This window comes from Epinephelus fuscoguttatus, linkage group LG9 (assembly GCF_011397635.1).
Source record: "Epinephelus fuscoguttatus linkage group LG9, E.fuscoguttatus.final_Chr_v1".
NCBI lineage: Eukaryota > Metazoa > Chordata > Actinopteri > Perciformes > Serranidae > Epinephelus > Epinephelus fuscoguttatus.
This window is the reverse complement of record NC_064760.1, coordinates 27,433,470-27,566,994: the sequence shown is the minus strand read 5'-3', so window position 1 is coordinate 27,566,994 and position 133,525 is coordinate 27,433,470. Positions and strand designations below refer to the sequence as shown.

The 133,525-nt window shown below is 42.3% G+C and overlaps 2 protein-coding genes across 9 annotated transcripts; one reads left to right on the top strand and one right to left on the bottom strand.

Annotated features, from left to right (window-relative positions):
• Positions 1-51,428: 51,428 nt before the first annotated feature.
• On the top strand, positions 51,429-57,951 carry fgf16 (fibroblast growth factor 16). The gene is made up of 3 exons (XM_049585687.1): positions 51,429-52,350; positions 54,133-54,236; positions 56,538-57,951. Exons 1-3 carry the CDS (start codon positions 52,047-52,049, stop codon positions 56,781-56,783), a joined length of 654 nt encoding a protein of 217 aa, XP_049441644.1. The 5' UTR covers positions 51,429-52,046; the 3' UTR covers positions 56,784-57,951.
• Positions 57,952-62,585: 4,634 nt separating this feature from the next.
• atrx (ATRX chromatin remodeler) lies at positions 62,586-127,098 on the bottom strand. Of its 8 annotated transcripts, none has more exons than XM_049585010.1 (34): positions 108,767-108,972; positions 107,145-107,206; positions 106,946-106,995; positions 106,713-106,834; positions 106,542-106,622; positions 106,257-106,366; positions 106,064-106,131; positions 103,156-105,272; positions 102,552-102,624; positions 99,387-99,526; positions 99,139-99,297; positions 98,913-99,027; positions 98,706-98,805; positions 98,244-98,420; positions 94,940-95,081; positions 94,296-94,405; positions 92,092-92,238; positions 91,779-91,956; positions 89,263-89,400; positions 88,739-88,914; positions 88,538-88,655; positions 86,550-86,680; positions 86,193-86,287; positions 85,925-86,064; positions 85,426-85,576; positions 85,180-85,280; positions 83,291-83,399; positions 82,389-82,566; positions 82,107-82,298; positions 69,825-69,974; positions 66,311-66,427; positions 65,373-65,468; positions 65,067-65,195; positions 62,586-64,188 (listed from the first exon to the last, which is right to left on the bottom strand). In XM_049585010.1, exons 2-34 carry the CDS (start codon positions 107,199-107,201, stop codon positions 63,982-63,984), a joined length of 6,174 nt encoding a protein of 2,057 aa, XP_049440967.1. In that variant the 5' UTR covers positions 107,202-107,206; positions 108,767-108,972; the 3' UTR covers positions 62,586-63,981. The 8 variants fall into 8 exon arrangements, with proteins under 8 accessions (XP_049440967.1, XP_049440969.1, XP_049440968.1 ...); XM_049585012.1 differs by having other exon boundaries at positions 98,913-99,024; XM_049585011.1 differs by lacking the exon at positions 108,767-108,972 and adding an exon at positions 107,955-108,299.
• Positions 127,099-133,525: the final 6,427 nt, after the last annotated feature.

The following is a 133,525-nucleotide window of genomic DNA, read 5'->3' as shown; positions in this document are numbered from 1 at the left end:
TTCACTATAAAAATGTCATCCCTGAGTCATTCTATTCCTCCAATCAGATACACACTAAAGTGATGACACTGATACTGCACTTGCTAAGTTAGACCCTTTCAGCCACCAGGAAAGACAGAATTAAAGTATTTTAATTTAGAGATATTAAAGTATTTTTCAGGAGATGCATGTTTGTCACACTGTCTTGACCTTTGGTATTAACCATTCAAAACTTACTTAGGTTGAATCACTGCTTTGCTGATGTCTAAGTCACATGGTTATAGCATGTGTCTAGGTCCGTGTGTCTAGCAAGCACATGATGTTCTGGCATGGCTAATAGGGTGGGGATGGTTGCAACAAGGTTTTGCAACTGTCCCCAAGCTAAACAGCCATGTCACTGTGATTACATAAAGAGTATAGTTCACCAAAATATATAAAATTGTCACTGTGGTTTCCCACAGTTGATGTCATTGACAATAAATAATAAGATTACTATTACTAATAACTACTGTGAACAATATGTAATATGTGATTGTGTTTAAATGATATGGGTAATTAGCAGGCAGATGTAGGTTTGATATATACATTTTAATGTAGTCCAAATAGTCTCTGAGTAACTGAGAGAAATGCAAAAAGTGTTGCAACTGTTCTCAGTCTACCCTACATTTATTATGAAAATTCAGACAAAAGAATTGACTTCAGTATCATCCCAGATATTTCCACAGTTGTGTTTACTTATCTGAAATAAGAAATACGATATGTCTTTTAAGAAGACAGTCAAGAATCCACATTACCTTTAATGATGGCTGAATTCCATTTAGCTGCTTCAGATTTAGGGTCCTGAGGAAGTTTTGAAAGTAAAGATTTACAAAAAAAAAAAAAAAAAAAAAAAGGTAAATTCAATAAACTAAATTATCTGTATTCTGTTTAGGAGTCAGTCAGTGTTTAACTTTTGTCTTATGAGATGCAGTTTATTTTACGCCATGGCTCCAGCAAACAGAAAGAATCTTTACCGATCTTTACCCCAAATCTATAAACATATATGTTCTCTGTATGAGCTCTGGCATTAATCTCTATGACCAGAAAACATGACCTTCCATATGAAATGCTATGGAAGGTTACATTACATTCATTTATCAGACTCGTTGTTCCACAAGGTGACTTAATTTTTATACGTGTTGTACATTTGGAGCAATTTGGGGTTCAGTGTCTTGCTCTGGAGTACTTTGCCATGTGGCATCAACACTACAGTTATTAGACAACTCGCTCTACCACCAAGCTCCAGCCAACTAAGTGCAGCCTTTCATGAGTCCTGTATGGTCCAGCGCCTGGCACCATGAACAAACCAAGACTCTCACCTCTTTGCTTTCTGCTGTTTGAGGATTTTATTTCAAGGTCTTAACAGGGCAGCGCACCATAAGCTGGCATGACTGTTAATGTCAGAGCTACAGCCTAACTAGTGCTTAATTTTTGATGCTGATATCAGTATGTGACAGTGATTTATTAGGCAGTGGACAGCAGAGAGCTGACAAGAAACAAGGGGAGAGTGATGGAGGATGACAATCAGCACAGGTCCCCAGCTGGTCCTGAACCAGGACTGATTTAACTTTAACAGCACTTTTTCAATTAAGTGCTCTTGTTTACTCCTGTGTGCTTAATTTGTAGGTTACACAACCAGCTGGATTCTTGTCAAAATCTCTGCAGGCCACACACAAACAAGACATCATCTAATTGTTTTGCCCTCCCAAGAGCGAAATTGGATCAACATTCTTTGAGTAGAAGCCACAGATACTGCAGCAGTTTATTTAGCCTACATTTAACATTAAGACTGATGTTCACCTTCTCAATTAAAACGCTCTGTGAATTACATCATCTTGGGTTGTTTGGTATTTGATTTTAATGTGACAGTTCTGCATTGAGTTACTTTTATCACTGCCGTCCCCAATTTACACACTTTAACAGCTCAATTTTTAGATTTAACTGGATTAAATTAAGCTTTAATGATACTGGGTGGTTATTTTGTGAATTGCAGCAACAAACAGCAACAACAACAATATGTTTATGTATTCACACTAAAAGAAAAAAGCAAATGAGTGCTTACAAGCCCAGTAATTTGACATGTTGTATATATTATGGGAATTATCTGGATTCCAGTAAAGACGTATAAAATGTCTGGGAAAATTACCCCCAAGATACATTTTTTTTTAAAACCTAAGAGCTAAACTGACCATTTTAAAGTATTTTGAGGGGGGCAGTTTATGATTTAGGGCCACACAGAAAAAGTGCACACACTGATAGTTTTCTGACACATTATTCAACGACATTTTAATGACTTTTTTAATACTATGACTCTGTTATGACTTGACATACAATGACATACTTACACTTAACAAATCTATAACAATCAATAGTGATATGACCAAGGTGACACTAATATTGTAGTTTTCCACTTTTTAATACATTTAAAAGTAATAAAGTAGAGAGACAGTGCATGTGTTTTACATTTATTGGACCTACCCAAAGCAGTTGAGCAAAGCCTTCTCCTGGGGTACGACAGCACCACTAGGAAAAAACACATGCAGAACTGAAGTACACCACAAAATTAGAACCAGACGTAATAATAATAATGGCTTTTTTTTTCCATCAATAACAATAACATCAATATATTGTGGGAGGTATTGGGGGGATGGGTCCCCTCCGATATATGTTACGAATATGTACTAGTATGATGCAGTGTAGTGCAAGTACGTCATGAAAATGATTAAATATGAAAGTATATGGATGTAATCATGAATAACAGTGATAATTGTTTGAATGTATGATTCATTCAGGGATATGATTTGGTATTTTGAAAGGCCTCAGAGTCCTTCACTTTCTGCATGCAGGCATGTGAGGAGGCTTCAGGGTCTCTGAAGGTTATGATACTGTAAGATGAAGACCTTGTAGATGATCAGACTACAGTATTAAACAAGTTGTATGATGTATGTGACGTCAACAAAAGCACACGGTTAGGTTTAGTAAAAAAAAATCCCAGTGTGGTATTCGGGAAGTGAACACTGAACTCCTGGGTGAAAGTCCAGGGTTTGTTGGACCCATCCAACACCCCTCGCACCCACCCTACAGGGAATTTCCAGCTCCCTATATAACGTTGTTACCAGCAGCATTTCAACCTGACACCGTCTAGCGGCGCATCATACTGCCATGAAAGATGGCTTTTGGCGTCATGTATCTAATGTCAAAATCATTGACAAAACAGAAGTATTTGACGACTTTGGAATGAGAACGGGCTGTGATACACTTTATAAGGCTGAATCATTGTTCTGTTGCTTTAAAGGAGCAGTGTGTATGGTTTAGTGGCATCTAGCAAGGAGGATTGCAGATTGCAACCAGCAGAAACTTCCTTTAGGTGCCAAGTGTGAGCTCCCAGTTAGGATTCCCTCAGTGATCAGGAGTGGTCAGGAGGTTTTTATTGGAGGCCGAATTGTCTGCAAACGTCTCTTCCTCTTCAAAACAAACTGTCAAAGTGATTCAAACCAGTAAAAACGAAAACCTTCCTATCTAGAGCCGGTGTTTGGTTTGTCACTTCTGGGCTACTGTAGAAACATAGCAGTGCAACATGGTAGACTCCATGGACAAGGACCCACTGCCTATGTGGATATAAACAACTCATTCTACAGTAATAAAAACTAGACACTTCTTATTTCCAGGTGATTATACACTTAAACATACATATTATGATATATTTCATTTCTGCCAATATATCCCTCTAAATCCTACACACTGGACCTTTAAGTTTTTGGTATGACTGTCCATGCACAAATGCTGTACCAAGTTCTTCTCTGACATCAGATTTGTGTTGTATTAAACATATATTGGAGGAGTAGGATTACCTGAGTTTCACTAAGTTTCATCTGTTATTCATCAAAATAAACACTGACCAAAAGTATTTGTAAGAGTTGTGTACTGGAGGTATCCTCGTCTTAGTGTGAGCCTCATTGGTCAGAGAGTTCTGGATGTTGTGATTGACATTTGCACAATGACTTACAGCAACACCTTTGAGGTATGAGCTGTAGGTGCTCCGTACAGTAGCCCCACACAGAGGAGGTAAAAAGGATTGTGTGTTACTGTCTCCAGGGTGTCAGGTTCAACTGTATGACAGCCAGCCTTTTTACCACTTTGTTGATCCTGCCTGTCTCCCCTGTCTGGATGTTGCCTCCCCTAAACACCAATGCTGATAACGCCCAAGGAACGATTGATTACATGCACTGTTGCAGGCTGAAAAGCCTGAGACTCATTAAGAAGAGGAGCTGTGTTTTCTTTTGCTGCCATTTGAGGTTTAGAAGCAGCTGCTCACTCCGGATAGTGACAGATGTCGGTTCTCTTGCTCTGTTGGAAATTTACTAACGGCTTCTTCATCTTACTGAAGCTGAGCTGCAGATTATTCTCCTTTCACTAGTTGAAAGTCTCTGCCGGGTTCCTGCAATTATCCAAAAATAGAGGGGCAATCAGAAATCCCCTAAAGGTAACATGACTCACAACTGAATCTGAATTTGTGACAGTGAGAAGATGAGTCTACAGTATCTACGCTGCTCTGGAGACAGAGAGACAGCAGCCAGTGTTGGGTCGACTTGTCTCACTGTGGATTCAGGGGAACTGGTTTGTGATGTCATTCAACTCCGTGACTGTCTGCGTTTATAGACATGTAAAATAAATGTTTAAGATGGTGAAATAAAACTTTTAGTTTTGCTCCACTGCTGTTTTTTAACTTTATCATCATCTCTGCTGTTATGACTTCGCCTACATCTCAAATCTCTTTACCCCATTTAGGCACATAGGGAGTCCACCAGAACTCACCATCTCACTCTTTACCGGGCTTTTGCCTCCTGCCAGCTTACCACCATTTCTTCAAGTCCAAGTGTTTTTCAGCCTACTCTGTTTCCTCTTTCCCTGTGGGTTGTCATCATGGGCTTGTCTTGTGGTGTCATCTGTGTCCTTCCTCAGGGTGTGACCTGTCCATTTCCTCTTACTTCTTTTGATTGAGGACGTCATGTCTTCCTGGTTTGTAATCCTACACAGTTCCTCATCTGTGGTTTTGATGGGCCACAGCAGCTTTATGATTTAGCATTGGCATTTGTTGACAAAGACCCGTATCATGCTTCTGAGTGCCTTGGTGGTTTTCCATGTCTCAGAACCACAGAGCAAGACGGTCTCCACGTTGGTATTAGGCATGTGCATGATTAGACAACTAGTTGATCAAATGTTGCTACTGTTGCTAGTCAGCACCTGAAATATTAGTTGGTCAAACGTATTAAATTTACTATTGTTTTACTTATGTACACATTTAAATTGTAAATCAATACATATTTTGATGACTTGAAGAACAAGGCAGTAATGTGCTCAAGGACTGTCTTTATCATATGATGCTCAAGAAAAAATGCAGGTGCTCTTGAAGCAAAGGGTCAGCACTGAAGAAAAACGAAGTGAAGAAAATATGAACTTGAGGCACTCTTGTGGGAGCAGGAACAGATGCATTTGATTTAAGTTCAAAAAGCCTTTATTTCAAATACATGGCTGCTTACATAAAAACACCGACCGGTTTCTACTCTATGGTCTTCGTCAGGGTGCAAAAAGCTGGACAAGAGTCAAGCAAACATTTTATAAGCTTGGTAGGGGGTGTCACCCAATCTTGATTAAAAAGTGAGCACAGATGGGCGACAGCAATGAGAGGCCATTTTGAAAGTGACACGCCTCCGTAAGTGTTTAAAAAAAAATTCTTGTATTTAAATGAAAAATACTACTAACCAAATATCAAAAACATGAAAAATATGCTTGTATAAAGGACATTTACTATGACATATATCAAAAAAAGAAGGAAAGACTACTTAATTCATGTCCCTTAACCTAAACTAAGGTGTAATTTCTTTTTCAAGGCCGTTATGCAGTTGCGCTCACCCAGTGAAAATGTCCTCGTAATAATCAGGCACATTTCCCATAGATTTATTTTCCTAGGGTTAGGGTAAGTATTTTTTTACTTTTATCTGGCCAGTTATTGTCATATCATGTAGAATAATGTGCAGTTTTTAAAATGCACTGTGTGACGGCACACATTTCAGCAGCATTTAAAAAACAAGTCGACTATTGAAAAATGTGATTAATGAGTTGGTTTTCTATATGTTTTTTTTTTTGACAAAAATTGTGCTCGATCCTGACTAAGTTTAAACTTCTATTCAAACCTCATGGAAATAAGTTGTTAGGAACATACTTAGTTGATACTGAGGTTGCATAGCTTGATGTTAGAGCTGGCTAGTGTGTTAGAGGAATCAATAAGAATCAGAATCAGTTGACACTCTATGCTACTGAAAAGAGGAATTACAAGCACTTAAGTGCACCATTTAACACCTTAGTGTATGTGTGCGTCCAGTCTAAATGAACTTTAACACATCTTGGGGTGAAACATCAGCATGACATGCACTTTGCAGCAGTCACCAATGGGAGGCACTGTGAGACCAATAACCTTCATCCATGCCTCCACAGACATCATCTGAGAAGTTTCCAGCACACCTTTTACCACTGCCCTTTAGAGCATCTCAGATTTGAACACCAATAAGATAACAGCCAAATGTTATTGAAACATGAACTCATAAGCAGGGTTCATCCCACTGTGCAAGTCCTGAAATCCACATCAAAGCAGACTGAAGCTAAATGAGAGTTTGTGTGAACATCAAGGTGTCCGACTAGTCTGATAATACTTGTTCAAACATAGACTTGTGTTTTCATTGCTCACAGTTGTCTTTGTTAAACCAAAAAGAAAAAAAAACACAGCAGAGAAACAAACACATCCTTGACTGGGAGGACCAACATGGCTGATGTCACTATCAGCACTGATCTCTGTTTACGAGTGTATGGCTCTCATCTTTAATGTAGCCCATTAATTCCTCCTCTGTCCCTTCAGAGAGACGCTGCTTCCTTTTGTTCTGAAAATTTACGACATGCCGTCATCCTCTGACGTGGCTGTCTAACACAATGCGTAACAACCAGTGTAATAGTCTCCCCATTACTGAATGCTGCGAAACTTTTCATCATGTCATGGGACCCCAGAGTCACTGGAGCATTTAACCGTGGACTCAGACAGCCCAGCAGGACTGTTGATCACAGGCGTCGTAGAGAGGCTTTGTGTGCTTCACAGCACCACCTGCTCTCCCCCTTTTACGTAATGCAGACTCCCTCTCTGCAGTGCCTTCTGGGATAGGGGTGTGAGGTGAGCTGCACCCTGTACTGACCTCCTCTGTTCCATCACACATGTTCTCTCCTCTCATTCTCAAGGCCTGCTCCTTACCCTGACATCTTCTCCCACTTCAACACATCGTCTGTTGCTGGCTCTCCATCCAATTCCTGCTCCCTCTGACCCCCCCCTCCCTTTGTCTTCCTCTCTCTCTTTAGGCAACAGTGTCGGCAGCTGGGCGATGACAGCTTCTCTCTCATTCAACCGCTCACTGGAGGCAGGGAGCGGCCGTTCATCCATCAGCACGGCAGCAAACCCCTCCACTACAAAGCCATTGTGACTAGCAAAATAGTAACGGCCTTTTAATCAAAACATTTACCCCCGTGTAAAAGTAAAACACAAACAGCTCGTATCAGCAGGTTGAGGCAGACTCCTCGCCTCAGAGGTGTGAGTGAGCGGAGCGTGGTGGAGGTGCATTCCATGCCGCCCTGATGGTAGTCTACATAAACAGACAGTAGGGGCTGGAGGAGAGCCCATTTGGGGTGAAGTCATGCGTGGCTGCAGAAAAGTGCGATAGGACCCTTGTTCACAATGTACCACCATTAGCTGGCGAGAGGAGCACAATGGCCGACACAATCTGGTGTTATTTGAGTTCGCTCTTGAGCTGCTGCTCACTGTTATGCCTTGAAGATGAAGTGGCACTTAGAGTGTGCATTTCATTTGACCCCTGAGACTCTCATGTCATGCAGTTGTGCTCTGCAGTCACGGCTGGTTCAGGGAATGCTGATGATGCTAAGCACTTGGGGGGGATTCATTTGGGAGGTGTGTGGGGGAGCATCAGGGGTCATGTAGAAGAGAAATGGAACTACTATTTGTTTTGCAGATTGTATGTTTGTCTCCTGTTTTTCCTTGCAACACTGCAGGATGATGCAGCGTTGAGTTTGATAGGATTTCCATTTCATTCCCTGCGTGCTTCAGTGTCTGAACGGGGGATTCATCACATGTGCATCCGTTTGAAGTCAATATGGAGCACATATTGGAAAGTCTGCATTCATCTTAACATATTGTCATTGGTGTGCGTCCAGGTGATCAAAGAGTCGCTGTTCTGAGTTGCCCACATTTAGACAAAAGGTATGTGTGCTAAAAATCAGACATGAGCACAGGAGTAATTAGAGAGACAGACCAGTACAAGAAAACACAGCTATGACTTCACAGAACATGGTCACACACGTCATTTACAATTTAGCTGAACACAACACAGAAAAAGACTTAATGCATTCTACTATTAACCTATTAACACCAATGCATTACACTGAGAACTGTCTGGAACCTTGTTTTGGTGCATTATGCAGGTATGAATAAGTCATGTTGGAATGAGGGAGAATAATGCATGCCTTTTCTGCATTTTTTTTTTTACGTCATACAGCCAAATGTTCTGACTCTGAGGACGACTGCAGAGCCTCAAGGTCTGTTTCTCACCCCACTGATGAACACGGCGGACCACAGACGTCTGGAAAGCTGTTGAGTTAGTGTGACATCAGCAAACGGCACTCAGCGGAGCAAGAGAAGCCCTTAAACAAGGCTATATTTCTGCCTGGACTCTGCTCATATTCACACTTAACAGAAGAACAAACAATGACAGGGCGGGGAGGAATTGCAGACACCTCACCCAGCATGTGTGAAAATAAATCTGCTCAAGGGTGGAGACCTGTGTGTCTTCAACAATCATGGAAATTTCAATGGCCACGCCACGGAGGAGGGCTATATGCGTTTTAATAAAGGCATTTCATTACGCCGCGAGCGTGTCAAACACTCATGGGTGATTTCTGTATCTGTTTGCTGCCTTAACAAACCTGTGTGGAACTCTTTTCATTGCCTTGACGCTGACAGGATCTAAACAGAAAATGTGATCTTTGTTCTTAATCTCTGCACTTGTCATCAAACAGATTAATTGCATTTTGCCAAGTGATAAAATAATACATTGTGTCTAACCACATGATAATATTTGCAGTGGAACATCAAAGGGCAATTGTAGCAGCTTTGTGGCTTTCAAGGGCCCTTTTGAAAGCTAAAACACTGCCTGTGCTCTGTCTAAACTTAACCTCCTCTTCGCCACTGAAAATACCTCATGGAAAATCTGATCTGGAGATAACCCCTTTCTCCTCAGAGATAATGAGAACAAAGGGCAATCCTTTCACTCAGATTCATTTTCATCACCTCAGGCTGACTTTTTCCATAAATACGATTGGTTGTATCAATATGTCTTATTTGGCTGAGTGAAAAGGAAGTGGTTGTTAAGTGCCATTGGTGAGATACAAACAGAGGCTGAGGGAAAGAAAAGAGTGCAGCAACTGGACACAGAGGGCAGATGGAAAGTCTATCATCTCACAGGTTTAGATGCTGTTTGCCTTGTATTGTACGCCAGCCTCCAGTGTCTCCCCAAGGACGCTAATCTTTCCATGAAACACAGAGACAGTCACAACATACACAATACCACACACAGGAAGAATCCACTGATGGATACACGCCGCCCCCTTTTGAAGTTCTGCTGCAGGATATGAATTTCTTGTATCAAACTCTGAGAACAGCAATGACCAGAACACGAGTGTGTGGACATCCCTTTTTCCCATACCTCCTCAGAAAACAGATTACTCACTGATGGCACAGCAGGGAATAGACTGAGTTACACAGTGGAAGGCCTCATTGGGTTCTGATGATCCAGTCCTACTGACGCAACCACCACCTTCACATGGGACTAAATCAGTCTTCTTCCGCCATGGGTGTCTGTCACTCATTCTCATGAATGCGCACCTCTGTGCCTACACACACAGAGTGACCGCCATATATCAGTCAGTCGCTCTCAGGATTAATGATATGGAACTATTTAAGCAAACATAAACTTTTAAGACTTACTGCCTTCTGTATGGAAGGCAAGAAGGAAAAATCCAGGTGGCAATAATCAACAAATCTTTTTTTCTACCTGTCCTTCCTTTCATGGCCATCCTTTACTTGCCATGTTGCCTTGAGGACGTGACCCTGGTTGGTGGGAGGGCAGAGGTTAACTCAAGTGTCAGCACCACTTCACTTCGCCATCAGCAGCAAGGGGTGGAGCACCAGTTTTTTACGTGGGGCAGCCTATATAGGAATATTTCCCCTGCATATTGACCATTTTTATAACATTTACTCTGTGTGTTATCTTTAAATCATAAAGAAAACCTTGTTTTTCCCAAATGCCTCTACGGTAAACAGAGAAACCAAAAAAGGCAAACATTCTTCCTGAACTGAAGTAAAGCGAGCCGCACTAAACAACAGCAAAACTATATCAAAACACCTGTTCAAATGCATTTCCTATAAAACATTTTTTAAAACACATCAGTACATACAGTCTTATGGCTTTGAACTCAGCTCAAGCGGCGCATGCTCAGGGCTCACTGCTCGTGGGCAAAAGTATTTTATATTGTAACATGTTACTGAAAATGCATGTTTGGAAAGTACTGATCCTATGACTGAATAAATAAGACTTGGACTGTAGGGCAGCAGTTGTGTGTGAGTTTGTAAATAGACGTTTTGATGTAGTTTTGCTGTTGATAAATGTGGACCCCAATGACTTTCATTCATAAGAAATGTTTGCCTTTTTGGATTTTTCATTTACCGTTGAGGCATGCAAGAAAACCAAAGTTTTCCTCATGACTTTAAGGTATCATGTGGTAAGTAACTGATATACAAATGGTCATTTTGCAGGTGAAGTATTCCTTTAACCTGACGCAGATTATGGTTTGTTACATATAACTATCTAAGAAGCCGTCATTGGAAACTGTTTGAAAAAGGGCAGGTGTAAAAAAATACTTGGCAGGTGTCTATCACGGCCTAACTTCAACCAGTCAGATAAACCAGCTCCAGCTGGGCGAGGAGTGAAAACATCTATTTCATCAAGAAAAACGTTCAGTACTGTTCTGTTCTCTTTTTTCAATGAAGAAATATTTTTCCAGTTCTGATATAGGTGATGCTGTTGCAGCCGTGCTAACCTCTTAAGGAGACACCGTTGTTGATCTGACAGTCACTTTTCTGTGTTGGCGTTAAACACACCTAAACCACGCCCATTACTGCCACTAGCTCCACATATGACACTGATTGGTCTTGATCACAAACATAAACAAAGAAACCTGACAAGATTGATTTTCATGTGATATCGTAATTCTCGCATGATCTCGTGATATCACGAGAATCTTGCTGCTGTGCAAAGGTAAAGCCTATGTGGCGCTGCATCATGTTTTCTGAATTCAAGGTCATCTTAGAGAGCACTGCATCACACTTTCTCCATTTAGGGGAAATAATAAGTGCATTGCATCTTGTTTTCTTCACTACAAGGGCACCCTAGAGGGCACTTTGTTATGTTTTATCTACCATGGAGGCATCTAAGAGGGCACTTCTGCTACGTTTTTTTGAACATGCACTAGGGGGGCAGTCAACCCTGCACCCCCCACCCTTGAGCCCAGCATTGCTCTGTTACCAGATGTGTGCAACTCTATCAGAGCCAGATCACACAAAGACCCGAGCTCTGACAGAGCAGTAATGTGGCATAAAGAAAATCTGGGTGACAACAGCTCATCCGTCTCCTGCTATGGTAGCTTACAGTAATTTATGAGCACCTCATTTGAACCATACAAATGTATGCTTTCCAGAATTACATGCTCATAAATATTCTGACGAATGCCTCGAGTGAAGAGGTGACCCCATCAGTGACAATAATTTACATTTCAAAGGTTGCAAAAACACTTTAACGGCTTGTTTTTTCTCTCCCTGTCTGAAAATGTGAGTTTGGGTTGACTGTTTTCCCAGTTCTGCATGGAAAGGGTCTGGAGTTATCATCGCGGAGGAGATTCCAGAGCAGGTACTTAAGGGAATCTGTTTCCATGCTCCGATCTAACACACAGGGGCAAAGAGGCAGACAGAGAGAGTGGAATAAATAGAACAGAGAGAGATGAATGTGGGAGGAGATGGAGAAAAAGACTGGATGGCTGAGGAGTAATGAGAGCGTGGAGCAGACAGGAGGGTAAACAAAGCATAGGTGAAAGAGATTAAGAAGAATCATGAATGTTGGGGGTGCTGACAAAGAAAGATCCAGGTATAAGGTGCAAATAGAAAGTGTACGGGGGTGGAGAGGGGCTTGTTGAGTTAGTAATGCTGTCAGAGCTCCCAGCACTGTGAGAGAAGGCAGCCAAAGGTGGCACAGAGTTGTAAACCACATTAAAGAAACTCAACCTTTGCATTTGAAGCCCCCAGTTGTAGGCTCTAATGTGTTTTCATGCTTCAGGTTACCAAAACAAACGGGGTGACCGTGTTTTGTTCTGTTTTGCGAGGAATGTAACAGATGCAGTCTGGAGCCGCAGGGGGCTGGTTGGTAGTCATAGCACATGTTGTTGACCTTGTCTGCACCCCCAAGAAACCTGGACCAGTCGCTGTATCTGATACATACATGCCTTTGAAGTGCAGACAGACAGACACACAGACAGACAGGCAGTCAAACAAATCCCTTCAATTCACTGCCTGTGCCAGCAGGAACACTTCATTAGCTGACATTGCTTTTAAAAATAGAAATATAATGCATAAACCATGTGTCTTGCAAGTTGTTACTCATACTGAAAAGAAATTTCCTCCCAATTTGTACAACTCTGCATCACGCCCGAGGGTTCACACTGTGTCATCAGTTGTGATGATAGAAATGAATACCAGCAAAAAAAACTGTCTGTTGCCACTATAAACAGCAGCTTATTGTTCCATTTTGTCTAGCATCTGAATGTTGGGACTTTTTTTCCCTGGAAACAAAGTGTGCATTAAGTTAGCAGAGTACAAAATTAGCACCATTCACTAGCCAAATGCTGGCAAAATATGTGAGTGGTAGATTTACTCCACTCAACAGCCAAAAAACAATACTAATCTATTGAGTGGCTGGGACGCCTCCCTCAACATTTAGAATATGTGCGTTTGTCCCCCCCAATAAAAACATGAAAAGGCAAAAAATGATGCAGGAAAGTTCACCAGTATGCAGGTTATTAATTGTTTGATCCTCAATATTTCCAGGGGGAGGATCATAGACTGTATGATCTAATGGATGTAGCTACTGTGACGTCACCCACTGGTGTTTGGACTGCCGTTTGGAAGTCTCGAGTTTGGCATTTCAACCTTTGCCATCTTGGTGTTTTGGAGCCAGCAGTGACCACATTTAGACGAGAGGGTGGAGTAGTGGAGAGGTGAGGGGTGAATCTGACTCATAGACTGTAGCAACGTCTCGCAGACAGCCTGTCACTCAAGTGGCCCAACCCATAAATATGTGGAACTTTAAGCCTCAATAAAATGTTAATACGTGAGTTATACAAAAAACTCACCCCTTGTAGAGTTGTCATGAAATTTGAAATCAGTTACAGAGACCAAAACTGTTTTTGCACCAGGCTGTAATCATTTGACTCACTCTTGGAGCCAGCCTCAAGTGGCCATTTGAAGAACTGCAGTTTTTGACCCTTGTGCGTTGGCTTCATTTTTCAGCCCTGGAGGTTGTGGCTTGGGGAGGATCCCAAATCCCCCATTTCACATGTATCTCCCCTTCAGTGTTGAAACAAATCCTTTGCCCTTGTCAAAGTTAATACTGTACATTTATTCTGAGGAGGACATGAATGTCTTTACCAGATATAGCAATCTATGCTGTTGCCGAGACATTTCACCAAAGTCATTAGGATTCATCCTCTGAGGAACAAAATGTCTGCACAAAATATGATGGCAATCCATCTAATAGCCATTGAGTTGTTTCAGTCTAGATCAAAGTGGTGAACTCAACGGCTGACATTTTGTATAAAAATGTGTAAAGGTCTGAGTAAAGTAAAATCAGAGATTTCTTTCTTAAGACTTTATAGGTGTTAGAAAATACTTATATACACTATATATACTATATAGTGCTGAACTTTGGAGTTAGATTGTTAAATTGTTTTGCACAATTTTTGTGTCCAGGATTTTTTGGGCAGGCCTGACATCATGGCTCGATGACGTACTGGAGCCGTCTTTTAACATAACATTTCCCTGACTATATAAACTAACGTTAGAGCACATAGCCACAGCGTCTCTTTCATCCTGTGTGTGTGAGTGTCAAGTTCACTACGATCAGTGAGCTTGCTTCAATCTTTCAGTCCAATAAATACACAAATAAACAACTCTGTCAAATGCCAAAATCATAAAAACACAAGCAAAGTCACAAATGTAGCCTGAATCTGCTACCTGACCTGGTAGTTACTGCTCACTTCTGTGGGTGTGAGCTTTATGCTAACGTTAGCTGCTGTAAGCTGCCGAACGAAAGTCTGTCATTTCGCAGTGGCTCATTCTACACCAACACCCTCAACGGATGTGCCTCCAGTGTCTCAGAGCAGAGAATACTGCTCATTTTTTCACAATTTTGAAGTCTCATTTTATATATCTAGCGATTTTTTTAATCATTCAACTTTGGCTGGGTGGTTAGCAACACATTGTTCTGTGGCGTGATAAACTCATAACACACATTTACTTTTGCTTTACCTGGACTTTTTATTACGTAAGACTGTTATGTTATCATAAATTTAATAATATTCTGAATTAAAGCCTTTAACCACTTTGATTAACATTACCACCACAAAGCTATAAATTAATGACTAAGTCAGCTCATCCAATATTTGTCGGAACATGCAAAGAGCTTTTTGTTGTCAACAGCTTCTTTTATCAGTAGGGGAAAGCTGGTTTCATTGAAGGTCTTTCCACTGATGTATTTTAAACGCTCCATCTTTCCATTGGCAGTGTCATGTAAACCCTGGCAGCTGACTTTGTCTCCCCTGCGTTGGATCCAGTGTTACAGTCCCACTGCTGTCAGGAGCCACCGGCCAGACCGACAGCTGCCTGGAAAGAGATTCTCGTGGGTCCAAACAGAACCTCAGTCGGGGTCCTTCGGTTCTCAGTGTGACCGTAAATCCAACTCCAGTCTCTGGTGTTCCCGGTGCACGTGGACACATTCACTCCCACAGACTACACCTACAGTGACCCCTACACCTACTATGGCATGCCATTCCAGAGACTATTATAAATTTGACAACATAAGTAATCACTGTCGAAAGAGTGCAAACACAAATACTTGTTAATGTGTGTGTGATTCATTGATGGGAAACAGTAACCCAACGAGCAGAAACATGTTTCTCTTGGATAGTCATGTAAGGTTAATATTATGAGCAACTGTTGTACGTCTGGCTTGGATTGGATTCAGGCTAATAAGAATGGCACTACTGTTGTTTTGCTTCAGCTAATCTTCAGCAGATTTTTGTCATGGGCTGGAGAAATATTACCGGATGTAGAATATACATGCAATTTGTGCAAAATTCACGCAGCAAGAGTCAGACCAATGTGAAATGACAGTAGCAGTGTTGTTGCCCTGCAGACAGAGATATGCATTGTATATACAGCAGTGTTTCCGTCTCCATGACACCAAATTCAACTTGCCCACATGTCATCAGGTGGTTGATAATGGACACGTCTTATAGTGATGATGTCACTGCCTCCATACAAAGGGGAGCTCCAGCATTAAATAGAGTGTGGAAGAGACTTCTCATTCGCAAAAGAGCTCTGTGTTGAGTTAGGGATTAGGGGGGAATTAGAGTGCCAGTGTCACCTCCAAATAGTTCCTCCATCTTTTAAAGTCACATAAAAAGTTAAATCTATGCACTTGGGCAGCAACGAGGACTTTGTTACATTGTATTTTCCATTCGGATTCAATGGCCAAGAAAAATATGGCATAACCAGCAGCGCTACATCAAAGTCAGGGGTTGCGAAGGGAGAAGAGGGAAAGAGAAAGCGACTGACTGGGAGGGAGGAGGGGTACTGTTCATACTGCTCCTGTGTACCCCACTCCCTGTTCCCGCCCTCTGGCAAGTAACAGGCACGCACTGCCTCAGTGCACCAGCGCTGAAGCTATGAACTGGGACGGCAGCCTAACTATTTAGCTTCTGCAGCCATACACCCTTCATGCTTGACACTTCTCCCTGCAGTCCCTCAACACATTAGCATAACAAACTTTCCACTTGAGGTAGTTCTCTCATAGTTCTCTTTACTTAAGCAGGGTCTTTGAGGAATGTCTGTTTTCTGGTGGGTGGATGGCCACTGATGGGACAGCCGCTACGGTCCATATGTGGCGCTGGAGACCAGGCTGCCTTTCTGGTACGAAGGGCTCCCATAAAGTCCCAACCGGCTTGTGAAGGCCCTTTCATGTTACCTGGCTCAGAGCAGTGCTCAGCCGACCTTTCATGTTCATGAGTCTTGCTTTTTTCACACCCTTGTCCTTCTATTATACAAGATCTGACACTTTTTAATTTAGAGTTACTCCCAGTGTGAGTGTAGTACAATTATTCTAAAGCTGCTATAATCAATATGATTTCATAGGTCAGATGACACCTTGTATGTGAAATGGATTTCTCATAGTGACAAAACCACAGGGAATTATCACTTTTTAGCATCTTTTAGCTCTTTGTATTGGTTTCCTGCTCTGCAGCTTTACTGTTTTGGTTCTCTTTCACTGCTGTAATTAGCATTCTCAATCTCAACCCGAACCCAACAGGTCCCGAAAATCCAAACAGGTCAGACCAGGTTCAGGCCAAAAGCTTGGTAATCCCCTTAGCTAGTCCATTTTCCACTGAGGACACTGGTAAATACACTGGGGACATCACCAGCTGTGTGGTGGCGCTGGTGCGTCCCAGGCATTAGAAGCCCACTACCACTTTCTAGGGTCTGGCTTGGTCAGGCTCAGGCTCAGTATTTTATGTGATGATCTCGGACGGGTCAGGTTCGGGCTTCAACTCACACGGGTCAGTTTGGTTCAGGTTGTCATTTTTTCGGCCCATCTAGAATTCTAGCTGTAATAGCACAATTTCTGGCTGCAGCAGGAAGTTGATTTTGATGAAAACAAAAAGCTCAGATAAGCACCTTGTTCAGCACCTTCCCAGAACCGACACAGACAGACAAAGTTAACAATTAGCTGGTGAATCAATTTGATCTCACAGAAATATATGAAATGACCAAGACCTGACCATGTAGAATGTTGCATGATGTAGGTATATAAAGTTAAAATAAGCCAACGCTTTTGGTCGCACATGGGACAAAACAGTGATCTCCTGGGTTAAAGTCCTGTAATGTTTGATCCATCCAGCCCGGCCTCCTTCTAATAAGAACTTTCTCACTTTTTATACTATCTATCGGGTCGTAACATTAACCACCACCCACATGGTGACAACATACCTTAAAATGACTTATAGTCCTCTTAAACTCACCCGTTTGTGAACACCAGTCTTCTGGGGGCAATTTCTTGTGTTTTCTGACGCATCCCCCACCCTAACCTGCCTCCCTAGAAGGGGACTGTTTCCCCCATTACTCCCATCACCGCATTGGTCACGTGACCTCAGTCTGTCCGATTATGTGGGTTATATACAACTTATTGGCTCATGATTACGTGGGATATATACAAATTGTGGCTCATTATTTTTCCTTAGTATACGCATAAGAACAGCTTGCTCTGTGAGATCAGGCTTAGGTGAACATTGTGGAACATTCAGCAGCTAAAGAGCAAGATACTTCCCTCAGGAGTTGGTGGAGACCAAAAACAGAGCTAGAAACACATCTTCAGATGAACACTAATGTTTCTTTGATTTGCTGGATGTTTAAATAGATAACATTTTGCTATAATGTTACCATATCAACTTAAAAAGTGACAAGTGATCAGTGAGTGTTAGTGTTTGCAGCTTGTTTCTGCTGCCCCAGAGTGGCCAAGAAATCAGTTACTGCAGGCTTACGCAAAGTTCAACTTAGAGTCATGACTAAATGTCACACATTATAACATGGTTAACAAAGAAAGACAGAAAAACAACACTCACAGATGTCCAGACAGCCTTGCTCAATGGAAGGATGATTACGCCTGTTTTGAATCTGACAGACACTCATATCGTCTGCCCTTCAGTGATGGCATTTCTGCTGTGTCTAAAGCATACATACACACACATACACACACCTCTTCCTCCTGATACATATAATATCTTATACCCCTTTGTTTTGCAAGTTCTTGGACTGAAGCCCCCAGTTTTGCGGTTGCACCTGCAGGTGTGTGTTGTACCATCCACTTCAACCTTGACAGATAGAGATGAGGCTGTGCTGTTTTGTTTTTTGGGAGGATGACAACTGTGAACTCTGCTGCACACTCTGCTGTGAACTTTTGTGTCTGGTCGTGCCGAGGACAGCCGGGGTCACAGCACCGGCCAGATAATCCCCATCCCTGCACACGGCTAACGTCTGTGTTCAGCCCCTAATAGAAAACAGACACCATTAATAGCAGATTCCTGCCTGTGATTAATGATATTGATTCAGTTTTCCAAGCCTGTGTTTTTCTCCTTCTCTCCTTCTGAAATGTTTCATCAGTGTTGCCATGGCCAATTAGTCTGATTGCTCTGCGCTGGCATCAAAGACCGGCTGGGAGACTGGGCCTGATGGGTCCTGGGCCGAGTGTTCGACATGCAAAAGAAGGACTGGAAAACAAGCCTGATGTCTCTCATTAGAACCTTTCTCACGTAATCAAACAGAACTTAAGGAAAATGTCAGCTATTTCAGCTATGCTTTTACGTCTGCTTGCATAAATGGTTAGAAGGACTAAAATCTGCCATAAATAGCCACTAGGGGGATGAGATAAGAGACATCTCCCTGATGCTGAGGCACAGAGGTAGAGGTATGAGGTGTCCTCACAAAACACCTTTTATTGCGTATATTCAAATGTAGTATGGTTGATTGGGAGACATTATCACATGGCTGACGAGATTCAAATAGAAATCTTTTCATAATTAAATCCTTCATGAGGAAATGTCATTCAAAAAGCAAATGTCATTCAACAGGGGATTTACAGATGCAGCATCAAAAGGACAAGAGGAAACAATCAGTGTCTCAACCAGGAAAGGACTGACCAACAAACTACAAACGCCTACACACACCACACAGCCACTGGACCAGCCTCACGACACCTGATACAGGTACACACTCTCTTCCATGTATCATTTTACTGTTCCATTAAGTTCAAAATGCGTCACAGACATAAGGTTATAAAAACAATATTCAGTAAGCTGGGAAGACAAAACATGATTTGACTAGAGGCCGCCGCTGTGCTCTCCTTTTCAATCCAACCATCTGAATAATTGTTGGCACTATATGTTTCTGCAAACAACAGATATGTAACATTTGTATGTTATTATTTAGTGGATATATTAAAACTTTACATATTTTTACATTTCAACAATGCTGTGGTTAACATGTGTTTATGTTTAGGTATAAAAACCACTTAGTTAGAGTGAGGAAAAGATCCTGTTTTGACTTACAATACCCATTTCTGGTGCCACAATCATGCCCGAATTGCTGCAATGCCTTGCTAAACAACAACCGCCCCTGTTGTTTGTTGGTCTCAAACAATGGTCTGCAGCCAGGCAGCTGTCTTTCCCTTCTACAATTCTGTTCACCTCCTGATGACAAAGCAATCTTAAATCATTATTACTGAACTTATTATGTAATCATAACTTTGTCACTTTAGAAAGGTTGTTATAATACGTACACTGCATGGAAGAAGACGGCCTGCCATGACGGAATGAATGTAAGTGCTTCTCTATGAAAATAAAACTATAGATGAATATATGAGGGTGGGGTAAAATACTGCTGTTGTTGTTGTTGTTGTTGTTGTTGTATAAAATAATACAACACTTAATCCCTTTAAGGGTTTTTGGGGGAGTTTTTCCTTATTCGCTGTGAGGGTCCGAGGACAGAGGAATGTCGTATGCTGTAAAGCCCTCTGAGGCAAATTGTGATTTGTGATATTGAGCTTAATAAATAAAATTGAATTGAACTGAATTGAATTGTGAGTCACTGTCTTTCCTTCCCTTTATAGCATCCAGTCAAATATTCAGTGGTTAATGGCTGCATGTGATTTTCCAAATACAATCTGGAGTTTTTTTATCTAGTTGAGTTAAATGAGCTGTATGCTCCACTGGTTAGCTAATCACAGCTGCTCTACGCTGCAGTCATACAGTGTTAACAACTGACAGTGGCCTCCTAACCCACGGTGGCAGAACAGCGTCATCACGGAAGCGTAGCACCCACCCTCAAGTCTGCCCCCGGCTGATTATATTTGTTGTTTTGTGGAAAAAAGTGTACATTAATCTCACTGTTGCCTGATATGCTGTGAACACACATTTTTTCTTCTTTTGATCACTTCCCCTCGTTAATATTTTATTTACTGATCTCTGTTGCTTTTCATTACTTGACATGATTTCACAGAGACACTAATCAGAGATTTTGCTTCTGTAATGTGCAACCAATTACTCTGAATTACCTTAGCACACAAGCTGCAGCACATGGCTCTGAGAGTTGTTTCTATTGGCTTTGTTGAATGAAACTGAAGAGCAGGTTTGGTGTGTGCACAGAGACAGACAGGGGAGGTGGGGACTGTGAGAAGGGAAGTTACTGTGGATTTTCATGGACAACTTTAATGTGAGAGAACTAAGTAAGTAAAGATATTAAATTGGTTTTGAAGGAAAATGAAACCAAATATATGAGAGTAATTCTGTATCTCTCTCATCCTGCATCTAGCTAATAACTCCCAAATCCTGGATACAACCAGATCTGCTGGTTCCTGCCAGAATGATCTGTGCTTTACAGCCCAAACGGCAACAGAGAGCACTTTAATGGTGCTGAAATTTGTGCAACATGTGGTTCACAAGTAACATACCAGAAACAGGAGCGGGGGTGGGGTGGGGTGGGGTGGAGGGGGGAGAGAGGCACTTCCTAAAAGTAAAATGGTGCACCGTCATGGTACAGAGGCTCCCTCTGAACATGAGGACTGCATCCTAAGAGTCGGTTGTTTGTTGCACACCGTGAGCCCAAGCTGTTAACTAGGCTTTATCGATTCAGTAATGACATTACCGTCCACTCTATCTCCACAGGGTGCCCCACCCTAACTCAATCCAGATGAGCTCCATCATGTCATACTTGGAGGGGAACCAATCTTACATGACAGAAGTGGGTGGGTATTTCTATACTTCTGATAAAAATGGGGAGAGTAGGAAAAACATTTCTAAGGGGACTCTCTATTAAAGAAAAGGCATGAGGCCTTTTCCACAGCTGTTTTGCACATTGGCCTGAATCAAGCGGCGCGGCTGGTAATGGAGTGATAGGCAGTGTGGAGGCTCGCTCCACTGAGGGTCATTTTACGCTTTTCAGGGTGTTGAAGAAGTACACTAGCAGGACCGCACACACTCTCAGCTTTTTCTGTTTGTTGCTCACAAACGCAGACACTGTCCAAACACGAAAAGAATCGAAGACAGGGAAGAATTGATTCATAAACATATGCTGGAGACTCCAAATTCAGCTGTGGAGAGCAACCTAACAACCCCTGAATAAATCTTGTTTTTGCTGACCTCCAGTGGTTTAAAAGGGGCCTGTTATGCTTGTTCTTATTTTCTGTCATACATTACAATGCTGGATGTCCATGTTAAATAAGGCCAAAGTTTCAAATAATGACTCAAGCATATGTAGAGTAGTCCCTGTAAGCAAAAACCTTGGACTTCAGTCTGCGCTGAGCACTCTATTTCCAACTTTTTTTTCTACTACGGCTACAAGCTGACCAATCATGACCAATTTCCTTATATGGTCATTTGCTCCAGGCACACTACTGCATGTTTACATTACCAAGCCTACACTGCTACATGTAGCTACATGCTTATGTCAGGGACACATGTAAGTTTGTATCTTTGATCTTTTTAATTTTTGTTAATCTCTCCCTAATTTTGGCTCATATTCCTGGATCATGTCTGGTTGCGCTTAGAGGCTTTCATTGGTGATTTTTCAGGGTATTTGCTGTCACAGTCATTCCGGCTGCAGTGAAGGTGCAAAGATGTTGAAATGAGGATGACCCGGAAACAGAGACCAACCAGAGCAGACTGGGCTTTTTCCAATGGGGGGCTTAAAGAGACAGGCATTGCTGCTTCCATCAGTATTGGAGCATCACTCATCAGATGCTGAAATGCTCTGTAAAACCAAGTGGCAACCTCCAGGGTTAAAAAATAAAGTCAACACAGAAGTGCCAAAAACTGCAGTTCCTCTAATGGCCACTTGAGGCTAGCTCCAAAAGCGTGTCAGTTGTCCTAGACCCCATGTTAAAATGCTCAACATAACAGGCTGGTACAAAAATTGTTTTGATCTCTATAGCTAATTTCCCCTTTGATGACAACTGTGCAAATTTTTATATACCTCACTTGATTACACTTTTTAAAGGCTTAAAGTTAAGCTTAAGGGCGTGGCGGCTTTGAAAGACAGGATGTCTCCAGATAGTGCCCTTGGGTTCCCAGTCAGATCCACGCCACACTCCTCCACAGCTCCACCCTCCAAATCCAAATACGGCCTTAACTGACTTCAAAAAGTTGGTGACGATGGCTATGTACATCATTTTTATGCAGTCTATGTGCAGAACTGAGTGAAACCGTACAGTCAGGTGATAATTCTTATCTCCCTATGAGCAATTCCTTTCACATTACACGCAGTCATGTTATCCATTGTTGATAAAAAAAAAAATAGCCTTAAAAAAGTTAGAGAGGTGAATGCATCAACTTAAGCACTGAGACTAAAATGACATTACAATGAGCACTGCATTATTTAACAATTTCCAGCTGACAGCGAGGAACAACATTGTTGAGGGAGCCAACTGTTCAGACTATCATCACTGCTCAGAGGTCAGTGACATGCTTTTCTTTTCCATGACCGCTGTAGCTCCAGTTGATACAGTCCACACAGCAGCAGTCGGGTCAGAGCAGGCCTCTAACAGCTCAGCCTGCAAACACCTCCGACAGCTTGATGGGCTGCGTGGACTCGCTCTGTCCACCAGTTCCCACAATTTAACTGCCTGGCGTGCAAGAAAACTCATTACACGAACATGCACTTCAAAGTTCATTTGGATTCCTGAGCTTCACGCGCACTGATTGCCTCACTCCTACATTAGAGTCATGAGCAATACTAAAACAGGCTGTAAAATTACAATGTGACTAAAATGTTTAATGCAGTTTCTGGTGTTTGCTGTGCAGCGAAAGACTTAATGTTTCCTTTCTCCACAGCCAAGCCTTATTTCAATGCATGCTCCAGTGGTCGCTTTGCATTTACACTCAGCAGGGCTTTGTTCCAAACGCAGACACACATCTAGAATCACCTGTGTCACATGTGATTATGTGAGCAGATGGAGACACACTATGCAAATTTGCAGCAAAGGTAGGAAAGCAGTGAAATGAGAAAATCAATCAGCAACATCGTCAAATAGAAAGGACCAGGTTAAAACGGCAAAGAGCTGCTTAGTGGCCCCCAGGGGCCCGGTACACCTCTGCTTGCTTCACTGCGCTCTGAATAAATTAAAAGCTTTGCGTCTCTCTCTCTCTGGCAGGGAAATAGACTTAAAGGGCTAAAACTCCATCAGTACTGCGTAGTAAAATAAATGGAAACGCTTTAGATTATAGCCCACAGCATATCGTTTACTTCCTCCAGAGTTACAGTGTAATCTTTTGTATGTTAGTGTGCGGTAATTTATGTTCTGTTCATACTGTAGGTTACCCTGCAAATAAGCGTCCAGTAATGGCAGTAATGCTCACATTCACACCTGTGGGGAACCACTCATGCTCACATTTACACCTTCGGCAAATTTAGGCTCACCAATTAACCTGCGTGTCTTTGGACTGTGGGAGGAAGCCGGAAAAACTCCAAGAGCATGCAAACTCCACACAGAAGGGCTCTTCCACACCAGGGTTCCACTGCACCACAGTGCATACATTGCAGGTTGTAAAGCATCACTAAATGAAAAATACTATCACGCAACCAACAGTGTATGACCCTGATGAAGGCTACAAGCCAAAAGGTCTCAACTCATAATGAAGTTGTTCTTCATAACAACATTTTAATGAGGTACCCTTTATAAAAGTTTGTGAGCTGTAATGACTTAAATGATGCTTAATAAAATAACTTCTTAACAAATAAAAGTGACAAAGAAAAGTGAAGCCGATGTGTAAGTGCCAAAAACTGCAATTCCTGCAATGGCCACTTGAGGCTGGCTCCATAAGTGAGTCAACCCTGTAGACCTCCATGTTAAAATGCCCAACTTTACAGAAAAAATAAACATTTTTACAGCCTGGTGCGAATGTGGTTTTGGTCTCTCTAGCTAATATCCTCTTTCATGACAACTGTAGGGAGGATGAATCTTTATATAGCTCACCTATTCGCATTTTATTGAGGTTTAAACTTACACATAATTAAGGGTGCTGCCATCTTGAGTGACAGGCAGCCTGCCAATAGTGTCCTCAGATTCTCGGCTCACAAACGGCTCCACTGTCTCCTCCAAGTATATGGTATTTCTGGCTCCACAAATGGATTTTGGGGGTCAAACGGATCATTTGAGAGAACCTTCTGATGGACTTATGAGTAAGAGAGCAAGTGTTATCCTGGAGGAGGGTTTTCCACAACCTGGCAACCCAAAAGTTAACCTTGAATACAGCTTAATAATGATATATAGAGTATTAGTGAAAGATCCAGGTACAATTTAATAAAATAATTAGTTAGTAAACTCTAAACAATCTTGTTTAAAAATGGAAATCTCTCAGCATGAATCTGCTGTTTCTTGTTGTTTTTGTATGATGGAGGATTTCTACAACTGTGGCTATTTGACTTCATTGTGCCTGTGGGAGCGCTTAAAGTCAATTAATATATTAAACAATAAACAGCTTCACACAGGCATTAAAAAAACAAGACAACGACGCCAATGGCCTTCATTAGTCCGGCACATAAAACACCTAAACAGTAGGTTTCATGGAGCACTTTGACTTCTCCTGAGTAAAAGCTAAATAACAGACAATTATCTGCTGAGGTTAGTCAAGGTCCAAGAGTTCACTTCCAGTTTGCTCTGCTGCCAAACACTAAGACTCTATTAGTTCACACCTTGTAGTGCAATGAAACATGCTTGCACTAGTTTTACGGGTTTTGGCCAATGGTGCTCAGTGTCCACGCTGACCAGTAAAAACCTCAGAGTGCACAGTGGAAAGTCAAGGTAGTTGGCCCATGTGTGCAATCAGACAAAGACTGTCAGGATGGGAGAGATACAGGCTCCCACAGCTCACCGAGCACACAATAATGTCACACAGCGGAGAAATGAATCCATGGAAAAGACACATAATCCTCATTACAAAGGGGTTTGGCGTCTCTTTTTATGACACATGTGACTGGCGAACAATTATGTATTCTCTAATCCCATCAACCAGTCAGCAGCCAGCCTTCTGGAGGCTTAACCTTTGCAATAATGATGGAATCTCCCGATCAAAACAGGAACATGTCAGGTTCCTCTCCCTCTCTCTGTGTCTCTCTCCTCCCCGCTCACACTCACTGGCCTTATTACATTACATCAAGCACCAGTCTGACAAATTAGCACATGCATAGACCAGTACTGTATGTGGAGAACAATCACGTGTCTGATTGCACTTGAACAGGATAATAGTTTCTCATTTGATGTTGTCTTGCAGGATTGAATTTGTTTTATTATTATTTTTTTGGTTTCTATGGCCACAGATTATTTGAGACATTTCTTGTCAGAGTAATGGGGCTATCACTGAGTGCCTTGCTTTGTTTTAAGGTGGAGTGAAGAGGACAGAGAGAAGTGGAGAGGCTGGCTGCAATGGTGGAAAGAAGACTCAGTAAACAGTAACGCACTGACGAGCCTCTGCACGACATGAGGACATGTACTTTAAGTGTGCACCGTCCCACACGTGCATCTCAAAATCTGTACCAAAATGCATGCATGAGTGTATAAGATGCGTGTGAGTATTGTCTGAAAAAAGGATGGGGTTCGCTCAGTGACCCCGCGCAGGGCTCCTCCAGCAGCTTGTCAGGGTTGGCGGCTCCTTCCCTGGGACCTTCTGGCTCTCTTATCCAAATTGCAGTCAAGCTTCAAAAATAAAGAGCCCCTGAGACCCATTCGCCTGAGCAGGCAAACCTCGCACCGACAATGCGTCACAAACTCCACATTGACACTTTCATGGCCGATTCTTTATTCTCTTTCTTCATTTCTTTCTCTTTTTATATATATATATTATTTTTTTTTACCAGTGCTTTGACCTTTGGAGGATTTTCACAATTGTTTCTTGCCTCATTCTCTGTTTTCTTCTTCTCCATTTTCCCCCCATTATAGTTGTTTTGTTTTTCTGTTTCTCACTCTCGATTTCTATGGTGACAGTGCGCTTCCCAGGAATAATGGAGGCTGGGGGATTAGGAGGCGTGAAGGCGGATGGATGGCTTTCTCATAAATAGGTAGGAAACTCCTGGAGCTGGGTGGATGGGATCAGCAGATGTGTGACATGAGATCAGGCTCTAATTGGAGACTTTTCTATCACTCAGAGGGAACCGGGAAGCATTCACACAGGAGAAACACAGTCGCCCCCTTGTACAGACCTTCATATCATCTCATCTAAACTGAGGGGCCGCTCTCAAACACCACTTATGAGGAATACACACGCTGCATGCACATATAAAAACACACGCATCTCCTAAGCTCCTACAGGTAATGACATCATCAGCTGCCACTTGCAGGCTTCATCACAGCAAGGCTCCACACTGACAGGATCCCATCCAGTGCGGCTCCAAATGGCATGGGAACCCCACACACACCGCGAAAGCCTCAAGTCAAAACACATCAAAACACTCAGCACACACACAGGGGCAGCAGAACGGGAGGTCGGACAGAAACAAGCTCGTGTGTTTACAGTCTGATTTGACTTGTTTGGAAGATAAGATTTGGGCTATTGGTGGGTTCACAGCAATGTTTCGTTGCAGTGTTCAGCAATTCTAACACGGTGTAATGAGGGAGTTGGATTTCGACAAGTGGTTTCATCAAAGAAAATGCCAACCTCTGTGGTACAGCACTCTTGGCCTTTAGAGAGTGAGAGACAGGGAGTGTAGTTGCTCAGTGTGTGCGTGTGTGTGTGTGTGTGTGTGTGTGTGTGTGTGTTTCTTAGAGCGCATTCGTGTGTTTGGGAGCCTGAAACATCCAGTGGCTGCTGCGCTCCATACTTGCCTGACCGCGGTAACCACAGGCGAGCCACAGCTAAGCCTCCAAAGCCAATTAAAATGTTATGAAGTGGAGTTCCCTTTATTTATTTATTTATTCCTCCTGGCGGGGAATAGCCAGACACTTACTGTAACTGCATAAAACTGGCTGCGAGCGTCAGGCCTCCTCCTCCTCCTGCTGCTGCTGCTGCTGCTGCTGCTGCCTGTGGGAAACGTGTGAGTGGAGGTCCCCCTGAGGCCTGGCGGCGCAGCCCAAACCTCCAGATTTTGAACAAGCTTTCTGACAGACTGACAGCAGAGAGGAGAAGGCGTACGAGGCCTGGCTTGCCATGAAGCAGACATCAGACAGAGGCTACAGGAAAGGCCCCACCGCTGCACTGAGACCGACCTATGCGCTGCATACCGAACATATTGCGCAGTGACGCATGGTGCGCTGACCACGTAACCCTGCGTAGTCAGAGCGAAAGCCTGTAAGCACCTGTGTGTGGATGTGTGCATTGTGCAGGAGGGGATCGCCTCCCTTATAAAAACATCCTGCAGGTCCAGCTGAACACACACCGGCGTCCCCAGCAGCCCTAGCTGCGTGTACTGGGCTGCATGGCAAACACCCCAGGAACACACACTTCTTCAGGCCTCACACACATCCCCACCCTTGTCCCCCCAACTTCCCCAAGGGAACCACAACCATGCTTTTCCCAGGCTTTGTTCATATCGTGTGTCACAGGTGTTTAAGTAGAGAAACAGCGGCGAGGCTTCGGAAATACTCCCGCTGCCAGTCGCAGGCGTGAGGGAACATGCTTGATATCGCCTTGACAACATGTTTATTTCTTTGCTGCTTTGCCTTCACCTCGACAAAATGCCTCTCCCTGGAGTTCGCTGCATAAGTCCATGTACAACACCAACACCCTGCAGATGACAAGGCATCACCTGAAGTAATACCCAAGTCCTGATGTAATCCTCCTGGCCTCGCTCTGCAGCACGAGCGTGTCTCTGTTGCCTGTGTGTGCGTGTGTGTGTGTGTGTGTGTGTGTGTCTGAACAAGAGGAAGAGCTCTTTCTTATTTCTTACCCTGTGGTTATCAGTGTGTGTGTGCGTGTGTGTGTGTGTGTGTGCGTGTGTATCTCCTGCACTGCAACAGGAGGGATTACAGGTGATTGTGTCCACTGTCTTGTTGGAGGAAAAAACTGCAGAGAAATGTCTCCTTTGTCTTTCTCTCTTCTCCCTCTCTCTCACACACACAATCCTTCAGGGCACCTCCACCTCCCGACAGAGGAATGTTTTTCTCGCTCACCCATCAACACGGGGGGAAATTGTCCATGCACGCGCGTGTGTGTATGTGTGCAGGCTCAGGAGAGACAGCTTGGAGAATACCTGTGAGTAGGAAGACAATATCTCATGTCTTAGCAGGTTGAGGAAACAAAGCAAACAGCGAGCAACATGACAACCTGTTCCTAGATCAGACGGAAAGTTCCACTGCACACACATCGTTTTCCATCAGTTAATCTAGATCGCTATCAAAAAAGATCAGATTTTCAGTCATTACCGCTCCCCTTGATATGAAAGATGCATAGCATGGAAAAAGCAGCTGCAGCCCAAATTACAATGGAGAACCTTATTTTTTTCCACATGCAATTGCTGAAAAGACACGCAGCTTTGCTTCATCTTTTCAATCACACATCACATTGTGTTTTCTGGTAACCACTAGAGGCCGTAGTTTGCTCTAAAGTACAATTTGTCAAAACAAAACACACACGCCCAAGGACGAGGTTATGAGAGGGATGCTCTGAAAGGAATGAAGGAATTCAGACTGCATATTTGGAAAGAGAAATCCAGCCTGAGCAGGATGCTCTGTCCTCCGCTGGGTGAAGAATGACGATGTTAATGGTGCTCTTGTGGGATGATGGATGTGTGAAGAGTTGTGCTTCTCCAGGGTCCAGGAGGTGTGCTTCCTCACTCTCCAAATCCTCCCCAGCCCTTTGATATCATGTCTTCCCTGCAAGCGTGTTCGACCCTGGCAAGAACAGCAACACTTATCCTCCCCTCTGGAAGGAGTGGGAATACTTGTATTTGTCAAAATGGTGGAAACATGGAAGCCAGAGAGAGAATGATTCCCACAGATTTGAGGTGCAACCTTGAAGAAACACTCCTGCAAAAACCAGAGTGGATGAGTGAACTGCATGAGCATGTGTATATTCGTGTGTCAATAAAGATACCGCTGATGAGAAACAGTCGGTGTCTGAGGAAAAGTGATGGATTGTAAAAGTGTCTGAAGGAGGAGGGAGTTCTTTGGGCTTTGGGAGGAATTAAAAGAGACTCATGTCCTCCAAAAACAGCTAACAGGAAATACCGCAAAGACATAAAGTTGTGTGAGGAGCTGAGAGGCTTCATGTATAATTTTCTCTGCCTTGTCCACTTTTGATTTAAAGTTTCTTGGATATGCAGAGAATCCCCAACAAGCAAGAAGCTTTTTTTATCTGAATATAGAGCTAAACCTTGCGCCTGAACTTTGACTTATTTCCCATAAATAAAGATAGATACCCATGGCAAAGCAGATATAACAGCTCATATTTTCTTCATAATTATCAAAGGGGGCTGCAGAGTGCACCAGGGTAACAGGAGGGGGGCGTAATTCACTTCGAAGCAGTGCATGCAGACCATCTCGTATCACCAAACCTCTTTGATCTCCTGTGGTAAAAGACGTGAGGTTTTTCCTCTTCTTGAAAAAACAAACAGTGGCATTCTTTCCAATCGAGTCTACTGTATGTGCAGGCGCATATTTGTTTTCCCTTTTCCTGCACCCCCCCCCCCCCCAATCCCAATCAATTCCTGATGGAATTACTGCATTATTCCATGGAAACTGCCTAACATGAGCAGGTGTTTCAGACTCTCGAGCTGATTGCCAGACAGAGCAGGCCGGGGTGCAGCTGACTGTTAGCGCTAATGTGAAGTGACAGGGCCTCTGAAGCCGGGGAAAGAATAGAGGATCATTCTACTTTCCAGAGCTGCTCTAAGAGTTATCAGGTTAACCGCAGGTTAAACACAAATCAGAGAAAACACTTAGATTCAACATTAATTGTTTTTCTACTTGACAAGTTCAACTGCCGTTGATTAAATGGCACCGCATTTCATTGCTAAATACTAGAAGAAATACTATCAAAAAAACTACACGTCCACAAATACACAAAATATAAATGTATAGCCTCAGCTGTGTATCATATTATTCATTTTGAACAGATGAAACACTTTATGCAGGGCTAAATCATAAGGAGGTGAACATTCTTGGAGGCTGCAATAATAAAGTAAGATATATTAGTGATATTTCATCCCTGGGTATACTGTACTGACGAAAGTATAATTTGTCAAGATAATGCTTTTTATAGGGCATAAATTAATGATGGATGCTGCTTCTCCTTCATGTGTAATGCAGCCTCTGTGGCGCACATTTATCTGTTTTATGAGCATTGCAAAATATTCACAAATCATATGTCTGTTTTTCACTTTGTATTCTTTCCTGTTACTTATTTTTCGGTTTGACTCTTTTTTTTATACGACAATGTCAGAGACATGAGAGTATCCACTTTGATTTAACATCCGCCCCGGTGCAGCAGGTGTTTTGAAAGCGGAGAGACACTCCATAAATCCAATGAAGAACATGTTCACAGGCAAACAAAATGTCATCAATCCGACCATCTACCAGGTTTTCGATCGAAAACAGAAAGCAGCAGGAATCTTGCCCACATCTGTTTCTTGTGGCGCCAATGGACAAAAGTCATGAAATCACTCACTAGAGAGGCAGGGAGGGACGGAGGGGAGAGAAAGAAACAAGAGTCAAGGTGGTTTCAATTAAAGAGCTATAGATAACCCTTCATTTATTTGAGGCTTGGCCTCTAAGAACAAACGTTAAATTCACACCACTGGCTAATAGAGTCTTCCTTAATGAAAGCAGATACCTCTATCAGTCCTGGACATCATCAGCTGCTGGCTGTTTTTAGCCAAGTATCCAGCCATGCTGACAGGATGAAGGGTAAACACTGGGGAGGGCGCACGCAAGGCCCGAACCTGTACTCCCTGGGTTGAACCTCTGACAGAGAATAACTGAACGACTGCCACGGCAGCCTGGACGAGGAACAGAGAGAGGACCACATCTGTTAGGATCATGACTGGGCCGATCCACACCGAGTCTGTGCCCCTACGCACGAGCTGCGACTAAAAGCAAAAAGTGAGAGCCACCTTCAGACTTCTTCCACACCTCGCCCCCTCATCCCAGCCCATCCAGTTCAAATAATCCTGCATTCATCCCCCCAAAACATGATACCCCCCAATAAAAGCCATGCCGTTTTTAAATCTTACTGACTGGTCACCCTGTCTGAACAATAGCACCTAATATTGCACCACGGAGCAGTCTGCTAAAAGACGACAGCACCGCTCTGTTTAACTTTTTGTCAGCGTTTTAATATTCCGAGGCGGAGAACGTATGAGTGAAACCTTATGGGCCAGGTGCATCCGCAGAGCAGCGTCAGACTCTCTGATTGAGACACAGAGAGAGGAGGCAGACAATAGACAGGCTTTGTGAGGACAATGAAAAATCCATGTGTCCACGTGGGCATTTCCAGACCCTGGGGTCAGAGATGTAAAATTTCATAATACAGTGATCACTCGGCAAAACCTAAACAAACCTGTGATTTTAACATCGCTGCTCTCCACCTTCTCTGGAAAATGGCTTATGTCTGGGCCTCTGGAATGTGTTTATAGACGGCAGTCCACCTGACAAAACCATCGCCAGATATATGAACTACTGTCACCAGTCACTTCAAAGGTTATGCTCATATCTTCCGAAGAAGCTGCCGCTGTGTGTGTTCCGTCTCCATCAACCTAATACTGAATTCAAGAAAAGAAAATGTACTCATTACCCCCAGGCCTATATCCTCTGTTTCCCACAACTTATCAAAGTCACACACTGTCAACAATTCTCTTTGTTGTTGCCTGACTGTCCATTAATCCCCTCCCCAGAACAGCGATTGTCTACTCACATCTCACCAACCGTAACCGGGCAGCGACTGCCCATTGTTTCAATGGCCCATTAGTCCGAAACCACAATTGTCGGAAAGTGCCCATTGGACCCAAAGCCCATTTGTCTAACAGCCCATTATCTCGAAAACAAACGCCCACTGCACCGAAGGCCCATTGCTCTGAAAATACACACTCTCCTAAACTCTCCCTCTGATTGGCTAGTACTGGTACTTGTTGCCTTTGTTGGTTGGGTTGGTTGGGTTTGGGCGTGAGGAATGAGAGTGGTTACGGTCAGGGTAAGAATATCAGGGTAAGCCAATCAGAGGGTAGACGATGCCTTCGTCATACTAGGTAAAAAATGTCGCCCAGGTACAACGGAAAGAGGCTCAGCTGCCAGACCTCACTGTTTAATCACTATTTAATCAACAATCCGTCTTCCCTGGTCAGCATTGTGCAGCATTCCAGGCAGCAGTGATATCAGAGTGGTAGTGAAGGCTTAATCCACAAACACCTCTTTCTAACCGGATTCGATGGCAACAAGCAAACATCTGATTGTTTCAGTTTTCGCACTGAAGATGTCCTAACCTGCTCCATCCATCAGCAAACAGGAAAAGCAACGTGTCGCGTGTTTGAAAAACTGCTCGCCCTGGCTGTATTTTTGCAAAGTTTTGTGCACTTGCTCCACCTCCAAGCTATTTTCGTTGGTCAAAATTAACCCTGACAACCTGAGTCAGCAGTCAAAATGGATGAAGAGAGACTCATTTACGAGGTTGAGAAGTGGCACATCTTACAGGCTATGATCCACGGCACTCAAATCACAAAAATTAATCATTCTAGCCGAGTAAAATATTAAACCTTAAGAAAATTAGGCTATGTTAATACATATCTGCATAGGGGGAAATCACAACGGCGCCAAAAAACCCCCATTTCATCCCCTTTTACTCACTTGCTGTTTGTTAGGAAGGGGTGCCAGAAGAAGAAACTACTCCTGTTTGATCATTGAACGCACATGGGTAATTGTTTGACAGATAGGAGGTCTGGATGTGAGCTCAGCCACAGATGCTCCCAGTCAACTGAGGTAAAGAAGGTGTGAAACATTAGGCATGGCCAACTGATTATAGCCGATTAATCTTTCTAACTGCAAGGAGAAAGTGTATTTTTGGAGTACTGGGCATTTATTTTCAGTATAATGGGCTGTCAGACAAATGGGCTTTCAGTCCAATGGGACATTAATCTGAGTATTGGGGTCTCAGAATAATGGGCTGCTCGGAACAATAGCACAGCACCAACCACACATGGCAAGCCTGTCGAGCTTTGGATTTTTAAGCATTGTGCGTTGTGCATAAGACTGTTAAAAGAGCAATTAAAAGTTTAGAGGGCAGTGTCGTTTTGTTAGCAATTTCAAAAACCAAACACACCAGAACAAAAGGACATAAGTATAACTAATTAATTAAACAGTGTATTTATCTGCTCATGAGCCACAATCCTTAGTATATCCAGCGAACTAGCTTACCAACTACAGTATCATTACTAAGTGTTAACAAGGCCAAGAGGCACATCATTGAATAACAAGGTCACTATCAGGTCATTTTCTGGGTTATGTTATGACATTAAAAGCCCCGCTCACGACTAACACAACAAGAGAATTTTGCTGTTCATGGATGCTATCAGAATTTAGGCTAATGTTTGCAGCTAACCAAGTAAAAGACTGATTTTAGCTGTTACATGTTATCATACTTACAATACTAAGATACTTTACTTCAACATGATATCATGTATGTAGTTGTCAAGTGTATATGTAAGACTTCTTTAACAAAATTCTTGTTTTAAAACAATCTAGTTGGAAATATTAAAAAGTCAGCCAGTTTTTAACAAGCTCGTGGAGCTAACTTTGGGAACTGCCCATTGGTTCGACATCCCATTGTTCCGACCATATTAAACTCATTGTTCCAAAGTCCGTTCCGAAATCATCATGATGCCCTGTGGTTAAGGCCTGGTTAGGTTTAGGCACAAAAACCACTTGGTTAGGGTCAGGAAAAGATCATGGTGTGGGTTAAAATGAAAAAGAAAGTGAAAACACATAAGCAGTGGGCCTGCTCTGCCTCAAGCCGGTCGCGGCGCACCATACGCCCGCCGCGAGCCGTTCAGCACCGTGGACAGTCGAACTAATGGGATGTCGAACCAATGGGCTGTCGAACCAATGACATGGACCCGCTAACTTTAGCTTAATTAAGTGGCTAGCTACAGCTGATAAAAGTAAAATTTATGATTTCAGTCAAGGGCTGTATAAAAGAAGTGGACCTGGCCAGGGTGAGGTCACTTGTTGATTTGTGGTCTACCGTTTTGAGGCCTCAATTTCGGCATTTTGGTCGTCACCATCTTGTTTTTTTTGCTTTTTTTGGAGACAGAATGACCATACTTGGATGAGAGGCTGGAGCTGAGTGAGGGGTGGATCTGACATACGCATTGTCAATGATGTATTGCTACACCTTCCTATCCTGATTGATGTGTCTTCTTGGTAGCGACTTGTCAATCATAAGGTAGCCACGCCCTAAAGCATGCCATGCTTTATCATGTATTTTACTCTAAATGGGACCTTAATTTACAAAATTAACATCCTGCTGTGATGGAGAAGACTCGAAAGTAGCAATTGAGACCATAAACTAATTAGGAAAATGTTTACTGAGGTAATAAATCAAGTGACAAGTAGGGTCATTTTCTCTGTGACCTTTGTACAATCCGACTTCTTTTTGCAGCAGATGGAGTCGCCCCTGATGGCCATTAGAAAGAATGCAGGTGAAAGGCATTTCAGCACTGACTTCACATTTCAGACCTTGACGTTACGTCCACTTCTTTTATACGGTCTATGATTTCAGCCAGTAAAATCAGTGGTCGATGGCTAGAAATGAGAAACCTGCACCGTCCTGCTTTTGTCCTTGACCTATGTTGGAACTGAAGGGCCAAATCTTTAAAAGCTTGACAGTCAGGGGGTGAAGTTTAAGTATTAGTGAATTACACACTGACTCTGGGAAACAAGTTAGACAAATTGAATCTGCAAGTAGTAAATACAAGTAAACATTAACCAAACAGTTGTTTCATCAACACTCATTGTCCCATTTTCTCTCAGGCTCTTTAGCTCTCTGATGGCAGTTTGTAAGAAACACATCACTCTGAGGCGCAAAGGTCTATTTCTGTCCCTCTCTTTATATACAAAGCCGCCTGCAAGTCCTCTATGAAATGCAGCTGTTGCCTTTACTAGAGCTGAGAGACTGTGATAATTAATAACCTCACTAGTGCCTCACACGCAAAAGCCAATAAGAGCATGTTTAAAGTCAAAATACACACAATGCCATGACAAATAGTTCCATATTTCATCCATGAAGTTGTTGTTTTGGTCCACTCACGGTCCTCATATCCAATCTGGTGTGGCTGGCAGTGGGCTGATGTTGTGTACTCTTTGATATTGATTTGTTCTAACTTTTTGGAAACATCAAATCAAGTCGATGATATCAGAGGATGATTTAAGCAGGATGCTGTCAGACTTTCATAACGTGAAAAGGGCGGAGAGACCAATTAGCCACTTGTGGACATGAGTGTCCTTTTTAAGTTTGGAAAAGCAAATGTGCGCGCACACACGCAAGCAGGCAACAAGCAGAAAACATACACATGTACCTCATCTCTCTGTGACTTAAATTAGAGTGTGACTCGCTGTTCAAAGGAAACTGCTGCTGTCTTTTCCCACTGACAGATTTGAACCTGCGCCCCCTGGAACCACAAAGGGCGTTCGGAGTGAAGGTTTGATTCCAACTCTGGATTGTAAAATAGACTAAAGATGTGAGCAAAAGTCTTTTAACCGCAGAGAGGAGGCCAAGCGGGCAGCGCTGTTTAAAACAGGCATTCACTACTTAACAGTCTTAAATATTTGCCCAGTAGAATCACACATCAGGTCACACTTTAATAGTTCAATATAGGCCTATTGGGAAATACACTTACCTCATGTTTGTATGGTTAGCTTAGCTTAGCATAAAGACTTGAAACGGAGAAACAGCTGGCCTGGCTCTCTCTAATGGTGGCAAGTTCTGTTGGTTGCTAAATTTATCTATTTGATCTGATCCCAGGAAGAATTCTGATGCCAAATCTTATCGTCAGCCAAAAGTTACACACAAGGAACATAACTCTTTTTCTCACAAATATATGCAATAAAGTTCACTCTCATGATCTCTTGATTTATTTGCACAGTGACATTTTGTTTTGGCTCAAAGTGTATATAGTTTAATATCAGTTTATTTTTGGTGAGGTATTTTTAAGAATCATTTTTTATCTCACCAACTCAATTCTTTTTAACCATTTAAAAGAATAATTGACCTATAAAATGACCGTTTGTACAATCACAATCAACAGCTAAACATGACAACATCTGTTCACAACTCTAAAACTATTCATGCAGTGTAATCCAAGTTCAGTACCTCCCAAACCGATGTATTCTCATAGAACAGTTTGCATGACATCCTACACCTAACACCCCACAAATGGCGTTATGTACTTAACATACAGTTATGACTTAGGCTAGTAAAGTTACTGTAGTTATGTTTAGGAAAAGACACATGGTGAGGAAGCACCTTAAAATGACACGGTTCCGAACACACGACTCTGGGTTTTTGTGATCCATCCACCACCCTAACTGCCTCCTTACAAGACTGCATCGGAGCACTTCCTGGTTTACTCTCATCAGCGCATTGGCCACATGATTGCAGCCTTTCAATACGTGGAATATGTAAAAATTGGGTGCATTATTTTTTGTAGGGAATCGCATGAACAGTTTGCGAGAACAGCCTCCCCAGACACATTTATATTTGCTAAACTTCACAACATAAAACACCTCAGCCTATGAGCATGCCCTTATGAGCCCATATGAAAAAAAAAAACTAAAAAATAAAACTGTTTGTACTAACGTGATATTGTAGTGAAAATACATGAATTGGTACATACTGACATACAACTAGATAGATGAGACTTAAATTATACCACACGAGTTGTATCAGAGTTGTTGTCGAAATCCGGTGCTTGGCAGTGACTTGCAGCTTCAGAACCCCCCCCAAAAAAAGGTGTCCTTTAACGTCGGGAATGATATTTGCCATTATGGTATAACAGTGCAGGGCAGCTTCAGGGGGAAGCACGGTGGGACAAGGATGAAAGTTATCCAAAATAAATCCAAAAAACACCAAATTTCGACCAAGAGAGCGGCAAACATGCTTTTGTTGCCTAAACCCAACCATGTGTGTTAGTTGTTGAAGGAAAAAAAAATGTCAATTTGCGGTGTTGTACTGACATAGTGCGTTTATTTTGAAAGAGACTGTATGTAAACATTAAAATTCCTGTGAAAACCAAAGTGTATCTTGAAAGAAGACGATGCATGTAACAGGCAGAACTTGACCTGGTGTCCCAGAACGTCACCAACCAACGCACCCAGGGTACCTTGCATGTTGTATGTGGACGTGGAAAGTCCACGACCAAAACGTCAATATGTGACGAGGTTGGAGTGAGAGTGTGTTGGTTTTGTTGTTGTTAAACGTGGCCCCCATTTACTTTAATTGATAAAGATCCATTCAATGTAGAGGCATTCGAGAAAAACAACTTCTTCCCAAACTCAACATAACACTGGTTGAGTAATTTATATACAAATGGTTATTTGTGGGAGAAGTGTTCCTTTAATGCAGTTTTTTTTTGTTTGTTATGTTACCTGTGCAAATAAAGAACTTAACTAAACTTTTTTTCTGTTAAGCATGGCTTGATCCTAAATTCCATGAACAATCTAACCCTCTTGAACTCTCCACCAAAGCAACAGTGCACCATTAAGACACTGTTCAAAGCAAAATGGAAAATCGGAACAACCGCCAGGTAAACCAAAGAGCCTTTGTTTCACCACCGTGTGTCTGATAACTACTTTTATCTTTGCCCACATTTTTCCTCTCCTAATCCCCTGCACGTCAACTCAAACAAGGAAATGAAAACTCCTATTTGATTCCATAAATCCATTTGGCACGTAAACAAGGCCTTCTCTCAGTGTGTGATCCCAGAGAGAGGCAGTGCCTCATCAAATTACCCCAGCTATTCATATCTGCTGACCCTCTACTGGAAAGATTTAGGCAGAAACCAATCCCATCTTTCCTCAGCAATCTTCAGTCTCTCTTAATTGTCCACTGGTTAACTACTGGATTAAATAGCATCAGACATACAGCCAGCAGGAGTGAGGCTTTCTGAATGTAGTCTGTATGTCTAATAAAAATCACCTCTTCTCTTTGACAGTCTTTGAACTTTAGTCTTGAATATTTTGTGTCTTTGTCCTCATCTCTCTGTACATTACTGTCTAATCCCTATCACTGCTGTTTCCCAGTTGTGCTGCATAAAACCTAATATCATCATCCAGAGGGAGGCACAAAATTTAATCAGGGATTACAGCCCCTGTTTATTGAGATTAGTGTCTCTAATCGAAGGAGAAGAAAGATGCTCTTAATGCAAACTAAACAGCAATTTTCCATCTGTCTGGTTGGGACAAATTATAGATCTGCAAAGCTCAACCGAACTTTACAAGATACCCCAGACTGATGTTTCTTTCAATGTAGTTAAGGCCTTTTGATTTTTAAACCAAACAATTTGTTCATCTTGAAGAAAATTTCCATTGTTGGCCTTCCCGAGCCGGCGACGCCTAGTTGCTGCTCCCCAGAGTAGAAACACAATCAACCAATGTTGTCCAAAGGTAATCAATGAAATTACTGCGCATGTCATTTCTCATAACAAGTAAGAAGTAAGAGGGACAAGTAGCCACGAAACAAGCACCCCAGTGTCTCTGCAATAGCAACGAGCAAACATCATCTCAGCTTGGCTCTGCTTGCTGACTCAGAAATTGATTACCCTGTGTTTTACAAGAAAAATAAATTTCCAATGAGTACAGAGTCAGACAGACATGAATCAGTATGTCTGCAATGGGCGCATTTTTTTAAGTGCTTATCATTTCTTGATAATGGACCACAGGGACGGAGCAGCCAGAAGGCTTTGGAAGACTTTCTTTTTTGGGGGAGTTGCACGGTGCTGCTGAGTTTGAGGACACCGGGTGCATCCTGGTGTCCTGCAGAGCTGAAGTTTCCTCTTGCTCAGAAAATTTATTACCTTACTTCAAGCAACCAGCAGCTTAGCACTGCGTTACTGCCTCATTCATGTTGCAGACTGACAACAAACGGAAAATCATATCTGGTTCAAATAGCGTCACGATATTGTGAGGCCTGATGTTAAAAATTGTGTGTAATCAGTGCTTTGGCATCGCTGCAACTGGCCAAAAGCAAAGCACGAACATGTCATTGTTGTTAATCACATGAAACTTAACAAACTGAATACAAGATGGCATTTGTGTTTGTTTGGCTGCAAACACCTAGATTGATTAAGCCTTTGTATGAGAGTCGAACAACAGGTGTCTTTGTGCATATAAGGCTGCAGCGGGCAGAGAGCGGCCGGCGCTTAGGGTTTCACTCTTTGAAACTGATATGGGTGAGCTGCTTTTCTCAGGCCTAACCCCAAATCTGCCGTTGATGGACAGACCACCCAACTCTCAGCTCTTATAGGCGCACAGTGGGGCCGCTCGCAGCAAAGGCAGCCCCCTGTCATTCTCCTTTGGGAAGGAAATGGATCAGCAGACTGTTTGTCAAGTACACTGTCAGGGTCTCCTTCGCAATCAAACGGCCAGATTTCCTAAACAACGGCATTACACTAATGGATACCTCTGGAATACATGCAGTGCTTTACAAACCCAAACCTTTACATCAGTCTTAAGATGGCTTAAAATGTGACAGCAGCAGCACCAACAGAAAAAAAGTCCCTTTCCTCATTCTTTGTTGAAGCACAGAAAGGTATGTTGTAGGAAAAATAGGACAGTGTGATCAGTGAAAGTAGAATCCCGGAAGATAAATGACATTTTTATGTTGATCTGTCCCCTTCGCCTCTCCAGTGAAGTCTCTGTCTCACTTTATTGTGGGACTTTATATGAGGTTTCTGCCCTGTATTCTGATCAGAATAAAGATTCCCCTAGGACGTTGCAGTGCCAGAGCCGAGGATGCCAGAGCCATTGGTCAGAGGCGGAGGGCCGGGGGTTAGCCTCGCTGGGCTGCTCAACTGACAGCACTTCGTCGCCAAAAGTGGACTCAGACTGAGACAAAAGATTCACACCCATCCTCTTCTCTCCAGAAGGATCCCTTCCCTAAAGTCTTCCTGAACAGTCACAAGGCGAACAAACCCACCAAGTACCCTTGGGTTTGGTTTGTATTCTGCTTGTTTCTAAATCACATTTTGTACACACACAGCAAATGAACACATATACTGGAGGAAAACATATTAAGAGGAAGGTGGGAACTTAGTTGTGGGGTGCCCCCGCCCCCCCCCTTCTTTCCCTCAATAATGTGAGGAAAGACTCGAGAACAGCCAAATGTTGAGTCAAATCCTGAGCCAAAACTGAGCCGCTCTACCTCTTGTCCTGGCACATCACACCCACTATCTTCTTGGACACAAAGTCTCCATCTATCTCTCTCCAAGATCTTTTTTTTTTCTGTCAGGAGACATGTTGCTACATAAGGAACTCGCACTGCGCGCCCAGTTTGCGAAAGGATACAAGTCGTGTTTGGCTGGTGAAGGGGGCAACCCTGTTTAAGTCCAAATCCTAAACATATGTTCCCCCCGTCGCTGGATGAGATCTGAGATACTGATAATTACTTTCATGGCTTTTCTGGGGTGAGCTCTTATAAGGGAACCACTCCCCAATTAAACTGAGGCCCCATGTGTCTCTCCAATCAATAAAATGGGAACCGGATCGAATGGCTCGGCCAACAAACAACACTATGTAAGCTACACAAATTAAAACCTATCCTCGAGAGGGAAAAACACAATAGCTGGCCTCTAGTTTTTATCAAAATAAGTATATAATCCATATGCTTATAAAAGCGTGAAATGTTACAAATATTTCAAGAGGTCAGCTTTAACTTTCCTACAGTAATCTCTGCTGTGACATAAATCAGTCTATTGCCACATAAATCATACAGTATATTAAACAATGTGGGTTAAGAAAAAATTAAGCCAATGATTAATTTTTCTGCAGACATTTTTGTCAAAACGCTTACTTCATCCTACACTTTGTTCATTACTGAAACACATCTGGCTGACAGGTGCCCCGTCTGTTAAACGTTGAGTAATTTCATTCCAGCAAAGAGGAGCAAATGGAGAGGAGTGGAGGATAAGGTACTCTATCTTCTATCTGTGATGACATCAGGGCTCAGAGAGCTTGTTAGAGATGGAGAGTTAGTGCGGCGTTGCTCGGTTTCTACAGACAGTAATCCAGCCCGCCGCTGTCAGTGCCCTTTCAAAGCACTGATTACTCCATTTCCAAGGGCCTAATCTCTGTAAACAATCTCTGTTTTCATTATCTTTTAAACTGATTAGCCCTATGAATATAACTTTCCAGCGCTGGACTCAGACAGAAAAAAGCCCTGCCATATTGATGCCAGCTGTAGCTGCATGACCTTACAAGAGAAATAAAGCTGCGATACAAACACAGATAGAGGAGTGGACTGGGGAGGAACATATGTGTCTAAGACGTGCTTGAGAAGTATGACAGGCATCGGATAAAAAAAGATTTCCTGGGGGAAAATCCTTAACCTGCTTGTGGTTTTGCACAATTTGCAGCTGGATATTATAGTCAAAACCTGGGAATAAACAAAGTCTCGACCGTTTTCTATCAGACTAGATTGACAGTTACGACTGAAGAGGTTTTACCGGTTGCTTTTACGACTATACATTACATTCAGTTGCAGTGTTTGGACATGCGAATATTAAAACAAAATCTTGATTGATTCCTCTCTTATCTCGGTCTGTCTTTCTATCTCAATGTCCTTCGTGCCATTGGAAATTAAACACTGCTTTCCACCCCATCCTTTTTCTCTCCCCTCTTTCTGGACAAAGTGAGGTAACGCTTGCCAGCACATGTCTCCATCTGTTAACAAACACTTCCAATATGTTGAGAACAACATCTTGGCCCTCAGTCTCCTCCATCAGGATGTGATGAACGCAGTGCACCTGTCTCAGCCTCCAGCCTTGTTTCTGGCAGCGGAGAGACTGTCTCAACCTAACAACTATTCACCCCCATGACATCAAAGACGGGGAAGTTGAAGACCTCAGAAGAAAACAGTGGGTTTCTGTGCTTTCTTTTCCATTTTAGCCTCCCAATACAAATCATCAACAGTGAACCCGCTGCCCCCATTAGTTCATTTGGCGTTTCCTCATTTGCCAAAAATCACTTTAAGTCAATTAAAACGTCTCTGGTGGAGGAACTGTTTAATGTCAATGAGCACGCGAAAGACATGCCTTCTGTTAATCCTATTTGGTAAACAAACTTTAAGCATTCACATGCACAGTTCCACACAATCACCCCAAACTGTAAATCACTCTAGACAGTAAATTACCTCCTCTAATATACCAGATCTGAGTATTCACTTAAGTCAACAACCGAGGGGAGAAAAACAGCAAAACTACGTCAGAAGCTGAAGCGGCCTTGATTACAGAAACTGAGAAAGAACTCATCCAATCACGCCAGGAGAGTCAGCGAGTTGGACTCTGCCTTTGTGTCGTGACACGGAGGAATGTTTAAGAATGGAGGCAAAAAAAAAAGGACGACCTGCGTCACCCGGCTCTGAACTCCCCACTTTAATTAACTAATGTATCTCCATTTGTCATAGCGTGACATTGCATGATTCTGAGGCAATCTGAGATGTTGGCTGGGCTATGAAAGGGGAAAACATCAGCACCCTCTACTGACGAGCGGGCCAGCTTCAGGGCCCCAGCGGACTTTGATTTCATTTCCTTTGGTTTACATGAGGGTTGCTTGTCTAATTATCATCTTATGATAATGCTACCACTGAGCTGCCTGCTAATGAGGACCAGATCTGTCCTCTGAGCTCGAAAACTCTGTGCTGTTTTGCATCATTTAAGTCATTGTGGTTGTTATTAAACCCTGAGGATTATGAAAGTGACAATGAAGGCAACAAAAAGTGTCAGAACCACACAGGGGCTACACATTTAGGAGTTTGTCTCAAATAAGTGGATAAACACAAGCTACCCATAGACCAGCTTCTTTCACTGTTTCTGACAACCACAATTTGGCTCCTGTTCTTAGGGAGTGTGCACAAATTCTTAGAGGGAGGGATGGGTCAGAAACAAGGTTACTACAGGTCAGTTGAATAAGACCAGAAAAATAAAACTAGAAAAAAACAGACTTTAGAAAAAATGGAAACTAGCTGAAACTGTATTCTGTATTACAAAACAAATTAAAATGAAATAAAAAATATACAGAAAATGTCTTAAGTTTTATTCATTCACTCATTCATTTTGTGTAACCGCTTATCCCATTAGGGATTGTAGGGGAATGGAGCCTATCCCAGCTGACACTAGGTGAGAGGCAGGGTACACCCTGGACAGGTCGCAAGACTATGACAGCGCTGCCACACAGAGACAGACAACCATTCACGCTCACGTCCACACCTACGGGCAATTTAAGCCCCGTTTCCACTGAGCAGTACGGAACAGTTCAGTGCGCTTGAAAAGTTGTGGATGGTGCCAATGGGACCCTTCTATACCATCCCAATTTTTGCCCCCCCCCTCTGTTGGGCTACCTATCACACAGATCTGGTACTAAAAGGTGGAGCTGTGAATACTGCAGTCCGTTGATTGGTCAATAGCGGACGGTCACTCTGCTCAGAGTTGTGGCTGGTTTTGAGGCTCATGTAACCACTGTTCAGACCGTGGAGAGTTTTATTACTGTAACTATAAAATGAAAGGACGTTTTGCCGCCTCTGCTGGAGTCGGAAAAAAAAATAACTTAATTCCCAGCGACTTTTAAGGTGGAATGTTAACTTGTAATGGTACTGAATGCATGAGGTGAAAACATGAATCAATCAACACACCTTAAATATTCCATACGACAACTTTGACTATTACTTGATATACAGCTATACCCCCGCCCACATTTAAGGGTACTGTTTGCGGTGGAAACGCTAAGCAGACCTAGGGTCTAGGTACCATGTCTGAAGGGTTACTTTTGGTTCCAAAGTGTTGGGGATTTAGAGTCACCAGGTAATCTAACCTGCATGTCTTCGGACTGTGGGAGGAAGCCAGAGAACTCGGAAAAAAACCCACGCTGACACGGGGAGTACACGCAAACTCCATATGGAGGGGCTCCTCCACCCTGGGGTTCGAACCCCCTAACCCGAGTTCAAGCCAGGTGAGGTGACACTGCTAACCAATGTATCACCGTGCCACCCTTTAAACTATAAAACTATAATAACTCTGGTCAGAAAATGGGAAGGGTTAAATCTTTTTGGGTTTTGCCGAGGGGAGGATGGTCTACACCTTTCCATGGAGGTGGTGACATTCTTTTAACTTTTTCTAATTCCAGATTTATTTAATTCTTCTCTTGTGAGATTTATTGCCCACCATTAGCATATAAGGGTTTAATTGGGTTATCCTAAATTCCTGATCCACGTTTAGTGATCAGTGGTGAAAATAACTGTACCCTTTTTGTACCCATAGTGTATCTTTAAGGGGAACATGTTGCATTTCTTTCTCTTACTGAAGGGGAGGGTCCAAAGAAAAATTTATTAACACTGGGGAGGGCCTTCCTTTTTTTAAAAGCCCTTCTCCCAACTCCCTACTCCTATAATTTTTGTACGGTCCCTTAAGTACTCTGAACTTGATAGATGAGTTAAATAAAATTAAATAAATGACTTTAACAAATGACTCTCCTCCAGCTATGCACATATCAAAGGCCACGCTGGCTAAAATAGAAGTGCAAAGCATTTTACATCACCTCACAAGATTAGTGAGAAAGCAAATATAAACTCTGATTCCAGGAATGGTTATCATTATAAATCCTTCCCTCCCACATCTGCTTGGACTAGAGGGGACAATAAGTCAGCGGAGCAGCAGGTAGAAATTTTTGGGATATATTTGGCTTTTCTGTGAAAGCGAATGACTAAATATAAAGTGTGGGGTAAAGGTTTGCGTCAGCACAGAGATATTCTGAGATACGGGACGCCTGGCCTTTTTCATCTGTGTGTAACTGAACCTGCATCAGTATGTCACTGTCTCCCCGGCTAAACAAATTAGTACGTTTGATTGATCAAAGTTTATATGAGAGGGGGTATTTGATTTCAAACAGTGAGGGGAGAGAAGGAGTGAGAGGGAGGGAATGTAAATGTAAAGACACAGGCAGAGTGAGAGGCAGAGGGAGCAGGGGAAAGAAAGAAGACGAAGAAAAAGACTGAGCAGCTGGATTGCCATGTAAATAGCTGTGCAGATAGGTAGGGTTGGGCTCCGTGCCAAAGGCTCTACAAAGGGCTCCTAACATCTGTTTGAGGGTAGATTCCTGCTCTGTGTTGTTGTAAGAATAATAGTCTCGCTCTGAGGGCCTGTTCCCTCATCAGACAGGATCATGATCACGCATATACACTCTCTAACATCAGACCGCAGCCCTGCAGAGCTGAGAAACACAAGTCGAGCTGTTATTGATGTTATTACACCGCACCTCAGTCATCAGCGGGGATGGACAGGTGGAACATCGCTCAGATAGTGGGGGCTCCTTTCAGCTAGTCATTCACAGAGCAGGGGCAGACTAATGTGAGACTGCAGTTGATTAGACTCATGAGGAAGTGCAGTCCTAAAGATGTAAATCCACTGGCTGTGACGATGACCAGAAGAATCAGTAGAAAGGTCAAATATCTACTTATATCATGGATAAGTAGGAAGTTTACACCATTGAGTACAGCATTTAGGGTTCCAGTTTATATTCAAGTCAGCCGACTAATGAAAACAGCAAAACCACAAGTTTGGAGTACAGATAATTAACTGCTAAACCAAAATGTTGGAGACAAACTTAAAATATTCCTACCAAGGTTTTTCCCATCAAGTTAAAAAAAAAATAGTGGGACATCTCTGTTGGTGTGTCATGACAAGGATCTTTTTCCCTCTCCCAAGAACATATGCAAGCAATTTGTACAACAAATGTTGGTTTTAGACCGTGTTCCTTGCATACTGGTGGCTCCTTGAAACCTGGAGGGCTCCATTCGTTAGTGCTTGAAAGCAAAGCAAACAAATTAATTAACACTATCTTTACATGGGGTGGCCAAGGAAAGCAGGCGCTGAAATGTTACACCATTACCTAAATTCGCATGCATCTGTCTGTGTCCCCACACCGCCACCCACCCCCACCCCCCCACGTACCCTCCCACCCCTGCCCCAGCGCACACAGCGCCCTTGAACAAGGCCGAAGGACCACCTGCGTGAAAGAGGAGACCCTCTCTGTTATGTCTCTGCTAGGGAATGAAATAACACGGAATCCAGCTCTGCAAATAACTCACAGTGAAGATCATTTTCCACATGCTGCTTGACAAAAGGTAAAATAAGAACAGATGATGTCCTCCCTCTCCTCACTCTCGCTGGGAGTTTGTAGCTCTGCTCTGCAGCTACACTCAACAGCCCTTACACTTTGTCGTGCTGCTTCGCCAGCCAGGAGACGCAGGGGTCTGACCCCTTTAGTAGCCTTGTTAACCGGGTGGTATGAGATACACGGTCTCGTTCCTAATAGCTGCTGACATTGAGTCAGCCATTTTTTCATGCCCTCGCTTGGCTGAGGTTAAGAGGGGTTCGAGGAACCTGATCCCAGATCTGATGATTATGTGTGAGGCATCGGGAGCAGCAGGAGGCCGTCTCCTAAACTGGGCATCCATCACAGGACAGGGATGTTGTATCTGGCCCCACTAAGACCAGTATGAGAGGAGGGAGGGGGCTTCAAGACTTTCACATTCCACACATGCAGAAGATATGTTTTTCTGAGCATCTTGTTGAGAATTTGTACAAATAATAAGCAACAACACCGCAGAGGGAAATGCTTGACATTCTTGGAAAAGCATTTTTCTACTGTCTTGCCAAGAGTCAGATGAGAAGATTGATACCACTCTCACGTCTTTCTGTCAAATATGAAGGTACAGCCAGAAACTGGTTATCTCAGCTTGGCATACAGACAGGAAACAGCAGGGAGCAGCCGGCACAGAACACAAAAATTACACCTACCAGCACCTCTAAGGCTCACAGAGTATCCCATTATAGCACAATTAATAAAACAATGACATAACCGTATAACCAAAAACATTAAGAAGGTACTATACAAAAGTACAGCATAAAACACAATGTAGACCAAAGCATATAGCCACAAACAAACAAAGACACAAAGCAAGGACAGCAGCACACAAGCGCAATAAGCAAGACAGATAGATAACCATCAAACCAAAGCACATTAAAGAAAACGTATCATACAAAAGTCCATAAGCCCTAACACATAGTGAGAAAACAAGGACATAACCACTAATTCAGATCATGACAACATGTTTGATTGTCCAGTAACCACCATGTTAGCTAAGCATTCACTCACTAACTGTGTTAACCTCAACTTACTGTCCTCTGTGCAACTTCAAGTGTGTAACGCAGTTGGAAGTTGTTGTGTCTCTGTCTGTAATTTTCCACCTGTATGTTTTGCATACTATAATTAGTTTTTCTTGACCACAGTATAGATTTTGTACACAAAATAAATCGTCTCTGGTGTCATTTTTTCGAACTCAGGCTCAGTAACATTCATGTTTCTGTCCTGCAACTTGATCAGATGCTTGATTCGTGGCACACTTTTTAAGTAACAAAGGTATCAAGTATTTTCTGCTGAAAAGGCTCCATGTGAAGTCAAGAGTCATTGGTGTTAAAGTCCAAGTCAAGCTGTAAGTCTTTATTGATTCTGTCAAGTTGAAGGACATCAAATTTGTGACCTATGCCTGAGTCGTGTGACTTGACCCAACACCTCTGATTTTATTTGTCTAATCTAGAACATAAAGACACTTTTATTTTTTTTCCGAATCAAACAAGCTTTAGAAACGCTGGTAGCAGGATTTTGTTACCTTTGGACTGAACCAGGCTAGCTGCTTCCCCCTGTCTCCAGTCTTTATGCTAAGCTAGGCTAACCAGCTGCTGGCTGTAGCTTCATATTCACCATACAGACAGGAGAGTGGTATCAAACTCCTCAGCTAACTCTCTGCAAGAAACCCTCTTTCCCAACATGTTGAACTATTTCTTTAACTTCAGTAATGACTTTGCGAAATACAGACAGCACCTCCACCGCGCTCCATAATCAAATCAAACACACCTCAGTCTGTCCAACACACTGACTTCAGCTCACCCCTGTGAAGAGGACACATATGAAGTTTGTCTAATCCAAATAAACAGGTGAGGCACTTATTAGCCCCCAATTCCTGCTGCAAGTGTAACTTCATTTTCAATTTTGACTCTCTGGCTGCGACTCGTGGGAGAGCAACTTCAAAGCTGCAGCCATGCACTTGAGGTCATTATCTTCATTTCTATATCCTCTGCAGGTTCTCAGCATATGGGAACATTTTAACTCTGGATTGTGTGTGTGTGTGTGTGTGTGTGTTTCTACAGCCATAAATCTGCCATGTCAACTATAAAATATAGCTGACCAGCAACAGATGTAGCTCTAATAGCTACCAAAAAAAGGAGAAATGAAATCAAAATTTACCACCTCTAGATTTTTATTCTAACACTTAATAGCCTATAAGATTGATTTCAGTTTACGTGCAGGAGATGGACAGTGAGCAAAAGTCAGAACATGCTCATGAGGAGGGAAGAAAAGGGGGTTGGGTGTTTCCTTTTAATTTTCTATTACTCTGTTTCACTTGCTCAGTCCCTTTCTTTCTTTCTCCACTTCTCCCTTTTCTTTAATCCCTCTCCTTCCACCCTTTAGCTGAGACGAATCCTCCTTTCATCCTCTTCTGCAGCGAGGGCCCTGGTGTCTGTTCGCACAAAGCCTGACCATCCCTGACTTCTCGTCAACCCCTTGCCCAATTCATCAAGCGGAGGCCCATGGGCATTCATCACCCCCACCACCTTTCATATCCCGCACCAGCTGAAAGCCACTGTCCCTCCTCTGACTTCAATGCGGCCATGACACACCCATAAGATTTATAGTGGCATAATTAGTAGCAGTGAAAAAGGCCTGCGTGCTTTGGAGGGTCAATCATACTGTATCCCAGTCGGAGGAGCTCTCAAAGAAAGTCACATCTGCTTCTAAATAGATTGCATCGCCACCACAAAAGTTGATGAATTAGCCAAAAACAAGAAGCCAAGAAATTCATCAAAGCCTCGCAGTGACATCAAAACAATCGTACACACTTTGGGTAATTTTAACATACTATTTGTCACCATTCATGGGAGCGGGACGCTGTCATAACTCTCATTTCTCTACAGGGAAGCTGCTGCTGCCGCTGCTGCTGCTGCTGCCGCTGCTGCTTGTGATGAGCAGCTCTGAGGAGAGAACTCCCCCTCAAGACGGGGGTTTCCGAAAACAGCTTGAAGGAGGTCTAAAATAACATGCCTAATAGTTAAAGGGTGTTATTGATGTAATCATGCCCTCCCCTCCCGCCCGTCCTGCTGTCACTGATATCTCAAGAACAGTGAACTAATTAAAACACTCCTGGAGTTTGTTTTCATTTCGATCCTCACACAGAAATAAAGTCTTCGCTAAACAGCTGCACTTCTCTTTTCTTTTTCCTTTTTTTCCTGCGAAGCCACAAGTTGGGACCTGTGCCCCCACTGTGCACAGAAGAGATGCAAAATCCCCATTCAATCATAAATTACACCTATTATTCATTATTTCTGTTGTGGCTTTCTCTCTGTTCCCTTTCAAGTGCATGGTGGCACAGCTCACGGTGCACCTGAAATATCATGATGTTAGACTTCAGTGGAGGTACTTTGGCTTCAGTGTGTAGTAATTAAGAATATCTACTGGAGCAATCTACTTAAAGAGCAACTTGCAGTTTGATTTTTTTTATTTAGTTTCTGTAAAACCTTCCCTAAAAATGACTATTTCAAAAGCTGATGCAGGATGTTATATATTTTACAATATTCCAGATGTCACTGTGGTGTGTGTCTTTGTATATTTTGTCCTGTGCTTTGATTCACTGGGCTCACCAAGCTGCAAGTTGCTCTTAAAGTATGCAGCTTTGTGGTACTTAAGTATTCAAATGTTAGGCCATTTTATATATCTGACAGCCAGTTACTTTTCAGATTATGATTTTATATGTTAAACATGACATCATCTTCTTAAAAAACTGTAATAAAAATCCAAATTAGCACCACCTCCACTAACTACAACATAAAAAAGCCTCTTACAGTACACACAAATGCCCTTTTTGGCATAATGAGCACTTTTATTTACTACTTTAGTAAAATACACATGGATTTTTCCAAATATTTTCACAATGCAGTATTGCTACTTTTACTTAAGTAAAGTATCTGAGTACATCCTCCACTATGGTGCTAATTCAGGGAGGACGTTTGTTGTGATTTATGACAGTAAAGTAGTTCAATATATCTTTATTTTTACAGTGTGGTGTGGTTCTTGTGGTTACATAAATACTGAGCAGCAGCTAATTTGCACACAAGTCAGTTTGGGTAATCAGCAGTTTGAAGGTTTACTCTTGGAGAGGTTTAAACGTTACATTTAAAAGCACCTCTGGTGACTCCAAAAGTTCATACAGTCCCTGCAGCAGTCAGATTTGATACTACACGTCATCAGCATTTGGATTTTCCTTTTTTTCTCCCTTCCTTTGCCAGTAGTACAAGTGGTTTAGCTGCTGGTTTGCTGGAGCACATTGCAAACGTTGTGCAGAGGGGCGAGGAAGCACCTGCTTCCAACAAGGAGGTGGAGAAAATGCTCTCATGAAAACGTCCAACTGCAGTGGTTGGCACTGACACTTGTGCAGGAGGTTGGATTGCTCTGAGATTATGCACAGGTTATTTTGATAGTCTTGTGAAGGGGGGAAACGTTCGCCTGATGCTCTGTGGTTTTCCTTTTTTTCCCCAGGAGAGGCTATGGTGTGACCAAAAACCAGTCAGAGTAAATTATGGATTGCCTTTGTGGTAGAGTGGTTGTTACAGCTTATGATAAATGTAGCTTTTCGGCTTTGCGTCAGCTGCCATTTGTGTTTGAGCAATGATGATCTTTGCTTCTGCATCTGTGTCGCATTTTAATGCACCACAAACTGTTGCCAGAGTTCCCTGCGCCAGGGTAGGCGATGTGGTTTTATCAGACAGCCTCGGACCGCAATCAGGAGCGCAGGAGCAATGAGAAGACACCTCTGCTGGACTTGGATTTGCTCGGTCGGAAGATAGATACAGCTTTCTAAGAGAGCAGTGACACACTCCTACAGACAAGCGGCATCATCAGTGGTTAAAAAAGTTGGACTGAAAGTACACATTCAGTGAGGAAACTGATGCGCGTAAGAAGGGATGCCAGCCAGGCGTGGCTTGTGTTTGAATATCCAATGTGAGAATGCGTGGGGAGTATGTATATAATAGAGTCTTTCCATCTGATAAACAGATATCAAACTGATGATTATAGGCGAAGGACGATCGATAAAGTGAGAGGACGCTGCTGATTTTGGAGGAGCACGGCGCGCTGGGTACGCTTTGGACTCGAGTAAAACTTTTTTCTCCCTCCTGGACTCACCGTACATTTTAAATGCCTTCGCTTAATTTGACAGCTGTGCACACAATGGCAGAGGTCGGGAGTTTTCTGGGGACGATCGACTTGGATTTACAAAGCTTTCCTGCACTCGGGAATATGCCCTTACCGGAGTCTCCAGTGGGCTTGAATGAGCGGCTGGGGCAGATTGAAGGGAGGCTGCAGCGGGGGTCGCCGACGGATTTCGGGCACCTCAAAGGGATCCTGAGGCGGCGGCAGCTCTACTGCAGGACCGGCTTTCAGCTGGAGATATTCCCCAATGGGACTGTGCATGGGACAAGACAGGACCACAGCAGATTTGGTGAGGCTATTTCACTTTTTCAAAAACATGCGAACTTCTTAATATGAAAGATTCTGTCATATAAATTGTCTCACCTGATAGAAATTGTTTATTGTTTATTTTACGCACAGTTATTGTTGGAGGCTTCTAAATGAACAGTAGTCAACTGTGGCCTCCGGTAATCTTGAGGAAAGCAATTATCAATATTACAAAATTTAATTACAGCTTTGCTCTGTAATATATCTTGTACTATCACTTTTGCTGTCACTCTCACACCGGGTGAAGTGAGATTCATTAAGAGCCTTTTTCCCAGCGGGTTCTCATTCGTGCGTCACCGTCACCTGGCGCGCAGCAAAGCACAGCCACACACCTTTTTCTGGCGGTCCCCGCTGCGCGTGGGGGCAGGTGTCTCTCCTCTCGGCAGCAAACAAGCAGCGCGTGCGCGTCTCGCGGTCACGGCAACGGCTTGCGCGCGAGCCCGCCGCTCTGAAGATTTGGTATCATTAATGTAAATGGAGCGAGGTGCGGCTCGCGGGAGAACGATAAACAAATGAGGTCAGAGGGCAGATACACACATGTCTCGCGCCTCATATCCATGCAGTCATCTCACAGGTGCAGGCCGGCTCGCTCGCCTCGCTGCGGAAAGAGCGGAATAACCCTAAATTAAAGCATGACCACCGCGGAATTCAGGGAAGGTTTAATGTTCAGACTTGAGCCAAAACAAGCCGGTTTACAGGGATGGGTGGTCCGCGTGTTTGTTTCTGGCTTCACTTAGCTTTAAAATGCAAGGTCTTTGTCAGAGCTACAAGGAAGACATGGCTTTGATTAGAGGGATATGAAACACACTCTTCACCCCACAAAAAATTAGAGGGATCTTCTCTGTCATCCTCTGGCATCAGATGAGGTCGGGGAGATGGGGACCAGGTGGCTGTAAGCTGGCCTCTGCCAGTCAGCACAGCCAGCTGGATCCTCTCTGACTAACCTCTGCATCACAACAGCCAATAGCTTTTAATTTTACCGGTTTGTTTCCTCGCCTTTGAAGTGCATGCTACACTTTACTGTAACTTCCAGTGAGTCAGCAGCCCACTAAACAACTTGCCCACATCTCAGCTTCATAAAAGTGACTTCTGGGGCTGTATTAGTAGCCACTGGGAAGCCCCAAAGACAGGATGCACACATTTATAGACACCACAACCCTTTTACGATTCAATGAGTGATGACTTTAAAAAGCAAGCTAGGAAATCAAAGAAATCTTAAACTGGTGCATCCGGTCTGTATCTCCTCTGCTGTAATCAATGACAAAATAAGTTATGTTGTGGGCTTACAACAGTAGAGTGAAGATGCAAGCAGGTTTTTTTCCTTTGACCATATAAAACATGGGTGTAGATCCTCCTTAAAAGTTTGGAACATGTGCATTTGCCCCCCCCAGTAAAACATGAAAGCAGCAGAAGTCTTATTTTAGCAGAATTAGACATTTAAACCATAAATTAATGTCAAAAATGTACAAATTTGTGCATAAGAATTCACCTGAATGCAGGAAATGAAGTGTTTGATGCTCAAACAGGACCCCAAACCTCACATTTCATATGTTGATACAAGACCTACGCCCTTGCAAAGGAATAATAGTGCTCAAAAAGGCAGGACACAATGTCACAATACAACACAAAGCTCCCAAACCCAGTTAACTGATGCATATTTTGACTGGTCTGCTTTCACATAAATGGAGACCACTTGCTGCTTGTGGGCTTTCCTGACTCTTTTTTTTTTCTTTCTGTGTATTGTGCATGCATTGTTTGACCTCAGGCATCCTGGAGTTCATCAGTCTGGCAGTGGGTCTGGTCAGCATCAGAGGGGTGGACGCCGGACTCTACCTCGGCATGAATGAGAAAGGAGAGCTCTATGGGTCGGTGAGTCGAAAACCTCCTCCTCTCATTTACAAACCCGCCCTCGCCATGCAGCAAGCCCAGGGTCTCATTCACAACGAGTCTGGCACTCGACTCACGTGACTTGTTTTACAGAATGCTCTATTTTTTCCCAGCCACTCTCAGAAAATGAAAGCACAAAAAAAAAAAAAAAAAGATTCAAGAGCAACCTGAGAGTCAGTTTGTTATCAAGGTTCCCGTCCGTGGCAGATGGGAAAACCACAGTGAGACAAAACAAGTATGTGTTTCCTCTGCAGAGTCTCACAATCTTCATCACATACTTCCCTCTGCTGCTGTTTTCCTTCAGTATGGGGACCAGAGACGTTATTAAAAACAATAGATCCAATAACTAACGACCAAAAACAACAGTGGCAGCAGCAAAGAGGGGGAAAAAAGGACTCTTAACTTGTTTTCCGTGTGAAGGGATTCAAGGAAAAGCAGATTTTGCAGCTTCAGAGGGCAAACCAACCTCTTCATTTAGTTTTGAGATATGCAGAAATATTTACATATTTCCCCAAAGTGGAGACAGGGATGTTTGGAGTCACTCTGGATGTGTTGCTGTGGGTGAATTTGGTGGAGATTACCTCTCTGTGCACAGCTGGACTCAAGTTTGGACCGCAGTGTTAAATATGGAAGAAGTATCTTGTGCTTTTCCTCCAGTAAATGTACCGAGAGAAGGTTTTTTTTCATCTTGGCGGCTTTCCCTCATATGTGGTCGGTATCTGGAGTCAGAGAGAGAGGAAAGGGAAGAGATAAAGACAATGAAGGGGAAGTATGTGAGGGTTACCTGTATCAGGTGTCCCAGGGCATTACCTGAGGGCCTCTCAGGGCTCCGACTCCCCCTGGCTTTGAACATTTTCGAACAGAGAGGCTACTTTTAAGCACGGCCATTATGTTGAAAGTGCAGATATTGTTACTGCATGCTATCAGAGTCTGGCATCCTGGAGCTTTGACCCTGGGGGAGGGGGGTGATGGTGGGAGGCAGTGATTTGTGCAGGGGGGTGGGGGGGTAATTGCACACCTGACTGAGTCACCTGACTGACAGAGGGAGCGATGTAGACACGTCTGTCTGGAGCTGAGAGGCCAGGAGGTGGAGGGGGGTGGGGGTGGTGGGGGACAGGTAGAAGGGTGCTTCCGTCCCACAACCGCCAGACCTTGACGAGCTTTTGATCCGATGAGGTTTGTGTGTGCGTGTGTGCGCGCATGTGTGTGTGTATTAGGATGGAGCTGGCCCAGTCATGTGCCCTCAGGGCTGTGTTTACAGACAACAGCTTCACCACATAGCCGCAGCCAAGCAGAGCCTGACAGCCAATCAACAAAATTGCTGCTGGAATAAAAAACAGAGACTCTTGCACAAACACTCGCTCGAACTGTTACTGGTGTTAAAAGCAGAGGCTGACTGATCCCCAACATTTATCTTGCTGTACTGTGCAGAGACGCCACATCCCACCAGCCAAAAAAATAAGTCGAGAAAGGAGAGTGGGAGATAGTGACACCCTCAAAAAAAAGGGTGATACCCTGGATTTGACTGGGGTTTGAACCTCTTGCTGCATGACTGACTGGTCTTGGCAGAGGAGCAGCTCCAGCCCTGATGTCTCTTATTGTTCTCACACACTCACTCAGCCAGCCCACTCTCACCTGCTGAACCCAGAGCCATCGCTCATGCTGCAGTGTCAGGGAAGACTTTGAGAGCTGCCGTGTGTGTGTGTAACAACGTGAGAGTGCGAGGGAAGATTGCACGCCTGCTGGCTGTTCTTGTTGCATCACAGGGAGGGAAATAATTCTCCACGCACAACGAGAGGTCAACAGGTCTGAGGAATGAGTGCGGAGTGTGAAGTGGAAAGCAGCTCATAATCACTTCCCCTCTTTTGTCATGATGAGCACCTGCCTTAATGAGTTTCTACTGGTTTATTTCAGCTTTCAAGTGCAGCTCAGAATAGGTAATGAAATACATAAACAAGCACATCAGGAAGAGTGGAACCTGCTTGCAAAGTGGCATCATCTATCTCAATCTCACCTGCGTTTTAATGTCTGTTTGATTGTGTTTCGGTTGCAAACTGGGTGCAAAATTAACTTTGTATCCACCGGTAAAATGGCTATTAAATTTTACCAGACATTCAATAGATTACCATCATTTCTCTTGCTGGTGTGTGAGGCAAATCCACCAGCCACTTGCATATTTTACCAGCATTTGGCTACTGGATGATTCTAACTTTGTACCCTGGTTGCACATATTCCTTGCATACTCAGTAACATATGACTGATGTGTTGTTTTCTGTCCTGCAGAAGAAGCTGACGGCAGAATGTGTGTTCAGGGAGCAGTTTGAGGAGAACTGGTACAACACCTACGCTTCAACTCTGTACAAGCACACGGACACAGGACGGTTCTACTACGTGGCCTTAAACAAAGACGGTTCGCCCAGGGAGGGCGGCAGGACTAAAAAACACCAGAAGCTCACCCACTTCTTACCCAGGCCGGTGGAGATTGAAAAGATCCCTCAGGCGTACAGGGACTTGTTCCAGTACAGGTGACCAGTGCTTACACTTGGAGAACTGGTTACACTCGGAGGAATAGAAATAAAAGGAGAGGAGGGAGGGAGTGTTGTGGACCCGGTACAGAACTGTTTACCCTCAGCTCCCCCTGAGGTCACTGTGTTTGCGCCTCGGCCTACTGCCAAGCACTGACATAAACATTGTGCATGTTCCTGGATGTCTGCAGGAAAGTTATCTTGTAAAACCACTGCATGGACATGGACGGAGGAGGCCTGCGTGACTGCCCAGCTGCGGGGTGATCGAATCAGGTGCCATGTCTTCTCAATAACCACTTTTTAGAGATAAATGCGTAGATACTGAAGCGACATGCAACGACAAACGGTTTTAAGTAGCAATAAGCCGGTGGAGGGGAATGGATGGTAGACTATGAAAACACCAAGAAGAGACTTTTTGGAGCTCCGAATGACGGGAAGCACTTCAGATTGTGCATTCGTCAAGCACTATACACAGTTAAATGTAAGAAAGGGCACATTCCACATACACAGAGACAGATGGCAGAGGAAGAAACTATGTGCTACATGCGTGTTAAGTGACAGGTTGGGATAGTCAGGTACTAAAGAAGAAGAATGTCTGTGAGGCAGAGAGCAAGCAGTTGCAAGGCGAACTGGAGTTTTATTAAGTTGTCTTCAAAATCAAAGATGAAAGAGGGAAATAAAATCTCTAAGATGAATGTGTGATAGATGAAAGAGCACTTACTGCACATCCCCAGTCCCAGCTGTAGGCTCACTCAGTCCCCTGCGTAATCATCAGAGTCTAACAGTCTCATTCATCACATTTAAATCAAATATCAAGCGGCGTCTTATAGGAATTGTACGCAAAACAAGCAATTAAGCTTGGGACAAAAGCACTTCTCTGACTGTGGTTGTAAAGAATTGTGATGGGCTTTTTAAAGGATGGTGACATGTAATGTTCAGAATGTCAGGAACATTACTAAAAAATGCAAGCAGCTGAGGTGTACATATGGGTGATCCTATTTATGAGATGTACAATATATTTATTTTCTACATATAAAGTATAAATATAAATCTATATATTTATTTATTGCAAAGACTTTATTTTGTAATGAACTTGAAGTTATCTGGACTGTAGATTCTACTGAAATTACACAACACAAAAAAAACTGCAATGAACATGACAATAAAATTGTCCTGCTATTGAGAACTCATTGTGAGAGACTATTTTTGCATGGATAAAAATCTGATGTACCAATTAAAAACCAGATATAGAATCTACGTAAATGTTGCATTTCTTTCCTTTTATTTTCAGCCATGCTGGCCGGATGACTGTCGGTCAGCTGGACTTTGGTCCAGAATGAAATATCTCAAAAACTGTTGGATGGGTTGCCATAAAATTCTGCACAGATATTCATGATCCCCTATGGATGAATCTTAAAGACATTGGGTATCCCTTACATTTTCCTCCAGTGCTACCATGAGGTCAACATTTGTGGTTTTCACCTGGTGATGAGCAGACCTGTTGAAGCAACATTAAAGGTATACTATGCCGGAATTGTAAACACAACATTCAGATTTGGCTCCTCCTCCCCTCACTGCTTGTATGTTCACTGCAAGCTAGTGTACTATTGTAGGAACGTCACATTGATGCAATGGAAAAGCTAACCTGGTCTCACTCCCAACTCGTCACATATGGATGCTTGGTCAGTGGCCCTACACGTCAAATACAGACCCAACGAGGCACCCTTTAGCAGCGGTATAAGAAACATAGGGCGGCAGCATTTTTTGACACTCCGAGCAACTGGCGCAGTCTAAAGTGCAAGGAAGTCCGCACTGAGTGGGCGAGAGCAGTGGTGGATGGGTCAAACAAACTGCGTATTTTTACCCAAGAGGCCACTGTTCACGTCTATTGTGAAATCAGAATTCAGTCGAGTTACAATGTATTTTAAAAATAATGTCATATGTTGGCATATGTTGTCACGGGATGTTACATTACATTAGTAACACATGTAGCCTACTTTTTTAAAGCCAAACCATGATGTTTTTCCAAACTGAACCACGTGCTTTTGTTGCCTCAAATTAAGGACGTAAACCTAAACACAGCTTTTACTTTTGCTCTAAGTTTATTTTGAAAAGAGTCTGTACGCATTTAATGACTGGAAACTGTCCATTTCCTGTGAGAACAGAAGTTTATTTCTAAAAAGACAATGCATGTAGCAGGCGTAAATTGACACGCCGTCCCTGTGCGTCTAAAACTGAAGCTAGAGGGGGTGATCGAATCAGGTGCCATGTCTTCTTAATAACCACTTTTTAGAGATAAATGCGTAGATACTGAAGCGACATGCAACGGCAAATGGTTTTAAGTAGCAATAAGCCAGTGGAGGGGAATGGATGGTAGACTACTTTTTGGAGCTCCGAATGACGGGAAGCATTTCAGATTTTGCATTCGTTTCCAGTTTCCAGTCGTTAAATGCATACAGACTCTTTTCAAAATAAACTTAGAGCGTCTAAAACTGAAGCTAGAGGGGTACCAAGAGTTTGACGTGTGGGGCCACGGACTAAATATTAGCATATGACGAGTTTGGGGTGAGAATATCTTGGAAAAGTCGACACTTTAGCAAGCTAACGAAGCTAACCTCCGGCGCATACCTGTCCAACAGAAAACAGACTAACTTTGCATCGCTCTTCATCCTCTTCTTCAATGCTCAATAGCGAAAGTGAAAGCAAACCCCAGATTCTCTCGTTCTGGAATGAGCTTTGTCTGCTTGGCGGGTTTTTTTTGTTTTTTTTTTTGTTTTTTTTTCTGTACTGTTTTCACAATTTTCATAGTTTTCTCTTGCATGTGAGCTGCTGCTACCTGCATGCTGTTTTTGGAGCAAATACACAGAAAAATAAGAAAAATAATCAGACAATACAGGCAGAGGGGAGGATGTCTGCAACTTAATATAACGCCACACACTTTAAGGGAGTCATAAGAGATGACTGAGAAAGATTACTTGTATTTAAGTGTATATTGTTTTTTTATCCTGCATAGTATACCTTTAAAAGTAGCTTTCTTTTGTCTCAACAAAAGTGATTTGGGTTTTGCTGATGTAAGAGCAGCTGATGTCTGACCTTTATTATACCCCACGCTCATTATTATTAAAATACCTCAGATGTAACACCTTTAAAACAGTAACTGCATGGCATTTTATCCTGCTGTCCAAAAGATGGAGGTAAAAAGATACAGCAGATTTTTCTTCCCAGAGGAGAACACGATACAATCCCATGCCAATTTGCTCTCATAAACCCTTTACCAAGTAATGTGCACAGGCCCTCTGTGTCTCCATAAGGTCTTAGTCAGCCTACATCCACCGTACAAAATCAGATTCCTTATGCAACTGGATCCCGGCTCCTAATTGGCTTTACACATCAGCATGGATTTAGAGAAGTGATTGGTTGTTCATTGCAGGGGCCTCACAGACTCCACCACAGTGTAGTCTGCAGCCTCACAATGGACAGAAACAGCTGCCTGCTGCACAGGGAACCAGCAGGGATGTGCCGCAAACCTGGAGTGGTGGTAATCTGGGGCTGAGAGGGGATGGGATCAACATTTCAACATCTGCAATAGTTGTAATGTTTCTCCACTGGCAGATATCTGTAAGCTGTGAGAGCAAGCTCCCCTGGGGGGAGGGAATGGAAAAGTCAAAGACATGCAGGGGAAAACCCTGGCAGACTGAGAAATGAAAACAATACCGGGAGAGGGAAAATAGATGAAAGATTGAAGGGAGAAGAGAGTGAGACAAAAGGCACTTAGTGCTGTGGGTGTGAAATACAGGGACACAGCATCAGCTGTATCAGTCATCTGATTTCCAACTGTTAAAGGACCGGCTCAAAGTGTTGAGGAATACGCTCTGCTTTCTGCCAAGAATAAGATGAGATGATCAGTACCACTCTCTTATCTGTGAATGCCAAGATGGAGACAGTTAGCTTAGCTTAGCATAAAGGCTGGGAGCAGGGGGAAACAGCTCACCTGGCTCTGTTCGAAGGTAAAATAAATCTGTCCATGTTGTGTAGTGAGTCCTCCAGAGAGCACTGAAAACTTTATTTTACTGTCCAAATTTCCTGCTCAAGACACATTGCAATTCTTTAATAACCAAATTTATGGTACCCATATCAATAATATGTATTTTTTTGTGTCTGTGTTCTGGTGGCCTTGGGGTTTGAGACACTGACCATAAACTACAACGTCCCTTTGCTGCATATCACTCCCCGGCTCTCTCCGCTCATTTCTCCTCATCTTTATCTGTCAACTGTCTAATAAAGACATAAAATCCCCCCCAAAATACTGGCCAATATTTTCTTAGACCTTTAATATCATTATTTGTGCAAGTCTCACCTTCTACTCAGTTTTTAACACACTCACACAGCGATGGAACAGCCATCAGGAGCAATTTGGGGTTCAGTATCTTGCTCATGGATACTTCGACATGCAGACTGGAGGAGCCGAGGATCAAACTGCCAATCTTCAAAAATCTCATTGTGTAAATATTTTGTGAAAGCAAAAACAGTCAAACTTACAATATCATCACAATATCAAGGTATTTGGTCAAAAATATCATGTTTGATTTTCTTCATATCCCTCAGCACTACCACTGGACTCTGGAGCAGTGGATACCAGAAGAACACTACCTACCCTAAATCATAGTGCTTACTGTAAAATTAGGTAGAGGAGGGATAATGGTCTCAGACTGTTTTACTTAGGATGCGAAGACATTTTAGCCAGTTGGATGCTTCCAACTTTGTGGCAACAGTGTGAGAAAGGCCCTTTGCTGTTGCAGCATGACTGTGCCTCTGTGCACACTACAGATCTGATAAAGCCACAAAGGGAGGTCCAACTCCATATTCATGCCCAGGGATTTAGAATTCGATGTCCAACAAGCTCATAAAGGGGTGATGGTCAGGTGTCTGCTGACTTGGAGTGTGCACCGATTGGCCACAAGATGTAAACCACTGACAGGTGAATTGCGTGACAATGATTATCTCGTAACAAGTCAGTGTTCTGCTGGGAAACTTTAGTTCTGGCATGTGGATGCTACTTGACTCACACCACCCATCCGAACACTGTTTAAGACAAGGTACACCCAGCAGGACAATGTCTCGTCACATCACGAATACTACTCAGGAATGGCCGGAGGAACGTGACTAAAAGCTCATTGCCCGGAGCCCTATCAATGGAGCATCTGTGGTATGTGCCAATACCTAACCTCACAGCCAACAGGACCTAAAGGATCTGACGCCAACACCCTGGTACAGGACACCACAGGACAACCAAAAAGATTCTCTGTCCATGCCTTATCAGGTCAGAAGCCACACCATGGATTGGACTTGGCTCTGACTTGTGGAAGCATGGACACAGGACCTTTGGGGTACCAGCACATCCCACAAATGCACCATCAGTTTGTGATTTGGGGAATTGGAGGCCAGGTTGATGCCTTGAGCTCTTCGTCACATTACTCAGGCCATTCCTGAGCAGTGTTTGCAGTGCTGCATGGAGTGTAATCTTGCTGGGGGGCCACTGTTGCCGTAAGGGGGTGTACTTGGTGTGAAATGGTGTTTGGGTGGATGGTGTTAGTCAAGTGGCATCCACATAAACGCTAGACCCCAACGTTTCCCGGCCGAACATTGCATTGTAACATGAAGATCAATGTTATTCACTTACCTCACTATGGTTTTAATGTTGTGGCTGATTGGTGTATGCGTGTGTATCAAAGTTTTTCTTGCTAAACAAAATGACCAGATCTCCTACCAACATTTCCCTTAAAAACAAATGACTCAAACACAGGAGTTGCTCATCCTTTTGGTCACTTTATTAAATGTTATATTAAATACTTATCAAGATAATAGCAGATCAGATTGCATGGCAAATCATGTTGGTGTATTTGCTAACATAAGAACATTCTTAGAGGAGGGCAAAAGTTTCTCTACATTTATGAAATACACCTTGTGCAGACACAGGAGCCAACTAGAGACAACAGGCATCTCTGTGAGAAATGAGAATTATTCCTCTTGATTAACAGCTACACCAGCATAAGCATTTAGAAGCAAAAAATGTGCCAAAGTAGAATACAGGTAGACTGGGGGGCCTGCCTGGTGAGACTAGTGTCCAGAAGGCACTTCTCACAAAGCAGAGGAAACAAATCAGCCAGATATATAATAAGATTTTCTTTATCACTCTTCCTATCAAATTCACTGTGAAACACCGCTGACAGACAAGTAAAATGAAAAGTTTTGGGCCCTGTGATATCCGGCTGAATTGGTTGTGCTTTGCGAGACCCAGTCACTCACCCCAGTGGAACATAAACAATGAACAGGACACACAGTGCTATGCTAGACAACACGTGACAATGAGAATGATGTTACAAAAAAGGTCATAGGAATCGGCAGGCAGTTTTGAACAACACAAGCATTCCATTACCATGTTTAGCAACAACTAATGTAAACATTTAAAAGCATAATAGAAAAGATTCTCAACAAATCTGAAATCTCAGAACTTTACAGAGCTTTATTTAGGAAATGAATATAAGGCCAATTTTTTTTTTCAGTTTTTTTGTTGACTTATCGGTTTCTTCAGTCTCCCAAAAAGAGCAGGACTTAGCAGCACTCTCAGCTGTCTGCTTTGCTATATATTGGTGAAGGAATCTACTGGGTCTAATAATCATGTAGAGTTTTACATCATAGAGTCCTGTCACCAACGACACTGGTCCCACTCAGGTTTAGTTAGGCATTTAAAACAGTATAAAAAACTGAGTTTAAATAATAAGCAAACCCTCTTTAAGAGAAAAACAATACAATGCTTTGGGGGTAAAATTTGTCTTTAAATACATGAAAAATGAAGATATAGAACTTGAATAACATTAAGGCGGTATATACATTTTTTTTTTCTGTTGAAACTCCTAACAGACCCCTTTTACACAGTCATTTATACATTATATTCCACCTTCTCTCAATGAACTACAGAATAAAGAACTGAGAGTCTACCCCACTTTAGGCCCCAGTGGACAGCAGCCTAGTCTCAAAAGTACTCCACCCTCTGCTTGGTGCACCAGATGCTTTGAGCTCTGAGTGGTGGTGTCACAGTGCGTTTGTTACAGAGAACTGGGCTTCGCTTGGACTGGCCCACTGGGAGCTGTCTAGTTGAGTGGGGGGAGGGGGGTAGTGAGTGGTGAGGAAGTCCCTCTGACCTACAGGCCTTTGGAGGGCCCGGGATTCTTGCCCAGGCCGTGGAGCTGCTGGTAGAGCCCCAGCAGGTCCATCTGGCTGAGCCCGCTGCCTCCCATCATGCCATTCTGCATGGCCAGCTGGTTCAGGTAGCTGGCCTGGTTGGCCATGGCCAGCTGCTGCTCCTGCACCTTCCTGTTGGTGATCAGCTTCTGCACGTACATCATCAGCTGGGCAGACACAAACATAGATGGACAGTTAGAATAACTACAAAATCACGACTATAATTAAGGAGCAGCATTATTATATCATTTTGTATCTTCCCAGTAGGATTCCTTATATTTTCAAATCTGAACATTCAAATTTTGGTCTAAGTACATATGTTCCACGTGACCTGATGCACATTTCTGCACGATGACATTGCGACATAAATTTTCACCTTGCTGACTGCCATCGGCCTATCAGCACATAAGATGACATTCACCAACAGCACAGGCCGATGTTTTTCTGTTGTGTTACATCATTTTTCAGCAGGCTAAAAGCAGACCTTGAGAATTGGGACAACAGAAAATGTGTTTGGGATCAAGAGATTTCTCCTGGGACACCTTTGGGATGGAAACAACGCAGTAAACTCACTATAGACACTTCAGGGGACACAACTTGTTTGCCTGATAACACAACATTGTGAAGATCAAATCTGCCTTGACATCAGCAGGAGAGCATGTTAACGTTAGCAGCCTGTGGCTAGAACTTACAGCTCACGGAGGTTGCATTGAGTGACATTATGATGTGTTCAGGCTCTTTCGAGTAAAAATGAGTATTAGGCGAAGGTAAATTATAGCATTATCATGATGTGTTCAAATGTAATCTTGTAAAATGTAGCTTTTGGTGAGAAACTTGAATAAACGCAGCTATTTGAAGGAGAAATGTGTTGATGTTTTCACAGCAATATAAAATGTCTGACTGATAATGTCCACAAATCGGGAAAACAATTTGCTGCAAAGGCGGCATAAATAAGGGACTTTTAGAGGCTCTTTAGCGCAGTCTCTGTGTACAAAGGGCTTTTCAGTCATTGGCTACTGTGGCTCGTACACAGAGCAGCTCTTACCGTCTGCTGCCTGGTGAGAACATCCCTGTACGCGACTTCCCTGCGCTTGACCTCCAGCTCCACACTGGCTTGTCGTCCCAGGGCCATGGCCTGGACCTGACTCTCTGTGAGTGCTGGGTTCTCCTTCCACTGTGGGGTGAGAGGAAAATTCACACACGTTAACCTCAACCACCAAACTATCAACTCATGTTTCAGACCAGTGACAGAAATGTGACTTCATTAAAAGCACTTCTTTGAACAAATAAAGATTCATCTCTAAGTAATGAAGTTAATGTGCACTGACTGAAGGCTGATTTAGAAACTCACCACTCTGGCGATTGTATCTTCCAGTGACTCCCGGGCTAGAGTCTTCAATGCGTTTGTTGCTTCAATGACTTTCTGTCGTCCCTGGTTTATAAGCTCCTGAAACAGAGAGAGAAGACAGACAACATGAGACAAAAGGCAGGTGAGCTTTTCTCATTTTCACCACAAACAATGGATATATAACTGTGGATGTTCATGAGGGTTTACACGATTAGTCGGCTAGTTGAACAAATATTACTACCCTTCCTAGTTGGTACCAGAATTACTAGTTAGTTAACTTATTATTAAGATATCCAGAGGAAAATGGGAAGAGTATGGATCAGCAATGTTCAGCATCTGGACTATTTGACTAGTCTGAGTTTAAACACCTGTTCAAAAATCGTTGACCAGCTATCAGCCTGACCGAGTAACACTGGGTGGGCTTCATGATCAAGTTTTGTACCACTTCTACACTTCTGTCCATACTCCCCCTCAGAGAATTATCACAAACAGTGCAGCTCTAAAGACATTCTTTTAGCCCATATATTTTCTGTATCATTCAGTCTCTCTACGCTCAAAAACACCTAACGAATACCAGCAAAAAAGCTGTAATGATTATTCCCACCCAGCACCAAATGGCAGACAGACAATTATAAAACTATAAGCCAGGATACAGTATTTTACAATTTGATGTCCTTGTTGAAAAGTATAAGTTGCCTATTGGACATTCTGTGCCCCCCCCCCCCCAATTCAGATGTGCCACCGTGTATAAATAGCTGCTGCCCCAGACATGGAGTATTACAAACTGCGTGGTGGAGGAGCGGGGCAGAGCCGGGCACGTCGGCTACTAGACTGTTGTCACAATTAGCAGCAGGGTCTGAGGAATGTGGGGCGCCATGCCGTGGGGGAAGGAGAGGGAGGAGTGCGAGACAGGAGAGGGGCATGTGGAGCTCATTACTTACCTCCAGCTGCTGGTTGGTCATGGAGGCCAAAGCTGCCATGTTGTAGGAGAAGTAGTTGGAGGAGCCCATGTTAGTCTGGAGGTATCCTGCCGGGTAGTTGGTCCTCATGGACACACCCTGAGAGACGGAGACAGAGGGTGCACAGACAAGACAAGAACAGGATTAATACATTTTAGCAGGTGTTAAGAGCCACCATGGACATGATGGGAGAGGCTGTGTACCATCACTGTGGTGGACCAAAGACAGTTCAGTTCACCTGTTGAAGTCATGAGCACTGTGACTTGTCCAGCTTTTCATGTTCAGCCAGAACTATTTACAACAAAGCTTTTAACTCTTCGCATATATCGTGTTTCACTCTGGGATAGTGACAAGATTTCTGATATCAGCCTGTCTCTGCTGATTTAAAGAAATTATTCATCCCCCAAAAGATCATTTGTACATCAATTACTCACCCCAGTGAACGAAGAATCCACAAACTCAGAAAATGCTCCATGAATTGAAGTCATAGGGGTGCCGTGTTAACAAAAGCAAAACTAAACTAAACTAAAAGGTAAAATTATTATTTTGTTAATGGAGTCTGGCTTTGAAGAGAGCATAGATAAGTTTCAGTTTTAGTTCAGTTTCCTGTCAAAACTAGGTGTCTGTTTGGGAAGTATTGAGCATACGACTGGATAACTGAGACTTGGATTATATTGCACAAATTTTGTTAAAAAATGTTCTCAATTTTTGTATTCTTTGTTCGAGTTATGTGAGAAAAACAATTTTCTTCACAAATTCAAGGTGACACAGGGTGAGTAACAGATAAACAAATGATCATTTGAGGGGTGAAGTATTCTTTAAACGTGTGTGTGAGAGAAGTGACCTGAAGTAAACAGCTTTGTCCCAGTAAAGGCCAGCAGGATGCCGATGTTTGTGTGTAATTGAGCCTCTGCTGCAGATGGTTTTCCCGTGCCCTGTAATCTGGCCATCCGGTATGTAGGGGTATGTGTGTGTGTGTATGTGTCTGTGTGTGGGTGTTGGGGGCCAGTGGGGGATCTTTGGACCTGGTCAGAAAGACAGGTGTGCAGGCCTAAACAGTACAAAACCTCAAAACAACCGCAAAACCACAACACACATGAACACGCGCACACACACACACACACACACACACACACACACTTCACTTTTGGGTTTGCTATTAACAAGCAGCCACTTTTGGACTTCAGCTACATTCTCAGATGCTCTGCAGACTTCATACATCTTCAGACAGACAGACACAAAATCTAGACTTGACTTCATTTCCAAAACCAAAAATTTATGACATGTGCCTCTCTACGCTCTGTACCGAGCTGAAGTCATCCCAGTGAGACAGAGGGCTCCTGGGTTCAGTTTAGTTTTGGGCGCCTGATCATGTTCTCACAGTTTTTCCCATTTCCTGAGTTGCAAATCTGATATTCATACACATAGCTTTTCCTGGCCACCGCTGGCCAACCCTTAAGTTGTGAAGACATTAGCAGAGGCCGGGTTACGTTCCAGTTGTTTCTCCTACAAAGCTCAGAATATACAATGTGATACTGAACAGCCTCTCGTGGATGAAAGTGACTACTTGTGCATCTTCAGTGTATGACAGATTGCAGTGATGCGAACGCAATCGAAATCCTCATATTTGACCTCAGCGCCACTGTTTTTCGCGGCGACTGGGAACCCTCTGTTCTCTTGAAAAGCAGAGGAGCTCTCAGGGAAAAGCCGCTTAAGGCACACAGAGGGCAGAGAAGGGAGAGTGTGTTGGAAAAATAATCATTAGGGTGAATTAGACTCTAGGATTACACAGGGGGGGAGAGGAGACCTGCTCCTGCTCTTTTACAACATCCACTCCACTACCCCCAAATATACTTCTCTAAATAAACCCCACTAATTGTCCATTGATTTGTCCCACAAGAAAGGAGAGGGAAGGGAAGGGAACAACGGGGGAGGTGCAGGAAAAAAAGAGAGAAAAGTGTAAAGCAGACAGAAGGAGTCCCTGACCCTCTGTGGACCTGCGTACTTAGAGTAAGTAGCACAGACTCTGCTTATACAGCCTCTCAGTGATTTGTATAGCAGATCACCGGCCTGATGGTGGGCCAAAATGACGATCACAGTGGTGGGGGGGTAGACCCTGTCATCTGCATACTTTAAGTGATGAAAGATTGGACAGATCCAACACTAACTCCCACATCTTGACAAACAACAGTGGGGCCTCGCTTTGCTTGCACCTTGCACTTTGATGTCAATGATTTGTAGAATGATGGACACAAGGTGTACAAATGCTGCGTGTGTGTGCCTTTGGATTTAACACGTGTAGATATGCCAGTGTGAAGCATACATGTCCACAGTTTTAACTGCATGGAGAATTATGAGGCAGCCGCCTCGGTCAAATTATGTGCCACCAAATTATGTGCCACCAATTTTCTAATAAGCTCTGCACTTGGTAGATTTCTGACATTTGTAATTGTAAATGCAGCATTGTGCCAATGTGGTGGCACTGTATCGTAATTAGGGCTAGGCAATATATTGATATTATGTCGATATCATGATATGAGACCAGATATCCTGTAGGGCTAAAGTCGGAGATTCGAATCATCAGTCAAAGAGCCCTAAGTTGACTGAGTTTGCTTCAAGTCAAGCAGTCATTTTTTTGTTGTTGGGTTTTTTGCCAGTTAGTGTGCAGTGTACTCCTGGGAACGTTCTAGTCCCCTGATTCTGCTGCAGAGTGAGTGCTTCTCACCTTTACACTGCTGTTTGATACAGGCTGCTGCATACACAGTGTAGCAGCCTGGAGGAGGAGACTTTGCCCTGCAAGGCTCCAAAATCACAGTATTTCCTGGCTTCTGCGTAGAGGTGGTGAATTTACAGCTCATATTCTCTGGCTTTTTTTTTTTATATCTAGTGTCGGCAACAAATGTTGCATACTTCCGATCTGTCATTAGCGCAGTTAGCTTGTTTACTATATTGCGTTAATGTTACTGTCAAACTGAATATCCCGCTGAATCCTGTTCAAACTCTTAAACTCTTTATGGAAAAAAGGAGCAAATGGTCAAATATTTGTATTAAACAGCCAAATCTAATTCGACTGACACAATTCTTTTTGGATATTGTAAAAAAGTTGTCTTTGTCTTTTCTAGTTTTGAAGGCTGCATTATAGTAAAGTGATGTAATTTTCTAAGCTTATGAAATGGTTTTACAAGATATTCTAAATATCAGTATTTGTGGTCATGTTCTCAGCCTCTGACAGCTTCACTGCACAACTACTATTACTGTGACCACAGAAAATTGCAGATGGACATTTATTTTTGGGGGATTCACATTATAAACCCTACTGACTATACTATGGCCTTTTTTAAATCATATATTTAGTAGAACTCCTAAAATGCGTTGCTTATAAAAAGAGTGTTCGCTGGAGCCAGTTAAAGGCATGGTACATAAGCATGTGTGTGCACATGATCGAATGGTACCACCTCTGCTTTATTTTGAGCCAGGAAAAATCCTCCTTGTCTACCTTTTTCTCTGCTTCATACTCGGCCCAGGCAGCCTTGCGATCCTCCTCGCTCAGGGCTTCCTCCTCCTTGTGGTCCAGCAGGGAGTCGTGTTCGTGGTAACACACGATCTGGTCCTTATTGTTCTGCAGCATCTCAGCCAGGAAGGGATCCTACAGCAGGGAGGATGACAATAACGAGCACTATGAACAGGAGGAAAAGTTACAGCAAGAAAAGTCTGTTTTGGTGTCTATATGGGCACCTGGCTATTGTTTTAGTGAACCTATCCTTTAAACAAGCTTCCACGCTTTGTGTGAAGCATGCAGCATTAACAGGGGTCAAGTCTTCATGGAGAGCAAAGCAGTAGATTGGCTGAGTGCTTCTTTGCAAAAAGGTGCTCTTTAGATCCAAGGACACATGAGAACAACAACAGAGAAAGATCGATGTGATCCATAAGTCATGACCAGAAAATACCAGGCCACACTGCTTTGCAAAAATTACAGCCTTCAGTAAATGGGCTTAGCGCTTACACGTTTCAACTCACATCAGAGTTGAAACTTAACTCAGCCCTGACAACTTCATCAGGGCATGTAAGGTAAGTCTTTGCTAGATCAAAACAATGTGTTTCTTAATAAAATGTTCTTTTTTTATAGATCTCTTGTTCTGTTGGCAGCTGACCCCTGAGACATTCATAAACCTCTTACATGCAAAACTGATTTTAGCTTAATACATCGGTGCTTTGAAATCCAGCTAAAATCCAATGTGTTGACGTGTGCCTTAATATGTCCTCTCAAGACTTTCAATTGTCTTTTTAAAATAGTTTTTAGTGCACTTCTGCCTTCAGTCAACCGTCTCCAGCAGAGAGATGTCAAGTAATGAGAGGGAAGAGAGGGAGAACAGCATGCAACATAAATCCACAAAATGAACCAGGGATGTTGCAGTCACAAAATGCTTCTCAACAATGAGGCCACCGAGACTGTCCCCTAAGTCACTCACAATGCAACACGCACACAAGCGTTTAATTCAAAACATAGTTAATTTGCGTTCATACTGGAAAAACAAGGGACCAGTTAGCTTGTGTGCACCTGCATTGTAACTGTGGCAAACAATACAAATAGGCCAACAAGACCTGAATACACAAATCTAACCTCATCTCAGTTCTACCGCTTGGATTTAAGCAAGAAAAAACAAACAAACTTGGATTTGCCTTTGAGGAGGATTAACAGGACATGTAAAAAACACAACCACAAAAAATAAATAAATAAGGTTTTTTGGGGGGCTCTGGTTTCTATGACTACACTGTTATTGAAAACAATACCTGAGTAAAATTAAGAGAGCTGGGCCAGGCTCTGCTCACACAAACATGGTTTAAATTACTCTCTCTCCGCAGCACGTTTGCTTTTCTTTGTCTTGACTTAACTTTACATTAAACTGGAACTTTGCAATCTGGAAACAATGTCATACAGAAGTTGCATCATTAACTTCAACACGGGCCAATTCACAGAGGGGCTCTGCTTTCCTCTCCTGCCCTTCTCTGCCTCGCTTTGAACTGTGACAATGAGTGTGAAGTTGCAAACAAAATTAATCAAAGATGTCACTGGTATTAAGGAGGGGAAAAAGGAAACACCAAACTATGAAATTAAGCAGTGATTGCAGACCTGTATTGAATAAACAGAAAATAAACACCAGACCAGACAGAGTGAAACTGGATCCCTGAAGGGGGGGGGGGGGGGTTTGAGCTGCACGAAAACCACACAAGAACCTATTTTTAAGCCTCACAACTCCAGAGAATGACTGATAAGGTGGCTGAAACAGGTAGGAGCAGACACGGCCACAGAGCTTCACACCCGCATACCCATCAACCTCCAACACTTGGGCCCTGGACCCGATTGTCCTCCTCATTGACACATGTTTATGTTTCCCAGCCATCACCCTCAATCAGGACAAAACCAGGCCACCCCTGAACAACTAGACATTTTGGAGCAGTTGCACAGCCAGCGATTCAACTGCTGTTTTTGTTATCTAATTAGGACATAAAAGCACAGACGAGATTGTTGGCTTGACTCTGATAAAAGGCATCCATCGTGGGTTTTTTTCTTTCAACATAGGTGAGCACAAGGTCAAATAAAGGCCACAGTGGATGCCAGCACGGGCGCATAGGCTGGCACTGGTACAAGATGTGATGTGCCCACACCCTCCTAAACATCATAGTCAAGAACTTTTCAATGACTTTCCAGGCCCTATTCCCTCAAATTCAAGGATCTAATATAGCATAGTGTGAGACATGGATCAGAAGCACGCAATGAATGCCATTAACGCCGCTGCAAACCTGCGTCCCGGTGTGTGTGTGGGCTTTCAAATCTCCATGTGGGGCTCTGTGGTCAATGACTATGACTGACAGCCATCAGCCCAACCCTGCTGGAGAACACACTGTATGCAGTCAGCCGAACGTAGCCTATTTACAAATGTTTTATGTCAAAAAAAAAAAAAAAAAGAAAGAATATTTTCGTGCACCAAGCATATCAATTCAAGCACATTCAATAAGCTATGTATAAAAAATTTCAATGCCTTGATTTCTATTCTAAAATTCACAAACATTCAACGATGTTTATGGCTCATGGGAAGCCTGTATTATTACATCATATGACAAAGTCCAAACCTCAAAATCTGACTCTGTGATAATTAAGATTATCCCGTGGTCACTCAGACATTCAACTGATTTGTCACAGCTCCACATAAAAGGTAAAAAAAATCTACAAATTTTCACCTCTATGCTCTGCGACTGTCCTCTTGTACCGTCTGAATGAGGAGACTGATGGCCGATACTTCTGACTATGATGCAAAAACAAACTCTGCATCATGGAATTAGAAATTCCATTTCTGAAAACGATAAACCAATTCCTGCAATATTTTAGCACAGCTTGCGACTGATTCCTAATTAAACAGATTGAGTTGGATTATTTTTAAGTCAGTGACAACTACTGCCAACAGGCACAAGTCCACAACAAGAGCTGGCAGCTTCTTGCCCGTTTGCTGGCATAAACAGTATCTGCCATACTGTGAAAAACATCTCGGTCGCTCACCTCATCTGAAAAAGTCACAGCCTTGCTAAAGACAGACCAGACATGGGGATTTTATTTTTCGGTTAATGCTGTAGTTTAATGTTTGGTGCTAAAGTTTATGACAATATCTACAGCCTGTAGAAAGTGTGTAGGTTTTACTGAAATGCATTAAAGAGGAGCACTTTTGACCGTCGAACGAGTAACGGGTCAGTAGAGCTGCAGGTCAAATGACAGTACAGATGCTCACACTGGAACCCAGTGCATTCTGGGATACCCAAGTAATCCCCACCAGCAATGGCTCTGGGGTGGTCCGGTCCATCTCCAGTCCCAGCGCACTCAATCTGTGTGTGTATCCTGAGCCCACACTAATGATTGTAGGTAAACTGACCTGGGCTATTGTCATCCTCATGGAGCTGCATGGTAGAGCCTATCACTTTACTGCAGAGGAGGAGAGAAAGTCAGAGACGCTGGGTGGGCAGATGCTCAGACAGAAAGAGGTAAATTATCCCACTCAACTGAACTTGTATTTTTTTCTCCCTCTGAGAAAAAATATAGGGAGCAGGGTGAGTATTTCTGGGGGGTTGAAATCTGGGAGGGAATTTTGGCATTTGGCACAGTGTGTGTATTTGGCTACGTTCACACTGCAAGCCTGAGTGTTCAAAATGAATTTATTGCTCAGATCCGATTTTTTCCTCTTTTGCTGTTCAATGTGGCCAATGTCAGATTACAATGTAAACTGGTCATAGTCGTGAACTGACCCATATGCACAGATGACAAAAATGTCACACACAGCACACCATCATTACACGTAATTTATAGTTCTGCGTTGAATCAAAGCGTAGGTTACAGCGTAGGCTCCACGTCAATTTGGATCCTACACCGTAACCTAAGCCGTAGCCTAACGTGCACCTCCCCAGAATTGTAACTACGTGTCGCAGTGACGCAGACCTCCTGTCTGTCGCTGTATACTGACACCATTTCCCTCAGGGGAAATGGAGCTTGTATTTACTTTTAGTTCACAGATAAGACACAATAAATTGTGAGGACAGTAAGGCCTCCACTAAAACAGCATTTTTTTTTAAAGATATTTTTTGGGCCATTTTGCCTTTAATGGACAGGACAGGTAAGCGTGAAAGGGGGAGAGAGAGAGGGGATGACATGCAGCAAAGGGCCACAGGCTGGATTCTAACCCAGGCCGCTGCGGCAACAGCCTTGTACATGGGGTGCCTGCTCTACCACTAAGCCACCGACGCCCCACTAAAACAGCATTTCACGTCTTGTGTGTGATTTATCCTTCAGGGATTTATACTTGGGATTTATCCAGGTTTCATATGAGAAGAGGGAAAGATCGCCGCTAGGCTAATCAACACAATGTAAAATGCCATAGGCTTGTGCTAATAATGTTAGCATGTTGTATTTGTTTAAAAAAACTTTTTATTACTGGACAGTTGTTTTGTCAGTGAACCTTGTGAGTTGTAATGGAGCCAAACTGTGTGCCGTTACCTTTGTTAAATGTTGCCGTTGCCCCTGGCTTTTATAAGAAGAGGGAAAGATCGCCAGCCGCTAGGCTAAGCTATACGATGTAAAATGCCATAGGCTTGTGCCAATAACGTTAGTATGTTGTATTTGTGGGGAAAATGTGTCCGGATTAACACAAGTGTTTGTCTGTCAGTGCTATGAGTTATAGTGAAGCTGATTTGTGTACTTGTTTTTCAAATTGTCTCTATTAAGCCAAGTTTAATGTGTGTTTTGGGTGTGTTTTGAATCAACTAAACTTAACAGCACGTCACAGAAACCACTGCCGCTGACTAGTGTTTTGGAGGTGTAACTACAGAGTGACACAGACACACCACTGCAGAAGTAAAAATGCTCACAAACAGCATAGGCGACATGCGTAGGTCTGTGCACAACAATAAATCCCCTTTTAGGAAGCAAACATTGAGGCCACTGAAGTCAGTATCCACAGTTTAGTGTTTCTCACAACAACTCTCTGCTGCATAAGCAAACTCTACTGCTGTTGTTACACAGACGCATCGCTGAAGGGCCGTCTACATTCCGCTCACCTCCTAAGCTAACACAGCAGCAAGTAACAGCTGACACCAAGCCGTAAAAACGATCCCAACAAAGTCACAGTGACAGCGTATCGGCTCTGCTCTGTCATTAAACCCGTTCTGTTAGGTTAAGTTAGTCATTTGATGCAAAGCCCTGTCACTGTGTGTGTGTGCAGCTGGGGGGACTCTCGTAACTAGCGTGCAGCAGTAGTCTCCTAGCGATGGTCAGTGTTGATATTAGGGTGGGCTGCCACACATTAATCAATGTATAGGAAACACTGGGTTTCATTTATAAGTTGATGTGTTCATATTTAATAATGGAGGTAGATATCCACATCTGATGATAAGCTCAAGACTTTCAGTTTAGATCAAAGAATCTCGACAGATTGGGTTTAAATGACGGCCTGATAATCTGCCTCTCTTTTCTCTTTTCTTTTTTTTTTAATCTAAACAGCCCTTTTATTAAACAAAGTATCTGCAAATGTGCAGTTAATGTAAAAGAGCACTAAGATGGAAGTCTTGGCTTCAGCTGACTGCTATACACAGTGAAAACAGTTCAGCAGAGCAACAAAACTTAGTGAAGAAGAAGTACACTAATAACACAAGTCATCCAACATGTATGACATTTACCACTGTATGAAAGCCTTTCCATCGAGAGAACAATTTATGCCCTCCTTAAGCCAAATTCTTGTACATGTATATATTATGAAAATGGCTCAACTGCCAGCAGTCCATAAATGATGTAAAGCAGTTTTCAAATTCAGCAGCTCTCACATCAGAAAGATGAAAACATGGGAGTCGACATAAGTGGGCCTCATGTAGATTTTACAACTTGGCACAGGCACCGACGCGTACTTTACCAATAGACTTTAGGTGACGCTTAACTGTATAAGGTCTGATGCAATTAAACACCCGCCTGCATTAATAGCTCTGGGTTGTATGCAGGCAGGATTTTTGGCCGCATTATCAGATATTTTCTTGAGCTGAAAACATTCTCCACCATGTTAACCCAATTTCCTGCACCTAAACGGTCACTTATTGCACAGATACTGCTTTAAACATGCTTCCACAGTCACGTTTTATTTTATGTCTGTCATTGCCACAACAATAAACCTCTACTTAACGGAGAAAAAAACACTACACAGAAGGAACTAAATGTGCGGGAGAATGAAAATTGGAGATTGGAAAAATGGGAAAGGAAAACAGACCTTTGATTGGATTCCAGCATAAAAAGAAAACAATACAGAGTTAAAAAGGGAAAGAAAACGCTCATAAATTAAGAGAAAACAAGCCTGGAGGTGGCAAAGGGACAGAGATTCCCAGTTGTCACACTAAAGCAAATACTTAGTCAAGTTGTCCAGGAGTTTTTGAATGTATTCAAAGTGGCTGTCTCTGCCAGAGACTACTTTTGTTGCACAGGTGCATTAACCATAGCAACAGAGGGGGCCAAGACAGGATCCCAACAGCAGGAATGCAAGTGGCTGAGATATTTGTAATACCTAAACATAGCCAGTCAAAACTCTCTTTCCCCCAGCTGCACACAAATGATACGCATAACCCTACTGGCCTGCTCTAAACAGTTTCTCAGCAGAAATGCACTTAACTACAGGCACTATGCCTGACATCATGAGGCCACCCCTGCCCTCAAGACCACATTGTCTTTACACCCTCCAGGGCCTACACACAAGTCGGAGGGTTTATCTAGCTGTCAGTCAATTAACAAAGAAACAAAATCATGCATGTCACAAAGGGCTAAACAAAGACAATAAACATACCACATTCCTATAAAAGCAAGCCTCAGCTAGCAGCAGTAGGGGGGGTGTATTTCTACAAGAGCTCGCTACAGGGAGCGGCCAGCTGGAGCTGGACGGACAGGTCAGGAAGGATTCACACAGAGTCAATTAGAGCATAATGACGGAACTGACAAAAAATGGTAATCAGTTTTTTGAATAAATCTACATGACAAGCCGGCTGTGCAATAGCTGTAGTAGTTAGAAGAGTACAAATAGAGAGGTGGCAAGTTGTTGCTCAGTTTGATGTAAAGGGCTGTTCTCCACAGTCCACTGACTGGCCAGGCTTACAGTTGCCAGACTCTGCAGTTTCTCACGTTCCACAGACTGAGGGCAGGGCGATGCTGGAGAAGAAGTGGTTCATAGGACGTGTTATCCAACCGTGTTGGAAATCACAAATGTTTACAGCTGTTACAAATGGCAGTGTCAAAATTAACTTTCTGACTTTCAGACCAAAGGCATGTGATGGTTAAGCAGATCAGCTGATGTCACATATGGTAAATAGTGCTTCAAAACTAGGACTGTCTGCGGCACAACATGCGTAAAAACACATCAAGTTTTACCTGCCAGTGTGGCAGATAGCCTCTCTGAATTTACTTGTCAAACAGAGAATTTACCCACATTTGGTGCTAATGGGTGATAATTACAGACCCTGCCGAATGGCCACACTGGAAGGCGGGGTGAAAAACCGTCCGTCAGAGAGACGGAGAGATGCAATATCACTTACATTTAGGGACAATGCTGCACAGTTTCTAACAGTCTCCTCTGGAAGATATTTGTAGTGTTGCACTCATAAATGTGAAAAGTGACAGAAAGCCGGACAGAAGTTCAAACCCTGACTCTTATTACCTCTGCACCACTGGCCAATTATAGTGCAAAGTGAATGTGAATGTCTGATTGCTGGCTTCAGAGAAGTAACAGGAATTAGTCAGACACAGACCCCCAATTCCAATGTGAGAAAGGTGTGGGGGGAGAGGGTTTCAGTAGCTGTCTGATTAATTGGACAATATTCTGAAGGACTATACTGCTGCCTCAAGACCTTCTGGAAATATTTAGGCCACCATCTTTGTATGGCTTCAGTACAACAACACTTTTCAAAATTCGGCGTTGTTGGTGTTCTGTACATTTCTAAGCCCATTTTATTATCTAGTGGTGTGTTTCACCCTTTCCTTTTCACTGACAATGAAACAACAGCCTAGCCAAATAAAATCAGTAACAATAGTGACCATCTATTCACATGTTCAAGTTCAACAAGGGGTGGGACAAAATATTAATATGGGAATACATTTTATTACTTCCTCTTGCAATACATTATCGAAACACTGGCACCAATGATCAATGACTTTAGTAAATCATGCAGGCCCTTAAATGAATTCCCCTGCCAACCTGAATACAGAGTCACGACTCCTCATGGTGACGCTTATCAACTGAATGAGGGTAAAGTGAACAGAAATGGACTAAATTGCAGTGAGGAAACGACTCTCAGCGGAAAAAATGGCAGGCAGTGCAGAGTCGGACAGCAGAGGAAAACAAATCAGAGAAACACCTGCATCTTTTAAATTGAAAGACTAGGCCCACTTTGATTTTTACAACACAGATGGGGAAAAAAAAAAAAAAAAAAAAGAGAGACTATGGGATGTGCAAGACAGAGATAAAACAATTATTCTGCTGCATTTTGTTATGTCTTATGAATCCAGCGCATCCTATTTATTTACAGCCCAACAGTGTTGCCAACTTAGTATATTCCTTCCAAGGTTGAGTGACCTTTCAGACCCTCTAGGGACTTTATTTCTAAAAATAACCTGCTGTCACCATGGCCGCTACAGGTAGGGCCTACTGAGCTCTCTTCCATTACAAGGCACAGCTCTCTGGATGGCTGCTAACATTTCATTTGCAATGGCATCACCAAAATGCGTCAATGTGTGGAGCCACATAATTCCTGTTTTTTGCCTTTTTAAAAAGGGGTATTTTTTTTCTTCTTCAGTTACATTAGTTAGATGACTGCAATGTGTCAAGCACCACAGAACCATTGTATTGTGCTACCATTTTTATCATGGCCAAAATATCATGAGTTACCATGTGGTTCCCACCACTAATACAGAGACAGATTCATCATTTAAGAGGCAGAGACATCAAATATTTCCACAGACCAGAAAGCAGCAAACGAGGGAAGTGGCTCTTGCTTTTCCCTCGCCTGCAACGACACGGTCCCTTGCTGTTACTATCATTAGTGCTCTCTCCACCTGCAATCCAACAAGCTCAGGCATGTTTTCTGAAAGCTGGCAAAAAGCATTCTGGGAAGTATGAGAAACCACTTACCCAAGTAGATATAGACTGTGCAAACTAAAACTAATTTACAAAACTTTGAGCTCAAAAAACACCCTACATTCAACTGAACATCACCGACTGGTAATATATAATGCTAGAGGATTCAAGGGGAGATTTTCTTTTAAGGTCAAAGTGACTTCCTACCCCTAATGAGACAAGCATGGTGTGGCTTATTGCTCCAGTCTGCTCCTGTCTATACTGTGGTTCAAGTGCAGCCTCCCCACAGCCTTTCAGTGTACCTGACAGGGCCTAATGACTGCTGCAGCCATCACCTGCTGAGAGCACATACAGTGAGGTACGCCCACAGCCTGCCAGCTTGACCGACAGTGCACAATGCAGGAACATTTGCAGACAATGCTGCAGAGTCAGGGAGAAATTGTCCAAAGACGTAACTCCTAATTTTACATGTGGTCGCATGTTAGATGGAAGAGACATGGGTGATGAACAGGAAATAGGTGAGGGTGTCTAAGGATGGGTGGGTGGGGAGTCAAACTCCCATGTCTGGGCTGCAAGGACCTTCTTTGTCATTAAGAGGAAGTGCTCCTGCTTCCTTTGTCTCCAATTAGTTTCTCTGAGGAGCGCAGAGACATCTTTAAGAGAGGGGTTTAAATAATGACCCTTCATCATGCAGGGTAGGCCAGAGGGAGAAAAAGAAAAACAACTTTACTGAGCTCGCTTTGAACATTCAGAGGCATAGTGGCGAGTCAGGGCAACAGGTGGTCCTGAAGATGGTGGACAGGGAAGAGTGAGGACATCCGTCGGGACAAGGGGGAGGAAAGTGGAAATAAATGTAAAGTATGAGCTGAGATGGGCGCAGAAAAAACCATGGCAGGACACTGGCAGGTAGCGGACATAAAGAGAGAGTGAACAAGAGAGAAGATAGGTGGGAGGGGTAGCAGAGGAAAGAAATCTCGTCAGTGAGTTTTTCCCTACTTCAAGGCTTAATGCAAGCAAAAGATAAGACCAATACCAAGTCCAACTCAGCTTCATAAAAGAGACAGTTCACTGAATTTCAACCAGTGAACTATGGTAAACTTTCCTCCATCATACCAGGGGCAAAATCTCTCTGAAAGATATCATCCGCAGATTTTCTCTGGTTCCAGGGTTGTTACTGAAACTACAGACTGTACTTGTGCTTTTTCTGTATTCTGGCCACTATCTCTCTATCTCTAAAACTCAGAACAAACTCAGATCGAACACTAAAACCAGGCAGTGATAATAAAATATGAACCAAGATTTCTGTTACTGTGTTGTGTATTTCTCATCTCAAATGTTGTCAGAAACATATTTTAGCTACACATTTTAACAGTAATCCAAGATCATTTGTTACCAGTTGGCCGCCATATTGTTTCCTGTGTCAAAACAGACAAGCTCATGCTCCGTCACTCACCAGCGGCACTGACTGTTGGTTTTGTGTGGCACAGTGCATTCTGGTAATTGTTGGTTTTCTAGCTCTTGCGCAAAAGCAAGTGCCACAGCCCTCTTTGTCAGTTTTCTCTTGTTATGTAGCACCAATTACAAAAGTGTTTGTGTCTTTCTACTGCAAAGACAGTCCAGTTCTATGAAAAACACATCTTTCCAGTGGTGAAATACTTCTTTAAGCACAAATATCAAACACTGCCTCTCTGACCTGTGTGACCCAAGTTTTAAAGTAATGTGCCCTCTCTGGCTGAGAAAATAACTCTTCCCAGTGTGAGGAGTTTAGAAGAAGTACAAAACTCCCTCTGCCGTGGCTCGAATCATGCTCTCCTTCTGTGCAGAGCGTTGTTGGCTGAAAGTGATGGAGGGTGTCTGACTCATCTTCAACATCATTCCAGACGGCAAATTCCTTCCGTAATACTGCACTCCTGCTGCCACATCATAGTTAACCCCCTGGCCAAAACAGGTCAGCTTGTTAAAGAGCTTGTCAGCCTCTCCGTCTTTAATACTGTGTCACATAAATGTCACTGGGCTCATTAAAGATCATACACATCTAACAGGCCGCGGCTCAATGAACACATCTTTCCTCTTCAAATCTCCAACTGTGCTCCGCTGCGCTGTAAGCAGGCTACTTCTGGTTTAGAGGAATATGGAAGGTGAGTGCAATGATATCAGCTGCCGGCTGAGCGGATTCATGCTGCACTCCTACCTGTTAATACCCATGAAGGGAACAGTGACAAAGATCTTTTGACAGTGTAAATGGAAAACAGATTTTCCATCAAGGTGCACTGAAAGGCCTCTCAACTGTCTGGTGAAAGAGCAAGCGAGTTGAATACACAGTTTTTCTTTTATCCATTCTGTTTACAGACTTCTGCAGAGTAACCCAGGTCAAACCAAAACAAAGAGGTAAAACCACTTAAGATGATCTGAATAAACCCAGAGACTGCAAAAAGGGAAGGAGTGGAAGTGGATGGGAGTAATTCAAAGATCAACAGAGAAGTAAAAGACAGCAAGGAATTAATGAAAAAAAAGAGGAGTGCAGGTTTATAGCGGGGCAGAAGCAGTGTTGCAATGAGAAGACTATTTAGTAAATAGAAGTAAACACACAAATCTGTGCAGCTGTGCGGGGTTGGATGGCCCATGTAAGGGCTGTGTGTTCTTATTAAACCCCAGGGGGCCCAAATAGTGACACTGCACCTGCATTAAGGGGAGCAAAGGCGAGCGCAAGATTATGAAAGGAAACGAGAATAAATAGATAGATCCCGGAAAGGCAAGGCAGGATACAAGCTGGCATTGTGTTCAAACAACAGTTTATCACTCAAGTGCTAAACTTCAAAAGGAGGAACATACTACTTGGTGCAAGTTTAGAAAAACAAGCTTGGCATTTAAACTGGCATTCTGTGCCATGTTTGTTGAGGGGAAAAAAAGACTATTTTACTACTGTTAATAGGTTTCAGCTTGCTTTTCTGCATTTCCTTTGGGGATCAGTCTGAAGAAAACCATGAAATCTAAGTCAGTGGTTCGTCAAAGCCTAATAAGATGCATGATTTGTTCTGAATTTAATTTACAAAAATATGCTTGGTTCTAGAGAGCATACTTTGAACAATTTAAGCGCATACATGACACACATACAGAATGTGCATGATAGTTCTCACCTTAGGAAGCAAGGGCGTGGCTTTCTTGCTCTTCTTCCCTGAGGGATCATCCAGCATGTCTGGTTCAAAGGTGTAGAGCTCGGCCAGCTCGTTCGTTGTAAAGTGCCTCTCAATCTGCTGCTGGTCCACCACTCGGAATGACAAAGACTGCTTGGTTACCTGCCGGTCATAAATCTTCTCCTCCATTGTACCCTAAAAGAAAAAGACAATGTAATGAGAAGACAGCCAAGGAAGAATACATCTTTACTTCCAGAAAGTATCAAAGCAGTTTGATAATCTGACCTGGGCCAGGAACCTGTACACGTAAACAGTCCTAATCTGGCCAAAGCGATAGACCCTGAAGATACTCTGGACGTCGTAGGAGGGGTTCCAAGAGGCGTCAAAGATGATGACCCTGTTAGCCGCCACCAGGTTGATGCCAAGAGAGCCAGCTCGTGTTGAAATGAGGAACAAACGACCTCTGGGAAAGAGAGCGGGGAAGAGAGAGGCAAGTTAGTGCTTAAAATGCCCAATGTTTATGTAGATTTTTTGTTTAACCACAAGCCTCACACAGATTTACAATACCTAGGTTTATGAAAAAAAAAAAAAAACACTTGACACTTGGTGACTAGCAGATGAATTAGAATGGTAGGTGTAGTTAGCATCTTTAGTTTGTATTGTTTGTGAGCTTGTAGGATAACTGGCAGTGGCTGACACAACATTAGTGGTTGTGAAACATATACTAATATCCGATACAACAGGGTTGTTGGTAGAGGTTAGTGGAAGGAAGCCCCGGGGTTGGGTTTACATCCTTAAATTGCACACTCTATCAGGTTTGTTATCAAAACTTAACCTCTGCTAATGCAAACTCTGCTCCCTGTACTGACAAGTTCACTCTGCCCTGGAGGTTTCGCGTTTTTTGCTGGTGTTGTGTCGAAATCTGTTCCCTAGTCGATATGCTTTTTCTGTATTAGACAGCAATTGGCTTTTGTTAGTAACATACCTAATTTAGCTCACCCAACGTACATTTGAATCTCAGATTTAAGGGAAATGCATAGACATCACCCCCTTCAGTAAAAGAATGTGAAAACACTTCATGAATGACTAAATTTGCACAGATACAAGTCAGTATGATCATGGTCAGACCTTCTAGGGGACATAAACAGAAGATAAACACATTTTTGAGTGTAGGTTCAGTATATTACCTTGTGTTACTGGTGTCATTAAACTCTTCAGCCCACTTCTTCCTGGTGGTGGCATTGGTGGAACCATCCAGGCGATAGTAGTCAATGTTCCTGTACCACTTCCCTTCACCTTTAGATACATGTTAAAGTTATGAAATGTGCTGTGAATATTCAACATCTCAATCTGTGCTCCACAAAACCTTCAAAATGCATGTGTTACCATCAGCTCAGCCTTTTACTTGTCAAAAGGACTTAGTTTGGGTATTAGCAGACAGCAGATAGATGGTTGTGTTGGTTAGAGGCCAGCCGTGTTTAGCCTTCAAGATGGCCAACCCCCTACCAGCCTTCATAACCAACATCTCAGTATGTTTCCAATTACGGCACTGTGATCTTTTCATTACAAATTACAAACCCTTGAGCAAACATTTTTTTGTGGAATAAAAAGTCAAGGTCTAATCATTTTCAAAATGAAAGTAAAAACAGCTGCTGGAGTTTAATTAGGAACATGACCTTACACCAGCGGCGATGTGTGTGTGTGTGTGTGTGTGTCTGTGTGTGTTTAAGGGTAATAAGCACTCCAGCATGTACAAAAATGCATTTTGCATGTAGGCTGTCTTACAAGTGTGAAACCTGCATTTCCATGTGAAAATACTTCAGCTTTCTCCAAAGCTAACGCTAGCATTTTTTTATATATCGCACACAGTTTAGCCTGTTCAAAGACGACAGTGTAGACGACGGTGCTGCGGCCGTGCTGCCTGCTCTCTCCAGTTTTACGCCAGGCTCGGCTCCTTTCAAAGACTCCTTCCGAAGCACTCCTCCGGGGTTTTTTCGGACCTAATTGTATTGCGGAGTTTTGCACAGCAGTGACCGAAACTTCAAACTTCTCTCAAACCACAAAAAAATGTGATGGCACAACAGTCTCCCTCAGTACATTATTCTATGCTTTCTTTTGATTTTCACATTGGCTAGTCATCCTGTTTAATTTGTCTTCTGATTAAATCGGAACCGCTGAAACAAGTTGTAGGAAGCCTCTGCAAGTAATTGTTTGCTGGCAGACACTCTGTGCTGCACTGCTGGTTCTGCCGGCCTGAATAGAATATAATGTCTATAGCCTTACTGTTGTGTACAGCATTTATAGACTGAGCTGAGTAGTGATGCGTGGGTCGACCTGTTACCCGTGGGGCCCACGGGACCCGCAAATGGACCTGCAGGTCGGGCAGCAGTGATCGTCTGTTAAATCGGTCTGTAAATGATATTTTGACATTATTGGCTATTACTGTCATGGCATCCGAAGGTACTGATGCGTTGAGCATCTGACAGTCCACGGCTGTTTTCAAAACACACTTGTGTCACGTGCTCCAAAAGAAACTTGTTGCAACTTTAAACAATAATTTATTGTACAAAACGGGGGAAACAAACGTTGACAAAAACGGTTCCATAATTCATATTAAATTCAAAAGATAACGAAAAAACAGCTACAAGTTAGAGGGAATAATGATAAAGTGGTAAAACTTGGCACTGATCCACAGCCTCAGACAGATGCACTCAAGCCTGCCGTGCGCACAAGCTCAGGTAGGCGATGCAATATTTTCACCTTTTTAATAATGCAATTTAAAAGTTTTGATTTTTATTGATAACCTACATTTACCAACAACAAAAAGACTACATTTAGCACCAAAAAAATATGTAAAAAAAAATAAAAAAAATAATAAAAATAAAAAAATAAGTAAATAAAAAAACGAATATCGAATACCAAATTTTCATAACAAATACCTACCCATAGAAACGAATATCTGAATATTTGGGTACAGCCCTAGTGGTTAGGTTAACCCATTGACAGGCATGTCGACTTAGTACAGTGAGAATTTCTTGGATAAGAGGCCCTGTAAGACTGCACTAAAGAAATCTACCTTTGTATGGTGAGATTTTTTCTTCATCTTTAGCTCTGCAGGACAACTCCAGGAAATCCTCAATCAGGTCAAGAGAGATGAGAGACTGACTGAACACCAACCTGAGGATGAATGAGGATAGAAGATACACGAGGGTCATTTCACCACAGCTACATGTCATTCTGTGATTAACACAAACTTCCCAGTCACACGGCACAACAGATTTTTTTTTTTTTTTATTTGCACACAGACTGCAGGCACACTTACACTTTTTCATCTACTTCCTCTGCCATGCGCAGGATCTCAAAGAGGAGTATCATTTTTCCAGAGTGCTCCAGGACCTCAGCGTCAGCCTCAGTGACAAACTCCTTGTACCAGTCAGCACTGGGACTCCCTGGTGCTGAGCTGGCGGCCCGAGCTGTATGTCACACGAAAAGTTACTGATTAGTCTTCTGGCAGTCTGTAGAGTCTCACAACAAAAAGCAGTAACAAAGACATCAAACTTCATAAACAGAGCAGCTGCAGTGTGTGCAGATGTAAGCTGCCAAAGCAACAATGTCATGTCTATAATAAACTGACCTCTAAAGCAACTTTTGAAATTTAATGTTTTTCTAAAAAGATATGGGTGACACCAATGGTGTATGTGTTTAAGAGTAATCATTCTGAACAAAGGCAAAACAACCCAGATATTCCTGTACGTGCCGTTCTGGTCTCTCTAATGCTAAGCCAACTACTCATAATGCTCCCATATGTATAACAAACTTACGTTCTTCTACAGGCTCTGGTCTGTTCCGACCCTCTCCATTTCTGCCCCGAGAGCTGGTGTTCCACTCCTTGATGACCTCCACATCGTCACTGTCCGAGTCATCAGATCCTCTCTTTTTTCCCTTCCCTTGCTTCTTTTTCCTATTAGGAAGGAGGAATGATGGATGAGACGGGGTCAGCAAGAATAACAGATGCAAGAGAGAGGGTCAGTTAAACGATCTCTGTATGAATCTATAACAAGGGAGAATGGACTTGAGATCTTATTTTACTTTTTTGCCCTCTCATCCTCAGAGGTCATACTCATGGAGGATTCTTCTGTTTCTGAAGCGATGAACTCGTCCATGCTGTCCTCATCAAAGAAACCCTGCAAGAGAGTGCGCTCGCGTGAGTCTGTGCGATGATATAGGTCAACCAAACACTGAGAGCTGGATTGTGGGTAGCAGAAATGATGCATAAGGGAAAATTTTTTGCCACAGTGGCAACATGTGTGTTGTTCTCCTCCGGTGCATGACCTGTCAGCACTATGTTTCTATTGTTTTCCCGCAGTGTGTGTGATTTGCGCTAATGTATTCCCAGTTTTTGAGTTAGTGTTTAGTGTGGTTTAGTCTCGTCTTCCCCAGCCCTACCCTGTTTTCTTTGCTGATGTAGTCCAGCTGAAGGCACCAGGGATGGGTCCAGATTCTGCTGAGCATCTGGAAATCCTGGAAGAGTTTGGTCCCTGCGCGGCCCCGGCCCCCCTCCATAGCATTCCCCACACCTGCACACAAGGGAAAGAGTGTGAGGAGGAAGATGGATGTGTGTTTGCATTATGAGCTTGACAATGTGCCCTCAATCTCTTCATACATAATGACTTGTGTGGAAAATGAAGTGCAACAAAACTTGGGCCCAATCCCATTTCTTATTCTTACCCCTACCCCTCATTTCTGGGTGCAACCTTGCCCCTCAGAACAGAGTTACGAGGATTAGGAGGTTAAATTTTTCCCCTATGAAATGGGACAACCCTCGAAGACCCTGATAAGTCATTGATAGACGTTGATGCTGGTGTTTACATAAACAGACTGTTGCCAGACATTGTGAAAATGCCTTCTTCTGTTGCAGAAATTTGTTTAGCGTGGGCTATATTCAGCCTTTTGTGGGTTTCAGGATGCTAACAATTTGTTCACAACTTAAGTTTCATGCTATCAATCCATCTAACAAATCATCAAATATAAGAGAACACTGTTTCATTACCAGGCCACCGGCGGTGCTCCGTAAGCTAACCGTAGCGACCTGTGCTCAACACTGCACTGACATTAAAAGACCAGTAACCATTGCAACAACTTTGCAGCTGGAGTTAATTGAAAGCTAGTTAGCTTGGCTACCGAGACATCATCATACTAGTGATATCCTTTGTTATGCTTGTAACTTACTAATGATTTCTCATGACATTCAATGTGAAGTGTGCCTCTGAAAAACCTCTTTTTGGAGGGCCATGTAGCGCTGACACTTAAACCTACCCCTCTGTTCCAGTAAGAATCTGAATGCCTTACCCCTCAATGTGAATGTGCAAAACAGAGAGGCAAAGTCAAGTTGGGAGATTAGGCCTTTAACATACCAAGCAAATACCACAGAGGGTCAGATACATATTCAGAGCTTTAAGTTGTCTTGTGTAATCTGTTAAAATGGCAGATTTATGAACGTAGTGAATGGCAGCTGCTGAAATGTTAATGTTGTGACTGCTCTATGTTTTGGCCTGCATTGACCCAGGGAGGTCAGAAGTTACGTTGGGTTTAACAAATGCAGCAGCAAAAAGAGTAAACATTCGTGGCCACCCCCCAACCTCCCCTTGCAGACTGACTGGTGGTGTGGGTCCAAAAACACCACTGCGGAGGTCCAGAGCCACAGTCACAACTTCAGCACTGTGCCCTGTGGACAACCTGGCCTAATGAGCCACAGCACATACCACCATAACCCCCCCATCACTCCTCTTCTTACATACCGACTCTCCTGTTCTTTGTTTTCGCTTTTGGTGTAAAACCTCTGGCCCCTTCTCCTGCTAAATTTCTTTCCCTTTCCTTTATGCCCCCACATTCCCCCCTTTTACCCCCCACCCTCTGTTCCCTCTCTCTCCCAGAGCTCTTCATTAGGGAGACGTGGGAAACTGGGCTTAAACCCTGCCTGCGGCATTCTGCCAGCTGCCACTCTAAAACACACACGCACACACACACGTCCTGGGCCAGATTCTGAGAGGAAAGTCCACTAAACGACTTAACAATGCGGCATGAAAAAGTGAGAGACCAGAATGGCCTTCCATTTATCTAAAAACCTTGTCCGCGTAAAAGACATCCAGTCAAGAGAGCACTTCAAGAGAAACAAGGCTCCAGCAGAAGGACTTAGCCTAGTCCTAGACTATATGTTTTTCAGTAGAATACTCAATTGAATTTTCTTCTAGTCTAAGACTAGACTAAATCCATTTGAGCAATTAGACCTGACACTGTAAAAGCCCTGCTAGCAGCCCCTAGAGGCTCCACCTCTCCTAACACCCAGAATGATCAGAGTAGTTTGAACTGGGCAAGCAAGTGGCACTGCCATTCTCAACACCCTGTACTCCTGTTCACTCGAGCATGATTCTCACCTGTGAAGTGCTCCAGGTAGTATCTGTAGAGTTTACACTGGATGGGAGTCACTCTGACCGACAACACATACTCATGTTTGGGAGGCAGGAACTTGGTGAGCGCTGTGTAATCTTTCCTCTGGGAAGCAGAAAGAAATGACTCTTTTGAGGAGGCAAAGAGAACAAGAGTTACATTTTCTACTTAGTTTTATTTTTTATTACCTGGACACAGCCAGCCAGCATCTCATAGAGGATGTGAGCCCTCTTCTTCATGATCCGGACATCTTGAAACGTGGAATCAGCACACTGACCATTCTGAATGGGGTTAATGAAGCGGTTCCTGAACTCTTTAATTGACCCAAGAAGGTTCTCCTTGATGAAGTTCACCATGCAGTGGTCTGGTATGAAGACAAAGATAGTTTTAGATATATCCACAACCACACCAAATCTTGGTCTGCTGTCATCTACTTTACCTACTTGACCTTAGATATCCTTCAAGTATGCACTAAACAGAACAGGTTTCATGTACTATGCACCTTTTATATGGCATAAACAGCAAACTGCCCTCAAACTAGTGTCTTATATCCTCCTTAAATTTTTAAAGCTTTATTATATTAGCTTGTAGTTGTGTTGCTCCTGCTTTGTCGGTTTTGCTGGTTGTGCTTTTGTGAAGGTTTCTGTTCTCTTAATCTCAATGAGATGGACTGATTAAATCAAAAATAAAAATAAACCCAAGGCAGTCTCACATTCAACAAGGTTGTTTTGCAGAGGCGTTCCAGTCAGCACAATCCTCCTCCTTGTCCTGATAGAGTTCATTGCTTTGGACACAGCAGAGGCCTCATTCTTCAGGATGTGACCTTCATCACAGATTACCAGGTCTGGACCTGGTGACAGCAAAGACAAAAGGAAAGCTCGTCATAGTGGAAGTACAGCTGGAGACATATTTGGGGAAAAAAAAAGATGATTCCTCATTATGAACTAGTTGAGTGACTGATGTAACAACAGTGATGTCTTTTGGACTTCTTTCACAAACTTTTAAGCTTTAAATGATTATATCACCTTTAATACCAGAATTTCAGCCAGTGTCTGATAACTGTCTAAACAGATCACACTCCTTAACAGTTATGCATGCATGCAAAAAGACTAATGTCAAAGTCATGCAGATGCAAACACGTCAAATGGAGACTTAATTGATCAATACAACATGAATGTGTAATTAATATTTGAAGACCTTTACGAAACATTTGACTTGGATAGTCCACCTACAGATAGTTTATAGAGCAGCGAATTAGTTGAGCTTCAACAATACAACCGTTTCGCTTTATTCTGTGGATGTTTATTTATAGAGTACATGGACAATTTACAATTCATTCTCAGAATAATTTCGTTTAACTTGAACTATTCACTCATCCTGTGCAGTAGACTCAATTAAGTTAAACTATATTACTCCAAGAACATGTAGGTATGTTCATGAAGTGCCACATACACTCTATAGATAATCTATTAAGCATCTACAGAATAAAGTGAAACAGCTGAATTGTTGAATCTCAAATAATAAGCTGTTCAAATGTTACATATACTCTACAAACTATCTGAGGGTGGACGACCCAAATAAAGGGTATTTAACTTTCACAGCTGTCCTTTATCTTTTCTATTAGTACCTCAAACATTTTGTATGTTGGACCAATAAGCAACATAAGGAACATAATCTTGGAGGAGGGTTGGTTACCAAACTCGATGTGGGGTATCAACCAAACGTCTGTACTACAGAGTACTGATTCATGTTAAATCCATCTGTGCCACATTTTGGTACCCAAGAGTGCATCTGGGTGACAATGGATTTTTAGTTGACATCTGACATGCCGATATATAACAACTCATTTGGCCGATAACTAATATTGATATATCCATATAATATGAAAAATTATGCAAATTTCTTGCCCAAATCCTCGCTGGCCATTAGCTAGCTCAGCAATTGAGTTTACGTCGGTCAGCAGATCAAGAGAGAATAATGCTACATCAGAAGAGGACAACACATCACTGCGGGACTTATCCTTGGACACTGTAGTTTTTGAAGTTTTTGAAACTTTTTTCCTGTGAAGGACCTTGTTAGGCAGCAGCCTCTGGATTTACCGCAGTCTGGATGGTGCGGTGTTATAAGTTACTAAATTCTGAACACACAGATTTACTCCTCGGAGCTCCAGCGTGCATACTACATAGACTTTCACAGACTGTAATGGTACGCCCAACTGTTTTATTGTTCAGTAAGTTTTATTCGTAGCAGTTTGTTAATACAATAAAATGACAAACTTGTTTGGGTGTCTGGTTACTTTATGGTGATTGTGAATTTTATCTTCACACAGGGGTATCATCATCTTGTATTGTATTGTAAGTCCTTCTGCACCAAAAAGTTAGTAATCTTTGGTTAATGGCCCTTTCATTGACATTTACACAATTGCCAAAGTTATCTAACGACTGTGAAAGGGTTACATGTATTTAATCTATTTGTCTTGTTTGTTTTATTTTTTGTCATTTCTATTCTTTATACATACTTGTGTATCTTTCAGATATGTTGTTTTGTTACCTGTGCTGCATCATTTATCTGATATTTTGTACATGTCATATAGACCAAACCACTGACGTTATTGTGCATCCCTAGTGAGAACACAGGGTTTAGACAAGAGGTGAACTGCCGTGAAGCACCTGAAGCCTAAAAGCCAGCCGTGGAGCGCCAAAGCCAGGAATGGAGCTCAGCTTAGCTGCCAGATTCAACTTCAGACAGGTGTTGGAAGCACCCCTTAGCCAAGAAGCCAGCAACGGTGCTCCTTTGGCTTCCCAGCAAGCCAAAACTATTGTTGCAGCGCCGATCTGCAGCAATAGGTTTGGCATCTGGTCGAGTTCCTTTTCCATTTTAATTTAGTAATAGCCTTATCTTACTGCTAGACGAGCAGAAACGCACACAAGCAGACAAACAGAGACAGAAGATGAGCTCTATGTGTGACTAGAGAAGAGCAGAGGAGCAGAATTGTGTATTTGTCTACTTCGTCACCCCTGCAGCTTGTTCAAACATTTAATTTTTGTTATTACAGAGAAAGTTAAGTCTCGAAAAAAGCTACCATTGGATACTGGTACCGAATTCCAGATACTGGCACCAGCAGTTGTATGTTATTAATAAGAGCTCATATATAAGGGGGATGTTTTTCTAATTTTTTGTTTGCTTTAAGTGGCAGTTTAAACACAAACGCATTACACAGCACTGTACCTGGATCTACCAGTGTCCTCTGAAAGATTTCTTTGAGCTTCTTGCTCTTGATGTTCCTGCCCTGTGTCAGGTTTCGGTACATCTCGTAGCCGATGATCATTACACCACCCGTGTCATGCCATCTCTGGAGAGCGTATGATCGCTCCTGTGGTCTTTTTACTGTGGCCAGCTCAGTCACCTGATAAACACAAGATACACATTGATCAATAAAAGGAAGGCATAAATCAGGAATGTAATTATGCACATACAAAACAAACACCAGCACATTTGTCAAACAGGACCTTAATTAAAGGATACAAAACCAACTGCTTACCTCTAAACTCTCGTCATCCTTCATTCCTTCTTGCCACTTCTCAAACTCGTTGAGCCAATTAAGGACAGTGTTCAGGGGACAAACCACCAGCGCTGTGGAGAAGTCGAGCTTCTCACAAAGGAGCAAAGTGTGGAGTAATGTCACCACCTACAGGGCAAAAGCAGAACTACAGTTAAAACATGGTTAACAGTGTGACAACATACAGGTCAATGATCAGGGTTTAACAGGCTCAAGGCAGCAGTTTACATGTGAAATTCTTAGTTATAACTTGTGCTACTACAGGTTTGTGACACCTAAAAAATGTTGGGTTGATGTTTGTACAAGACTGGCAGTTTCTTCAAGTAAACGCAGTCAACATGAGCCAAGTGTCTGTACATAGCCAGAAAACAGAAAGTATTTTGTGTTAAGTACTTGGACGAAAAAGAAAGAAAATAATGTTTTACAATTCAGACAACATAATTTTGGTTCATTTATTCAAAACTAAATAAGCAATTCCAGGTACACAGATACAGTCAGGTCCATAATTATTTGGACAATGATACAGTTGTCATCATTTTGGCTCTGTACACCACCACAATGGGTTTTAAATGAAACAATGAATACCTGCTTAAAGTGCAGACTCTCAGCTTTCATTTAAGGCTTTTTTTCAAGAATGTAGTGTGAACCATGTAGGAATTACAACCATTTCTTCACACAGTCCCCCGACTTTAAGGGCTCATAAGTATTTGGACAAACGAACGTAATCATCTATTAAACAGTCAGTTTTAATACTTGGTTGCAAATCCTTTACAGTCAATGACTGCCTGAAGTGTCGGACACATAGACATCACCAGATGCTGGGCTTCTTCCCTGGTGATGCTCTGCCAGCCCTTTACTGCAGCCGTCTGCACTTCCTGCTTGTGTTTTGGCTTCAGCAAGAGACACGCATGCTCAGTTGGATTCAGGTCAGATGATATGACTTGGCCATTGCACAACATTCCACTTCTTTGCCTTAAAAATGTCTTTGGTTGCTTTTGCAGTATGCTTCAGGTCATTGTCCATCTGCACTGTGAAGCATCGTCTAATGAGTTTTGAAGCATTTGGTTGAATCTGAGCAGATAATGTAGCCCCAAACACTTCAGCTTTCATCCTGCTGCTCTTGTCAGCAGTCACATCATCAATAAATACAAGAGAACCAGTTCCACTGGCAGCCATACATGGCCATGACATAACAGTACCTCCACCATGCTTCACTGATGAGGTGGTGTGCTTTGGATCATGAGCAGTTCCTTCCCTTCTTCCTTCTCTTGTCTTCCCATCATTCTGTACAGGCTTTTTAGATGGTTTTTGCCAAACTCTAATCTGGCCTTCCATTTTTAAGGCTAACCAATGGTTTGCATCTTGTGATAAACCCTCTGTATTTATTCTAGTGAAGTCTTGTCTTGCTTACAAGAGCAGCAGGATGAAAGCTGAAGTGTTTGGGGCACCATTATCTGCTCAGATTCAACCAAATGCTTCAAAACTCATTAGACAATGCTTCACAGTGCAGATGGACAATGACCTGAAGTATACTGCAAAAGCAACCAAAGACATTTTTAGGGCAAAGAAGTGGAATGTTGTGCAATGGCCAAGTCATATCATCTGACCTGAATCCAATTGAGCATGCGTGTCTCTTGCTGAAGCCAAAACACAAGCAGGAAGTGCAGACTGCTGCAGTAAAGGGCTGGCAGAGCATCACCAGGGAAGAAGCCCAGCATCTGGTGATGTCTATGTGTCCGACACTTCAGGCAGTCATTGACTGCAAAGGATTTGCAACCAAGTATTAAAACTGACTGTTTAATAGATGATTACGTTCGTTTGTCCAAATACTTATGAGCCCTTAAAGTCGGGGGACTGTGTGAAGAAATGGTTGTAATTCCTACATGGTTCACACTACATTTTTGAAAAAAAGCCTTAAATGAAAGCTGAGAGTCTGCACTTTAAGCAGGTATTCATTGTTTCATTTAAAACCCATTGTGGTGGTGTACAGAGCCAAAATGATGACAACTGTATCATTGTCCAAATAATTATGGACCTGACTGTATGTACCAAAGGGATAGAGACACACCCATAGTTCTGTAGTTTTTCACATCATCAGCTTAAAATTAATGTACTGTTTCATTCCATATTGCACGGCTTTAATGTAGTTATCACCACAGACAGGCATGCTGCTCTCTCCTCCATACCTGCAGAGTTTTCCCCAGACCCATACAGTGGGCAAGGATGCAGCCGGAGCCAGCAGACTTCTCGATCTTCCTCACAGATTCACAGCAGCAGTCCCACATGAACTGCACCCCTGAAATAAATCACAGAGGCCGACATCAGTCCAGAGCATCTCAGTGCTTCACATGGAGAGTTCGCTAGTATCAGACATTCACTTATATTCCACAAGACACTCTAAGAACTTTTATCTTCTGTACTATCGGACTTTTCTTAATCAATATTCACTGAAACACAGAAGGCCATCTCTTTGAAACGACCTACATCCATCACTACAATTAGCAACCACATTATTGTTATTCAAAAAACACATGAAAAGGACTGTCATTTAGAAAGAATCTTAACACTTAATGGATTCATTTGTATTACGTCTCAGCTCGTAAATACAAACTTTTATGTAATTGGTGTATTTCTATCAATTTTGTATTATTGTTATTTAACAGGGGAGGTATCTCCATACGATATTTTTGACTTCTAACTTATTTTGCACAATGTTCAAAACTTTCATTATATTTTTGCCTTGTCTATACACGTGTGTGCAAATAAAAAAAGGGAAAAAATTATTGCAGTTCATCCATGTTGATTTTTTTCTGTAACCAAATTCACTCACCGTCCACCTGGTGAGGTTTGAGCTTTGTGACAAGGTTCCTGTGCACCTGTACCAGTGGCTCCTTGGTCTCTTCATCCTCATCCAGCACCAGCTTGGTGGTGATAGGACAGGTTACCTGGGAAGACTCTTCCACCACAATCACCTAAAGAAGGATCAGAGATAGAGGAGTCACACAAACATAATTTCATCACATGACGACAGAGTCAAGGCAGCCAAACGAAATAAAATGAGGCCACGTTTTATCACTTTTTGCACACAAATTCCCCATCTCAGGCTAACTGAAACACTACCTCATTTTGGTTAATTTGTGCTCAAGAGATAAGTGTTTAAACAGTGAGCATCCATGTGCGGCCCACATCCCGTGGTCCCTCCTCCTTTTTCCTGGTCTCTAGGAGACCATAGGTGGAGACCTGAATTAAACAATTCATGACCTCTGATGCTTCATCAAGTTCATCACATCCTAAATCTATACAAGTGTGTGATAACACTGTGTGATTTAAGCTCTCTTGATGAACAGGAAGCAGACTTAGATTTAAATAGATTAATTTTAAGTTGTTCAAAACACAACTACCAGAGCCTAATTCAGGTATTTTAAGTGACAGAGTTATTAGTGCAAGCAAGCTACTGCTACAATATCACAACTAGTAGGCTTGCAACAGTAGTCAGCGTTACCGATGTTACAGTGTTCAGGCAGACACCAATTACACAACTTGCCCACCACCCCCATTGTTGTTTTGCCTTTTTTAATCAATACTTAGCCAGGCCGACAATGCAACACTTTAATTGTCTGCTTCGTACAACAGCAGTAGCTGAGTCGAAGCACAGAGTAGCAGGAGTCGGACTGCACTTGTGATTGAAAGTAAAAAAAAAGTTGACTGACAAGACAATGGCAGATGATTTGGCGTTAAAACGTGCAATATGTAATTTTCTGCCGCTAGGGGTCTCAAACCAAAATAGTAACAGAAGACGGAGTTGGATGACATCACGAAGTAGAGTGGGATCATGGGAGTAGTAGTCATATAACAGATACAGATCTGACGTTCCTCACTCCGTAAAACCGAAACTGACCGTGGCAGCTCTCTTCTTATCCCAAATTCTTCTGGGATCGCTTGGTTGACCTGTACGTTTCCGTTTTACTGGCTTGTTTACCAGGACAGCTTCGGTGTCAGAAGATGCAGCAACGGTCAATGCATAATCATGATCCATGACGAGTTAGCTTAGCCTAGCAACAGTAACGTTCATTCTCTGACGTCTCATCCGGTCTGCTTCTTCTTCTTCTTCATTTAATGGCTATGGTAACTGGAGTTACGTCGCCATTGACATGCGACCTAATGTCACGGTCCGTAACTTTTATTAATATTTCATATTTATCTGGGTTTGAAAAATTGTTGAAAACATTTCTGATAATCAAAGTACACAACTAAACAAACTATATAATATTGGTTTAGTCATTTTTATGTGGAAAAACTACATATTATACCTTTAAGTGAAAAGTAAAAAGGCCTATTTGGCAATATTTTTTATTTAAACCTTATGCTAAGAGGGAACCTGGTAACGTTAATGAGGAAAGAAAGAGTTGGTAACATCGCTAAGAAGTTAGAGGTATGTAGCTGTCGTTGTCTTCATCTAACAGCTCCTTGTTCCTTTGCTCCCTGCAATTTTTCAAATTGACCTGCTGCCAACAGGTGCTGTTTTGTAGAAGCATATTTGATGAACGATAACAGTAGTGCTAATCTGGTTGACAACCCACCACATTACCCATGAGTACTTCACAATAAAAGTCAACTCATGTTTCACCAGTTAAACGCTTTAATGCGGGCATGCCCAGAGTGCGGCCCAGGGGCCAATCATGGCCTCTGAGCCAATCTTAAACGGCCCGTGACTTGTCTTTCAGAATTTACTAGATGTGGCCCGCCCCATAAATTGGCTAGTTCACTTGGCATTTTTTCTGCTCACCTCACGATGGCAAGACTGTCAGTTTGTTGACATGGACCAAGGAAAGAACTACGCAGGTGGAACTAATGTGTTTTTACAAGAATTTCCCCATGAGGAAGCATCATCTATCTGTCTATCTATTCATCTGTAAATAAGCGAAGGGACAGTTACCTAACAGCAGACATTTCCTCCTAAGTAGCTACATGGCCACAGCAAAGAAGCAAAAGTCATCAGCGAAGGCTGCTGCTTTTGAGAGTGGTGGAAAGGTGAATATGTTTGGCCTGGTTTTTATGTTTTTGTTTTTTTTTTAATAACCCATATGATGTGAGAAGCAGCTGACCCACATTCAGAGGGTTTGGACACCACTGCTTTAATGTAAAGCTGCAGCAGTAGGAACTGTTTGGTTTGCATTAGCAATAACTTAATTCAGTGCCCTTCAGATATTGAGCATCACAGACGAATATCTTTTCTTGTGAGATGTCAGGTGTAATCGGTAACCCTGTCAATGTTACAAGCATATTTACGGGAGGAAAAATGTCCTCAGTGTGGCATACCTATACACAAAAATAAACAGCTAACAGGACACTGTGTTTCAACAATATTCTACTTCACATGCAGAGTTTCCCTCTACTGTAGTAGGGACCATGGAGATATGAATTATTACATTATTCTTCAAAATAAAGCTTTAAAATAAAAGCAGCACCATTTACCAAAGTAAAGCCCACATGTTGAATGGATTATTGTTTTGACTGTCTGTTACTTAGCAGAGCTCGCTGCCAGCTACATTTCTGACCGTTTACCAGTGTGGTTTCATACATTTATAGCTGTACACGACTAAATTTCTGGATTTAAGGTGAAGAAACCGAAATGAGACTGATGACTGGTCTTTTACACATGTAAAACATCATCAAACTAATCCAGCACTGTTATGCACATACCAATCGGAAGTGTAAGACAATGACCTCTAATCAAACTAATGCCTCTCCTTCCATTTCTCACACTCTGATGAGCACTTTTTGGAGTTTAATTACTTAAGGCGAAGTGGACTATTTGATCTGACAGTGAGAGATCAGCAGCAGGCTGGACTGTTGTCAGTCTGCTGAACTCAAAGTGGTTATGTCTTGTCCACATGTCCATCACTTGCTTGAGTATCTACATGATAAAGTGCTGCTCAGCTAGTAATTACTTCCTCTAGAAACTGAGAAAAATCTTCAAGTTGTATCGCAGTACTGAATGAGGTCTTGAACATTTCTCCTGGAATGCCGTATCATGAGGAGACTAACCAACCCTAGTGTTGGAAATGTAATAGCTGAAGGCTTTGAACACACAGCCTGTGCTTCAGACCAACAGCGGAAGATTTAATTTTTACCTCTCGCAGTTTCTTCCTCAGTGCCTCTCTCTCAGCTATACGTTTCCTCCTCTCCTCTTCTTCTTTCAGAGCATCTCTCGTCTCTGTCCGCAGCTTGTCGTCCTTCAGGATTTTGCGGATCTTTTTGCGTCCTTTGCGTCCGTCTTCATCTCCGTCTTCATCACCTTCCTCTCCGCTCTGTGGAAATGAACATTAAGTTCAGCCCTCTGATCTTCAGCCCTTAGGAAAAAAATTCACTTCCTATGATCAGTCGCCAAGCAACCATATGATTAATTTGTGCCCTCAATAATCCTCACAACACACTCCAGGGGTAAGTTCAAATAACATTTTATGTGTCATGCATGACTTGACTAGTAAACGTTATGTGGGTCCATCTCCTCTACCTGGCAAATCCTGCCACAGAAAAAAAAACACTTTGGGACGGTTCAAGACGACTACCAAGTGCTCTGCATTTTAAAATACCTTCTCATTGCTGGATGAGGAATCCTGAACTTTGATCCTGCGTCGCTTCTTCTTCTGATTATAACTTCTTTGTTTCTCATCGTCCTTCTTCTTCGATGATCTACAGACACAAAACAGAATCACTCTGAGCAAGAGCAGCAGGAAATCAACCCAGATCCAGTGTCAGCAATAAATTACTACTGATTAGATGTAGTGTTCTCTTCTCACCTAGTCTTTCGACGCTTCCCCTCATTCTCCGATTCACTAAGCTCCTCGCTTATCCCCGACTCTGCACTGGTCTCTGACTTCTCAAAATCTGAGTCTGAAGAGTCATCGCTGTCTACTGATAGACAAATAGAAGAAACAAAAGTCACTTGCTGGTATCATAATTAAATATATTTGCGCCCATATTCTTGGACATGGCACACAGAGCAAATAGAAAATGAGAAAGGACCTTTCTTCTTCTTGCCCCCCTTGTTCTTCTTTTTACTAGCAGTTTTCTCCTCCCCTGATTCTCCCTCACTCAGAGAGAGTTTATGACGGAGTAATTTGTGGCGTCTGCTGCGCTTCTTCACTTCAATGTCAGAGCCGCTTGAGTCATCTGAATCCTCATCTTCAAAGACAGAAGCAAATAGTTTGAGACGATAAACAATGAAAGTCTTAGGTGTAAAGAGCTAGACATATTTAGCACACGTATTCTACCTTGCTGCTCTTCTTCATCTTCTTTTTTAACTTTCTTGGAGGACTTTTCATCCTTTCCTGCGCCTTCATTATCAGAGGAGCTCTCTGCTCCAGAAGAGTAGTTGGATTTTATTTGGGCAAGAAGCATTTTCTTTGCAATCCTTCGGAAGAAAAAGAAAAAATACACACAGACACAGAGAAAAGAGGAAGAAGGTTCACATTAATAACATCTTATAAAGTTAATGAACACAAAGTTTAAATTTACAGACAATCAGATAAAATTATCCCTTAGCTAAATCACGTGACTTATTGACAAATGATAATCCTTTATATAAATATAACTCACAAGAAAATAACATATGTATTTTCTGCAATTTACCATAACTAGTGTAGTACCCATTCAAAATGTGCCTGATCAGAACGAGCTGATTGCTTGGCCTCTGGTTTTACAGCTTGCAGCTTTCTTGGGAACCTCTCATCCAAACAATTTCACACTCTACACTGCTTCTTTGAGTCCTTAGCAATACACCTGCCATGACTCAGTTTGCCTCCCCTTGCAATGCTAGAATATACATGTCATTTGCCAGCAGGTACCGACCTGGGATAAACGCGTTCAATATTAAAGTTACATTGCTGACGCTTGAAATTTTCCGCTATTGATTTTTTGGTGACTCTTTTTAGGTTCCTTAAATACATTTTGCTGCTGCTCCTGTCCACAGCAGTACATTGTTTAGCGTCTGTGCCAGTAGATTTAGTTTATCAGCAACACAGTGCACAACATGAGCACAACAGAAACTTAAGTTTGGTGGGACCATCATGTTCAACTATATATCTTTACAAGTTAGAGTTACGGCTGAAAATGATGAAAGAAATGAAATAGTTTGCCAATTCCACATATCACCACAACTGAAAACGATTGCTAATTGTCTATCTGGAAATAACTGTTGTTGTTATTGCGATATCATGGTGACTTGACCCATGGGGGTCACCTCTAAATATGCTACACAATGTGTACACTGAAATCTCCACCACCACCACCACCACCACCACCACACTGAGACCTGACACTGTCAGTTGGTCGGCAACCTAGAAGCATGTCTTGTTATTTGAGCTGACAGTTACATTGGATGGGGGCATTCATGAAACATATGAAAGGAAAAAGTTCCGGCATGCTGAGCTAGTGGTGGAATCCCAAGAGGCAGGCTGGAGAACAACAACCTATTGCTGATGTAACTTTGTGACCCTATCAACCAAGTATTGACCAAGCTGAGACATTGGTTTCACGTAAGCGGAAGTCAAAAAAGTATTAAAAGATCTCTAAGAAGAATCAAAAAAGGGAAGTTTTGGCTCTGGTTGTGAGGAAGAAATCAGAGTTAGGGGAACTAAGAAACCCCATGGTGGAACCACATGACAATCTAAATCCAGCTGCAGGGAGACATCCCTGACTGCTGCCCTACTATCCTGAGATGTTCTGAGAACAAAGGGGCAAAACATCAATGGAGGATGGCTGCCAGCTGAGTCCCTACAGATGCTACCCAGGCATGTGCAGAGCTGTGACAGGCAGAACCGCCGCACAGGTTTAAACACCATCCTATCACCAAAACAAATATATCCTGTAGATCTCAAGAACTCACTCTCTACACTGCATTTCTTTAGGTCCTGAGCAATACACCTGCCAACTGGGAAGTCAATGGGATGAATGGTTGTCGAGAAAATGGAAGGACAAACAGAGAGAGGGACTCCTTTCATTTTGGTTAGACTTTAGAGCAACTGGAAAGTCACAGGTGATGTGATTATCTATTTCTGCTTTGAGCTCATTAATGCATAACTGATGGAAACACTGGCAGCCTGTAGAAATATCACTATGACACTATGACATTACTATGGGTAAAAATTAAGGGTGTAACGGTACACAAAAATCTCGGTTCAGCACGTACCTCGGTACACAAGTCACGGTTCAGTTTTTTTCGGTACAGTAATGAAAAAAATAGACAACTATCAAATATCTTTTACTTATTGGTAACCTTATTAAAACATACCACCACAGCAGTTAACTCTTTTTACACAATTTTTGAATGAAGCAAATATATATAAAATCCTGCTTTTTCACATTGTTTGAATGAAAATAGAAATATAAAAGTGAAAAATAAAATCTATATAAATATAAATTTCTGCTTTAACAGTTTTACTCAATTAAAATAAAAAGTATAGTGCAGCTGGTCAGCTTTAAAGCCTGCTCAGATTCAGTTTTACTAGGAACTTACTTAGCTTTCCCACTTTGTTAAAGTGCAGTAAAAAAAACATGCTTATATCTAAAGTGCAGCTTAAACAATTTTACTCGACTCCAATGGCGTTGGTTATTTCTTTAGCGTGATGGTCAGGGAAACGCTCTTTTTTAAACGACGACGATATCGTACTTTGCACCAGATTGCTTTTTCTAGTCGTGCCGATTGACGTTCAAACTCGGGTGGTGTCGCTTTAGATACGTTAGCATGTTAGACGTGTTTCCAAGTACATACCCGACTGCTTTTCAGCAGTGTTGGCACACTGTTTTTGTCTTGTCAACTTGTTTATTTACATCTTTGTATTTTACCCTGAAACCAAAGTGTTCCCAAACGGAGGACTTAAGGTTTGCGGGTGGGTCCTCAGGTTCATCAGGCTCACTTGCCACGTTGTCAAAATGCGAGAATGCGCTGCACAAAGTGAAAGCGGAGATTTACGGGACTCGGTCCGTCACTCAATTATGTCTGTCGGGGAACTAGATATTTTAAATGGTTCGGCTCGCAAAAATGGAATTAAAATAAAACAAAATAATATCCTGCACCCAATAATTCGGTACAGGGCCGTGCCGAACCGGAAGTCGCGTACCAAACGGTTCGACACAAATACATGTACCGTTACAGCCCTAGTAAAAATACAGATTCACAGGGATAAATCAAAAAGAAATGCTGCCACTGGGACTGTGAGCCTTCACAGTTGGGCCTGATGAGTCAAGTTGGCAATATGCTGTCAGAGTCCAGCAAACATATAAGGTCAAACAGCTCTACCTGACAGAGCTCCTTAAACTGTCTCTAAAATTAGCACAGCAGCAACAACACAGTAAAAAAGATGCTTTCATTGTAGACCTTAAACGATGGTAATCACAACTCTTTTGTCTTTAACTTTACAACTTGTTTTGATAAGTACCTGTTTTCAGGATCATCATCGTCATCATCTTCACAAATCTGAGGGACTTTCTCTTTATCATCCTCTTCATCTCCTACATAACAAAGTAGCACACAAGCTTTGAATGGAAGAGCATGAGTCATTAAAAGATAAATTTGACATTTTGCAAAAAAGGCTTATTTGCTTTTTTTGCCAAAAGTTGCCTCGTAAAACAGTGAGCTTTAAATGTGCCACTGGGGGAATTTTTGACAAAGCCCGCGTAGCTTTATGCTAAGCCAGTAGTTCTCAAAATTCTTCTGTCATGCCCTCCTTCAGAAGCCGAACCCTCACAGTTTCAGTGAAGTACAAGTCAGCTTGATAGCATTAGCAAACTCCCCACCTGCAGTGGCTCTATGACCCCACTAGGGGGGCACGCCCCACAGTTTGAGAACCACTGTGCTAAGCTAAAGGCATGCTGGTCTCAGCTACATATTTATGATACAGATATTAAGAGCGGTGCCAATTTTCTCATCTGACTCAGCAAGACAACAAGTAAGTGCAGTTCCTGAAATATTGAGGTTTTCCTATAACTCATGGACACCGAGCTGAGCTTTACTAAACACTCCTCTCTTCAAAGTCAAATTACCTGAGGATTGATGAAAAGGTCCACTACTTCCCACCACGTTATCCTCCACAATACGTTTGATCTTTTGTTCGTCACTGTCCTCTCCTGAGTCATCTTCAGCCTGCTGCTCCTCCTCATCCTCACTGGAGGACGACTGCAGGTTGGAGGCTGCTTTGGAGTTATTTCCCCTGCGCTTCTTTTCATAAGACCTTCTCGTCTTGGTTCCTTTCCTCTCATGTGAGTTTTTGTCTTCCTCTTTTGCTTCATCTTGTTTGTTCACTCGACTAGACCTCCTCTTTGATGTGGCCACTTTACTCTTTTTCTCCTTCTCCTGGTCAGAGTCAGAGTCAGAGGAGTCTGAGCCATCCTGTTTTTTCTTCTTGGATGTCTTTTTACTTTTGCTTTCAAAATCTGAATCAGAGCTTTCGGGCTTCCTCTTGCGTTTGGACGCTTTGTCTTTGTCTTTAGTAGATGTATTGTTTAGTTTGAATAAACACTTTTTAGCACTTGTGCTTCCCTGTTCCTCATCTGTGCTGTGACCCACTGCAGCTTTCTCCAACAGTATGTTAGGAATTTCATCTGAGTCAGAATCCACCATCTTTTTCTCTGAATCCTTGGTCTCCTCCCTATCCTCTTTCTTGTTGTTACTGGATTTCTTTAAAGACTTGATCTTACTCTTACCATCCTTCTCAGATTCTGACTCAGAGGACTCATCCTTATTGTCAGCCTGCTTCCTCAGAGGAGTGGTCTTCAGTCTACTAGAGCGACGGCCTGGTGGAGGACTGTCTGTCCCATCTACAGCATCAGCAGCATCATCCTTTTCCTTCTCATTTTTTTCTTCATGCTTTTTTTGCACATCTCCATCTTTTTCTTTGTTTTTTGACCTGGAGGACCTTGACCCACGCGTCGTCACAACAGGCACAGGAGTCAGTTTGACAATGAGGTTCTTCACCTTGGGCTGGGTGGGCTGAGAGTCTGTTGAGTTTCCGTTTGACTTTAAATCAGCATCTATGACCAAATCAGTGTCAGTCTGTGAGAGCATGGTGGAATCGGCAAGACTCTCCACCATTTGAAAAAGCTCTTCGGGAACAGAGGGAGGCACAGACATAATGTCGTGATCTAGGGACAATTCCCCAGCTGACACTAGCTCATCATCACATACTTCAGTTTTAATTGTCTTTTTGGTTACATCAGTTTCTGTTTGGCTGTCTCTCATTTTAGTCTCAGCTGACACTTGATCATCGTCTTTGTCCTGTTCATTATGCTGGTCCTTGTCGTTCTCCTCTGCAACGTCAGCCTCCTCTGCTGCGTCAGCCTCCTCGGATGCATCAGCCTCCAATGCCATGTCAGCCTCCTCGGCTGCATCAGCCTCCACTGCTATGTCAGCCTCCTCAGCTACGTCATCATCCTCTTCTGTGAAATGCTCCTCTTCAGCATCAGCCTCCTCTGCCACTTCAGCCTTCTCAACTGAATCCACAACATTATCCAAATGGTCGTTTTCTACAGGGGCGACAACATTAGTGCTCTTTCTTACACTATGTTGCACTTCGTCACCATTCTGCAACTCCATGTTTCTGAATTCAGGCTCCAAAGCCTCCTCCAATGCACTGTGGGCTTTTTTCAAGTCAGCAAGCACGGCCTTGAAGGCTTTCAAATGCCGATACCTGACAGCCCTATCTCCCTGTTCCTCAGCTGTCTGCTGTATGAACTGAATGAATGTATTGTTGAGACCAGTAGTTGTTTCAACAAGCTTTTTTGTTTTCTTTATAAGTTCTTTGGGTACCTGCAGTTTTCTGTATGAGAATGTCATGGTCCCTGAGCCTTCAGTATGTTCTTTCCCATTCACAACTACTTTGTGCTCTTTGACTGCTTTGTTCTTGTGTTTCTTGCATTCACGTTCCTCGCTTTTGTCCGGTTTTCGTTGCTTGAGTTGCAGTTCTTGTTTTTCCATGATGCGGTGGCATTTGGAGACCAGATCCTGGAGAGGCTCTGATCTGCAGACATAGCAGTGCCACTTTGAGTTCTCATCAGTAATGACTGAAAGCTCCTTTCTGCCCAGGTTGCGCAGAATACACTTTTTGCAGAAGGCATTGTTGCAGTAGTCACAGCAGATGAGCTTGCCACCTTCAGCGCACCACCTGGGGAGGACACATTATATTTAATGCTACTCTCAAGGAGCATTCAAATCATAAGACACCTGTGTCATACACTTTGAACAAAACAGCAAAAACAAGCTTTCGTGTGAATTTCATGTCACACAAAAATCATCATGGACTCAATGCAATGTCATGTGTATCCTCAGCCAAACCTACATTATTAGACTCCATGTCTTATTACAGTGGAAACCGCTTAGTGATCATGGTTATAGTGATCAGCAGCTTATATGAATAAATGAGCTTGTGTCAGAATCTTTCCTTCGCAAATATAATAATAATAATAATAATTAACTTTTAATAATCAAGTTGCCCCCTGTGGTGCCCCCTCAAGTGTTATTTTATCATACATGATGACATATGGAAACAAATGCAAAAAAACTGTTCCTCAGGCAATCTTTTGTTGTCTACTCAAACAACAACAAACAGTTATGGCTGCACACAGGGAAAGCACCTGCGTGTGAAGCCACCCTCATCAAGTGAATTGATAAAGCAGCTGCACTGTATTTTGAAACAATCAATACATTTCAGCAAATAGCGTAGCTGTCAGTTTCATTGTTCTATATTCATGTAATAAATATAGAAACGTCAATTAGATGCTAACCTGCATGAGAAATAAAGAGAAGTCGGTTATAATAATTACAGTAATCGATTAGACCTGGACAGACGTGATCACTGTCAGTGGTTTCCACCGTACTTTTATTGTGCATCTTCTCATGACTTTGGCTTAACAAATAAATCACAATTTTTTGCTGGTCTTGTGTAAAATGCTTTACCTGCACTGCTCATCCATGCCATCAGAGTCTCTGTTGATGTCATCACTTGTGTAATACTTGTAGCATGACTTTAAAAAAAAAAAAAAGGAAATCATGTGATCATACATACAGAATGGAAAGACCGAAAAATATGAGTGTGGACTTCCTATAATAGATCTGACAATATGTGAAATGTAGGTTTGCAATTTCCTACCTTGCAAATAAGTACTTTGAGCGCAGGATGCTCGTACACAGAGTTGCGCTGAAACTGGTTTACTTGTTTTCCACAGGCAGTGCAGTTCACTTTCTTCTGCAGGGTGTCATCTGTGATACAGAGGAAAATAATCAATAATTGTCACTTTGACTTTTGTCTCACTCACTAAATGATTTATTACTTTCATGCTATTCACTTTAATTACATTAAAACTCTAAGCATGTTCTCTTGTGAACATCAACATACCAAAAATATAAAGTTTGCAAATAATGAAATTTAAGTAACCTGTATGTTTCTGTTTAAAATCCACTCTGAGCTTCATGGCGCCTTTATTTTCATTCCCAGCTGGCCTCATCACTAAAGTACCTGGTCAGAGGCAAAAACAAACAAGTCTCAAATCAGCATCCTATTCAGTATCAACAACCTCTTGATCAAGACCAACAAGTACCTCCATACCTTTAGACGCGCTGCTTGTGTTATTGTCTGAAGGGTTGTCAGAGGTGGCACCTTCATTTTCACTCTCACCTGAGGTGTCAGATTCATTCGGTCCAGTGTGCTTAGCTACAGTGGCGGACTTCCTAAAATGAGATGGCACATAGGTTTAATATTTCAACCTGTGTCTGTAGGAACTCTTTTGAGAGCATGCAACTGCAAACAAAATAGTCACGTATAAGAAGACTGCTTCTCACCTCTTGTTGCGAGAAGAGGAGGGCTTCATAGTTTCTGTTGAGCTACCAGGCTGACAGGAATATAAGACTGATTTAATAGACTTAGGACTAAAAACAAAAACAGTAAATTTGTGCCTTTAATCATTAGTTTATGTTTTCAGTATCATAAACATAACAGTCTAAACATGTCATTTGGCTCCCTACGAAGCTGCGTACTTACCTCCTCTGTTTTTTCTGACATTTGGTCAAGGTGTGATTCAGAAGAAGCCAGACTCATTTTACCTGGAGAGAGATTTGTTTACCGATGAACACAGTGGTAAACAAAGATGTTGTACAATGTTGTGCATGAATCAGAGATTTGAGTTTGTAAATACATATTGATATGCCTTTTTATTTTTACAGCTAACATAGAAGACCAAAAACAAGCATGCTGTGTTTTTACTATCCAGATACCAATAAGTACTTGTTACAATTTCACTGTCTGTATTTTCTTAGTTTGTGTTTACATTTTCACTGCTTGTGTATTTTATTAGTCTCGAGGCGGGCTGCCTGGCACAAGACTTAAGGCTCAAATCTTCCACTTAAGTCAAAGCAATAATAAAAGCAACCATTGAAATATAATGGGCCAGGAAAATAAAACAGCAAATAAACAGCTGTTGCTTAAATTATTACCAAAAGTCCACAAATTTTAACTTTTCACTCACATTTCTAAAATTTGTGTGTTTTACTGTGTTTTAACAATGCAACGGCATAACAAAACACAGCTATGTCAAATTTTGTGATATTAAACGATAAGTTACACAGAAAAGTAGCCCTCAGGGCGTGATTCCCAGTGGGCGTGTGCTTTTCCAGACAGTTGCAAAGTCAAAGGTTGCAGACGATGTTTGGGTTGTTGTTAGTCTATTGAAAAAAAAAAACACATTCAACTTCACAAACTGTTACGGTTCATATACAACTAAAATAAACGATCGTACGATTGTAGCATTTGTGTAAATATACATTCACATAATTAAAAATGTGCGTTACCTACATTTATCCGTGCATGCATTTGGAGCATGTCACTCATCAGAAGGGGCACCGCTGTTTATTGTGCCGTTTTGCGTCATCATAATGTGCTGATTAGATCGCTGTGAGCTGTGTTGAGCTATCACTCAGTACTTCTAGCAGCAACCAGGCCTAAAATTTATCCAAAATCTGGTGTCAGTCGAGGAAAAACAGCCCACTCGCGCTCCTCCGTTTGTAGCTCAGTGCTGCTTCTTTATCCCTGCCGCTGCTTTCCGATGTTTTGACAACACAGAACTCCGGACTATAAGGGATGCCAAGTTTAGGCTGGCTAACGGTAGCAGGTTTAGCGGTCGCCGTTAATACTCAACTACTTCTTTTCACTGCCCCACGTTGCCCTGGCAACATTGCAATCTCGGCGGTGCATAGAGGTCCAATGCATGGGCATGCACCGAAAAATGCACGCGCAGGCCTTCCCTCCTGACGATGCCATGGCACAAACCAGAGCGCTAACTGCAGCCTGGTACTGCCTAGCAACATCCGAAGTAGTAATGTAACGCTTAGCTGGATAAAATACAAACCAACTGACGCGTTTTTACAAAAAGGTACGTTTTTACATTTTAATCACTTTAAGAAACATTATGTAGTGCGCATAAGCGCGCCTGAATCTCCGTGTGTGCGAATTTAAACATTGCCGGCTGTGGTACAACTCAGCTAGCCTAGCTTGCTAGCTAGCAATAGGCACTTCACAGTATGGCGCGGCTCGCCGCTAGCGAAGGTAGCACAGTAATCAATGCACAATTGACTAGTCTAAACAAACAAGCTAAACAGTGTTCCTACCTGCTTTTAACCGTCGTCATTCCTTGATAGACAGACAGCCGTTTAGTTGTAGGTACAGGTGACCCAGTTCAATCCAATTTGCAGGTTTTCGATGGTGCGGAAGCAAGAATAGCCACAGAATACAGAAACAACTCCGGTCAGGGGAGACAAAGCAAGGGGACCATCTTGCCGGATGGCTGTGGACGCAGCAAAATGGCGCATCTAGCCTAAATCCTGTGTGCTTTCCCATTGGCTGCCCGCCTCAGACCTTCTCCCGCTCTGAGTGGCCCAGGCTCACCGATGCTTATTGATTCGTTTAGCCGGGGAGGGAATGACTTTCTCGGGGAAGTGAAATGCTGCTGGATATATTTCCAATTCATTCATTTGTTGATACCGTGAGAGGCGCGCTGTTTTGTTTCTGTGATCCAACCTCTGAAACACTATCACAATACATATTTTCTATGCTTCTTAGCCTACAGTTAGGTAGCTTCAGTTCAGTTTCTCAATACATGTCGCAATATTACAAGATGGATTAAAAAATAAATAAAAATACAAGTAATAAACCAAGGAGGACGTATTCAAATAACTGTATTACCGACTTAAAATGTAAATAAAAAAATAAATAATAATAATAATAAGCACAAGGCTTTAAGTAAAATAGGCATACTAATAACAAATAGTAAAAATTAAAGTCCTCATTATGTAGAAAGATGTCCCTAACACAAATTATGATTAACATATCCATTATGTTGTATTATTGTTGATAAAAATACGAGTTTACTACTACCTGCCAATGTAAACAGTTAAAAAGTTTTATGTTCATGTCAGTGCACCAGTAACTATAACCTAATAATATAATATGGCCTACCGTATTCTGACACGCATCATTCAGCATAAATAGTACTTTTGCTTATATTTTAATCCTCTGTACTTTCACTTAGGTATCATCTTGAATATAGGTATTTTAATAGTGAATGGTAAGCAGCTCCTCACTGTTGATTGAGCTCCTTCTAACGTCTTTTCACACAGTAGTGTGGGCCAGTGATTCCCAACATAGTGATTGGGCTCCCTCCACAGGGGCACTAACACATGATTGATGATTGATGAGATGATTTATAGGGTAAGAGATGATGAGATGATTAATAGGGTAAGAACATGGCATCGACATAAAGGATAACAAATCTAAATTGATACATCCTGTAATTTCATGCTGTAAACACTACTGGAATATTAATTTTGAGAGCATTAACTGGAAATTACTATAACAAACACTGTCAACAGTAAGGGTAGTGAAGTGTATTTTAAATTTATACATTTAATCTGTTCAACAATCCACTTTTTACAAAAAAAAATAGAGAAATAATCTTTCTGAATCCTATGTTTTGTAATAGTGACACAGAAATAAACATTTATTTTATAGATGCATTTATCTAAAATTTGTCTGGATCAATGTTGAGCATGTTATATGTAACTAAGATTAATTTAAAGACAAAGGAGGACATGTCTTTATTTTAAATTCTCTCATTTTATACGGTAAGCTTTAAATGCAAATGCAGCTGTACTTTGGAACACCAAAAGGACAGACAATTCAGAAAGCCATCAGGACTGTGGTCAATCACTGAGCTTCTTTAACTTCAGTATGGGAGGTGGAACCTTTGTAGATATGCGAGTCAAGTATGCTATCTTGTTGCTCTGTTTAAGAAAATCAATAGTTCAAGTAAAAAAAAGTAAGGGTGGTGGGAGGTGGACTGTTATTAGTTGTTTTAAACTATGCCTTTGTTTCCTTATACTGTATGGTGATTGAATAATATATGTTGTTATCATTTTAACTCTTTGTGCCTACAACAGTGATTTTATTGAAACCATTTGAGATATTTGAAGTGGAAATGTCTCTTATAGTGGAACGGCTAATAATATCTAAAACAAGACAAGCTGTCCCAACCAAACACTGCCTTTTCATAAGTCACAAGCCATGATAAGCTTATAGTTGTATGAAAAATCATATCCTGAAGTTTCACATTACAACTTTCTAATTTGCACAAAAGTAAAGGATAATTATTTGGGGCATCTCTGCCTGTCCTGTGACTCCGGTACCTCTTTGAATAAACCGCACTGATCTGAACACTGTGAAAAGTTACAAATATCACCTGAAGATGGGGCTCTTCTTCAAAGATTGTCAGTGTGAAATGTGAAGATGTGAATGTGTTAAGAGCATGCAAGGATAAGAACTCAACTAAACTTATAAGTGACAGATGAGCTGGTGTTTTACCTTCTTAGTCATGATGATGGCCGTGATCTACACAGTATCACTGCACTGTAAAGATGAGCTGCTTTTTATTAATCTGTATCTTTTGTTTTCTTTTTAACAGTATAATTACAGAGGATTAAAAACAGTAAAGAAATGACAAGGAAAGTAAATATAATCATGAACAAAGCCTACAGGGAGAAACAAGTCTACATTTTATTTAATTTATGCCTTTTTTTTTATTTCTTTACTAACTGTTTGCCCAGCCTTTTGCAAAATCCTCACCCTTCATCTTTAACCTATATGTCGAATTCTCCATCACGATATCTATAATGGTCAGCCATTGTTTATAATCTCATGCATCAGTCTTTAGACAGTTCTTTATGATAGCCTTCAGTCAGGCAGCGAGGATAATCTTTACCAAGTGTTGGTCTCCTACACGTACAGTTTCTTCCACGTGACCCAGGTATAAAATAAGACAAGATCGGGGGATTTTGTAAACCAATACCTCACCTAGGACAGAATGTATACCATCCCAGAGAGGTTGTATTTTCATTCAGCTCCAAAACCTGTGTGGTTTGGCTCCAAGTGGTCACACAGCCTCCAGTATAGCTGTTGAATATTCATTTAAAGTAACAAATCTGATTCTTCCAAATGATTCATCTCCCTCTCTGTGGTTGCGTTGTGGTCTGGTGTATTTTCCGTTTATCATACTGGGTTCTCTTTAGTGAGTTCTTTCTCCCATTTAGCCTTCATCCCGGATAAATAGGGAGGGTTGAGTCAGGTGGGACATCCAGCACAAAACCTATGCTAAATTAGACATACTGATCATAAATCAGATTTCCATGCAGAATCAGTTAAGGGCCAGGTTACCAACGACCATCACTGGTACTGTTGGTCAACAGGGTGCCAGTGGAAACTAGCCTACTTTTGGGTGAAGGAGAAGGAGAGGGGGACGGCATGTTTTGAGGCATAGGGAGAGGAGGGAGAGTAGGAAGGTGGAGGTGAGAGTCAGAACTTTAAATGTTGGCACCATGACTAGTAAAGTGGGAGAGCTGACTGATATGGAGAGAAGTAAGGTAGAGACCAGCGGAAAGGGGAGTAAGGCCAGGAGCATCGGAGGTGGGTTCAAACTTATCTACCATAGTGTGGATGTGAGGAGAAATGGGTTAGGGGCAATCCTGAAAGAAAATTATGTCAACAGTGTGTTGGAAGTAAAGAGGGAGTAGGAAAGAGTGACAAGTATGAAGCTGGAAGTTGAAGGAGTAAAGATGAATGTTGTCATCATATATATATCCCGCATGTCAGGTGTGAGAAGGAAGAGAAAGAATAATTCTGGAGTGATAATGATGACGTGGAGAGTGTTTACAGGGAGGAGGTAGTGGTGATGCATTTCCAAGTTGTGATCCAGGATGACTGGAGCTTTCCTCCTCCAGTATCATATCATTCAAGGTATGACTGCTTATACTGTTTAAGGTATCAGTGATCCATCCTTGTCATTCAAGTAAAACTGTCCAGTCAACCAGTAAAGCTGTTTCACAATGGAGCACTACAGTGACAAACCGGGGAGAGAGATGGGGCCTGCGCAAGAAAAGGACGAAACATGAGAGAGGAGAGGGGGGGCTGCAAGGCGAATGGGTAGGCAATGTTTGCTTCTGCTTCCCCAGCAGTGAAAGAGATGTGCAGAACATGAAAGCAGTGAGCACTGATTATCTGCATGCTGCATCGCCATGGACTGCCGTGCGCACTCAAAAAGGGAAACACACAAAGGTGCCCAGCCCGTTCTGCTGAACCTGAAGATTGTTAAAGGAATTGTAGGACTAAAGGAAGTGGAGAAGAAGAAGTGGTGCCAAGAAAACACGTCAGCTCTTAGCTGAGAGTAGAAATTCCGGTATTTAATCAGACCCAAAACTGGTTCATGTTGGGTTGGGCCTCATTTTTTGGGCCCGTCAACCTCCACACTGAAGCACAAGACATTGAAACATGACCAATTATTTATTGGGCGTACAGATTCTCCAACAGCAGGAAATGCAATAAAAATAATACATCAATTGCTGTAATTTGCCATCATAATCTTTTTTAAAGCACCAGTAAACAAATAGGATTATTGCCGCTTTCAAAATGAAACAGAGAAAGAGCAACAAGAATGACAGAATAAATGTGTAATATAATTTATTAAAAAAATATCCATGGGTTTGATGGATGTAAATTTCACATACATTATGATACAAAATCAGTTTGCTATCACCACATTAAAAATTGCATTATCTCCACAAAACCCTCAACCTGCATACAATATGTATGGTTTATTTCAATATAACAGAAAGGGTTCTGACTTATGTAAACAAATAAAAAGATGACCTGCTCAGATTAGAAAATGGCAGTTAGCATAAGAGCTGGCTCGCATGCATGCCCCTATGCTTCCGACCTAAAGCAAAAAGCTGCGAAAATAATACTGCATACCCTTCTATTTTTGTTCCCTCCACAATTCCATTATAGTGTATTTGAACCAGCAAAGGCTGTTTAAAATCAGTTTCACACATAGTTGGAAATCAGTAATGTAAAAGGTTCAACTCAACTATTGTGATATTCATCACAAAATACTTAGTGTATCTAATACATCAACACATTTCAGGAGATTTAAAAGTAGTTCCAATCATGTCCACAATTCTATTTTCAACATCTTCAGACTAACGTAGCATTTCATGATGCCGCATTTCATTTTTACCTCTTCAAGTTTCTCCCTGAGTGCCTCTGTCTCAGCTACACATTTCTCATCTTCTTCCGTCAGAACATCTCCAGTCTCTGTGCGCAGCTTGTCGTCCTTCAGGGTTTTGCAAATCTTTTTGCGTCCTTCTTCATTTGCGTCGTCATCACATTCCTCTCCGCTCTGTGGAAATGAACATTAAGTTCAGCCCTCTGATCTTCAACCCTTAGAAAAAAAATTCACTTCGTATGATCAGTCGCCAAGCAACCATATGATTAATTTGTGCCCTCAATAATCCTCACAACACACTCCAGGGGTAAGTTCAAATAACATTTTATGTGTCATGCATGACTTGACTAGCAAACGTTATGTAGGTCCATCTCCACCACCTGGCAAATCCTGCCACAGAAAATAAGACACCTTGAGACAGTTCAAGACAACTACCAAGTGCTCTGCAGTTTAAAATACCTTCTCATTGCTGGATGAGGAATCCTGAACTTTGATCTTTTGTTGCTTCTTCCTCAGACTGTAACTTTTCTTGCTCTCATCGTCCTTCTTCTTCGATGATCTACGGACACAAAACAGAATCCCTCTAAACAAGGGCAGCAAGAAATCAACCCAGATCCAGTCTCAGTAGTAAATTCCTATGAATTGGCTGAAGTTCTCTCTTCTCAACAGAGTTGGGCAATATTTAAGTTACCCTATTGCAGATATTGCTGTGAGAAACACTATATACGAAATTATCATCCAAAAGAAAAAGAATACCACTTCAGATGCGTCAGGTGCGATAAATATATGATTGTACATACTATAGTTTGTATACATATCCACTATAGTTCATCATTTGCATACATGCACCAGAATGCAGAATGTGCACATGAAAATTCTTGAAACCAGTAAATGATTGTTTACAAAAAATGTCTTCATATGCAAACAATGTTCGTTTGTCATTTATGCCTATGTTTGTCCATTTGTCTTTTGCCTGCTGAAACACAGCTTACCAAGGAACACAATTTCACTAACGCTACACACTAACCTTCCACTACTGCTGCTGCTCTTATTGTATAGTTTCTATTGCAGTGCTTCTCAAATGGTGTGCCGCGGTGCCAATTCAGGTGTGCAGTGGGATTTTGTGATAGCCACACATTGTTATTGCAACATTCAACTGCGCCTACACAAAGAGTTATGAATGAATTTTAATTGACTGTATTGGTATTTTGTGCACACCCATTTCCTAGTTAAGATGCAAACTCTAGCTTAAAAAATAAAAGTTAATTTAATTTATAAAAAAAAAAAAAAAAAAAAAAAAAAAAACTTCACAGGGAACCTATTTGTCACAGTTCGTGCATGGGATTATGAGTGTGCGACACATCAAAATTCTGATTGGCAGCCAGTGCGAGGGATAATATTTAAAAGGAGAAAGCTGCGAGTGGGACAATGGATCGCTTTATTGTACAGAGCAAATTACAACAAAGCACCAGCGAAGGCGACTTACCACTGAAAGGAAGGGGGAAAACTGTCAGTAAACAGTATGAAGCTACTTGTCTAATTTTTTCTTATTTGTATTGTCTTATGTCATACGGTGTCCCAATTCTCCATTAGGTTAAGAGCTAACCTGACGGAGAATTGGGACACCACTTCCCCTCATGTGAACGTGCAAAACCAGGGGGAAGGGTCAAGACAAGGGCTAAGGGGAAGAAATGGAATTGGTCCTAGGTCTGTAAGGGCTTAGGGCTTGAGTCAACGAGTCGTAAGGGATCCATTTGGGATTGGGGGAATATCATGTTCAACGATAATCTCGTCCTATCACGCAAGCCTATTTCTCACCTGGTCTGCCGACACTTCTCCTCAGTCTCTGGTTCACTAGGCTCCTCGCTTATCCCCGACTCTGCCCTGGACTCTGACATCTCGAAGTCTGAGTCTGAAAAGTCATTGCTGCCCACTGAAAAACAGCAAATAAAAGCCAAAGAAAAAAAGTCACTTGCTGGTATTAGAGTTCAGAATATTTGCACCCATATTCTTAGACATGATACACTGGGCAAATTAAAAATTCAGAAAGAACCTTTCTTCCTCTTGGCTCCCTTATTCTCCTTCTCTTCACTGGCAGCATTCTCCACCTCTGAGAAGTGAACCCTTTTCTTTGCAATCCTCCAGGAGAAAAGTAAGAGAGACACACAGACAAAGGCACAGACGAAATTGGAAGGAGGTCCACATTAATCACATAATAAAAAAAAGTGCTACAGAGCTATCTTAACGATAAACACACACACACACACACACAAAAATCAAGTTTAAATTCACAGTGACTCACATATTACCCACAGAGACCCAATTATAATTTGTTAAAGTCAATCATTTAACTTTAACAAATTATTGATCATCTTTTATGGAAATGTAATAAAAATGTTATTTCTACTCACAAGAAAATACCTATATATTTTCTGTATTTTACTTTTACAAGTGCAGTGCTCCTTCAAAATGGGCCGAATTCTTGGCAGCTTTCTAAACAACCACTTATTCAAACAGTTCCACACTCAACACTGTGATTCCTTGGGTCGTGACCAAAACACCTGCCATGACTAAAGCCTAGTTCACATCACACGATTTTCACCCTGATTTTGTGCCGCAGAGACTATTGTAGTCTTTTGAGTGTTCATACCTGGTGACGTGTTTCTGTCAGCGTTAGTCTCGCCATCTGCGTTACGACCTGTGTGTGCACACCACAAGATTTCTCCAGCGAGCCCTCGCCGACAGAGCCCCAGGTAATGCAGTGAAGTCACCAAACTTGGAGACGACACATAGTAAAGGCATGGATATTCTTTATTATCCCCATGATCCTGTGGACGCCGCCATTGTTGTTGTTGCTTGCCGGCCGGCTCAGTGTTGCCAGATCTTGGGAGAAAAACAAGCAACCAGGGCTATGGAAACAAGCCCAAAAGAAGCGACTGCAGTCTGACATACTATTATGCGTTTGAATAACATTAGACGTATATATATAGAGGAAGGTGACGTTGAGAGAGCAAGCCCAAATAAGCAACTGTACTTTAGAAACAACCCCAAAGTCGCAGCTAATAAGCGGACCTGGCAAGTGGCAACCCTGCCGCTTGTCCTCCTCACATTTCTTCCGTCCTCCTGCGTGCTGACATATCCCACCTCTCATTGGCTGATGCTCTTTGTCAGTCGTGTCACACTTGTCCATTTTCTAGCATGCCAGATATCCAGTCCCCGTCACAGACAAGGGGTTGACTTGCTCGTAGGCTTGTTCACACATGAGGACTCGTCATGGCAGACTACCTGCCGACTCACCTCTGACCCAAAGTGGCTCTCAAGATCCTCTGTGACATCAAAATCGCGGTGAAACCGTGTATTGTGAACTAGGCTTTAGTTGCATCTCTGTCAACGCCAGAGTATACACATCACTTGCCAACAGCGACCTTTTTGCGGACCAGGCTAAAATAATTAAGTTTGCTACAATGTACCATTTCTGGTCTCTCTTTCTTCATCTGTTGTTGAATGTACTGTAGGAAACAACAGACAGCGAGCTGTACTCAGCATGCCATTCCTGAGGTGTAACCGTTAATAGCAGTCCCCTCTCAATTCACTACACAGTGTGTACATAATTTACTACTCATAAATATGTCCCATTGATCGCAAGAGCTTGCACTAGACACTGCACTTCTCGGGTCCTAAGCAATGTAACTCTCAAGTGTGAAGTCCATCAGATGAACAGCTGATGATTCAAGACAACAACAAGGACAATTTAGTTAGATTACACAGCAATTTACAACTGTAATATTACAGAAACGGGATACCTATTTCTCCATGGAGCCTGTTAGTGGTAACTGATGGCAAAGTAGGCAGCCTTTAAAAATATCATGACACTTTGACACTGCTATGGGTAAAAATGCAGATTCAGAGAGATCTACCAGAGCGAGAATTAGGAATGTCACTTTTTTATTTGAAATTCGAACAGTCATTCAATCTGTAATGACCTGTTCTAATTCAAAACAGTCTGTTTATTTACAATCTATAAGCAAACAGACCATCTGAAATAGTTTCAAATTCCTTCAATCAAATTGTGTGTGATTATACATTTATTTGATTCAGATTTTTAGGAAAAGTGACAGCCCTAAGAGAAATGCTGCCCATAGTCTAACTGGAAACACAATACTCTTCAGTGAGGACTGTGAGTCATCAGCAGTATTGCAATACGCTGTCAGGGTGCAGCTTATATGCAAAGTCGAAAAACTCTATCTAGCATTTCTAAGACATTTTAAATCCTTAAATTTCCTTTAAAAACTAGCACAGCATCAACAACAGGGTTATGAAAATCCTTTCATTGTTGACCTTAAATGATGTAGACATAACTCTTACTTGATTGTCTTTATCTTTACAAATTGTTTTGATAAGTACCTGTTTTCAGGATCATCATCGACATCATCTTCACAGACTTGAGAGACTTCCTCTTTATCGTCCTTTTTGTCTCCTACACAACAAAGTAGCACACAGACTTTGAATGAAGAGCACGAGAGTCACTTAAGGAAAAATTTGATATTCTGCAAAATATGCTTATTTGCTTTTTTGCCTTAAGTTGTCTGGCAAGACTCTAGGAAGTTACATTTTACACTTCAGTATTTCAACAAATGATATAACATATTCATCAGGGGTGCTAGTAGGCAAAGTTTGTAAACTTTGGACAGGACAGGCAAACTTTATGCTAAGCTTAGCTAACTGCCTGCTGGCTACAGCTACATATTTACAGTACAGAAACTGAGTGGTATCAATTTTCTCATCTGACTCTTACCAAGACAGCAATTAAGTGCAGTTCCTGAAATGTTGAGGTTTTCCTATAACTCATGGACACCGAGCTGAGAAACACTCCTCTCTTCAAAGTCACATTACCTGAGCATTGATGAAAAGGTCCACTACTTTCCACCACGTTATCCTCCACGATAGGTTTGATTGTTTGCTCGGCACTGTCCTCTCCTGAGTCACCTTCAGGCTGCTGCTCCTCTTCATCCCCACTGGAGGATGACTGCAGTTCGGAGGCTGCTTTGGAGCTACTTCCCTTGCAGTTCTTTTCATAAGACCTTCTCGTCTTGGCTCCTTTCCTCTCCTGTGAGTTTTTGTCTTCCTCTTTTGCTTCATCTTGTTTCTTCACACGGCTAGATCTCTGCTGTATGGCTACTTTACTCTTTTTCCCCGTCCCCTGGTCAGAGTCAGAGGAGTCTGAGCCATTCTGTTTTTTCTTTTTACTTTTGTTATCCAAGTTTGACTCAGAGCTTTCAGACTTCCTCTTGCGTTTGGACACTTTGTCTTCATCCTTTGCAGATGTATTGTCTGGTTTGAATAAACACTTTTTAGCAGTTGTGCTTCCCTGTTCCTCATCTCTGCTGTGACCTGCTGCAGCTTTCTCCAACAGTATGTTAGGAATTTCATCTGAGTCAGACTCCATCATCTTTTCCTCTGAATCCTTGGTCTCCTCCTTATCCTTCTTGGACTCTGTATCAGAGCATTCTTCCTTGCCCTTGCTCTCAGCCTGGTTCCTCAAGGGAGTGGTCTTGAATCTACTTGAGCGATGGCATGGCTGTGAGCTGTCTGTCCCACCTACAGCATCATCTTTTCCCTTCTCACATTTTTCCTCACACTTTTCAAGTGCCTCTCCATCTTTTTCTTTGTATTTGGACATGAAGGACCTTGACCCACCCATCGTCACAACTGGCACAGGACTCAGTTTGAGTAGGAGGTTCTTCATTTTGGGCCAGGTGGGTTGAGAGTCTGTTGACATTAGCTCATCATCATACACTGCAGTCTGTGTCGTCTTTTTGATTGCATCAGTTTCTGTTTGGTTGTCTTTCTTTTCAGTCTCATCTGTCACTTGACTGTTGTCCACTTCCTGCTTATTATGCTGCTCCTTGTCAGACCCCTTCACTATGTCTGCATCCCCTGCTACAGCCTCCCTAACTGCGTCAGCCTCCTCTGTAACGTCAGCCTCCACTACAGCTGCGACCTCCTCTACAGCTGCGGCCTCCTCTACAGCGCTGGCCTCCACTACAGCGCCAGCATCCTCTGCTACATCAGCCTCCTCTGCGTCCACTGCATTATCCATGTGGTCATTTTCTACATTAGTACCCTTTCTCACTATGTGTTGCTCTTCTGCTAACTTTGACTCGGGGGATTCTTCCTTGTCCAGATTGTCAGCCTGCTTCTTCAAGGGAGTGGTCTTCAGTCTACTAGAGCAGTGGCTGGGTGGTGGGCTGTCTGCAGCATCAACGTTTACCTTCTCGCATTTATCCTCACACTGTTTTTGTATCTCTTCAGCTTTTTCTTTGTTTTCTGACATGGAGGAGCCTAACCCATGCATGGTCACAACTGGCACAGGAGTCAGTTTGACTATGAGGTTCTTCATTTTGGGCTGGGTGGGTTGAGAGTTTAAGTTTTCATTTGCCTTTGTTTCAGCATCTTTGACTGAAATGGTATCTTCCTGTATGGGGGTGAAATCCTCAAGACCCTCCACTATCTGAAAAAGCTCATCAGGGACCGATGGAGGCACAGACATAATGTCTTCATCAAGGAATGTTTCACCAGCTGACAGTAGGCCATCATCATATACTTCCATTTTCATTGTATTTTCGATTGCATCAGTTTCTGTTTGGATGACATTCATTTCAGCCTCATTATGCCCCTCCTTGACTGGTTCCTTTACTATGTCAGCCTCTCTTGCTGCATCAGCCTCACCTACACATTCTGCCTCCTCTGCAACATCAGCCTCCTTTTCTGCATCAATCTCCTGTGCCACAGCAGGCTCTTCTGCTACACCAGCATCCTCTACTGTGGTAGCCTCCTCTGCTGCATCAGCCTCTTCTGCCACAGCAGCCTCCTCGGCTACATCAGCATCCTCTTCTGTGTTAGCCTCATTTGCTTCATCAGCCTCTTCTGCCACAGCAGCCTCCTCGGCTACATCAGCATCCTCTTCTGTGTTTGCCTCATTTGCTGCATCAGCCTCTTCTGGCACAGCAGCCTCCTCTGCTACACAGGCATCCTCTATTGCATTCGCCTCCTTTGCTGCATCAGCCTCTTCCGCAACCACCACATTTTTCACTTGATGGTTTTCTACAGGGGCCACAACATTAGTGTTCTCTCTTACAATATGTTGCATTTCGTCACCATTCTGCAACTCCATGTTTCTGAATTCAGCCCCCAAAGCCTCTTCCAATGCACTGTGGGCTTTTTTCAAGTCAGCAAGCACGGTCTTGAAGGCTTTCAAATGCCGATACCTGACAGCCTCATCTCCCTGCTCCTCAGCTGTCTGCTGTATGAACTGAATGAATGTATTGTTGAGACCAGTAGTTGTTTCAACAAGCTTTTTTGTTTTCTTTATAAGTTCTTTGGGTACCTGCAGTTTTCTGTATGAGAATGTCATGGTCTCTGAGCTTTCAGTATGTTCTTTCCCATTCACAACTACTTTGTGCTCTTTGACGGCTTTGCTCTTGTGTCTCTTGCTCTCACGTTCTTTGCCTCTGTCCAATTTTCGTTGCTTGAATTGCAGTTCTTGTTTTTCCATGATGCGGTGGTATTTGGAGACCAGATCCTGGAGAGGCTCTGATCTGCAGACATAGCAGTGCCACTTTGAGTTCTCATCAGTAATGACTGAAAGCTCCTTCCTGCCCAGGTTGCGCAGAATGCACTTTTTGCAGAAGGCATTGTTGCAGTAGTCACAGCAGATGAGTTTGCCACCTTCAGCACACCATCTGGGAAAGAAAGTGTGACTAAGTTTTAGGGTATAAAAGCAAGTGAGGTCTTCACTCATATTTATCCAAAATGAACGTTACTTAGGTAAGGACTGAGACCAAAACAAATCTACAAAAGACTGGTCAGAAATAAATAAATACACAAAATAATGAGAGTAAGAAATAAGTTTTCAATATCTCAATAGATGTTGCTTCCAAAGGGGTGTTCGAATCATAGGCCACCCGTGTCATACACACACTTACAACAACAAAAAACAACCTTTCATGTGAATGTCATGTCATCATGGTTGAATAAATGCAACATCATGTTCATTTGAGATCCACAGCCAAGCCTTCAATGTTAGACTTAATATCTTATTACTTATATTGTGCATCCTCTGGTCATTTTATTTCAACAAACAAATCATAATATTTTGTGGTTCTTTTATAATATCCTTTACCTGCACTGCTCATCCATCCCATCAGAGTCTCTGGTGAAGTCATCACTTGTGTAATACTTGTAGCATGACTTGAGAAAGAGAAGATCGTGTGATCATACATCAAGAATCAAAAGACTGAAAATTGTCAACATGAACGTCCTATAATGTATATGAAAATATGTGAAATGTATTTTGAACCTCCCTACCTTGCAAATAAGTACTTTGAGGACAGGATGCTCGTACACAGAGTTGCGTTGAAACTGATTTACTTGTTTTCCACAGGCAGTGCAGTTCACTTTCTTCTGTAGGGTGTCATCTGTGATACAGAGAAAAGACATCAATAATTAATACTTTATTCATTTAACTTTTTTCCAATCACAAAAATTCTTTATTTTCATTCCCAGATGGTGTCAGCACATGCCTAATCACAGACAAAATAGCTCTGCGTCTTTCTGGAAGATTACTGACTGAACACCCCCTTAACTCCACTAACAGCCAGGCAAACAAACTGAATGAGTTCTGCTGTCAAGTTGATAGACAACGGGACCATTCTGACCCCATACCCCCTGACTCCATCTGTCAGCTCAAGCCTTTAAACTCCACCTCTGCCACTTCAGCAGGGGCCTGGGGCTCCCTACGACTGCCCATCCCAGGGCCCCCTTTCCCATGCCACAGTGACAACCTGCTCTATTCCGGAGAGGGACAGAGTCTTCAAAAGCAGAACCCCCCACAGCTGAACCAGACGCCATCTCTCCACTTATCCTGAAGTTTTGTGTTGAACAGCTGTCTCTAGTGTTTACAGATATTATTAATACCTTAATTGGAGAAATACCACATACCAGCCTACGTCAGGAACTCTAGCATCATCTTTGTACTCAAAAAAAAAAAAACAAGGACCACAGGACTTAACAACTACAGGCCCATCAACCTGACCACTGTGATTACTGGGTCTTTGGAGCACCTTGTCCTACATCCCCTGCAGTTCAGCTACAGAGGCAACAGGTCTTGAGACAATACAGCCAAAATGGCACTACATTTCACGCTCTAGCACCTGGACTACTTATGAACCCATGTCAGGATCTTGTTTGTGGACTGCAGCGCAAAACAATAAACAATAAAACCCCTCTCTGCTGCAAAACAAGCCCTTCCAGCTGTACGTGCCTGACTGCTTCAACACTTCCAACATCATGCTTGTCCTCAAAAAAATAAAAAGCTTTTTAAATCAGACTCGGGCCCAAAACTGCTGCCAGGGATCAGGCTCAGGTTGGGCTTGGACAGAAATTGTGTGGGTTCATATAGGGTCGGGCCTGTTTTTTCTAGAGCCTGATCAGAGCTCAAATCCTCACCTCCTGGTCTGCTGATGCCACCACGTAGGACAAGGCCAGACTACAGTATTTCATTCACTCTGTGGAGAGGGTGATTGGCTGCAATCTGCCATCCCTCCAGGACTTGTACGCCTCCTGAACCCACCAAGCTCAAAATCTCTTGAAAGACACTCCACTGTAGCAGGAGGCTGCAGTCCATCAGGACAACCACACACACACAACAAAAACAGTGTCTTCCCATATGCAGCTTGTTTCATCAACAAGGACTAGGTCCCCCACTGACACCAACACGTTAATCTTATCATCTACCCATGTGTTAGATTAATGCAAATCTTTTTGAACAACTATAGCAGTACACTGCATATTCTTTACTTTAAGCCACTGAAGATTCTCTATAGAATGTATTTTTATACATTCCTGCCCAGCTCGCCAATTTTAAACAGTTACACTTTACACTAAACACCAAGGCATATTCCTTATGCAAACCAATTTGGCAATAAACCTGACCGACAAGTACTTTCATAGTTCATACCTTTAGAGCCGCTGCTTGTGTTGTTGTCTGCAGGGTTGTCAGAGGTGGCACCTTCATTTTCTCTCTCGCCTGAGGTGACAGATTGATTCAGTCCAGTGATCTTAGCTAGAATGGTGGACTCCCTAAAATGAATTGGCACATAGGTTAAATATTTCAAGCTGTGTCCGTGAGAACTCTTGAGAACGTACATCTGCAAATAAAACAATAACATTCACATTTAAGAAAGCTGCTTCTCACCTGTTGCAAGAGGGCTTCGTAGTTTCTGCTGAGCTATCAGGCTGACAAGGATAAAAGATTTATTTTAATATGTTGACAATTAAAACCAATGCCTGAAATCATTAGGAGTTTCTTTCCCAGTATCATAAACATAGGGGTCCAAACACATTATTTGACGGCCCCAGAGGCTGCATACTTACCTCCACTGCTTTTTCTGACATCGGGTCAAGGTGCGATTCAGGAGAAGCCAGACTCATTTTACCTGGAGAGATTTTTGTTTTCCAGTGAACACAAAAGTAAATTAAGATAATGTGCAATGTTGTATCTGAATCACAGAAATCTGAGTTAGTAAATATGTGTAGATATGCTTTTTCCAGCGATATAAGCCCAAAAACAAGCATGCTGTGTTTTTAAGTCCAGATACGGGTACTTGATATCACAACTCCACCTCTAGCCTGGTTCCAGACCATAGACCCTGCCCACTCAACTGGGCAGGCTTGCATTACTGGTCTGGCATTTATCTCGTCCAAACGATGGACGGACCAGTGAACGCCGGGGGTCTAGCGATTAGCCAATCAGCGCCACGCTGATGTCAAGCTGTATGCCGGTGGGTAACTGGTGAGGATGGCAACAATGGCGAACGCTACAGATCCTACAGACCACATTAACGATGCTATTGAGGTATTTCGCCACTACTCGCGTTAATGGAGGACCAAATTAAGGAAGCTGCTAAACTGGATTTAATGGCGATGCAGCTGGGCGTGCACGACGACGGAGACATTTTAAACGGGCAATGCTCGCTTCTTTTCGGCACCCCTGAGGCATGGATACTAATGACGTCAGATTCTTGGTGAGTCGTTGATCTCTACTGATTGGTCAGGGAAAAAAATCAAATTCCCTCCCCCTTGTAAATCGTCCTCAATGGAAGCCATGTCAGACTGAAGGTTCTAGGAGCTTCAGTCTGACACTCAGGCTACTTCACCTCCACTTTCTGTCATTGTTTCAGTTTATGTTTTCACCAAGGTCCAAAATTAACTCTGGTCTATCTGCCAGTGGCTGGTAAACTGATAAAAATACAAGCCAAAATACTTATCAACCAACCAAAAACCTGCATAATATGAAAAAACAAACACAAACAATTGAGCAGGTTTTGTTTGCAGTGGTGGAAAGTAACAGTATATTTGCTCAAGTACTGAAGTACATTGGTACAAAGTTGAGGTACTCTGAGATTCTATGCTACTTTATACATCCACTCCACTACATCACAGATGTATAATTTAATGTCACTACGTTTAACTGACAGCTTCAATTACTTCTAAGATTACGGGTTTTCAGCCCCTTCCTGTACAGTGAAAACCACAAATCTTCAGATGTGATGTTGATTTTGAATGTTTGTGATTAACTGAAGGATGAAGTCTATTCCGTAGAGTGGAGAAAATTCTCCTACCCTCCTAAGCTAAATAAACTCTTAAAAACCTTTTGGATCGGCTGGAAAACGCATCATCACGAAGCTGAAAAAGGCTGTATTTCTGAGCTTATTAAACTTGACTTTAGAGTGTAATGGAAAACTGTATACCAGTAACCTATAACTTCATGTAACCTCTGCTCTGTTTCTTTACTAAGTTGTTTACTAGTGGAATACTCCAGTAACTGCCTCCATGACTGTTCTCATGTAATCCAAAATCATGTAGGGCTTGTTATGTTCTCTCTGTGTCTAGGTTATGTTGACCTGGTAACTACAGAGCTGGTCAAACTAAGGAATTCTCTGCAGAAGTATTTAAAAGGGTTGTATAAAATAAATTCAGTTATAGAAAACGTATAAAGAAAGAATAGACTATATGAAGTTGTTAGGACGGATCTTATTGTGTGTGGCTATTGATTCTTCTGTATGAACTTTTTTTTTCTGAAGTAGGGATGCATGATAACATCGGTACGTCATCTGTATTGGCCAATATTGGTTTTAAAATCAAATATCAGAATTGGCCCATGTGCTTTTTCTTGTTTTGCATACTGAATAAACATCACATACACTCGAAAGTATTGTATTTCATGTCTCCATCTGCTGGTGGGTCTTCATGATAAGAGCATGCATGCATAATATGTTGTTAATTAAACCACAGAAGAGACTTTTGACATATCAATGTCGGTTATCAGTCAAATTAATTGTCACATATCAGCATATTAGATATCGGCAAAAGATCCAATATCATGCATCTCTATTCTGAACTAGCATTGGTTGTTTGGTAACTGTAACTGTCAGACCATCTTTATTTTTGTATATCTGTGTTTTGAGAAAGGGGGCAGGTAAAATAAGATTCACATAAAAAATTAAGTTAATGAATTATAATGCATTGCTGTAGATTAATGTTATATTACGTGACAATGCATCTCAGGCGATGTTGCAGAGTAGCGCAGGAGTTATATAACGAGTGATGTAACTAATTACTTTTAACGTAGAGAAAATGAATACAGTCCTGCAATATATTCCAACCAATGAGTAATGTTTACTACAGTACTTTTACCTCAACACTAACAACACAGATCTCCTGACAATGAAGGTTTTAGACGATCGAGTTTAGCCTCGGTAACAGTTGCAGGTTTGGCGGACGCTATTGACGCAGAGCTAACGTTACTACTCCACGAGGTCCAGTGCACACGCAAGCCCTCCCTCCCTATGACGATAACGTTACCATGGCGCTCACAAGTAGTACCCAAACCATCAATGTAACGTTACCCTTTAGCTAGCTAGATACAAAGCACGTAATTACACCTTTACAAACAAGCGCATTTTTATATTTTAATTTCTTTGACGTGGATTACATAATGCGCATGTGCACATCTGAATCTGCGTGTGTACGAATTTAAACACTGTGCAGCTAAAAGCTAAAACCTAGCTAACATAACTTGCTAGCGCGACTCGTCGTTGGTGAAGGCGGCACAGTATTTGTTGCACAACAAACATGTCTATACAAACAAGCTAAACAGTTTTCCTACCTGCTTGTCTGGCAGACACACGTTTAGGTTTTGGTACAGGTGACCCAGTTTAGTCCAATTTGCAGAGTTTCGATGGAGAAGAAGTAGGTATAACAGCAGAATTTAGAAACTAACTCGCTCAATGGAAACAAAGGTACGCAGCTTCCCGGTGGAGGGTTCTCTGACCCGCCTTACTCGCCATCTGATTGGCTATTGTTTGTTGTCTTCGTTGGTTGATTGGTTAGTTTAAGCCAATCAGCGGCCGAGTAGGGCAGAAGATGGCGGATTATCCCTTTGCCTTTACTTTCACTGCATTCTGTACTTTGTGTACCATTTCCTCAGAGGGTGAAGCATTCAACATTTGTTTATTTAAATGGCCACTTGTGAATTAGTTTTGGTCTAATATTTAGTCATGGTTACAGTCACATAGTTTATTTTGTGGACAACCTTGTGTTAATTGCCTTTATTTAACCAGGGTTGTCCCATTGACATCAACACAATTTCAACAACAAATAAAATTCACATAAAAACATACATTTGAATAACATATAATGATTAGATAAAACAATTACGCACAGACAGCCTGGACTCATTGGATTTCACTATGGGTTTAAACTCATTCAAGGTCATCATGTGTTGAAGCTTTATATCATCAGTTGTTCCATACTGTGGGTGCAGAGAACCTCAAGTTTTTCCCCAAATTCAGTTCTGACTTTGGTCACAATAAGACTATATAACTTCCATATTTCATATTCAAGAGAGAAGATAAGTAGGAAGGAATTTTACCAAAAACAGCTTTGTAAATAAAAGCACACCAGTGACTGAGGCAGCATGTACATAAATCAGGCCAATCCACTTTTGAGTATAAAATACAATGGTGAGTAAGAGATCCACAGTTTGTAATTAATGTCAGAGCCCCAAGATACAACAGCATTCAGAAAAAATAATGCATGCAGACATTTCAGATAATGTTGATCTTGTGATTATTTTGGGTAAATATCACATTCATAGCCAAAGCGCATGCTAAAGTGCCCTCTTGGGAGCCAAAACGCGTGCTGAAGTGCCCTCTTGGGAGCCAAAACGCACGCTAAAGTGCCCTCCTGGTTGGCAAAACACAATAAACTGCCTTCCTTGGGTGGAAAAAAACACACTAAACTGCTTTCTTGGGTGGAAAAAACACACTAAACTGCCCTCTTGGGTGGAAAAAAACACACTAAACTGCTTTCTTGGGTGGAAAAAACACACTAAACTGCCCTCTTGACTGGTTAAAACATGATAAACTGCCCTCTTGGGTGGTAAAAACGTGTGCTTAAGTGCCTTCCTGGTTGCCAAAATACAACTGCTCTGTTAGGTGAAGAAAACACAATTAACTCCAGAAGACTATTAGGACCAAGAAATACCATGAAACATGACTATTGCAATGACTTTTATGTTAGGCCCTTTTTTGATCTATATTGAGCCAGAACTATATCTCACAGAACCAGTTTGGATTATTTTGTGCTAATATGGTGTTAAAATGCACTAGAATACAGGAAATGGCATCTACTTAATTGAAAATGTTCTGGGGGAGGACCCCCTGACCCCCCCACAGGTTTTATTTCTTTCATACATCCATGTCTCTGTGTGTTCTTCACAGTCCAATGTTGAATCTACACAGTTCTCGTGGATACTGATCCTACCTACAAACTAACTTAGTCTGTCTAGTTAGTCTGTTTTAAGGCTATATAATGTGTCATTTGTATAACATATAAACACGTCGAAAGTGCCCTCGAAAAAACACACAGAACTTAGTGCTCTCTTCAGTGGCAAGAACGTGCTGTATGTGCCCTTTTTTTCTTTTCGCCCCTGCCCTTCAAAAAGTCTGTGCACGCCACTGTTCTCTCTTGATTTTAAGATAATGTTTCCTCTCTTGGTCTTTTTTGTATTAAATTGTGCTGTAGCATCATTTCCACCATTGCTGATAAATTCGGTCTTTTGTCTCTGTACATCTGTCCCCTGACTTGTTCTGTATATTTTCCAGTGTTCAACTTTTTTTCTTTTCTTTTTTTTTTTTTAAAAAAAGGGTAGCGTAGGGAGTTTAGGGCAGTGGGCATCCTTGAAGTTGCATTACTGCTGCCTTCTGGCTGTAATCTTCCTTTCTATTCTATGCTATTACAGCCTTGTGATTAGTCTAGTTGCTTTCAAAAACCTAAATATCCTCTTTCCACCATGTCCCCATGCTCAAGCACTTCTTTAATCCCAGCCTCAACTCGTCCAAGCCTACGTAGCATGGATGTATAAGAGACAGCTTGTCTTTCCTCTTCATAAAATCAGGACATGCACCACTGTCCCCTTTTAATTATACTGATTACAGTGACCAGTTGTGTTTCCCTATGACAGCAAGTGTGCTATAGGTGCTGTACAATCTATTTAATTAATCCAGTTAATCTAATCACAATTACTTACTCTTTTCTTTTGGGTCCTCCTACTTTAATCTGTACTTGTCCTCATTTTGTCACACTATTCCAATACAGCTGCCACTGTTTGATTATTTTCTTCCAAACTATACTTTGCTGCAGTCTGTATTTCCAGTGTATTCATTTGTCGATACAGTGAAAGGCATGTGCGTTGTTTTTTTTGTTTTCTCTTATCCAACATAATGCAATATTAATAGATAGATAAACAACAACAACATCACAAAACACAGTAATAAGTTGTGGAAGAAGTATTAATTAATGGAAGTACCAACACAATGATATAATGAAAATACATGGTTCCACACACACACACACACACACACACGTATAAATATATACCATATACCCTCAATGTCTCTAAAGTACATATATCACATATTTGTATTTGCAGAATTCGAGCAACCACAGACGTTGGCACATACGAATTGCGATTTCTCTCTTATCATTATCATCAATATCATTACACCATTACGTTTGTTTGAGTGTTTTCCCTTACCTTATCTTAAATGGTGGAAACGTTGAGATCATTAAAGTTTTAGTTGTTGCGTAGTAAAGTTGCCCACTGTGGTGATTTCATCATGCCAGTCGGAACAAATGAAATTGTGGTTCTCATCATTCATAGATAGATAGATAGATCAACACAAGGTGATGACCAGTAATTCTTGGTGGGAGCTTTACTGATAAGGAATTAGCCACTAATTGCTTAGTAATAACACCATGCACCTAGTGGAAACATCTGATAGTAAGACAGATACATGTCACACTTTGGTCCTTATTTGGTGTTTTCCTCTTCTGACGTGTCTGTATACTGTGGTCTCGGGGTGTCAGAGTGTCAGCATGAGGACAATATATAAGTAGCAACAGTAGTAAGAGTGAGTATTCAACTTTCCTGCTCAACCTGACACGGCTGGCTCAGTTTCTTCTGAAGACATGAAGACCATTCAGTGTTTGACAGTGGTGGTGGTGATGATGACTGTGATGGTCTACACAGCATCTTTACCTAAAGATGAGCTGCTGGCAGACATTCATGATGCGGCACTAAATATGTCCAAAATTAATACGGTAAGAAAACTACAAAACTAAATGTGGTTTGTTTGTTTGTTTGTTTGTTTGTTTGTTTGACAATATACTGACTTATACTGTATATCTTATTTTGTCACTGCAGATACTGGATTTGAATGTCACAAAGATAGGACTAGATGGTGGCCCAACATGTGTGGTATGTTGGAAATCTATTCTGATAATTGTTAATATTGTACACACGTCTCATGTAGTAGATGTGACGGTGCATTAAACTTGTGATGATGACGTTTAGCTGATTTCTTTAGACTGATTCAGTACTAACTCCAACGTGTTAAATCCCATTACTAATGTGCCTTTCTCTTCACAGATCGGCTTCTTCTGTTTGGCTGAGAAGTTTCTGGTGAAAGCCCCAGAGGAACTCCAATCGCGTGCAAAAACACTCATCCGCCGGTTGAACATGTTCAACGAAGAGGTAAAGAGAATTTCAGTGTGACTGAACATGCTTTATGGTCCTGACCTAAAATTCATGAGTAACATTTCAAATGGTTTACAGTGACTCTGAAAGGCATCTGTTCCTGCAATGAATGTGCTCTTTTAAGTCAAACATTTTCTCTATCACTTTAGCTCAAGATCTTTGTGTGCTTAAAACTGAAACTGTCATATGGTATTATTTCAGACTGGGAATACCCATTGTCAGCTGAACACAACCAATGAGCATAAGTTTAAGAAATTTCTGGAAAACATCATGATGTGTGTGCACCGCTGGAAGATCATCCACAACCATCAGTGAAATGACATCAATGAGTTGGAATAATCGTATGCGTTATTTAACGCCTGTAATATCCATAACTTAACTTCTATTTATTGTAAAACATATTTATTTTCCTACACATCTTATTTTTATAGTATCTGTATTTGTACACCAATAAATTATGACACAGTGGTTTGTTGTTGCAGTCAACATTTTTCACAGTGTGCATGCTCATAATGTTTAAGGTATCATTCTTCTTATTCAAGTTAAACTGTGCAGTCAACCAGTAACAGCTGTTTCACACAAGACTTTTGAACATGAGCCACTTTTTAAGACACCAATTATTTACTGGGTTTACACATTCTCCAACAGCAGGTAATGCAATCAAAAAAAACACGTTTATGGCTGTTACATGCCATCATGATCTTTCTTTTTAAAGCTCCAATTAAAAAAAAGAAACAGAGAAAGAGCAACAAGAATGTGAGATAAAACGTGTAAAGCGCTTTTCTGTCTGCCCACGCCGACGCAGTATGTAAGAATGCTCTGAATGGAGCATTTGTAGAAGGATACAAGCAGGTTCTGATTGAGAGTCTCTGCTGTGCCTTTTTGATGGTGGCTTTGGTGTTTGTGCTCCAGGTCAGGCCGTCCTCGATGTACGCCCAGGTACCGGATGCTGGGGACCTTCTCCACACGCCAATGAACAGGGGCTGGATGTGTGTTGTCTTCCTCCTGAAGTCTATCACAATTTCTTTTGTCTTGTTAGTGTTGAGGATTAGGTTGTTTGCTTTGCACCATACAGACAGCTGCTCCAACTCATCCCGGTATGCAGACTCGTCCCCTCCTGAAATGAGTCCCACCACGGTGGTATCATCAGCAAACTTTATAATGCTGTTGCTGGGGTGTATGGCGGTACAGTCGTGTGTGTAGAGTGTCTATAATAAGGGGCTCAGCACACAGCCCTGAGGGGAGCCGGTGCTGAGGCTGATGGCTGGGGAGACATGGGGTCCCACTCTCACCCTTTGGGGGCAGTCTGTCAAAAAGTCTTTGATCCAGCGGCAGACAGGGTAAGACATTCCCACATCACACAGTTTCGACACCAGTCTGTTGGGCAAAATTGTATTAAACGCCGAACTGAAGTCCACAAAGAGCAGCCGCGCTTAGCTCCCCTGTTGCTCCAGGTGGGACAGAGCAGCATAGAGGGCTGTCGTTATGGCGTCCTCTGTGGACCTGTTGGCCTTGTAGGCGTAAACAAGTGCCACCAGATGTCAGGAGCTACATTTGTGCAGCAAACATGCAAGTCACTGAATCCTCCACAACAAGTTCCTGCAAATGTTTCATAATAAAAGTCCGTTCATAGAAATGAAGGAATTCTTTCAACTGAAATTATCATGGGTTTTTCATTTTAATCAGCACACTACAACAGTTGTCATACAGTTGTCCATGGCAGCAGATCGCTCTGTGTGTCTATGGGTCAAAGTGATGGCTGTGATGGGAGAAGTCGTCAACGACATAAAGAAAATCAAACATGCTCGACTTTCTGTGGGAACGTTATGAGGCGTCCCAGATACAGCATCGGTTGTTGTCTACTATGTCACACTACAGATGAAACCATGGATTACCACAAAAGACATCATTCAGGTTCCAAGCCCACACTTTACTACGCTATGATAATAAGTTTGAAGGTAAAAACTGAGTCTGCACATTTGCAACACACCAGCTACAGCTGTATGGTTGCCTTGGATATGAGACAGTAGGTAGTGGTGGATGGTTACAGTTTATTGTGATGACATATCTGGTGGACCTTTGCCAACACAATAAATTTGTGCTGTGGCTTACGTTGTCTGTCACAGTTTTTCCTCTAGATAATATATTTTGTGGGCTGCTGTGGCCACAGTGAAACCAGTGACCACAGATGGAAATGCATGGAAATTTGGATACATTTTTAAGTACCGTGTTCGTGCTATTAGCTATACTGATAGAGCAACTGAGTATCTGCTGAAACACTAGCTCAGTCAGATAGAAAGATTTTCCCCCACTTGCACAAACTGTCATGGTTATGCTCTGTCAAGCATTTGGTTTTGTGTTTGGGTTGTCTTGTTTTCCTTTTTTCCCCCTCCCTTTTCCCTGTTTCTCTCCCTGGCAGCGTGTGTGCAGTGGTGGGTGTGGCTGGCTGGACTCCTGACAAGGCGCACCTGGTTCTCATCCAGGAATCACTCTCACTATAAAACCTGGTCCTCGACACTACTCCTGTGCCAGATTATCCCGTCTCGACCGGTATAGTAACGGCTCTATCTCTTGTGACTCTCGTATGTTTTTTCGTCGCTCTTATGCGCTTTCCTGATTTTTGTATGCAGACTCCAGTGTGTCTCCTTGCCGTGCCTG

Excerpts from the sequence above, each read along its gene's own strand:
- fgf16 (XM_049585687.1), top strand. The coding sequence starts at position 52,047 with ATGCCTTCGCTTAATTTGACAGCTGTGCACACAATGGCAGAGGTCGGG. Across the intron at positions 52,351-54,132 it reads ACAGGACCACAGCAGATTTG|GCATCCTGGAGTTCATCAGT; the intron begins GTGAGGCTATTT and ends GTTTGACCTCAG. Across the intron at positions 54,237-56,537 it reads AAGGAGAGCTCTATGGGTCG|AAGAAGCTGACGGCAGAATG; the intron begins GTGAGTCGAAAA and ends TCTGTCCTGCAG.
- atrx (XM_049585005.1), bottom strand. The coding sequence starts at position 124,197 with ATGAGTCTGGCTTCTCCTGAATCGCACCTTGACCCGATGTCAGAAAAA. Across the intron at positions 118,184-118,599 it reads ACCTTTTCATCAATGCTCAG|GAGACAAAAAGGACGATAAA; the intron begins GTAATGTGACTT and ends TTTGTTGTGTAG. Across the intron at positions 69,975-82,106 it reads CCACGCCCTTGCTTCCTAAG|GATCCCTTCCTGGCTGAGAT; the intron begins GTGAGAACTATC and ends TCCCTGCTGTAG.